The 141569-nt window shown below is 48.1% G+C and overlaps 6 non-coding genes and 31 pseudogenes across 6 annotated transcripts in view; 7 read left to right on the forward strand and 30 right to left on the reverse strand.

The window, feature by feature from the left end:
- Positions 1 to 17054: 17054 nt before the first annotated feature.
- Positions 17055 to 17174, forward strand: LOC141268602 (5S ribosomal RNA; annotated as a pseudogene).
- Positions 17175 to 18115: 941 nt separating this feature from the next.
- LOC141268230 (5S ribosomal RNA) lies at positions 18116 to 18234 on the forward strand (annotated as a pseudogene).
- Positions 18235 to 23856: 5622 nt separating this feature from the next.
- Positions 23857 to 23976, forward strand: LOC141267200 (5S ribosomal RNA). The gene has a single exon (XR_012321212.1). It is a non-coding gene; the product is annotated as a 5S ribosomal RNA (ribosomal RNA).
- Positions 23977 to 24909: 933 nt separating this feature from the next.
- Positions 24910 to 25018, forward strand: LOC141269718 (5S ribosomal RNA; annotated as a pseudogene).
- Positions 25019 to 25639: 621 nt separating this feature from the next.
- LOC141269503 (5S ribosomal RNA) lies at positions 25640 to 25759 on the forward strand (annotated as a pseudogene).
- A 941-nt stretch (positions 25760 to 26700) lies between these two features.
- LOC141267317 (5S ribosomal RNA) lies at positions 26701 to 26819 on the forward strand (annotated as a pseudogene).
- Positions 26820 to 34454: 7635 nt separating this feature from the next.
- Positions 34455 to 34573, forward strand: LOC141266850 (5S ribosomal RNA). Its single transcript, XR_012320871.1, has one exon. It is a non-coding gene; the product is annotated as a 5S ribosomal RNA (ribosomal RNA).
- Positions 34574 to 37568: 2995 nt separating this feature from the next.
- LOC141268565 (5S ribosomal RNA) lies at positions 37569 to 37687 on the reverse strand (annotated as a pseudogene).
- A 941-nt stretch (positions 37688 to 38628) lies between these two features.
- Positions 38629 to 38747, reverse strand: LOC141269502 (5S ribosomal RNA; annotated as a pseudogene).
- A 934-nt stretch (positions 38748 to 39681) lies between these two features.
- LOC141269791 (5S ribosomal RNA) lies at positions 39682 to 39801 on the reverse strand (annotated as a pseudogene).
- Positions 39802 to 40422: 621 nt separating this feature from the next.
- LOC141268400 (5S ribosomal RNA) lies at positions 40423 to 40541 on the reverse strand (annotated as a pseudogene).
- A 933-nt stretch (positions 40542 to 41474) lies between these two features.
- LOC141269463 (5S ribosomal RNA) lies at positions 41475 to 41594 on the reverse strand (annotated as a pseudogene).
- A 6927-nt stretch (positions 41595 to 48521) lies between these two features.
- On the reverse strand, positions 48522 to 48640 carry LOC141269267 (5S ribosomal RNA; annotated as a pseudogene).
- A 944-nt stretch (positions 48641 to 49584) lies between these two features.
- On the reverse strand, positions 49585 to 49704 carry LOC141268911 (5S ribosomal RNA; annotated as a pseudogene).
- A 626-nt stretch (positions 49705 to 50330) lies between these two features.
- On the reverse strand, positions 50331 to 50449 carry LOC141266983 (5S ribosomal RNA). The gene has a single exon (XR_012321002.1). It is a non-coding gene; the product is annotated as a 5S ribosomal RNA (ribosomal RNA).
- A 950-nt stretch (positions 50450 to 51399) lies between these two features.
- On the reverse strand, positions 51400 to 51519 carry LOC141268380 (5S ribosomal RNA; annotated as a pseudogene).
- Positions 51520 to 52140: 621 nt separating this feature from the next.
- On the reverse strand, positions 52141 to 52259 carry LOC141270160 (5S ribosomal RNA; annotated as a pseudogene).
- Positions 52260 to 72720: 20461 nt separating this feature from the next.
- Positions 72721 to 72840, reverse strand: LOC141267895 (5S ribosomal RNA; annotated as a pseudogene).
- A 621-nt stretch (positions 72841 to 73461) lies between these two features.
- On the reverse strand, positions 73462 to 73580 carry LOC141269411 (5S ribosomal RNA; annotated as a pseudogene).
- A 942-nt stretch (positions 73581 to 74522) lies between these two features.
- LOC141270030 (5S ribosomal RNA) lies at positions 74523 to 74642 on the reverse strand (annotated as a pseudogene).
- A 620-nt stretch (positions 74643 to 75262) lies between these two features.
- Positions 75263 to 75382, reverse strand: LOC141269712 (5S ribosomal RNA; annotated as a pseudogene).
- A 940-nt stretch (positions 75383 to 76322) lies between these two features.
- Positions 76323 to 76442, reverse strand: LOC141267717 (5S ribosomal RNA; annotated as a pseudogene).
- Positions 76443 to 77945: 1503 nt separating this feature from the next.
- Positions 77946 to 78065, reverse strand: LOC141269133 (5S ribosomal RNA; annotated as a pseudogene).
- A 621-nt stretch (positions 78066 to 78686) lies between these two features.
- Positions 78687 to 78805, reverse strand: LOC141266163 (5S ribosomal RNA). Its single transcript, XR_012320217.1, has one exon. It is a non-coding gene; the product is annotated as a 5S ribosomal RNA (ribosomal RNA).
- Positions 78806 to 82127: 3322 nt separating this feature from the next.
- Positions 82128 to 82247, reverse strand: LOC141270171 (5S ribosomal RNA; annotated as a pseudogene).
- A 620-nt stretch (positions 82248 to 82867) lies between these two features.
- LOC141270330 (5S ribosomal RNA) lies at positions 82868 to 82986 on the reverse strand (annotated as a pseudogene).
- Positions 82987 to 83929: 943 nt separating this feature from the next.
- LOC141268369 (5S ribosomal RNA) lies at positions 83930 to 84049 on the reverse strand (annotated as a pseudogene).
- Positions 84050 to 94243: 10194 nt separating this feature from the next.
- LOC141268397 (5S ribosomal RNA) lies at positions 94244 to 94362 on the reverse strand (annotated as a pseudogene).
- A 944-nt stretch (positions 94363 to 95306) lies between these two features.
- Positions 95307 to 95426, reverse strand: LOC141268885 (5S ribosomal RNA; annotated as a pseudogene).
- Positions 95427 to 96047: 621 nt separating this feature from the next.
- Positions 96048 to 96166, reverse strand: LOC141267588 (5S ribosomal RNA; annotated as a pseudogene).
- A 932-nt stretch (positions 96167 to 97098) lies between these two features.
- LOC141268974 (5S ribosomal RNA) lies at positions 97099 to 97218 on the reverse strand (annotated as a pseudogene).
- Positions 97219 to 137219: 40001 nt separating this feature from the next.
- On the reverse strand, positions 137220 to 137339 carry LOC141267597 (5S ribosomal RNA; annotated as a pseudogene).
- A 621-nt stretch (positions 137340 to 137960) lies between these two features.
- LOC141267070 (5S ribosomal RNA) lies at positions 137961 to 138079 on the reverse strand. The gene has a single exon (XR_012321086.1). It is a non-coding gene; the product is annotated as a 5S ribosomal RNA (ribosomal RNA).
- A 943-nt stretch (positions 138080 to 139022) lies between these two features.
- Positions 139023 to 139142, reverse strand: LOC141270317 (5S ribosomal RNA; annotated as a pseudogene).
- Positions 139143 to 139762: 620 nt separating this feature from the next.
- LOC141268446 (5S ribosomal RNA) lies at positions 139763 to 139881 on the reverse strand (annotated as a pseudogene).
- A 940-nt stretch (positions 139882 to 140821) lies between these two features.
- On the reverse strand, positions 140822 to 140941 carry LOC141269997 (5S ribosomal RNA; annotated as a pseudogene).
- A 621-nt stretch (positions 140942 to 141562) lies between these two features.
- The window catches only part of LOC141266348 (5S ribosomal RNA), a 119-nt gene continuing 112 nt past the window's right edge, over positions 141563 to 141569 (reverse strand). Inside the window, exon 1 of the ribosomal RNA XR_012320388.1 lies at positions 141563 to 141569. This exon is cut by the window's right edge and continues 112 nt beyond it. This is a non-coding gene — a ribosomal RNA (5S ribosomal RNA).

Raw genomic sequence — 141569 nt, forward strand, 5'->3', positions numbered from 1 at the left:
CCGGCACATGGACATGAAGCATAAGTTGCAGTGGGAAGCTGAGTGTGCTACAATGCGGTCTAGCCGGCCGGGCCAACCACCGTCTGCCATATCTTGTGCATCCGCGGCCTCTTCATCCTCTGTGACTGGGGGGACAGCAGTCACACCTGTTTTGGGGCGCAGACCTGCCACCTCTTTACACGCAACAGCCAGCGTGATTGGCAGGTCATCATTTTCTTTGGAGGTGGTAACACCAGCTGGTCTTGAGCGCTGTCCGACATCGATAGCACCACCTTTGGATCAAGGCAACCTAACATGTCCGCCTGCATCTTCCTCACAGACCGGCAGTTTGCCGGGGACACCCTTATCAACCCCGTCTAAGCACAATTGCCAGCCCTCGGTCCCTCAGATGTGGACAAGTAAAAGACCATTTCCTCCTAGCCATGAGAAAGCTAAGAGGTTGAATTTCACCATCTGCAAGCTCTTGGCTACAGAAATGCTGCCTTTCCGCCTGGTGGACACAGAGGATTTTCGAGACCTTATGTCCGTCGCAGTGCCCCAGTACCAGATGCCCAGTCGGCACTACTTCTCAAAGAAAGGTGTGCCTGCGCTCCACCAGCATGTCGCACACAACATCACCGCTTCTTTGAGAAACTCTGTGTGTGACAGGGTGCATTTCACCACAGACACTTGGACGAGTAGGCATGGACAGGGGCGTTACATGTCGCTGACTGGGCACTGGGTAACTATGGGGACAGCAGGACAAGGGGCTGCTGTCCAAGTCTTGCCGTCCCCACGAGTTGTGCGTCAATCCTCTTTATGTCATTTTTCCTCCACTGCTTCTGCCTCCTCAACCTCCTCTCGGTCTTCCACCTGCACCCAAAGCCTGTCTGGTCATGCCACAAGCTTTCTAACTGCGCAGAAGGGATCCTGCACACCTCCTTACTATGCTGGCAGTAGGGCTCAACGTCATCAGGCGGTTTTTACATTGAAATGTCTGGGAAATGTGAGTCACACAGCTGAGGAGTTGTGGTCAGCTCTGGAGAACCAATTTCATGAATGGTTGTCTCCACTGGACCTGAAACCAGGGAAGGCCGTGTGCGACAATGCTGCAAACCTGGGTGCGGCCCTTCGCCGGGGCAATGTCACACACGTGCCTTGTATGGCTCACGTGTTGAACCTGGTTGTCCAGCAATTTTTAGCCCACTATCCCAGACTAGATGGCCTTCTGCAGAGGGCACGGTCGCTGTGTGCTCACTTCCGCCGTTCGCATCCCGCAGCTCAGCGACTTACATCTCTACAGAAGTCGTTGGGCCTGCCACTTCACCGGCTAAAATGCGATGTGCCTACCCGGTGGAATTCAACTCTGCACATGTTGCAGCGACTGTGGCAGCACCGACAAGTCCTGGTGCAATACGATCTGACGTATAGCCTGGGCCAACGAGATTCAGAGGTGGGGCAAATCACGCTGGAGGAGTGGTCTCAGATCAGGGACCTATGCACCCTTCTGCACAGTTTTGAAATGGCGACGAAGATATTTAGTGCTGACGATGCCATTATCAGCATGACTATTCCGGTGATTTACATGCTGGAGCACATGTTAAACAGAATTCGGAGTCAGGTGGTGGCACAAGAGGAGGTGGAGGAAGTAGAGGAGGAGGAGTTGTATGCGGAAGGGCTAACATCTGCAAGGTCCAGACGGTCGGCAGCACCAGGGCGGCAGGCATGTGAGGGTGGGGGAGAAGATTTTACCAGGGCGCATGGTAGCAGCCAAACTAGTGAGGAAGGTGCAGGAGCCCAGGAAGAAGTGGAGGACGAACTGATGGAAGACTCATCAGATGAGGGAGACCTTGATCACATTTCTGTTGTGCGAGGTTGGGGGGAGAGGACAGAGGAAGGAAGCATGATTGTTACCTCGCCACCAACACAACAGGGACTTGGTGCTCCTGGATGCGCAACACACATGAGTGCCTTCTTGCTGCACTACCTGCAACATGACCCTCGAATTGTGAGAATTAGAAATAATCCTGACTACTGGGTTGCCACACTGTTAGATCCCCGGTACAAAAGTAAATTTGCAGAAATTATTCCTGCCATAGAAAGGGATGCACGCATGCAGGAGTATCAGCAGAGACTGTTGCAGAATCTTACATGTGCTTTTCCACAAAACACCAGTGGTTCACGTAGTGAATCTTACAGTTCTAACTTGCCAACCGTGGTCTGTATGGAATTGTTCAATAAAGGGCCCAAAATTAAGATAACATAGATGGGAGAGGTCTCTATGAATAGGAATTCCTAAGTATTTGATACCCTGTGAGGGCCAGGCAAAGGGAAAGTTGGACTGGATGGAATCCTATATGGATTTAGGGAGGGAGACATCGAGGGCCTCAGACTTCGCTGCATTGATTTTAAAATTTTACCATGTAACAAAGTGATCTATTTCAGCCATAACAGCAGGGATGGATATATGTGATTGAGTGATATATACTAGGACATCATCAGCAAATAGAGAGCACTTGTACTCGGTGCCTCCCACCTCAATCCACCTAATATTGGGGTTATGGCGAATTTATGAGAGCAGGTGCTCCGTCACTAGGATGTATAAGAGAGGGGACAGAGGACATCCCTGCCTTGTCCCATTGGTGATTGTGAAAGGTGATGAAAATGTTCTGACGCACCCCCTGGGCCTTGGGACACCCGGAGCCGGACCCTTTTTGGTGGATGCTGGTGGTTGTAGTCTTCGTGGCGGCGATCCGGTTCCGTGGCTCAGGGCGGTCAAACCAGTGGCGGAACTATTTATGTGGTTTTGATGTTTAAATGTCCGACTACGCCACCCGTGGATTGCGGTCAGAGTGAACCGCCGCTACAGGGCAGACCGCTAAGGCTGGTGTTGTGGGTGCAGCAGAGCGTAGCATAACTCCCCACGGGAGGAGTATAGCCTCAGGGCAGTGTATGCGGAGGATGGGGGTGATGGTGCAGGGCAGCAGCAGTAACGACACGGAGTCAGTGATGCAGTTCAGGGCCTTTACTCACAGTTCTTATTATCCAGACCACGTCTGCAGGTAACGGCTGCCCACGTCGTACTGTGCTCACCAGGTGAGGGGCTCAGACAACTCCCAGATAACTTTGGAGCGCTTCACAGGACCCCCTTTGTGTGTCCTTTGTCTGGCCTTTCTTACCAACACTTCTGTCCGGCTGCCTCGGGCCTCCTCTTGGTAAACTTGGCGCCAGTTTCCCTGACCCTATGTGGTGCCTTCCTAGCGGGTGGAGCAAGGGGCTGCGCCACATAAAATGTCAGAGCCTCCGGTTTCTAGCTGAGGGTCGTTTCCTGCCTCCACTAGTTCGGGGACCGGTCTCCCCCTTTGGCCTGACCCCTCCACGCAGGTGGATTCGGGCGTGCGGTGGTGACTCGCCCGTCCGCACCCCTGGGATCCCTTCATTCCTCGTTCCTGGAGCCTTCTCCGCTCCTCTTCCTTCCTTCTCCCTCTTGCAGGCCTGGGCCTCTGTTACTAGGCCCGCCTCCGGAGCAGAGCTCATGCAGAGCCCCTGCTCCCTGCCACTTCTGCTCAGACTTCTCTGCACTGAACTAAGATGGTGCCCACCTTTTATACTCCCTTCTCAATGCACCCAGGAACTGCTTCCTCCCTGCTCCTGCACTGCAGGGTTCCCCTTCCTCAGTGTTCCCTCCCCCCACTCCAGCCAGGGACAGGGACTGTCGTGCCCATCTCAGGGGCATATTGGTCGCCCTGCCCCACGGCAATGTGGTGTAATGCATGCAGGTGTCGGGTCCTGATCCACACTCCATCCTTATCTGAGAGTGAGATATCACACCTCTGGGTGAGGTGCAATACGTCTGTAGCAACCGAGCCCTCGGTGCTACAGTTCCATTTATCTTCAGCCTATGTGACGTATTGTGATACAGGGCCGTGATTTTGGCTATAAAAGGGTCCCCTAGACCCCTACCCCAAGCTTTTTAAGAGAATCATATATGGCGTGCCAGGAGACTCTATGGAATGCTTTCTCAGCATCCAACGAGAGTATCTACTTACAAATTTTTAACTGCATCTAGCCCAGGAAATACTTTGTGCCTAGTAGCAGTGTCTGCTAGTCAGCGGATTATCCCGGCTGTTAAGCAAGCTACACCACCTGTAGTTTGGACACTTAATTTTTTCAAAGGAAATGCTTCGGGACCACAGGATACTTAGTGAAGAGCATCAGGAGGCACCCCAAGGCATAGGGGCTGGGACTGGCACTAGGATGCCTTGCGGTGGACAGCCGAGCTCGATCCTTATAAAAGCTTTTTAACTGCAGCAGCTTTAGTGGACGCTACTGGAGCTGGAATTACGCGGCTGCTGGCATGAGACTTGCCCTCCAATAGATCCTTGTAAATGGATTTAAAGTGTATTCATTCAAATTAGAGGGACAATTTAAATTAAAAAGCTTAGAGCTGCCTCCACCACAGGGGGGCTCTCTCGACCCACCAGCGGACAGGCACCAGTATTGGGAGAATGGGGCTGGCCGTCAGGGTTCACCGCGGCTCTGGCACAAACCCGGCGACACGGAGGTGGCACGGGCAGGAGCGGACTGGCCATCTCGGCTTCTCACTTTTTGGATTTTAGAAGGGCATGACATGCCTATATCTGTGTCTCCCCCTCCTTTTACTCCTCCACCTCTTTTCTTTTCGCATGACTATATGTACTTGTCACTTTTCCATGTGTTAGTTGTGTCTTCTGAGCAGTTTGTCAGCTTTTGGACCCCTTTGAAGGTGTTTTCTATGTGTTTCTATGTGTTTTTGTTTGCCTGCCATTGGTTTTAACGGTGTTCGAAGGTGTTCGACGAACAGTTCGACGAACAGTTCGGCGAACACACGGGTGTTCGACGAACCGAACCGAACTCGAACACTACGGGGGTGGCTCAACACTACTGAACACTTGACGGTCCCACGGTTGGCAAGCTGGAACTGTGAGATTCACTACGTGCACCACTGGTATTTTGTGGAAAAGCACATGTAAGATTCTGCAACAGTCTCTGCTGATACTCCTGCATGCGTGCATCCCTTTCTATGGCAGGAATAATTTCTGCAAATTTACTTTTGTACCGGGGATCTAACAGTGTGGCAACCCAGTAGTCAGGATTATTTCTAATTCTCACAATTCGAGGGTCATGTTGCAGGTAGTGCAGCAAGAAGGCACTCATGTGTGTTGCGCATCCAGGAGCACCAAGTCCCTGTTGTGTTGGTGGCGAGGTAACAATCATGCTTCCTTCCTCTGTCCTCTCCCCCCAACCTCGCACAACAGAAATGTGATCAAGGTCTCCCTCATCTGATGAGTCTTCCATCAGTTCGTCCTCCACTTCTTCCTGGGCTCCTGCACCTTCCTCACTAGTTTGGCTGCTACCATGCGCCCTGGTAAAACCATCTCCCCCACCCTCACATGCCTGCCGCCTTGGTGCTGCCGACCGTCTGGACCTTGCAGATGTTAGCCCTTCCGCATACAACTCCTCCTCCTCTACTTCCTCCACCTCCTCTTGTGCCACCACCTGACTCCGAATTCTGTTTAACATGTGCTTCAGCATGTAAATCACCGGAATAGTCATGCTGATAATGGCATCGTCAGCACTAAACATCTTCGTCGCCATTTCAAAACTGTGCAGAAGGGTGCATAGGTCCCTGATCTGAGACCACTCCTCCAGCGTGATTTGCCCCACCTCTGAATCTCGTAGGCCCAGGCTATACGTCAGAACGTATTGCACCAGGGCTTGTCGGTGCTGCCACAGTCGCTGCAACATGTGCAGAGTTGAATTCCACCGGGTAGGCACATCGCATTTTAGCCGGTGAAGTGGCAGGCCCAACGACTTCTGTAGAGATGTAAGTCGCTGAGCTGCGGGATGCGAACGGCGGAAGTGAGCACACAGCGACCGTGCCCTCTGCAGAAGGCCATCTAGTCTGGGATAGTGGGCTAAAAATTGCTGGACAACCAGGTTCAACACGTGAGCCATACAAGGCACGTGTGTGACATTGCCCCGGCGAAGGGCCGCACCCCGGTTTGCAGCATTGTCGCACACGGCCTTCCCTGGTTTCAGGTCCAGTGGAGACAACCATTCATGAAATTGGTTCTCCAGAGCTGACCACAACTCCTCAGCTGTGTGACTCACATTTCCCAGACATTTCAATGTAAAAACCGCCTGATGACGTTGAGCCCTACTGCCAGCATAGTAAGGAGGTGTGCAGGATCCCTTCTGCGCAGTTAGAAAGCTTGTGGCATGACCAGACAGGCTTTGGGTGCAGGTGAAAGACCGAGAGGAGGTTGAGGAGGCAGAAGCAGTGGAGGAACTTTGACATAAAGAGGATTGACGCACAACTCGTGGGGACGGCAAGACTTGGACAGCAGCCCCTTGTCCTGCTGTCGCCATAGTTACCCAGTGCCCAGTCAGCGACATGTAACGCCCCTGTCCATGCCTACTCGTCCAAGTGTCTGTGGTGAAATGCACCCTGTCACACACAGAGTTTCTCAAAGAAGCGGTGATGTTGTGTGCGACATGCTGTTGGAGCGCAGGCACACCTTTCTTTGAGAAGTAGTGCCGACTGGGCATCTGGTACTGGGGCACTGCGACGGACATAAGGTCTCGAAAATCCTCTGTGTCCACCAGGCGGAAAGGCAGCATTTCTGTAGCCAAGAGCTTGCAGATGGTGAAATTCAACCTGTTAGCTTTTTCATGGCTAGGAGGAAATGGTCTTTTACTTGTCCACATCTGAGGGACCGGGGGCTGGCTATTGTGCTTAGACGGGGTTGATAAGGGTGTCCCCGGCAAACTGCCGGTCTGTGAGGAAGATGCAGGCGGACATGTTAGGTTGCCTTGATCCAAAGGTGGTGCTATCGATGTCGGACAGCGCTCAACACCAGCTGGTGTTACCACCTCCAAAGAAAATGATGACCTGCCAATCACGCTGGCTGTTGCGGGTAAAGAGGTGGCAGGTCTGCGCCCCAAAACAGGTGTGACTGCTGTCCCCCCAGTCACAGAGGATGAAGAGGCCGCGGATGCACAAGATATGGCAGACGGTGGTTGGCCCGGCCGGCTAGGCCGCATTGTAGCACAGTGAGCTTCCCACTGCAACTTATGCTTCATGTCCATGTGCCGGTTCATGCATGAAGTACTCAAACTATGTATTTTTTTGGCCTCTACTTAGCTTTTGCTGACAAATGTTACAGATAACACGAGTTGGGTCATCTTTATCGATCTGAAAAAATGCCCAGGCTATGCAAGGCTTAGCACCCATGCGACCTGAAGAGCCACCACGACTTGTGGTGAGAGGCAGAGTTGTGTTTGAGGATGCAGTTGTTGACGTGCTTCCAGTACTACGTCTCTGTCCAGGAAGGCGCAACCTTACCTCGTCGTCACTAGCATCTTCCTCCACCTCATCTCTTGGCTGACTGTGGGTTGACAGTAAGTGGGATCTCCAACCTCATCATCATCACCCTGTGCGTTATCACACCCGTCGTCCTCAGAGCCAACCTGTTCCTGCCCTGACAAAAAACTAAAGTTGTCGCTCCAATCAGGTATTTGAGTCTTATCATCGTCTTCCTCATTGTCTCCACCAACAGGAGTTACAGTTTGGGAATGAGGGTCTACATTATGGTCAGAACCTTCTGCGTCTGGTCCTGGATCCGACTCATAAAGATTCTGGGCATCAGTGCAGATCATTTCCTCGTCTGGATTCACAGAAGCGCTGGAGTCAACCTCTGATTCCCAGGCTATAGTATGAGTAAACAGCTCTGCAGACTCAACCATCTGTTCTACCTCATAATCAGACGGGCAGCTGGAGATTTTGGAGCTGTGAGGAAGCAAGTGCTATTGGGGTGACACCTTTGAGGACTGGAGTATTTGTGATGTTGAAGCTGATGTGGAGGAGAGCCCACTTAAAGGAGCACTTGATATCCGTTGAAGCACCTGCTGTTTTTGTGCCTCATCTGGATTTTGTAGCGATTGGCATGGCCGTAAGAAAGGGATCTTATCACATTGTCCGCTAAAAGAAGTAGACATTTTAGTTTGGCTGGAAGATGGTCTTTCTTCTGCAGATGTTACTGTTGCTTTAACACCTACCCCACGGACACAACCTTTTTTCCCCTTCTCAACACGCCTATTCCCCTTTCCACCAGCAGCAGGCCTTTTTCCACTCATTTTGGTGGTTAACTAATTCACAACTCTGGAGTTGTTTGCACAAAAAAACAATGGATGGGAACCGAGCAAAGCTGAGTGGCCAAACTGTGGTATTAGGCCAAAACTATTGGCTGGGTTAGATGCAGAAAAAAATTATATTCAATTTGCAACCTGATGGAGGTCTGTATAGATGGATTAATAGAACAAGTCCCACACACAGCTAGAAGCCCAATATTTTTTCAGAGGTAGATGCAGAAAAAAATATATTCAGCTTGCAACCTGATGGAGGTCAGTATAGATGGACTAATACAACAAGTCCCACACACAGCTAGAAGCCCAATATTTTTTCAGAGGTAGATGCAGAAAAAAATATATTCAGTTTGCAACCTGATGGAGGTCAGTATAGATGGACTAATACAACAAGTCCCACACACAGCTAGAAGCCCAATATTTTTTCAGAGCTAGATGCAGAAAAAAATATATTTAGTTTGCAACCTGATGCAGGTCTGTATAGATGGATTAATAGAACAAGTCCCACACACAGCTAGAAGCCCAATATTTTTTCAGAGGTAGATGCAGAAAAAAATATATTCAGTTTGCAACCTGATGGAGGTCAATATAGATGGACTAATACAACAAGTCCCACACACAGCTAGAAGCCCAATATTTTTTCAGAGGTAGATGCAGAAAAAAATATATTCAGTTTGCAACCTGATGGAGGTCAGTATAGATGGACTAATACAACAAGTCCCACACACAGCTAGAAGCCCAATATTTTTTCAGAGGTAGATGCAGAAAAAAATATATTCAGTTTGCAACCTGATGGAGGTCTGTATAGATGGATTAATAGAACAAGTCCCACACACAGCTAGAAGCCCAATATTTTTTCAGAAGTAGATGCAGAAAAAAATATATTCAGTTTGCAACCTGATGGAGGTCAGTATAGATGGACTAATACAACAAGTCCCACACACAGCTAGAAGCCCAATATTTTTTCAGAGGTAGATGCAGAAAAAAATATATTCAGTTTGCAACCTGATGGAGGTCAGTATAGATGGACTAATACAACAAGTCCCACACACAGCTAGAAGCCCAATATTTTTTCAGAGGTAGATGCAGAAAAAAATATATTCAGTTTGCAACCTGATGGAGGTCTGTATAGATGGATTAATAGAACAAGTCCCACACACAGCTAGAAGCCCAATATTTTTCAGAGGTAGATGCAGAAAAAAATATATTGAGTTTGCAACCTGAATCAGGTCTGTATAGATGGATTAATAGAACAAGTCCCACACACAGCTAGAAGCCCAATATTTTTTCAGAGGTAGATGCAGAAAAAAATATATTCAGTTTGCAACCTGATGGAGGTCTGTATAGATGGATTAATAGAACAAGTCCCACACACAGCTAGAAGCCCAATATTTTTTCAGAGGTAGATGCAGAAAAAAATATATTCAGTTTGCAACCTGATGGAGGTCAGTATAGATGGACTAATACAACAAGTCCCACACACAGCTAGAAGCCCAATATTTTTTCAGAGGTAGATGCAGAAAAAAATATATTCAGTTTGCAACCTGATGGAGGTCAGTATAGATGGACTAATACAACAAGTCCCACACACAGCTAGAAGCCCAATATTTTTTCAGAGGTAGATGCAGAAAAAAATATATTCAGTTTGCAACCTGATGGAGGTCAGTATAGATGGACTAATACAACAAGTCCCACACACAGCTAGAAGCCCAATATTTTTTCAGAGGTAGATGCAGAAAAAAATATATTCAGTTTGCAACCTGATGGAGGTCTGTATAGATGGATTAATAGAACAAGTCCCACACACAGCTAGAAGCCCAATATTTTTTCAGAGGTAGATGCAGAAAAAAATATATTCAGTTTGCAACCTGATGGAGGTCTGTATAGATGGATTAATAGAACAAGTCCCACACACAGCTAGAAGCCCAATATTTTTTCAGAGGTAGATGCAGAAAAAAATATATTCAGTTTGCAACCTGATGGAGGTCTGTATAGATGGATTAATAGAACAAGTCCCACTCACAGCTAGAAGCCCAATATTTTTTCAGAGGTAGATGCAGAAAAAAATATATTCAGTTTGCAACCTGATGGAGGTCTGTATAGATGGATTAATAGAACAAGTCCCACACACAGCTAGAAGCCCAATATTTTTTCAGAGGTAGATGCAGAAAAAAATATATTCAGTTTGCAACCTGATGGAGGTCTGTATAGATGGATTAATAGAACAAGTCCCACACACAGCTAGAAGCCCAATATTTTTTCAGAGCTAGATGCAGAAAAAAATTATATTCAATTTGCAACCTGATGGAGGTCAGTATAGATGGACTAATAGAATGATGCTATGCCCAAAAGATTTTACTTCACTAGGTGCAGTAAAAAAATTGGTATTCTATACACAGGTGGTATATCTTGCAACACAGATAGGCTACTCCACTGACTAACACACTCTGCAATAGGCCAAAAAGGATTAGCTTTGCTAGATTCAGCCAAATGCTGTGAAAAAAACTTGCACAGCACTGGCACAGACCTGCCTGGCAAAAACTGATAGGAACTGATGTAACCTAGTCCTGAAAAGGACTCCAATTACAATTAGTCTTTACTCTCACAATCTATCTATTTAAGAGCACAGACCTGCCTGATAAAAGTCGTAGGAAATGCTGTAACTGTTAGAACCTTGCTGTTAGGTTTTTTTTCCTTTGCTGGTCACATGACCTTGTTGGCCTATTTAATCCTGCTCCGCCCTTCTGGCTTTGCTGGACTTCATTGTATATCTACTTTCTAGCTAGCCTGTGCTCTGTATCTAACTCTGTTAGTTTGCTTGGTCTACGGACCTCTAGGTTCTATCTATTTTGTTTGTTCGTCTGTCTGCTACTATTTCTGTTAGGAGGTGTCCCATATTCCTCCCAGTCCTTAGTACTTCTAGGGATTCCCTCCCCAAATCTATAGGTCTCCGTACAGACTAGATTAGGACTTTAGCAGGTCTGATCGCAGGATCAGGTTCCCTGTTACATCGTAGGGATTCAGCTGAGTCTTATAGTAGGGACAGATCTCCTCTCTTTCCTTAGCTTTGGTAGCAGAACATAACAGTAAGTCCAGCCTGTAAATTCTCTAAGGAAAGATTTTTTTTTTGTTCCATCATGGTGTCGGTTCAGGATTTGGCTAAACACCTGCAGGGACTCTCTCTGGAAGTGGCCGAGCTCCGTCAGCACGTGAGTAACTGTCCTGGAGCATATTTCTTGGAGCCTAAGGTATGTTTGCCGGATTTATTTTTTGGTGAACATCGAGAATTTTTTTCATTTAAAAATGCTTGCTTATTGTATTTTCGTTTGAGACCCAAGTCCTCTGGGGATGAATCCCAGCGCGTAGGGTTCATAATGTCACTTTTGCGCAAAGAGCCTCAGGAGTGGGCCTTTTCTTTGCAACCTAGTGATACATGCTTCAGATCAGTGGATAGTTTTTTTTCTGCTTTAGGACTATTATATGATGATCCTGACCGTGTGGCATCAGCTGAGACTGAGTTGAGACGTTTAAAACAAGGATCAGGTAATATGGAAAAATATTGTACACATTTTCGTCGTTGGTCCACTCAAACAGGGTGGAACGATTCTGCTCTGAAAAGTCTATTTCTTGCTGGGCTCAGTGAAAAGGTTAAAGACCTGCTAATTGCTTATCCTACACCTGAGGATTTGCAACAGGCTATGCAATTAGCTATACGGGTGGACAGAAGACTGCGTGCTAGGGTTAATGAGAGCAAATCCTCTGCTATGTCAGTTTCTGGTTATGATAATGTGTGTACTAACAGTGGTGAACCGATGGAGATTGGATCGGTGGCACCTCGCTCTCAAGAAAAACACCGTCGTTTTTCAGAAGGCTTGTGTTTCTATTGCGGGAAATCTGGTCATTTGATTAAAGGCTGTGAGCTTCGTATGAAGAAAGAAAAAAAAATGGTCAGTCACGCCCGTATTGCCTGTTTAAATTCCAAGGGTATATTTTTAGCTGCTTCCACGATTGCTCAGGAAAAATTAATGGAATTTCGGGTGTTTGTTGATTGCGGGTCTACACTGAATGTAATTGATGGGGGATTCGTGGAAAAACTCAATTTAAAACCTGAACCTTTATCATCCCCCATTGCTGTGGTTTCTGTGGATGGCTCCCCTTTGAAGAATATTACTCTCAAGGTCAGTGAATTTCCTCTCACTATTAATGGTGTTCACCATGAGAAATTGGATTTGGTAGTGTTGAATAACTTGCCTTCTCCAGTAATATTGGGTTTGCCCTGGTTAAAATTTCACAATCCTGTACTAGATTGGTCTACCAGTGAAATTAAATCCTGGAGCCATAAATGTTATGACAAGTGTTGTAACGGGCGTATTGCAGCTTTGGATAGGGGAGAATTGCCTGTTCCTATTCAGGATTTTTGGAGAGTTTTTTCTGAGAAAGAATCGCAGGTTTTGCCTCCCCATAGAGACTATGATTGTTCTATTGAATTTGTCCCTGGAGCGACTCTTCCTAAAAGTCGTTTATTTAACCTTACTATTCCTGAGAGGAAGGCTTTGGAGGAATACATACAGACAAGTTTGGCCGCCGGTCACATTAGGCCCTCTAAGTCTCCTGTGGCGGTTGGATTTTTTTTTGTAAAAAAAAAGGACGGCGGTTTACGTCCTTGTCTGGATTTTCGTGAGATTAACAAAATTACGGTACGCAATCCTTACCCACTGCCATTGATTCCTGATCTGTTTAACCAGTTATTGGGGGCCAAGTGGTTCTCTAAAATTGACCTTAAGGGGGCATACAATCTGTTGCGCATGAAGGAGGGTGACGAATGGAAGACTGCTTTTAACACTCCTGTGGGTCATTTTGAGAATCTGGTTATGCCTTTTGGTCTTACTAATGCTCCTGCATTTTTTCAGAATCTGATTAATGACATCCTTAGACCTTTGATCGGTAAAAATGTGGTTGTGTATTTGGATGACATTTTGATTTATTCGCCAGATCTGGAGTCTCATTGGCGGAGCGTACGTGAGGTATTACAGTTATTAATGGACAATTCGCTTTTTGCTAAGCTGGAGAAATGTGAGTTCGCTGTACAGAGAATTAGTTTTTTGGGCTACATTATCTCCAGCAAAGGTTTTGAGATGGATCCGGTTAAGGTTCAGGCTGTGCAGGAATGGCCTAGGCCTATTGGTTTGAAATCGATACAGAGGTTTTTAGGTTTCGCCAATTACTATAGAAAATTCATAAAAAATTTTTCTAGTATTGTCAAACCTCTGACTGATCTCACCAGGAAAGGTGCTGATGCGGTTCAGTGGTCTTCTGAGGCCATTGAAGCTTTTGTGTATCTCAAGGAGAGGTTCACCTCTGCTCCCATCCTTATGCAGCCTGATGTTACTAGGCCGTTTTTGGTTGAGGTTGATGCTTCCTCTGTGGGGGTTGGCGCAGTATTGTCTCAGGATAACGGGGATGGATTACATCCCTGTGCATTTTTTTCAAAAAAATTTTCGGAGACTGAATTGAATTACGATATTGGTAATCGGGAATTATTGGCTATTAAACTCGCATTTGAACACTGGCGCCACTTCTTGGAAGGTGCGGAATTTCCCGTTCAGGTTCTTACGGATCATAAAAATCTGATATATCTTGACGCTGCCAAGCGCCTGAATGCCCGTCAGGCTAGGTGGGCACTATTTTTCTCGCGGTTTAATTTCTCCGTTACTTACATCCCTGGTACTAAGAATGTTAAGGCGGATGCCTTGTCTCGCAGTTTTTCTCCCATAGTCGGTGCTGAGAAAGAGGAAAACATTTTACAAGAAGGTGTTGTGATAGCTGCTTTAGACTCCGTTTTGGAAGATGAGATTCTTAAAGCTCAGGAGAATGCCCCATCTAACACTCCTCATGGGAGGTTGTTTGTGCCTGGGACCTTTAGGAGAGATTTGTTTGTTGAGTGTCACGAATCTCGGTTGGCAGGTCATCCCGGAATCTCTGAGACCAAGAGACTGGTGGGTCGCAGTTTTTGGTGGCCTGGATGGCAGAAGGAAGTCATTAAGTGGGTGCGCCAATGTACTATATGTGCTAGATCTAAGTCCTCACATACTCCTGCTGCGGGGTTGCTTTGTCCTTTGGAGGTCCCCAGTGCTCCTTGGACACATTTGGCTATGGACTTTATAACTGACCTTCCCCCCTCTGAGGGTTTTACTGTCATCTGGGTGGTCGTGGACCGTTTTAGCAAGATGTGTCACTTGGTTCCCTTCGTCAAACTGCCCTGCGCTAAAACTCTCGCTAAGGCCTTTGTCAAGGAAATTGTCAGACTTCATGGCGTTCCTACTGACATTGTTTCTGATAGGGGTCCTCAGTTCGTGGCTCGTTTTTGGCGTGCCTTTTGTGACAGGTTGGGAATTCATTTGTCGTTTTCGTCCGGATATCATCCTGAATCTAATGGCCAGACAGAAAGGAAAAACCAGGATGTTGAGCAGTTCTTGCGTTGTTTTGTGGCAGACAATCAAGAGGGGTGGTCTGAGTTTCTGCCACTTGCCGAATTTGCTCTGAACAATCATACATCTTCTTCTGCTGGTTGTTCGCCTTTTTTTTGTTGTTCTGGGAGACATCCGTCGTTTGGGTCGTTCTCCAAGTTGGGATCTGCCGTGCCTGAGGAGGAGAATTTTTCCGGTGATTTGGAAAGAGTTTGGACGGATGTGCGTGGTAATCTTCAGGAGGCCAACAGAAAATCTAAAGACTACTTTGATAGGAAACGACAGGAGGTTTTGTTCGCTGTTGGTGACATGGTTTGGTTGTCCTCTAGGAATCTGCGGTTGAGGATTCCTTCTAAGAAATTGGGTCCCAAGTTTGTAGGGCCCTTTAAGGTGCTTCAGGTTGTCAACCAATCTGCTGTTAGGTTGGAGGTTCCTACCTCCTGGAGAATTAATCCGGTCTTTCATGTCTCTCTGTTAAAAAAAGCTGTTGTGTCGGATGGTGACGCCTCTGCCTCTGTTCCTCCGGTGGTGGAGGACGGGGAATATGAAATTTCTCGCATCCTTGACTCTAGACGGTATAGAGGTAGTTTGCAGTATCTTGTGGCCTGGAAAGGTTTCGGACCCGAGGATAACTCTTGGGTGAGGTCAGATGATGTTTCCGCGTCCAGACTTATCAGAGCGTTTCACAGGAGATTTCCTGATAAGCCTGGTCCTAGGGGATCCGGAGGATCCTCTTAGAAGGGGGGGTACTGTTAGAACCTTGCTGTTAGGTTTTTTTTCCTTTGCTGGTCACATGACCTTGTTGGCCTATTTAATCCTGCTCCGCCCTTCTGGCTTTGCTGGACTTCATTGTATATCTACTTTCTAGCTAGCCTGTGCTCTGTATCTAACTCTGTTAGTTTGCTTGGTCTACGGACCTCTAGGTTCTATCTATTTTGTTTGTTCGTCTGTCTGCTACTATTTCTGTTAGGAGGTGTCCCATATTCCTCCCAGTCCTTAGTACTTCTAGGGATTCCCTCCCCAAATCTATAGGTCTCCGTACAGACTAGATTAGGACTTTAGCAGGTCTGATCGCAGGATCAGGTTCCCTGTTACATCGTAGGGATTCAGCTGAGTCTTATAGTAGGGACAGATCTCCTCTCTTTCCTTAGCTTTGGTAGCAGAACATAACAGTAACCTAGTCCTTAAAAGGACTGCAATCACAACTATTCCCTACTCCCAAGCTATCTGTAGATTTGTGCGAAAATTGTCTTGAAATTAACAAGCAACAGCGGTGCCGTCTAACACGCAGCTGCAGCAGTGAGAAAATGTTGGTGACGGGGAAAATGGCTTGATCTTATAGGGCAAGGACATGTGACATACACTGCCAATGACACATGCCCTTGCTTGTGTGAAAAAAAGCACTTCGCTCCGTGTGTGCGCTGCTGATAGGCTGACAGATTGCACCTCCCCACTGCAAATGCGGGAAAGAGAAAAAAAAATGGAGATCTTCATTGTTCCTGCAGAGATCCATCCCCTGCCCCTCCCCCCACCCCGCTGTACACTCAAACTGCGTATTAACATTAATTTTCATCATTACTGAGAAAAAATCCAGTTATGATTTTGGTGCACGAACAGTTATTGAACATAACCTCGAACAGCCAAATTTTTCTCAAATTGTTCGTGTTCGCCGAACGGCTCGAACACCGCCCAAAACAGCTCGAATTTGAGATTGGCGAACAGTTCGAGTAGAACAACGCTCATCTCTACTGGTTAGTACTTGGATGGGAGACCGCCTGGGAATACCAGGTGCTGTAGGCTTTTGCTTTTTCCTTCCTTCCACCAGCAGGGGGCACTCTCTTCTATGCCTTTTTTCCATTCCCTTTCACAAGTGCACACATTCATTCTCTTTTCTTTTTTTCATTTGCTTTCTCTCTTGCGCTATTTCATCTCTGCAAAATACCAGCATCCTTCTGATCACCGTGGGCCTCCAGCATTGTTGCTTCTTTACTTTTAATACTAGGCTCCTTTTCACCAGGACCAGCGTCTCCCGCGTGGCTGGAGGCAACCACCGGTAACCCCAAGCAGAAGACCTTTGCAGGCAACACGACCCTCCACCCTGAAGAGCAGCTCAAAGTCACTGGCAACCATCTCACCCTCTTCCTTCATTCACCCCTGGACGTCTCGCTCCGCCCCCAAGTTACGGGTCCAGCTTGCTCTTTCTGTCACATTACCGCGATGAAGGGTTTAGCCTGCAGGAGACCCTGCGCCGAGACATTTTTAAAGACACCTGATGTGGCGGGTGAATCACTGCTAAACAAACGACACCTGTAGGGACGGCACAGCCTTTGCATGGACCCTTCGGAGCCCGCCCCGTCACGGCCAGATTGCTCGCCACCAAGCGATCCTGAGAAAGGCTGGCCAGGCGATGGATCAAGCAGCATCTACTGGCCATACCACCTTAGATACGCCCGATCTTGTCTGATCTTGGAAGCAAAGCAGGGCTGGGCTCGGACAGTACTTGGATGGGAGACCTCCTGGGAACACCGGGTGCTGTAGATCATTTTGATGACGTTTTGCCCTACTGCCCAGCTCGGCTAGCATGGAACGGCGCCTTGCCGTACACCGACCTTAAGTAACTTAGATGATGGAAGCCCCAAGGCCTCTGAGCCAGTTGGCAGCTAAGTACGCTACCCCGCTGCCTTCACGCAGGCCTGACACCGAGCTCCTTGCCACGGCTAGGAGTGCTTATTGACTACGCAGCTCGCCGTGTGGAAATGATGGCGTTAAAAGCACCCGGGGCCGTGAAGGGGCCAGGCTTTCAGCAGGTGCCCAGGGAAGGTTTTGGATGCCGGCCGCCTAGCGAGGGCCAGCAGAAGTAACATGTTTCTCTGCAAAGAAGCTTGTGTAACCAAGCCAGACGGCTGACAAAGAGCTAACCTCAGTGCAAGGAAGGCAAGGAAGGTGCGGAAGGAATTGGGGAGGGGGGGGTGATTCCTGCTAGGGCCCTGAAATCATAAAACAGGCAGGAGAGTCTGACGCATGGTGACGGAAAGGTTGTAGAGGCAGATAGGGAGTGTTGTCACGTGCGAGCACGTGTGTATGCTGGCTTGTGTGTGAGAGTGCGCTTCCTAGGTGCGGCGCGCTGCAGACAGTCAAAGGGATTGTTCCCTTTCATTAAAAGTTAATCCCCGGCTGCAGACTATTAGAAAGCAACTAACCGCGCTCTACTCACCATACCCGGGTCTACCGGTGAGTCTCGCCTCTGCTCCCGGCCTGTGGCATTGGCCGTGAAGCTGACGTTCCGTCGACAGCGCTGCAGCCGATCAGTGAGCTCAGCGCCTCTGAGAGGGGTGTTGTGTCTACAAGACCTTTTAAGGAAGCCAGCAAAAAAGTTGAAGAGAAGGGAAAGCACAAAAGGACCTGGTCTTGCTGAGCACTGGAAAGGGCAGCCGGCAGCCAGACGTCAAAGAAGAAAAGCAGCAAGTGAGAGGCTTGTCTCTGCCTACGGCCACACCACCCTGAACACACCCGATCTTGTTTGATCTCAGAAGCTAAGCAGGGTCAGGCCTGGTTTGTACTTGGATGGGAGACTGCCTTTGAATACCAGGTGCTGTAGGCTTTTGCTTTTTCTTTCCTTCCACCAGCAGGGGGCACTTTCTTCTATGCCTTTTTTCCATTCTCTTTCACAAGTGCACACATTCATTCTCTTTTCTTTTTTTCATTTGCTTTCTCTCTTGCGCTATTTCATTTCTGCAAAATACCAGCATCCTTCTGATCACCGTGGGCCTCCAGCATTGTTGCTTCTTTACTTTTAATACTAGGCTCCTTTTCACCAGGACCAGCGTCTCCCGCGTGGCTGGAGGCAACCACCGGTAACCCCAAGCAGAAGACCTTTGCAGGCAACACGACCCTCCCCCCTGAAGAGCAGCTCAAAGTCACTGGCAACCATCTCACCCTCTTCCTTCATTCACCCCTGGACGTCTCGCTCCGCCCCCAAGTTACGGGTCCAGCTTGCTCTTTCTGTCACATTACCGCGATGAAGGGTTTAGCCTGCAGGAGACCCTGCGCCGAGACATTTTTGAAGACACCTGAGGCGGCGGGTGAATCACTGCTAAACAAACCACACCTGTAGGGACGGCACAGCCTTTGCATGGACCCTTCGGAGCCCGCCCCGTCACGGCCAGATTGCTCGCCACCAAGCGTGTTACAACTCTCCTGTTTGTTCTTTTTTAGTTTGCTGGTCACATGACCATTTTACCAATTTAATCCGGCTCCGCCCTCCTGGCTTTGCTGGACTTCATTTGTATTTACTACTGTTGAGCTAGCTTATTGCTCTGTTGCCGTTCTCTGTTAGTTTTGCTAGGTCTTCTGACCCCTATGCCTTTTTGTTGTGTGTTTGTCTTTGACTGTTACTATTTCTGCTAGGAGGTGTCCAACTTTTCCCAGTCCCTAGATCTTGTAGGGATCCCTCCCTCACATCTATAGGTCTGCGTTCAGACTAGCCGAGGACTTTAGCGGGTCTGATCGCAGGATCAGGTTCCCCGTTACATCGTATGGATCTAGTTTAGTTCTATTGTAGGGATAGATCTCCTTTCTTTCCTTAGTCTCTGTAGCAGATCATAACAGTAATTCCAGCCATAAAAAAAAAAAAAAAAAAAAAAATTTCTCTAAGGAAAGACCTCCAGTTTTCCATCATGGTCTCGGTGCAAGATTTGGCTCAACGCTTGCAGGGACTCTCTCTGGAGGTGACCAAGCTCCAACAACATGTGAGTAACTGTTCTGGAGCGCATTTTGTGGAACCTAAGGTACGTCTGTCTGATCTATTTTTTGGCAAACAACAAGATTTTTTTTCTTTTAAAAATGCTTGTTTATTATATTTTCGTTTGAGACTCGGATCCTCTGGTGATGAATCACAGCGCATAGGGATCATAATGTCACTTTTGCGCAAAGATCCTCAGGGATGGGCCTTCTCTCTCCAACCTAGTGATCCGTGCTTTAGATCAGTGGATAGTTTTTTTTCTGCTTTGGGTTTGTTGTACGATGATCCTGATCGTGTCTCATCTGCTGAGTCTGAATTAAGACGTTTGAGGCAGGGATCAGGTAATGTGGAAAAATATTGTTCTCACTTCCGTCGGTGGTCTGCCCAGGTGGGGTGGAACGATTCTGCTTTGAAAGCTTGTTTCTTGCAGGGCTATGTGAAAGGGTAAAGGATTTACTGATTGCTTATCCCATACCTGGAAACTTGCAGGAGGCAATGCAATAAGCTATACGGGTGGACAGGAGACTGCGTGAAAGGGTTAATGAGAGCAAATCCTCTGCTATGTCAGCTTCGAGTCCTGAGAGGTTCTGTGCTGACAATGGAGAGCCGATGGAAATTGGGGCGATGGCACCCCGCTCTCAGGAAAAAGACCGCCGACTTTCTGAAGGCTTGTGTTTCTATTGCGGAAATTCTGGTCATTTTATTAAGAGCTGTGTGCTTCGTAAGAAGAAAGAAAAAAAAAAGGTCAGTCATGCTCGTATTGCCTGTTTAAATTCTAAGGGAGTATTCCTATCTGCCACTACTGCTGCTCAGGATGAATTAATTGAATTTCGGGTATTTGTGGATTGTGAATCTACTCTGAATGTGATTGATGGGGGATTCTTGGAAAAACTTAGATTAGAACCTAAAACTTTGTCATCCCCTATTGCTGTGGTTTCTGTCGATGGCTCTCCCTTGAAGAGTGTTACTCACAAGGTCTGTGAATTTCCCCTCACTATTAATGGTATTCATCAAGAGAATTTGGATTTGGTGGTATTGGATAATTTGCCTTCTCCAGTAATATTGGGGTTACCCTGGTTAAAATTGCACAATCCTGTACTGGATTGGTCTACCAATGAAATTAAGTCCTGGAGCCCTAAGTGTTATGACAAATGTTGTAACGGGCGCATTGCTGCTGTGGATAGAGGGGAATTGCCTGTACCTATTCAGGATTTTTGGAGAGTTTTTTCTGAGGAGGAGTCGCAGGTTTTGCCTCCCCATAGAGACTATGATTGTACCATTGAATTTGTCCCTGGCGCGACTCTTCCTAAGAGTCGTTTATTTAATCTTACTATTCCTGAAAGAAAGGCTTTGGAAGAATACATACAGACAAGCTTGGCCGCCGGTCACATTAGGCCTTCCAAGTCTCCTGTGGCTGTTGGATTTTTTTTGTAAAAAAAAAAGATGGCGGTTTACGTCCTTGTCTGGACTTTCGTGAGATTAATAAAATTACTGTACGCAATCCTTACCCACTGCCATTGATTCCTGATTTATTTAACCAGTTAGTGGGGGCCAAGTGGTTCTCTAAAATTGATCTCCGGGGGGCATACAATTTGTTGCGCATGAAGGAGGGTGATGAATGGAAGACTGCTTTTAACACTCCTGTGGGTCATTTTGAGAATCTGGTTATGCCTTTTGGTCTCACCAATGCTCCAGCATTTTTTCAGAATCTTATTAATGATATCCTTAGACCTTTAATCGGCAAAAATGTGGTTGTGTATTTGGATGACATTTTGATTTATTCGCCGGATCTGGAGTCTCATTGGCGGAGCGTACGTGAGGTATTACAGTTATTAATGGACAATTCGCTTTTTGCTAAGCTGGAGAAATGTGAGTTCGCTGTACAGAGAATTCGTTTTTTGGGCTACATTATCTCCAGTGAAGGTTTTGAGATGGACCCGGTTAAAGTTCAAGCTGTGCAGGAATGGCCTAGGCCTATTGGTTTGAAATCGATACAGAGGTTTTTGGGTTTCGCCAATTATTACAGAAAATTCATAAAAAAAATTTCTATTATTGTCAAACCGCTGACCGATCTCACCAGGAAAGGTGCTAATGCGGTTCAGTGGAATTCTGAGGCCATTGAAGCTTTTGTGTTTCTAAAGGAGAGGTTCACCTCTGCTCCCATCGTTATGCAGCCTGATGTGACTAAGCCGTTTTTGGTTGAGGTTGATGCTTCTTCGGTGGGGGTTGGTGCGGTGTTGTCTCAGGAAAACAAGGATGGAGTACATCCCTGTGCCTTTTTTTCAAAAAAATTTTCCGTGACTGAACTTAATTACGATATTGATAATCGGGAATTGCTGGCGATTAAACTCGCATTTGAACACTGGCGTCATCTCTTGGAAGGTGCTGAATTTCCCATTCAGGTTTTCACTGATCATAAAAATCTGATCTATCTTGATGCTGCCAACCGCTTGAATGCCCGTCAGGCTAGGTGGGCACTTTTTTTCTCGCGGTTTAATTTTTCCGTTACTTACATCCCGGGTACCAAAAATGTTAAAGCGGATGCTTTGTCTCGCAGCTTTTCTCCCATGGTCGGTGTTGAGGAGGAAGAGGAGACCATTTTACAAGAAGGTGTTGTGATTGCTGCTTTGGACTCCGTTTTGGAGGATGAGATTCTTAAAGCACAGGAGAATGCCCCATCTAACACTCCCCATGGGAGGTTGTTTGTGCCTAGGACCTTTAGGAGAGATTTGTTTGTTGAGTGTCATGAGTCTCGGTTGGCAGGTCATCCAGGAATTTCTGAGACCAAGAGACTTGTGGGTCGCAGTTTTTGGTGGCCTGGATGGCAGAAGGAAGTCATTAAGTGGGTGCGCCAATGTACTGTGTGTGCAAGATCCAAGTCTTCGCATGCTCCTGCTGCGGGGTTGCTTTGCCCTCTGGAGGTTCCTAGTGCACCTTGGACACATCTGGCTATGGACTTTATTACTGACCTTCCTCCCTCTGAAGGTTTCACGGTTATCTGGGTGGTCGTGGACCGTTTTAGCAAGATGTGTCACTTGGTTCCCTTCATCAAACTGCCTTGCGCTAAGACACTCGCTAAGGCCTTTGTCAAGGAGATTGTTAGACTACATGGTGTTCCTACTGACATTATTTCTGATAGGGGACCTCAGTTCGTGGCTCGTTTTTGGCGTGCCTTTTGTGACAGGTTGGGAGTTCATTTGTCGTTTTCATCCGGATATCATCCTGAGTCTAATGGCCAGACAGAAAGGAAGAATCAGGATGTTGAGCAGTTCTTGCGTTGTTTTGTGGCAGACAATCAAGAGGGGTGGTCTGAGTTTCTGCCACTTGCTGAATTTGCTCTTAACAACCATACATCCTCTTCTGCTGGTTGTTCGCCTTTTTTTTGTTGTTCTGGGAGACATCCGTCTTTTGGGTCATTTTCCAAATTGGTTTCGGCTGTGCCTGAGGAGGAGAGTTTTTCCGGTGATTTGGAGAGAGTTTGGACGGATGTGCGTGGTAATCTTCAGGAGGCTAACAAAAAATCTAAGAGGTACTTTGATAGGAAACGGCAATAGGTTTTGTTTGCGGTTGGTGACATGGTTTGGTTGTCCTCTAAGAATCTGCGATTGAGGATTCCTTCTAAAAAATTGGGTCCCAAGTTCGTAGGGGCCTTTAAGGTACTTCAGATAGTTAACCAATCTGCTGTTAGGCTGGAGGTTCCTACGTCCTGTAGGATTAATCCGGTGTTTCATGTTTCTCTGTTGAAAAAAGCTGATGTGTCGGATGGTGACGCCTCTGCCACTGTTCCTCCGGTGGTGGAGGACGGGGAATATGAAATTTCCCGCATCCTAAATTCTAGACGGTATAGAGGGAGTTTGCAGTATCTCGTCGCTTGGAAGGGTTTCGGACCTGAGGATAACTCATGGGTGAGAGCGGATTATGTTTCTGCCCCCAGACTTGTCCGAGCGTTTCACAGGAGGTTTCCTGGTAAGCCTGGGCCTAGGGGATCCGGAGGATCCTCTTAGAAGAGGGGGTACTGTTACAACTCTCCTGTTAGGTTTTTTTTAGTTTGCTGGTCACATGACCATTTTGCCTATTTAATCCAGCTCCGCCCTCCTGGCTTTGCTGGACTTCATTTGTATTTACTACTGTTGAGCTAGCTTGTTGCTCTGTTGCCGTTCTCTGTTAGTTTTGCTAGGTCTTCTGACCCCTATGCCTTTTTGTTGTGTGTTTGTCTTTGACTGCTACTATTTCTGCTAGGAGGTGTCCACCTTTTCCCAGTCCCTAGATCTTGTAGGGATCCCTCCCTCACATCTATAGGTCTGCGTTCAGACTAGCCGAGGACTTTAGCGGGTCTGATCGCAGGATCAGGTTCCCCGTTACATCGTAGGGATCTAGTTTAGTTCTATTGTAGGGATAGATCTCCTTTCTTTCCATACTCTCTGTAGCAGATCATAACAAAGCGATCCTGAGAAAGGCTGGCCGGGCGATGAATCAAGCAGCGTCTACTGGCCATACCACCTTGGATACGCCCGATCTCGTCTGATCTCGAAAGCAAAGCAGGGCTGGGCTCGGACAGTACTTGGATGGGAGACCTCCTGGGAACACCGGGTGCTGTAGACCATTTTGATGACCTTTTGCCCTACTGCCCAGCTCGGCTAGCATGGAACGGCGCCTTGCCGGACACCGACCTTAAGTAACTTAGATGATGGAAGCCCCAAGGCCTCTGAGCCAGTTGGCAGCTAAGTACGCTTTCACGCACGCCTGACACCGAGCTTTTTGCTACGGCTAGGAGTGCTTATTGACTCTGCAGCTCGCCGTGTGGAAATGATGGCGTTAAAAGCACCCGGGGCCGTGTAGGGGCCAGGAATTCAGCAGGTGCCCAGGGAAGGTTTTGGATGCCGGCCACCTAGCAAGGGCCAGCAGAAGTAACATGTTTCTCTGCAAAGAAGCTTGTGTAACCAAGCCAGACGGCTGACAAAGAGCTAAACTCAGTGCAAGGAAGGCAAGGAAGGTGCGGAAGGAATTGGGGAGGGGGGGGGGGTGATTCCTGCTAGGGCCCTGAAATCATAAAACAGGCAGGAGAGTCTGACGCATGGTGACGGAGAGGTTGTAGGGGCAGATAGGGGGTGTTGTCACGTGCGAGCACGTGTGCATGCTGGCTTGTGTGTGAGAGTGCGCTTCCTAGGTGTGGCGCGCTGCAGACAGTCAAAGGGATTGTTCCCTTTCATTAAAAGTTAATCCCTGGCTGCAGGCTATTAGAAAGCAACTAACCGCGCTCTACTCACCCTACCCGGGTCTACCGGTGAGTCTCGCCTCTGCTCCCGGCCTGTGGCATTGGCCGTGAAGATGACGTTCCGTCGACAGCGCTGCAGCCGATCAGTGAGCTCAGCTGCTCTGAGTGGGGCGTTGTGTCTACAAGACCTTTTAAGGAAGCCAGCAAAAAAATTGAAGAGAAGGGAAAGCACAAAAGGACCTGGTCTTGCTGAGCACTGGAAAGGGCAGCCGGCAGCCAAACTTCAAAGTAGAAAAGCAGCAAGTGAGAGGCTTGTGTCTGCCTACGGCTACACCACCTTGAACACATCTGATCTTGGAAGCTAAGCAGGGTTGGGCCTGGTTAGTACTTGGATGGGAGACTGCCTGGGAATAACAGGTGCTGTAGGCTTTTGCTTTTTCCTTCCTTCCACCAGCAGGGGGCACTCTCTTCTATGCCTTTTTTCCATTCCCTTTCACAAGTGCACACATTCATTCTCTTTTCTTTTTTTCATTTGCTTTCTCTCTTGCGCTATTTCATCTCTGCAAAATACTAGCATCCTTCTGATCACCGTGGGCCTCCAGCATTGTTGCTTCTTTACTTTTAATACTAGGCTCCTTTTCACCAGGACCAGCGTCTCCCGCGTGGTTGGAGGCAACCACCGGTAACCCCAAGCAGAAAACCTTTGCAGGCAACACGCCCCTGTCCCGTGAAGAGCAGCTCAAAGTCACTGGCAACCATCTCACCCTCTTCCTTCATTCACCCCTGGACGTCTTGCTCCGCCCCCAAGTTATGGATCCAGCTTGCTCTTTCTGTCACATTACCTCGATGAAGGGTTTAGCCTGCAGGAGACCCTGCTCCGAGACATTTTTGAAGACACCTGATGCGGCGGGTGAATCACTGCTAAACAAACCACACCTGTAGGGACGGCACAGCCTTTGCATGGACCCTTCGGAGCCCGCCCCGTCACGGCCAGGTTGCTCGCCACCAAGCGATCCTGAGAAAGTCTGGCCGGGCGATAGATCGAGCAGTGTCTACTGGCCATACCACCTTGGATACACACGATCTCGTCTGGTTTCGGAAGCAAAGCAGCGCTGGGCTCGGACAGTACTTGGATGGGAGACCTCCTGGGAACAGCAGGTGCTGTAGACTATTTTGATGACATTTTGCCCTACTGCCCAGCTCGGCTAGCATGGAACAGCGCCTTGCCAGACACCGACCTAAAGTAACTTAGATGATGGAAGCCCCAAGGCTTCTGAGCCAGTTGGCAGCTAAGTACGCTACCCCGCCGCCTTCACGCAGGCCTGACACCGAGCTCCTTGCCACGGCTAGGAGTGCCTATTGACTCCGAAGCTCGCCATGTGGAAACGATGGCATTAAAAGCACCTGGGGCCGTGAAGGGGCCAGGCTTACAGCAGGTGCCCAGGGAAGGTTTTGGATGCCGGCCGCCTAGCGAGGGCCAGCAGAAGTAACATGTTTCTCTGCAAAGAAGCTTGTGTAACCAAGCCAGACGGCTGACAAAGAGCTAACCTCAGTACAAGGAAGGCAAGGAAGGAATTGGGAAGGGGGGGGTGATTCCTGCTAGGGCCCTGAAATCATACAACAGGCAGGAGAGTCTGACGCATGGTAACGGAGAGGTTGTAGGGGCAGATAGGGGCAGATAGGGGGTGTTGTCACGTGCGAGCACGTGTGCATGCTGGCTTGTGTGTGAGAGTGCGCTTCCTAGGTGTGGCGCGCTGCAGAGAGTCAAAGGGATTGTTCCCTTTCATTAAAAGTTAATCCCCGGCTGCAGGCTATTAGAAACAACTAACCGCGCTCTACTCACCCTACCCGGGTCTACCGGTGAGTCTCGCCTCTGCTCCCGGCCTGTGGCATTGGCCGCGAAGCTGACGTTCCGTCGACAGCGCTGCAGCCGATCAGTGAGCTCAGCGGCTCTGAGTGGGGCATTCTGTCTACAAGACCTTTTAAGGAAGCCAGCAAAAAAATTGAAGAGAAGGGAAAGCACAAAAGGACCTGGTCTTGCTGAGCACTGGAAACGGCAGCCGGCAGCCAGACTTCAAAGTAGAAGAGCAGCAAGTGAGAGGCTTGTCTCTGCCTACGGCCACACCACCCTGAACATGCCCAATCTCGTCTGATTTTGGAAGCTAAGCAGGGTTGGGCCCAGTTAGTACTTGGATGGGAGATCGCCTGGGAATACCAGGTACTGTAGGCTTTTGCTTTTTCCTTCCTTCCACCAGCAGGGGGCACTCTCTTCTATGCCTTTTTTCCATTCCCTTTCACAAGTGCACACATTCATTCACTTTTCTTTTTTTCATTTGCTTTCTCTCTTGCGCTATTTCATCTCTGCAAAATACCAGCATCCTTCTGATCACCGTGGGCCTCCAGCATTGTTGCTTCTTTACTTTTAATACTAGGCTCCTTTTCACCAGGACCAGCGTCTCCCGCGTGGCTGGAGGCAACCACCGGTAACCCCAAGCAGAAGACCTTTGCAGGCAACACGACCCTCCCCCCTGAAGAGCAGCTCAAAGTCACTGGCAACCATCTCACCCTCTTCCTTCATTCACCCCTGGACGTCTCGCTCCGCCCCCAAGTTACGGGTCCAGCTTGCTCTTTCTGTCACATTACCGCGATGAAGGGTTTAGCCTGCAGGAGACCCTGCGCCGAGCCAATTTTGAAGACACCTGATGCGACGGGTGAATCACTGCTAAACAAACCACACCTGTAGGGACGGCACAAACTTTGCATGGACCCTTCGGAGCCCGCCCCGTCACGGCCAGATTGCTCGCCACCAAGCGATCCTGAGAAAGGCTGGCCGGGCGATGGATCGAGCAGCTTCTACTGGCCATACCACTTGGATACGCCCGATCTCATCTGATAATATCACAGCGTACCATAGCAATCAGTAATATCAATCTAATTATTATCAAAATATTAAAATAAATTATGTTTGGAATAATAAACAATAATAGATAATAATTCATTATCAATTAAGTTCTCCATATGATAGAACATTTTTATGTCATAGGTGTAATTACCTTTTACAACCCATAGGTGTCAGTGTATTTTGAAAAAACAAGTTTTTATATCTTTATTAAACCAATAATATCAAAGAATGTATACTCCTGAACCAAAATGAATAAATATATGAATGTATGAATGAATGAATGAATGAATAAATGAATGAATGAATTGTTGTGTTTACTCAGAAAATGTAAACATTTTTTTCCTTAGCAATATATATTTAATGAAGCAATACTCTTGTATTAGACATTACTTTATTAAATATTAATGTGTTTTCTCAATTGAGATATTGAACTCAAAAAAAATAAGAAGTATAAAGTAAGAATAAAATTTTAAAAATGAAAAATAAAATTAAGAGTAAAAATAAGAATAAAAATAAAAATAAGGCCTTTAAATTTTAATGACAAATGCAGAGTAATTATATTCTCCATAAAAAATACCCTTATATCTCCATTATTTGGATGATTTCATATTTGTCATAACCTTGTACCACCAAAAAATATTAAATTATGCAACTTTGCATGTAATACCCTTCTTAATTATACCATAGTACCTTATTATTATTTCTTCTTTATTAAAATGTGTGGAAAATAAGTATTGATCAAAAGTGATTATGTAATCAGGATCAAAAACACATTTTCCCCCTTAATACCAAAAAATATTATTTTATAAAATTTATGTATATATCAGAACCAAATTAAAAATAATTATTCTTCTAGAAATATTGTGCATAAATTTCATATCGATGAGTAGCATAGATTTGACTAAAGAGAGGTGTGTACCTATTTAGGTAACCATTAAAAATAATATTATAGTTATTAAAGAATATTATCATGTGGAAAATTATTCTAAATATAAATTTGCTTTGTAAACCATTTTGATGTGTGGTTGCCCTTATCCACTATTAGTTAAATCAAGAAATAATAATTATTAAAGAAATATAGAAATATATATGTAGATAATACCTAATTATGTATTATAATTTCCTCAGAATTAAATATATTTTTGTACCTTCACATAAAGAAACATTTTTTTTTTCAAACATACAAACATACGAGGCCTCTGTCACATCAATCACACTTAGCAGCTGCTGATTTACTCATCTGTCACCTTCACTCTGACATTCACAGATCTGTTCAACTCAAACATTCCACATATGAAGTTTTAGATATATATATATATATATATTTAACCCAAAATTGTTGTATCCCAATTTATTAATGCGCATTGCCATATCATTTGAATATCTTTATATTTCTTTGAATATTCCCCAAGTACATATTATATAATATGAGAGTAAGTCACTGGAATTTCAGACACTTGAAAAAACTCTTGTCTTAGATTCTTTTTTCACTGGCTGCCCGGTCTTAAGTTACATCAGTTGAAAATAGAATGAATGGGATCCTATACTATTAGCTCAAAGTTCAAAGGCCGCAGCTGTCACACGTCATGCTGTAAAGCTACTTTAATTTGCACGAACACTTCATGCACAGAAAATATTAGCAACACAAAAGAATTAATAAGTATTACATATATATTATAGCTCAACTAGATATATTGTTATTATTTTAAAATGTTATACACATAAAATCATGCAATTTTTTCACTTCCTGTGTGAATAAAGAAATAAATCCATTTTAGAGTTCTTTGATCAAATCCTGCTTTGGAATGAAAACTCTAAGGAAATATAAGAAAATAAAATTAAATATCAAATTCATACAGAAACAGAATTATTTAAATATCTTATACATATATTGGTTGGTTCTAATGTAATTCAAAATATTGCTACTTAAATTTATATATATGAAGTTCTAATTTATTAATTAATATATATATATATATTTTATAAACGTATATATAAATACAATTATACGCAATCTCTACTTAGACAAGTGTATATATATATATATATATATATATATATATGAACTATTAGAAACTACAGTACAGACCAAAAGTTTGGACACACCTTCTCATTTAAAGATTTTTCTGTATTTTCATGACTATGAAAATTGTACATTCACACTGAAGGCATCAAAACTATGAATTAACACATGTGGAATTATATACTTAACAAAAAAGTGTGAAACAACTGAAAATATGTCTTATATTCTAGGTTCTTCAAAGTAGCCACCTTTTGCTTTGATGACTGCTTTGCACACTCTTGGCATTCTTTTGATGAGCTTCAAGAGGTAGACACCGGAAATGGTTTTCACTTCACAGGTGTGCCCTGTCAGGTTTAATAAGTGGGATTTCTTGCCTTATAAATGGGGTTGGGACCATCAGTTGTGTTGTGTAGAAGTCTGGTGGATACACAGTAGATAGTCCTACTGAATAGACTGTTAGAATTTGTATTATGGCAAGAAAAAAGCAGCTAAGTAAAGAAAAACGAGTGGCCATCATTACTTTAAGAAATGAAGGTCAGTCAGTCCAAAAAATGGGCAAACTTTGAAAGTGTCCCCAAGTGCAGTTGCAAAAACCATCAAGCGCTACAAAGAAACTGGCTCACATGAGGAGCACCCCAGGAAAGGAAGACCAAGAGTCACCTCTGCTTCTGAGGATAAGTTTATCCGAGTCACCAGCCTCAGAAATCGCAGGTTAACAGCAGCTCAGATTAGAGACCAGGTCAATGCCACACAGAGTTCTAGCAGCAGACACATCTCTACAACAACTGTTAAGAGGAGACTTTGTGCAGCAGGCCTTCATGGTAAAATAGCTGCTAGGAAACCACTGCTAAGGACAGGCAACAAGCAGAAGAGACTTGTTTGTGCTAAAGAACACAAGGAATGGACATTAGACCAGTGGAAATCTGTGCTTTGGTCTGATGAGTCCAAATTTGAGATCTTTGGTTCCAACCACCGTGTCTTTGAACGACACAGAAAAGGTGAACAGATGGACTCTACATGCCTGGTTCCCACTAGGAATCATGGAGGAGGAGGTGTGGTGGTGTGGGGGTGCTTTGCTGGTGACACTGTTGGGAATTTATTCAAAATTGAAGGCATACTGAACTAGCATGGCTACCATAGCATCTTGCAGCGACATGCTATTCTATCCGGTTTGCGTTTAGTTAGACCATCATTTATTTTTCAACAGGACCATAACCTCAAATACACCTCCAGGCTGTGTGTGGGCTATTTGACCAAGAAGGGGAGTGATGGGGTGCTATGCCAGATGACCTGGCCTCCACAGTCACCAGACCTGAACCCAATCGAGATGTTTGGGGTGAGCTGGACCGCAGAGTGAAGGCAAAAGGGCCAACAAGTGCTAAGCATCTCTGGGAACTCCTTCAAGATTGTTGGAAGACCATTTCCGGTGACTACCTCTTGAAGCTCATCAAGAGAATGCCAAGAGTGTGCAAAGCAGTCATTAAAGCAAAAGGTGGCTACTTTGAAGAACCTAGAATATAAGACATATTTTCAGTTGTTTCACACTTTTTTGTTAAGTATATAATTCCACATATGTTAATTCACAGTTTTGATGCCTTCAGTGTGAATGTACAATTTTCATAGTCATGAAAATACAGAAAAATCTTTAAATGAGAAGGTGTGTCCAAACTTTTGGTCTGTACTGTATGTAACTACAATTTTACTGTATAAGATTATAAATAAATATTGAGACATTGTATTACATTTTGATACAACATTATAATTACAGTTTTTCCTTAGCCACTCCCTAAACCAAATCTTCTGTCTCTCTCAAATATCTCCAGGAACGCCCTATTTAGGAAAGACATTTTTCTATCCTTCAAAACCTCAGAGAACTGCCTGTTCTTCTGTCCACATTCCATGACGTCACTGTGAGTTGGTCGTCTCACCTGTCTCTGTCCATCAGTTTCAGCCATTTTCCTTTTTAGAGAATCACAGTTCTGACTGAGAATTAACTCATTCTGTGGAGAGATGGATCTTTGCACTGGCTGATATGGCTTATAACATATATGAAATCTTCTGCGTATTTGATAGAGTTCACTATGGGGATGACTCAGTCTAGGAGAGTTTGATATTGGCTTTTGGTAAGATTTTACCTTTCCTGGTTTTATAAATTTAGCTTGATTTATTTTCTTTTCACGATTCTCATGTTTTCTAACAAATTCCAGCATCTGCGCACATTCAAATAATGAATTTTTTTGTGATGCCATAACTTGGGAAACTGAATTTAGAAATTTGAATTTTTGTACAAAAGTTGTTATCATATGTTGTACTTTTCCATTTTTGATGAGAGCTTTGTACAACCGTTCAAATATGGACATGAATGTATATGTACATTCCTTCCTACCAATCCTTAGTTTCTGCAGATCTTCTATGTTGGGAAAATCCTTTGTGACACAATAAATCAAATATCTTAATCTGTCCGAATCATTTTCCCATCCATTAGGAGAGTCATTTTCACAGGGCATTAAATGTAAACGTCTGGACAATGTCACAGGAATCCATATTTTAAATAATTGATTCCTCTCCTCATTGGATAAATCAAACGTATCAGAGAAGCTCTCAAATGTCTCTGAATTTCTACAGGCATGGATTTTGACATCATCTTTTGGCATGATTTTGTATAATTTCAGCAAATTTTTCCTCATTTTAATTTGGAGTTGAGCCTGGGTAATTCCAGAATTCTCTGATATTTTTAGTGGCTCTTGTACGTCCGTTCCTCCTACGTCACTCACGTCTCCTCCCACATCACCTAGTATATCGGTTTCTCGTATGTCAGTCATGTCTCCTCCCATGTCAGGTTTCTGTATGTCCATCTCTTGGTCAGACCCAAGGTCACCTTCAGTTACAGACACGTGTCTTACTTTTTGTTCATTTTCCACATTACAGTCAGAATCAGTATCACCGTCTGACACTTCTACACTATTTTCCTGCTTAGAAATCTCTAACACAAGACTATGAAAAAAATCTACCAAATGTAGAATATTTCTCAATTTCTGTTTGTCTCTATTTACCAATTTAGAAGTTATCTGTAAATTCTGCAATTCACATTCTTTGTATAAACTGAGCCGCAAAACTTCTATGTCATCTCCTACATTAACTTTGAAATTAATATTACTTTGTTTAGCAAAAGAAGAAATTATATCCATATTTTGCTTACCTTAAGATTCCTTGGCTTCTCTTTATCAGCAAGTCCTGTCTTCAGTTCGTCTGATTCTTTTCCTGTGTGATTCTGTTCCTTGTTAGTACCTCTGCTTCCTGTCTTTCCTCAGTCTGTAGGTCCTTTCTGCTTCTCGTGACAAACTAGTGAATTTACTGACACGTGAACAACAGCTGTTCAGCTCGTCAGGACTCCCCCCTTGTTCACGGAAGAAATTCACTTACTTAATTTAAAAAAACAAAAAAACAGGACTGGCTGGCTCACCATTGTAAAATAATACTCTTCCTGTATTATTTTTTTCTACTGAGCACTTCTCAAAGTATCAATATCACGATACTCTTATAAAAAATGTATCTATTTATTCTTGGATTGTCCATTAAAAAGAATCAGATTGCAGCAGGTACATACAATAATTAGTTATAAAGTAATTGTCCATTTGTCCATAATTAGCTTAATTGTTGAGATTCACCCGTCTTTCCTTGGATCCTGGCTGATAAATCATGTCTTTGTCCAGCATGTGTCCAGGCCTACATGTTATCTGCTTCTCAGCATGAAGATTCTGTGTCTTGTGGGGTGGGCAGAGCAAGAGAGCCCCCCCTTTCTGTACCATGGGCTTTTATAGCCAGTCGTATGCACACCTGTTCTACATATGGTGGTGAACCAAAAATACACACACAAATAGCGCATGTCAACTAGACACGATGGCTGAGGCATAGAACTCAGAAAAATGATTATCGATTAACATTCCAAATGAATTTCCATAATTAACCATTTAACAGAGACCGCCTGGGAATGCCAGGTGCTGTAGACCATTTTGATAACGTTTTGCCCTACTGCCCAGCTCGGCTAGCATGGAACGGCGCCTTGCCGGACACCGACCTTAAGTAACTTAGATGATGGAAGCCCCAAGGCCTCTGAGCCAGTTGGCAGCTAAGTACGCTACCACGCAGGCTTAACACCGAGCTCCTTGCCACGGCTAGGAGTGCTTAGTGACTCCGCAGCTCGCCGTGTGGAAATGATGGCGTTAAAAGCACTTGGGGCCGTGAAGGGGCCAGGCTTTCAACAGGTGCCCAGGGAAGGTTTTGGATGCCGGCCGCCTAGCGAGGGCCAGCAGAAGTAACATGTTTCTCTGCAAAGAAGCTTGTGTAACCAAGCCAGACGGCTGACAAAGAGCTAACGTCAGTGCAAGGAAGGCAGGGAAGGTGCGGAAGGAATTGGGGAGGGGGGGGTGATTCCTGCTAGGGCCCTGAAATCATAAAACAGGCAGGAGAGTCTGACGCATGGTGACGGAGAGGTTGTAGGGGCAGATAGGGGGTGTTGTCACGTGCGAGCACGTGTGCATGCTGGCTTGTGTGTGAGAGTGCGCTTCCTAGGTGTGGCGCGCTGCAGACAGTCAAAGGGATTGTTCCCTTTCATTAAAAGTTAATCCCCGGCTGCAGGCTATTAGAAAGCAACTAACCGCGCTCTACTCACCCTACCCGGGTCTACCGGTGAGTCTCGCCTCTGCTCCCGGCCTGTGGCATTGGCCGTGAAGCTGACGTTCCGTCGACAGCGCTGCAGCCGATAAGTGAGCTCAGTGGCTCTGAGTGGGGCGTTATGTCTACAAGACCTTTTAAGGAAGCCAGCAAAAAAATTGAAGAGAAGGGAAAGCACAAAAGGACCTGGTCTTGCTGAACACTGGAAAGGGCATCCGGCAGCCAGACTTCAAAGTAGAAAAGCAGCAAGTGAGAGGCTTGTCTTTGCCTACGGCCACACCACCCTGAACATGCTCGATCTCGTCTGATCTTGGAAGCTAAGCAGGGTTGGGCCTGGTTAATACTTGGATGGGAGACCGCCTGGGAATACCAGGTGCTGTAGTCATTTACTTTTTCCTTCCTTCCACCAGCGGGGGGCACTCTCTTCTATGCCTTTTTTCCGTTCCCTTTCACAAGTGCACACATTCATTCTCTTTTCTTTTTTTCATTTGCTTTCTCTCTTGCGCTATTTCATCTCTGTAAATACCAGCATCCTTCTGATCACCGTGGGCCTCCAGCATTGTTGCTTATTTACTTTTAATACTAGGCTAATTTTCACCAGGACCAGCGTCTCCCGGGTGGCTGGAGGCAACAACCGGTAACCCCAAGCAGAATACTTTTGCAGGCAACACGACCCTCCCCCCTGAAGAGCAGCTCAAAGTCACTGGCAACCATCTCACCCTCTTCCTTCATTCACCCCTGGACGCCTCGCTCCGCCCCCAAGTTACGGGTCCAGTTGCTCCTTCTGTCACATTACCGCGATGAAGGGTTTAGCCTGCAGGAGACCTTGCGCCGAGACATTTTTGAAGACACCTGATGCGGCGGGTTAATCACTGCTAAATAAACCACACCTGTAGGGACGGCACAGACTTTGCATGGACCCTTCGGAGCCCGCCCTGTCACGGCCAGATTGCTCGCCACCAAGCGATCCTGAGAAAGGCTGGCCGGGCGATGGATCGAGCAGCTTCTACTGGCCATACCACCTTGGATACGCCCGATCTCATCTGATAATATCACAGCGTACCATAGCAATCAGTAATATCCATCTAATTATTATCAAAATATTAAAATAAATTATGTTTGGAATAATAAACAATAATAGATAATAATTCATTATCAATCAAGTTCTCCATATGATAGAACATTTTTATGTCATAGGTGTAATTACCTTTTCCAACCCATAGGTGTCAGTGTATTTTGAAAAAACAAGTTTTTATATCTTTATTAAACCAATAATATCAAAGAATGTATACTCCTGAACCAAAATGAATAAATATATGAATGTATGAATGAATGAATGAATGAATGAATAAATGAATGAATGAATTGTTGTGTTTACTCAGAAAATGTAAACATTTTTTTCCTTAGCAATATATATTTAATGAAGCAATACTCTTGTATTAGACATTACTTTATTAAATATTAATGTGTTTTCTCAATTGAGATATTGAACTCAAATAAAATCAAATGAGAATTAAAAAATGAAAAAATAGAAAAATAAGAAATATAAAGTAAGAATAAAATTTTAAAAATGAAAAATAAAATTAAGAGTAAAAATAAGAATAAAAATAAAAATAAGGCCTTTAAATTTTAATAACAAATGCAGAGTAATTATATTCTCCATAAAAAATACCCTTATATCTCCATTATTTGGATAATTTCATATTTGTCATAACCTTGTAACACCAAAAAATATTAAATTATGCAACTTTGCCTGTAATACCCTTCTTAATTATACCATAGTACCTTATTATTATTTCTTCTTTATTAAAATGTGTGGAAAATAAGTATTGATCAAAAGTGATTATGCAATCAGGATCAAAAACACATTTTCCCCCTTAATACCAAAAATATTATTTTATAAAATTTATGTATATATCAGAACCAAATTAAAAATAATTATTCTTCTAGAAATATTGTGCATAAATTTCATATCGATGAGTAGCATAGATTTGACTAAAGAGAGGTGTGTACCTATTTAGGTAACCATTAAAAATAATATTATAGTTATTCAAGAATATTATCATGTGGAAAATTATTCTAAATATAAATTTGCTTTGTAAACCATTTTGATGTGTGGTTGCCCTTATTCACTATTAGTTAAATCAAGAAATAATAATTATTAAAGAAATATAGAAATATATATATGTAGATTTCTTTTATTTCTTACTTTATACTTCTTATATTTCTATTTTTTAATTTTTTAATTCTCATTTGATTTTATTTGAGTTCAATTTCTCAATTGAGAAAACACATTAATATTTAATAAAGTAATGTCTAATACAAGAGTATTGCTTCATTAAATATATATTGCTAAGGAAAAAAATGTTTACATTTTCTGAGTAAACACAACAATTCATTCATTCATTTATTCATTCATTCATTCATTCATTCATTCATACATTCATATATTTATTCATTTTGGTTCAGGAGTATACATTCTTTGATATTATTGGTTTAATAAAGATATAAAAACTTGTTTTTTCAAAATACACTGACACCTATGGGTTGGAAAAGGTAATTACACCTATGACATAAAAATGTTCTATCATATGGAGAACTTGATTGATAATGAATTATTATCTATTATTGTTTATTATTCCAAACATAATTTACTTTAATATTTTGATAATAATTAGATGGATATTACTGATTGCTATGGTACGCTGTGATATTATCAGATGAGATCGGGCGTATCCAAGGTGGTATGGCCAGTAGACGCTGCTCGATCCATCGCCCGGCCAGCCTTTCTCAGGATCGCTTGATGGCGAGCAATCTGGCTGTGACGGGGCGGACTCCGAAGGGTCCATGCAAAGGCTGTGCCATCCCTACAGGTGTGGTTTGTTTAGCAGTGACTCACCCGCCGCATCAGGTGTCTTCAAAAATGTCTCGGCGCAGGGTCTCCTGCAGGCTAAACCCTTCATCGCGGTAATGTGACAGAAAGAGCAAGCTGGACCCGTAACTTGGGGGAGGAGCGAGACGTCCAGGGGTGAATGAAGGAAGAGGGTGAGATGGTTGCCAGTGACTTTGAGCTGCTCTTCAGGGGGGAGGGTCGTGTTGCCTGCAAAGGTCTTCTGCTTGGGGTTACCCGTGGTTGCCTCCAGCCACGCGGGAGACGCTGGTCCTGGTGAAAAGGAGCCTAGTATTAAAAGTAAAGAAGCAACAATGCTAGAGGCCCACGGTGATCAGAAGGATGCTGGTATTTTGCAGAGATGAAATAGCGCAAGAGAGAAAGCAAATGAAAAAAAGAAAAGAGAATGAATGTGTGCACTTGTGAAAGGGAATGGAAAAAAGGCATAGAAGAGAGTGCACCCTGCTGGTGGAAGGACTGAAAAAGCAAAAGCCTACAGCACCTTGCATTCCCAGGTGGTCTCCCATCCAAGTACTAACCAGGCCCAACCCTGCTTAGCTTCTGAGATCAGATGAGATTGGGCGTGATCAGGGTGGTGTGGCCGTTTTCAGAGACAAGCCTCTCACTTGCTGCTTTTCTACTTTGACGTCTGGCTGCCGGCTGCCCTTTCCAGTGCTCAGCAAGACCAGGTCCTTTTGTGCTTTCCCTTCTCTTCAGTTTTTTTGCTGGCTTCCTTAAAAGTTCTTGTAGACAGAAAGCCCCACTCAGAGCCGCTGAGCTCACTGATCGGCTGCAGCGCTGTCGACGGAACGTCAGCTTCACGGCCAATGCCACAGGCCGGGAGCAGAGGCGAGACTCACCGGTAGACCCGGGTAGGGTGAGTAGAGCGCGGTTACTTGCTATCTAATAGCCTGCAGCCGGGGATTAACTTTTAATGAAAGGGAACAATCCCTTTGACTGTCTGCAGCGCGCCACACCTAGGAAGCGCACTCTCACACACAAGCCAGCATGCATACGTGCTCGCACGTGACAACACCCCCTATCTGCCCCTACAACCTCTCCGTCACCATGCGTCAGACTCTCCTGCCTGTTTTATGATTTCAGAGCTCTAGCAGGAATCACCCCCCCCCTCCCCAATTCCTTCCGACCTTCATTGCCTTCCTTGCACTGAGGTTAGCTCTTTGTCAGCCGTCTGGCTTGGTTACACAAGCTTCTTTGCAGAGAAACATGTTACTTCTGCTGGACCTCGCTAGTCGGCCGGCATCCAAAACCTTCCCTGGGCACCTGCTGAAAGCCTGGCCCCTTCACGGCCCCGGGAGCTTTTAATGCCATCATTTCCACACGGCGAGCTGCGGAGTCAATAAGCACTCCTAGCCGTGGCAAGGAGCTCGGTGTCAGGCCTGCGTGAAGGCGGCGGGGTAGCGTACTTAGCTGCCAACTGGCTCAGAGGCCTTGGGGCTTCCATCATCTAAGTTACTTAAGGTCGGTGTCCGGCAAGGCGCCATTCCATGCTAGCCGAGCTGGGCAGTAGGGCAAAACGTCATCAAAATGGTCTACAGCACCCGGTGTTCCCAGGAGGTCTCGCATCCAAGTACTAACCAGTCCTGACCCTGCATAGCTTCCAAGTTCAGACGAGATCGGGCGTGTTAAGGGTGGTGTGGCCGTAGGCAGAGACAAGCCTCTCACTTGCTGCTTTTCTACTTTGACGTCTGGCTGCCGGCTGCCCTTTCCAGTGCTCAGCAAGACCAGGTCCTTTTGTGCTTTCCCTTCTCTTCAATTTTTTTGCTGGCTTCCTTAAAAGGTCTTGTAGACAAAACACCCCACTCAGAGCCGCTGAGCTCACTGATCGGCTGCAGCGCTGTCGACGGAACGTCAGCTTCACGGCCAATGCCACAGGCCGGGAGCAGAGGCGAGACTCACCGGTAGACCCGGGTAGGGTGAGTAGAGTTCGGTTAGTTGCTTTCTAATAGCCTGCAGCTGGGGATTAACTTTTAATGAAAGGGAACAATCCCTTTGACTGTCTGCAGCGCGCCACACCTAGGAAGCACACTCTCACACACAAGCCAGCATGCACACGTGCTCGCACGTGACAACACCCCCTATCTTCCCCTACAACCTCTCCGTCACCATGCGTCAGACTCTACTGCCTGTTTTATGATTTCAGGGCCCTAGCAGGAATCACCCCCCCCCCTCCCCAATTCCTTCCTTGCCTTCCTTGCTCTGAGGTTAGCTCTTTGTCAGCCGTCTGGCTTGGTTACACAAGCTTCTTTGCAGAGAAACATGTTACTTCTGCTGGCCCTCGCTAGGCAGCCGGCATCCAAAACATTCCCTGGGCACCTGCTGAAAGCCTGGCCTCTTCACGGTCCCGGGTGCTTTTAACGCCATCATTTCCACACGGCGAGCTGCGGAGTCAATAAGCACTCCTAGCCATGGCAAGGAGCTCGGTGTCAGGCCTGCGTGAAGGCGGCGGGGTAACGTACTTAGCTGCCAACTGGCTCAGAGGCCTTGGGGCTACCATCATCTAAGTTACTTAAGGTCGGTGTCCGGCAAGGCGTCGTTCCATGCTAGCCGAGCTGCGCAGTAGGGCAAAATGTCATCAAAATGGTCTACAGTACCCGGTGTTCCCAGGAAGTCTCCCATCCAAGTACTGTCCGATCCCAGCCCTGCTTTGTTTCCGAGATCAGACGAGATCAGGCGTATCCAAGGTGGTATGGCCAGTAGACGCTGTTTGCTCCATCGCCCGGCCAGCCTTTCTCAGGATCGCTTGGTGGCGAGCAATCTGGCCGTGGCGGGGCGGGCTCCGAAGGGTCCATGCAAAGGCTGTGCCGTCCCTACAGGTGTGGTTTGTTTAGCAGTGATTCACCCGACGCATCAGGTGTCTTCAAAAATGGCTCGACGCAGGGTCTCCTGCAGGCTAAACCCTTCATCGCGGTAATGTGACAGAAAGAGCAAGCTGGACCCGTAACTTAGGGGTGGAACGAGACGTCCAGGGGTGAATGAAGGAAGAGGATGAGATGGTTGCCAGTGACTTTGAGCTGCTCTTCAGGGGGGAGGGTCGTGTTGCCTGCAAAGGTCTTCTGCTTGGGGTTACCGGTGGTTGCCTCCAGCCACGCGGGAGACGCTGGTCCTGGTGAAAGGGAGCCTAGTATTAAAAGTAAAGAAGCAACAATGCTGGAGGCCCACGGTGATCACAAGGATGCTGGTATTTTGCAGAGATGAAATAGCGCAAGAGAGAAAGCAAATGAAAAAAAGAAAAGAGAATGAATGTGTGCACTTGTGAAAGGGAATGGAAAAAAGGCATAGAAGAGAGTGCCCCCTGCTGGTGGAAAGAAGGAAAAAGCAAAAGCCTACTGCACCTGGTATGCCCAGGCGGTCTCCCAACCAAGTACTAACCAGGCCCAACCCTGCTTAGCTTCTGAGATCAGACGAGATTGGGCGTGTCCAGGGTGGTGGGGCCATAGGCAAAGACAAGCCTCTCACTTGCTGCTTTTCTACTTTGACGTCTCGCTGCCGGCTGCCCTTTCCAGTGCTCAGCAAGACCAGGTCCTTTTGTGCTTTCCCTTCTCTTCAATTTTTTTGCTGGCTTCCTTAAAAGGTCTTGAAGACACAACGCCCCACTCAGAGCCGCTGAGCTCACTGATCGGCTGCAGCGCTGTCGACGGAAAGTCAGCTTCACGGCCAATGCCACAGGCTGGGAGCAGAGGCGAGACTCACCGGTAGACCCGGGTAGGGTGATTAGAGCGCGGTTAGTTGCTTTCTAATAGCCTGCAGCCGGGGATTAACTTTTAATGAAAGGGAACAATCCCTTTGACTGTCTGCAGCGCGCCACACCTAGGAAGCGCACTCTCACACACAAGCCAGCATACACACGTGCTCGCACGTGACAACACCCCCTATCTGCCCCTACAACCTCTCCGTCACCATGCGTCAGACTCTCCTGCCTGTTTTATGATTTCAAGGACCTAGCAGGAATCACCCCCCCCCTCCCCAATGCCTTCCTTGCCTTCCTTGTACTGAGGTTAGCTCTTTGTCAGCCGTCTGGCTTGGTTACACAAGCTTCTTTGCAGAGATACATGTTACTTCTGCTGGCCCTCGCTAGGCGGCCGGCATCCAAAACCTTCCCTGGGCACCTGCTGAATGCCTGGCCCCTTCATGGCCCCGGGTGCTTTTAATGCCATCATTTCCACACGGCGAGCTGCGGAGTCAATAAGCACTCCTAGCCGTGACAAGGAGCTCGGTGTCAGGCCTGCGTGAAGGCGGCGGGGTAGCGTACTTAGCTGCTAACTGGCTCAGAGGCCTTGGGGCTTCCATCATCTAAGTTACTTAAGGTCGGTGTCCGGCAAGGCGCCGTTCCATGCTAGCCGAGCTGGGCAGTAGGGCAAAACGTTATCAAAATGGTCTACGGCACCCGGTGTTCCCAGGAGGTCTCCCATCCAAGTACTGTCTGAGCCCAGCCCTGCTTTGCTTCCGAGATCAGACGAGAGTGGGCGTATCCAAGGTGGTATTGCCAGTAGACGCTGCTTGATCCATCGCCTGGCCAGCCTTTCTCAGGATCGCTTGGTTGCGAGTGTAACATACCTGGCGGCGTCCTTGCATAGTGGTCCATCTCCCACTGTGCAAGAGCGCGCACTTGATCCCCTGTCCAGAATGTCTCTCTGGCTTCCCTCCATGCTGTCTGTTTGTGTCTGTTTCTGCTGCTTAAGGGCGGCGCCCGATCACTTCCTGCTTTTTGTACCTGCTGTGGGTCACAACCCTTGTGCGTCCTCAGCCTATTGCTGTCTGTCACCTGGTATATAGCTCAGCTGCTCCCATCTATCCCTGCCTGAGCCTAGTGTTTCATTCAGTGTGTGCTTGCACTCTGAAGGTGCCAGGTCCCGTTCTTTGTCTCCTGCCTTGCGGTATCAGTTCCCATGTCTGAACTGAGTCCTGTCTATGTCTCCTGCCTTGCGGTATCAGTTCCCGTGTCTGAACTGAGTCCTGTCTTTGTCTCCTGCCTTGCGGTATCAGTTCCCGTGTCTGAACTGAGTCCTGTCTATGTCTCCTGCCTTGCGGTATCAGTTCCCGTGTCTGAACTGAGTCCTGTCTGTGTACTCTTGCCTGCTGCCTCTCCTGGAGGCTGTATTTCCAGTCCTGTCTGAACACGCTCCTAGCCTGTTCCTCCCGCCTTCTAGGGGCCGATTACCTAGACCCGCTCCTGTATCTTGTCTGTCCTGTCTGAACACGCTCCTTGCCTGTTCGTCCCGCCTCTCTGGGGGCCGTATTCCCAGACCCGCTCCTGTATCCCGCTGCAGTGTCGGTCTCCTCCGTACACTCAGTTCCAGTCTGAACTCTCTCCTATCCTTTACCTGTTTTGCCTCTATGTCCGTTCCCTTCCTTTTTCTGCAGAGTCTGAACTCGTACCTAACTCCTGCTTTTTGTCTCTGTACTCACGTTTGTGAGTTTGTGGTCCACTCGCTACTTCACTGCAAGTACCCTGTGGGTATCTGGCTCTGCCTTTCTCTTCCTGTCTGTTCCGTGTGAACAGAGCCCTGTCCCCCCTGCTCTGCTTTGTTTGCCGCTCTGCGGTTTCCGCTCTGCTCCTGCCTTGTTTACCGCTCTGCGGTTTCCACTCTGCTCCTGCCTTGCTTACCGCTCTGCGGTTTCCGCTCTGCTCCTGCCTTGTTTACCGCTCTGCGGTTTCCGCTCTGCTCCTGCTTAGCTTGCCGCTCTTGCGGTTTCTGCCCTGCTCTTGCCTTGCTTGCCGCTCCTGCGGTTTCTGCTCTGCTCCTGCCTTGTTTGCCGCTCTGCGGTTTCCGCTCTGCTCCTGCCTACTTAGCCGCTCTGCGGTTTCCGCTCTGCTCCTGCCTTGTTTACCGCTCTGCGGTTTCCGCTCTGCTCCTGCCTTGTTTGCCGCTCTGCGGTTTCTGCTCTGCTCCTGCCTACTTAGCCGCTCTGCGGTTTCCGCTCTGCTCCTGCCTTGTTTACCGCTCTGCAGTTTCCGCTCTGCTCCTGCCTTGTTTACCGCTCTGCGGTTTCCGCTCTGCTCCTACCTTGTTTACCGCTCTGCGGTTTCCGCTCTGCTCCTGCTTAGCTTGCCGCTCTTACGGTTTCCACTCTGCTCTTGCCTTGCTTGCCGCTCCTGCGGTTTCTGCTCTGCATCTGCTCGCTGCTCCGGCAGTCCTGTCCTGCTCTGCTTCTGCTCGCTGCTCCGGCAGTCCCGTCCTGCTCTGCATCTGCTCGCTGCTCCGGCAGTCCTGTCCTGCTCTGCTTGCGCTCACTGCTCCGGCAGTCCCGTCCTGCTCTGCTCTTGCCCACCGCTTCGGGCATTCCCTCTCTGCTGTGTTTGGCTACCGCATCTGCGGTTCTGTTTCTGTGACCCAGTCTGTACTGGGTCTTGTCCTCTCTGTGCTCCAGCCCGTCCTTTCGGCCAGTACCTCCCCGCCTGCATACTCGCCTGTATCCACCCGTCTGCATACCTGCCGTGTTCGCTTATATCCACCAGTCTGTGCCAGCCTAACCTGCCTGTTCCAGTAATCCCTGTGTGGGTCAACCCCCGTGTCCGGAGTTTGACCTGGAGTAGCACCTGGTCCCTCTGCCCGGTTTCTCCTTGGTGCACTGGCGTCTTATGCCGTCGTGCCACCTTGGTCGGATCGGCCAGATACTTAGTCACGCCCCTCCAGGCACTCTCCGATTCATGGTCCAGTGGAACCACTACTCCCGCACACGCCAGTCAGTCCGTTCGTGTGCATAAAAGCATGCTCAGGCCATGGTTCCCGTTGAGCCCCACTGCCTTCGCTCTCTGAGACGTTTTCTAGTGAATACATGCATTAAAAATAAATAGATACATTTTTTTTTCCCTTAGCTGAGTTCCAGGTGAATTACGCACCGTCCAGATGGATCTATCAGCTCTCGTTCCTGCGGATCCGCCACGTTACTATGGGGATCCAAGACAGTGTCGTGCATTTGTGGAGCAATGCATGCTACACTTTAAGGCCTACCCTCTCTATTTTCCTTCCGATTGGGCTAAAGTGGCCTTTATGATTGACTACCTAGCGGGTGATGCCTTGAAATGGGTCACCCCCCTATGGGAAGCATGGGATCCTGTCGTCCTTGACCTGCAGGCCTTCCTGGTGGCCTTTCGTGTGGTCTTCGAGGACCCTAACCCTGAAGCCCCTGCTGAAGCTTCACTTCCCAATATCCCGGAGCAGCCCCGACGGGTAATGTGTGTGGGTAGCGCAATAGTCCTCCAGCCCAATGAGACTACTGCCCACCCAGAATCCTCACAGGGTGACTACGCTTTCCGGAATACTTCTCCCAACCTCAAGAGGCAGTCCAGACGTGCTAGACGTAGAGGCAAGCCGTCACGCCAGGGTCTGTCCTCCCTGAGACCTCCTGACCCCAACCTTGAAGTCCCTACTGAAGCTTCATCTCCCTGTATCCCGGAGAAGCCCCAACGGGTAATGTGCGTGGGTAGTGCACCAGTTCTCCTGCCCGAAGAGACTTCTGCCCATCCAGACTCCACACAGGAGAACTTCCTGCACCCGGCATCAGATGCTTCACCCACTTTAACCGGTGTGCATGTCCAAGGATGCTCCAAAGCTGTGGTTACCTCAGAGTCTGTGCACCTCTACTACCTGGTGGAGGACCCCCTGTTGCCTCCTGAATCCTCCGGGATACCACTCGATGACAAATGGAGAGAGACTTCTCTACACCCGGTACTCGATACTTTGTCCGCTTCGTCCTGTGAGCCTGACAATGGGTACCCCAAAGTGGTAGTTACCCCCGAGTCTCTACACCCCTCCGACCAGGCGGAGGACCTCCAGTTGTCTCCTGAACCCTTCGGGGTGCTACCTGGTAGCGAAAGGACAGAGACTCTCCTTTACTCTGTACCTGATACCTCGCTCGCTTCGTCCAGTGAGTCCAACCTAGTGTACTCCGAAGCAGAGGTTAACCATGAGTCTCTACACCCCTCTGACCAGGCGGAGGACCTCCAGTTGTCTCCAGAACCATTCGGGTGCCACCTGGTGGTGAATGGACAGAGACTTTCCTATATCCTGGATCTGATACCTCGCTTGCTTCGTCCAGTGAGTCCGACCTAGTGTACTCTGAAGCAGAGGTTACCCGTGAGTCTCTACACCCCTCTGACCAGGTGGAGGACGGCCAGTTGTCTCCAGAACCCTTCGGGGTGCCACCTGGTGGTGAATGGACAGAGACTTTCCTATACTCGGTACCCGATACCTCACCTGCTTCGTCCAGTGAGTCCGACCTTGTGTACTCTGAAGCAGATGTTTTCTCTGAGCCTCTGCACTCTTCTGACCCGGCGGAGGACCTCCAGTTGTTTCCTGAATCCTCCGGGGTACCACCAGATAACAAAGAGGCAGTGACTTTTCCTCATCCTGTACCTGATAACCCGTCTATTTCTTCCTGTGAGCTTGACAAGATGTACCTCGAAGCAGAGATTACCCCCAAGTCTCTGTCCCCCTCCAACCCGGTGGAGGACTTCCAGTTGTCTCCTGTACCCTCTGGGATGCCACCTGAAAGTATGTGGAGTGAGACTTCCTTGTGTGCTGTTCCTGGTACTCCACCCATTTCGTCTGTTGCTAAGGGTGGCTGGATGGGAGGTAGCATCCTAGCTACCCAGAGGAGACCAGTTTTTCCGGTGGACAGTGGAAGTGATCTCTTCGAAGGGAAGAATTGGCCCTCAAATTCCCTGCAGGAGATTCTGGCAGGCCTGAAGAAGAGGGGGCGTAAGGGGGGGGGTACTGTAACATACCTGGCGGAGTCCTTGCATAGTGGTCCATCTCCCACTGTGCAAGAGCGCGCACTTGATCTCCTGTCCAGAATGTCTCTCTGGCTTCCCTCCATGCTGTCTGTTTGTGTCTGTTTCTGCTGCTTAAGGGCGGCGCCCGATCACTTCCTGCTTTTTGTACCTGCTGTGGGTCACACCCCTTGTGCGTCCTCAGCCTATTGCTGTCTGTCACCTGGTATATAGCTCAGCTGCTCCCATCTATCCCTGCCTGAGCATAGTGTTTCATTCAGTGTGTGCTTGCACTCTGAAGGTGCCAGGTCCCGTTCTTTGTCTCCTGCCTTGCGGTATCAGTTCCCGTGTCTGAACTGAGTCCTGTCTATGTCTCCTGCCTTGCGGTATCAGTTCCCGTGTCTGAACTGAGTCCTGTTTTTGTCTCCTGCCTTGCGGTATCAGTTCCCGTGTCTGAACTGAGTCCTGTCTATGTCTCCTGCCTTGCGGTATCAGTTCCCGTGTCTGAACTGAGTCCTGTCTGTGTACACTTGCCTGCTGCCTCTCCTGGAGGCTGTATTTCCAGTCCTGTCTGAACACGCTCCTAGCCTGTTCCTCCCGCCTTCTAGGGGCCGATTACCTAGACCCGCTCCTGTATCTTGTCTGTCCTGTCTGAACACGCTCCTTGCCTGTTCGTCCCGCCTCTCTGGGGGCCGTATTCCCAGACCCGCTCCTGTATCCCGCTGCAGTGTCGGTCTCCTCCGTACACTCAGTTCCAGTCTGAACTCTCTCCTATCCTTTACCTGTTTTGCCTCTATGTCCGTTCCCTTCCTTTTTCTGCAGAGTCTGAACTCGTACTTAACTCCTGCTTGTTGTCTCTGTACTCACGTTTGTGAGTTTGTGGTCCACTCGCTACTTCACTGCAAGTACCCTGTGGGTATCTGGCTCTGCCTTTCTCTTCCTGTCTGTTCCGTGGGAACAGAGCCCTGTCCCCCCTGCTCTGCTTTGTTTGCCGTTCTGCGGTTTCCGCTCTGCTCCTGCCTTGTTTACCGCTCTGCGGTTTCCGCTCTGCTCCTGCCTTGTTTACCGCTCTGCGGTTTCCGCTCTGCTCCTGCCTTGTTTACCGCTCTGCGGTTTCCGCTCTGCTCCTGCCTTGTTTACCGCTCTGCGGTTTCCGCTCTGCTCCTGCTTAGATTGTCTCTCTTGCGGTTTCTGCCCTGCTCTTGCCTTGCTTGCCGCTCCTGCGGTTTCTGCTCTGCTCCTGCCTTGTTTGCCGCTCTGCGGTTTCTGCTCTGCTCCTGCCTTGTTTGCCGCTCTGCGGTTTCCGCTCTGCTCCTGCCTACTTAGCCGCTCTGCGGTTTCCGCTCTGCTCCTGCCTTGTTTACCGCTCTGCGGTTTCCGCTCTGCTCCTGCCTTGTTTACCGCTCTGCGGTTTCCGCTCTGCTCATGCCTTGTTTACCGCTCTGCGGTTTCCGCTCTGCTCCTGCTTAGCTTGCCGCTCTTGCGGTTTCCACTCTGCTCTTGCCTTGCTTGCCGCTCCTGCGGTTTCTGCTCTGCATCTGCTCGCTGCTCCGGCAGTCCTGTCCTGCTCTGCTTCTGCTCGCTGCTCCGGCAGTCCCGTCCTGCTCTGCATCTGCTCGCTGCTCCGGCAGTCCTGTCCTGCTCTGCTTGCGCTCGCTGCTCCGGCAGTCCCGTCCTGCTCTGCTCTTGCCCACCGCTTCGGGTATTCCCTCTCTGCTGTGTTTGGCTACCGCATCTGCGGTTCTGTTTCTGTGACCCAGTCTGTACTGGGTCTTGTCCTCTCTGTGCTCCAGCCCGTCCTTTCGGCCAGTACCTCCCCGCCTGCATACTCGCCTGTATCCACCCGTCTGCATACCTGCCGTGTTCGCTTATATCCACCAGTCTGTGCCAACCTAACCTGCCTGTTCCAGTAATCCCTGTGTGGGTCAACCCCCGTGTCCAGAGTTTGACCTGGAGTAGCACCTGGTCCCTCTGCCCGGTTTCTCCTTGGTGCACTGGCGTCGTATGCCGTCGTGCCACCTTGGTCGGATCGGCCAGATACTTAGTCACGCCCCTCCAGGCACTCTCCGGTTCATGGTCCAGTGGAACCACTACTCCCGCACACGCCAGTCAGTCCGGGCGTGTGCATAAAATCGAGCAATCTGGCCGTGACGGGGCGGGCTCCGAAGGGTCCATGCAAAGTCTGTGCCGTCCCTACAGGTGTGGTTTGTTTAGCAGTGATTCACCCGCCACATCAGGTGTCTTCAAAAATGTCTCGGCGCAGGGTCTCCTGCAGGCTAAACCCTTCATCGCGGTAATGTGACAGAAAGAGCAAGCTGGACCCGTAACTTGGGGGCGGAGCGAGACGTCCAGGGGTGAATGAAGGAAGAGGGTGAGATGGTTGCCAGTGACTTTGAGCTGCTCTTCAGGGGGGAGGGTCGTGTTGCCTGCAAAGGTCTTCTGCTTGGGATTACCGGTGGTTGCCTCCAGCCACGCGGGAGACGCTGGTCCTGGTGAAAAGGAGCCTAGTATTAAAAGTAAAGAAGCAACAATGCTGGAGGCCCACGGTGATCAGAAGGATGATGGTATTTTGCAGAGATGAAATAGTGCAAGAGAGAAAGCAAATGAAAAAAAGAAAAGAGAATGAATGTGTGCACTTGTGAAAGAGAATGGAAAAAAGGCATAGAAGAGAGTGCCCCCTGCTGGTGGAAGGAAGGAAAAAGCAAAAGCCTACAGCACCTGGTATTCTCAAGCAGTCTCCCATTAACATACTAACCAGGCCCAACCCTGCTTAGCTTCCAAAATCAGATGAGAGCAAGCGTGTTCAGGGTGGTGTGGCCGTAGGCAGAGACAAACCTCTCACTTGCTGCTTTTCTACTTTGACGTCTGGCTGCCGGCTACCCTTTCCAGTGCTCAGCAAGACCAGGTCCTTTTGTGCTTTCCCTTCTCTTCAATTTTTTTTGCTGGCTTCCTTAAAAGGTCTTGTAGACACAACACCCCACTCAGAGCCGCTGAGCTCACTGATCGGCAGCAGCGCTGTCGACGGAGCGTCAGCTTCACGGCCAATGCCACAGGCAGGGAGCAGAGGCGAGACTCACCGGTAGACCCGGGTAGGGTGAGTACAGCGCGGTTAGTTGCTTTCTAATAGCCTGCAGCCGGGGATTAACTTTTAATGATAGGGAACAATCCCTTTGACTGTCTGCAGCGCGCCACACCTAGGAAGCGCACTCTCACACACAAGCCAGCATGCACACGTGCTCGCACGTGACAACACCCCCTATCTGCCCCTACAACCTCTCCGTCACCATGCATCAGACTCTCCTGCCTGTTTTATGATTTCAGGGCCCTAGCAGGAATCACCCCCCCCCTCCCCAATTCCTTCCACACCTTCCTTGCCTTCCTTGCCCTAAGATTAGCTCTTTGTCAGCCGTCTGGCTTGGTTACACAAGCTTCTTTGCAGAGAAACATGTTACTTCTGCTGGCCCTCGCTAGGCGGCCGGCATCCAAAACCTTCCCTGGGCACCTTCTGAAAGCTTGGCCCCTTCATGACCCCGGGTGCTTTTAACGCCATCATTTCCACACGGCGAGCTGCGGAGTCAATAAGAACTCCTAGTTGTGCAAAGGAGCTCGGTGTCAGGTCTGCGTGAAGGGCGGCGGGGTAGAGTACTTAGCTGCCAACTGGCTCAGAGGCCTTGGGGCTTCCATCATCTAAGTTACTTAAGGTCGGTGTCCGGCAAGGCACCGTTCCGTGCTAGCCGAGTTGGGCAGTAGGGCAAAACGTCATCAAAATGGTCTACAGCACCCGGTGTTCCCAGGAGGTCTCCCATCCAAGTACTGTCCAAGCCCAGCCCTGCTTTGCTTCCAAAATCAGAAGAGATCGGGAGTATCCAAGGTGGCATGGCCAGTAGATGTTGCTCGATCCATCGCCCGGCCAGCCTTTCTCAGGATCGCTTTGATGGCGAGCAATCTGGCCGTGACGGGGCGGGCTCCGAAGGGTCCATGCTAAGGCTGTGCCGTCCCTACAGGTGTGGTTTGTTTAGCAGTGATTCACCCGCCGCATCAGGTGTCTTCAAAAATGTATCGTTGCAGGGTCTCCTGCAGGCTAAACCCTTCATCGCGGTAATGTGACAGAAAGAGCAAGCTTGACCCGTAACTTCGGGGCGGAGCGAGACGTCCAGGGGTGAATGAAGGAAGCGGGTGAGATGGTTGCCAGTGACTTTAAGCTGCTCTTCAGGGTGGAGGGTCGTGTTGCCTGCAAAGGTCTTCTGCTTGGGGTTACCGGTTGTTGCCTCCAGCCACCCGGGAGACGCTGGTCCTGGTGAAAAGGAGCCTAGTATTAAAAGTAAAGAAGCAACAATGCTGGAGGCCCACGGTGATCAGAAGGATGCTGGTATTTTGTAGAGATGAAATAGCGCAAGAGAGAAAGCAAATGAAAAAAAGAAAAGAGAATGAATGTGTGCACTTGTGAAAGGGAATGGAAAAAATTCATAGAGGAGAGTGCCCCCTGCTGGTGGAAGGAAGGAAGGAAAAAGCAAAAGCCTACAGCACCTGGTATTCCCAGGTGGTCTCCCATCCAAGTACTAACCAGGCCCAACCTTGCTTAGCTTACAAGATCAGATGAGATCAAGCGTGTTCAGTGTGGTGTGGCCGTAGGCAGAGACAAACCTCTCACTTGCTGCTTTCCTACCTTGAAGTCTGGCTGCCGGATGCCCTTTCCACTGTTCAGCAAGACCAGGTCCTTTTGTGCTTTCCCTTCTCTTCAATTTTTTTGCTGGCTTCCTTAAAAGGTCTTGTAGACAGAACGCCCCACTCAGAGCCACTGAACTCACTGATCGGCTGCAGCGCTGTCGACGGAACGTCAGCTTCACGGCCAATGCCACAGGCCGGGAGCAGAGGCGAGACTCACCGGTAGACCCGGGTAGGGTGAGTAGAGCGTGGTTAGTTGCTTTCTAATAGCCTCCAGCCGGGGATTAACTTTTAATGAAAGGGAACAATCCCTTTGACTGTCTGCAGCGCGCCACACCTAGGAAGCGCACTCTCACACACAAGCCAGCATGCACACGTGCTCGCACGTGAGAACACCCCCTATCTGCCCCTACAACCTCTCCGTCACCATGCGTCGGACTCTCCTGCCTGCTTTATGATTTCAGGGCCCTAGCAGTTATCCCCCCCCCTTCCCCAATTCCTTCCGCACCTTCCTTGCCTTCCTTGCCTTCCTTGCACTGAGGTTAGCTCTTTGGCAGCCGTCTGGCTTGGTTACACAAGCTTCTTTGCAGAGAAACATGTTACTTCTGCTGGCCCTCGTTAGGCGGCCGGCATCCAAAACCTTCCCTGGGCACCTGCTGAAAGCCTGGCCCCTTCACGGCCCCGGGTGCTTTTAACGCCATCATTTCAACACGGCGAGCTGCGGAGTCAATAACCACTCCTAGCCATGGCAAGGAGCTCGGTGTCAGGCCTGCATGAAGGCGGCGGGGTAGCGTACTTAGCTGCCAACTGGCTCAGAGGCCTTGGGGCTTCCATCATCTAAGTTACTTAAGGTCGGTGTCCGGCAAGGCGCCGTTCCATGCTAGCCGAGCTGGGCAGTAGGGCAAAACGTCATCAAAATGGTCTACAGCACCCAGTGTTCCCAAGAGGTCTCCCATCCAAGTACTGTACGAGCCCAGCCCTGCTTTGCTTCTGAGGTCAGACAAGATCAGGCGTATCCAAGGTGGTATGGCCAGTAGACGCTGCTTGATCTATCGCCCGGCCAGCCTTTCTCAGGATCGCTTGGAGGCGAGCAATCTGGCCGTGACGGGGCGGGCTCCGAAGGGTCCATGCAAAGGCTGTGCCTTCCCTACAGGTGTGGTTTGTTTAGCAGTGATTCACCCGCCGCATCAGGTGTCTTCAAAAATGTCTCGGCGCAGGGTCTCCTGCAGGCTAAACCCTTCATCACGGTAATGTGACAGAAAGAGCAAGCTGGACCCGTAACTTGGGGGCGGAGCGAGACGTCCAGGGGTGAATGAAGGAAGAGGGTGAGATGGTTGCCAGTGACTTTGAGCTGCTCTTCAGGGGGGAGGGTCGTGTTGCCTGCAAAGGTCTTCTGCTTGGGGTTACCGGTGGTTGCCTCCAGCCACGCGGGAGACGCTGGTCCTGGTGAAAAGGAGCCTAGTATTAAAAGTAAAGAAGCAACAATGCTGAAGGCCCACGGTGATCAGAAGGATGCTGGTATTTTGCAGAGATGAAATAGCGCAAGAGAGAAAGCAAATGAAAAAAAGAAAAGAGAATGAATGTGTGCACTTGTGAAAGGGAATAAAAAAAATGCACAGAAGAGAGTGCCCCCTGCTGGTGGAAGGAAAGAAAAAGCAAAAGCCTACAGCACCTGGTAGTCCCAGGCTGTCTCCCATCCAAGTACTAACCAGGCCTGACACTGCTTAGCTTCCAAGATCATACAAAATCAGGCGTGTTCAGGGTGGTGTGGCCGTAGGCAGATACAAGCCTCTCACTTGCTGCTTTTCTACTTTGAAGTCTGGCTGTCGGCTGCCCTTTCCAGTGCTCAGCAAGACCAGGTCCTTTTGTGCTTTCCCTTCTCTTCAATTTTTTTGCTGGCTTCCTTAAAAGGTCTTGTAGACACAACTAGTGTTGAGCCACCCCCGTAGTGTTCGAGTTCGGTTCGGTTCGTCGAACACCCGTGTGTTCGTCGAACTGTTCGTCGAACACCTTCGAACACCGTTAAAACCAATGGCAGGCAAACCAAAACACATAGAAAACACCTTCAAAGGTGTCCAAAAGCTGACAAACTGCTCAGAAGACATAACTAACACATGGAAAAGTGACAAGTACATATAGTCATGCGAAAATAAAAGAGGTGGAGGAGTAAAAGGAGGGGGAGACACTGATATAGGCATGTCATGCCCTTCTAAAATCCAAAAAGTGAGAAGCCGACATGGCCAGTCCGTTCCTGCCCGTGCCACCTCCGTGTTGCCGGGTTTGTGCCAGAGCCGCGGTGGACCCTGACGGCCAGCCCCCCTCTCCTAATACTGTTGCCTGTCCGCTGGTGGGTCGTGCCCCCCGCGGTGGGGGGGGAGTAACATCTGCAGAAGAAAGACCATCTTCCAGCCAAACTAACATGTCGACTTCTTTTCGTGGACAATGTGATACGATCCCTTTGTTACGGACACGCCCATCGCTACAAATTCCAGATGAGGCACAAAAACAGCAGGTGCTTCAGCGGATATCAAGTGCTCCTTCAAGTGGGCTCTCCTCCACCTCAACTTCAACATCACAAATACTCCAGTCCTCAGAGGTGTCACCCCAATCGCACTTGCTTCCTCACAGCTCCCTAGTCTCCAGCTGCCGGTCTGAGTATGGGGTAACACAGATGGTTGAGTCTGCACAGCTGTTTACTCATACTATAGCCTGGGAAACGGAGGTCTGCTCCAGAGCTTCTGTTAATCCAGACGAGGAAATGATCTGCACTGATGCCCAGAATCTTTATAAGTCGGATCCAGGACCAGATGAAGAAGGTTCTGAGCATAATGTAGACCCTCGTTCCCAAACTGTAACTCCTGTTGGTGGAGACAATGATGAAGACGATGATGAGACTCAAATACCTGATTGGAGCGACAACTTGACTTTTCGGTCAGGGCAGGAAGAGGTTGGCTTTGAGGACGACGGGTGTGATAACACACAGGGTGATGATGACAAGGTTGGAGATCCCACTTACTGTCAACCCACAGTCAGCCAGTCGATGAGGTCACCCGGGCCTTTGCCTGGCCTTTGGGATGTCGCGGTGGTCGGCTCCCTGGTCCGTACCCTGGGGTCACTCTTTAAAAGGGTGGATAATTGTTAATTTTATAAGAGTTTGTGACACCACCTGTGGTATCTGGTGAGAAGCACCAGCGCTGCAGCAGTCCACTGAGGCCCGTGATAAGGCAGCTCGATGGTATAGCTCCCCACAGGTGGAGCTAGGTCTCAGGGCAGTGTATGCAGGGGGAATGCAGGACAGGCGAGACCCAGCTGGGTCAGAGCAAGAACGGAAACGGACACGGTAGTCACTTCAGTACCTTTTACTGGAGGAAATTCAGGCACATCCTGGAGCACTGTAGGGTGAAGGGTGCATATCAGGATCATCCCCAATGAGCGGGTGTAGGGCCTCCTGTTTCTTGCCTCTGCGCAGTAAGTTTCTGACCTGCCTGGAGCTAGGCCTAACTTTGTCTCTGTCCTGCGCTGGCTGACCTTGTGGTAGGGCCTTCTCTTGAAGTTCACGCTCCCAGTATGCGGGGCCTAAGCGTCTCCTGGCTCTGTTACGTATCAACACCTTAGCGATCCTGGGACTTGTAGTTCTCCAGGGATTCCGGTTATGCCTTACTGGGTCATAGAGATCCCGGTAAGCTCGGATCCGGTGTCCGGTAAATGCTTCGGGGTGAGCTGGTTAAGCTCCTCTGCCCCTTATGTACTAACTCGCTACTCGCCTTCGGCCTACTCGGGCCCTCAATAGGCTATACACACTAACAGCAGCTTGCCGCGCTTCACCGATCTTATGACGCCGGCACACCTTAAGCTCTATCTGGGCTCCCTGAATCTAGCTAGCAGGAGCCTCGTGCTCCACTGCTGAACTATTAACTGAGTTCTCTAGACTAGACTGAGCTCCACTGCAGACTGACCTCTCTTAGGATTCTCTACTGCAGGAACTCTTCAGAGGAACTGAACTGCCTAGCTCCACCTTCCCTATTTATATCCCTAACGGGCTCCCTCTGCTGGTCTGAGGTGGAAGGTGGAGATGTGTGAATGTTTATGGGGGCCTCTTGTGGAGGATTCCATCAATACACTCTTCTAGGATCTGTGATATCAAACGCAGCGGGGCGTCACAGATGCTATTGACGACGGGGTTAGGTTGCGCCTTCCTGGACAGAGACGGAGTACTGGAAGCACGTCAACAACTGCATCCTCAACCACAACTCCGCCTCTGACCACAAGTCATAGTGGCTCTTCAGGTCGCATGGGCTCTAAGCCTTGCATAGCCTGGGCATTTATTCAGATCGATAAGGATGACCCAACTCGTGTTATCTGTAATATTTGTCACCAAAAGCTAAGTAGAGGCCAAAAAATCCATAGTTTGAGTACTTCATGCATGTACCGTCACATGGATATGAAGCATAAGTTGCAGTGGGAAGCTCACTGTGCTACAATGAAGCCTAGCAGGCTGGGCCAACCACCGTCTGCCCCATCTTGTGCATTCGCGGCCTCTTCATCCTCTGTGACTGGGGGGACAGCAGTCACACATGTTTTTGGACGCAGACCTGCCACCTCTTTACCTGCAACAGCCAGTGTGATTGGCAGGTCGTCAGTTCATTGGGAAGTGGAAACACCTGCTGGTGTTGAGAGCTCTCTGACATCGAGAGCACCACCTTTGGATCAAGGCAACCTAACATGTCCGCCTGCATCTTCCTCACAGACCGGCAGTTTGCCAGGGACACCCTACTCAACCCCGTCAAAGCACAACAGCCAGCCCTCGGTCCCTCAGATGTGGACAAGTAAAAGACCATTTCCTCCTAGCCATGAGAAAGCTAAGAGGTTGAATTTCACCATCTGCAAGCTGTTGGCTACAGAAATGCTGCCTTTCCGCCTGGAGGACACAGTGGATTTTTGAGACCTTATGTCCGTCGCAGTGCCCCAGTGTAGCATCGGCGTCTCTGCCCCGTTCTAGGCAGAGACGCCGTCCCTCTCACCTCCCCGCTCCTGGCGCGGCGTCCTCCAGCGCTGCTCTCCCCGCTGCTTCCGGCACGCGCTCCTTCCCCGGCAGCGTGCTTAGGGCGCGCGCGCGCTCCCCCTCTCTTAAAGGGACCGCGCGCGCCGTCCTAAGGAGTCCCCGGCCAATTGCCGGAGGACCTCCCATATAAAAGGCACCTCCTCCAAAATGGAGGTGCCCGAGCAATGCTGTAGCACTGTTCACTACTCTGCTTCAGCCCTCAGGTCCCATTGCCAGTTACTTGCCAGATACCTGCCAGATTCCTGCCAGTCTGCTGTCTAATTCCTGCCTGATATCCTGCTACCTGCCTGCTAGCCTGAGGTCCGACGGTCTGCCTTACTACTCCTGTCAGTCTGTCAAAGGACCAGCTTGCCCGCTCACCTGGGAGCGCACATCAACTACCTGCCTGCTTGCCTGAGGTCCGACGGTCTGCCTTCCAACTCTTGTCAGTCTGTCTATGGACCAGCTTGCCCGCTCACCTGGGAGCGCACATCTGCTACCTGTCTGCTAGCCTACCTGGAGACTGTCCCGGTCACCTGCTGTGACTGCCTGCCTGGTCGCCACCCGCTCCCTTACAAGGACCGCCCCCTTGTATAGTAGCCCAGAGGTTCCGCCTCCCAGACCCGTTACAGTTTGCTCGGGCCATGGAACCCGGTGGCCCCCAAGATCCCTCGCTCTCGGACCTGTGTCATGAACTGTCCCGTCAGAGGTCCCAACAGGAGTCCATCCTGGGTCACCTGCGGAATGTCAATTCTCGCCTGGACACTCTGACTGCTCTGCCTGCAACCACCGCCAGTGCCATGACTCGCAATCCGGCAGCTCCACTGCCCACTAATAACATGGTATCCTACCCCGGACCCCGGCTTTCTGCACCTCCTCGTTTCGGAGGCGACTCCGCCCAGGCTCGGGGCTTCATAAACCAGTGCACCCTGCACTTTGAACTCCTGTCTCACCAGTTTAACTCCGACAGGGCCAAAATTGCCTTCATCATGTCCCATCTCACCGGAGAGGCCCTGGCCTGACTAAATCCTCTATGGGAGAGAGGAGACCCCCTGGTGTCCGACTTGCCTGCCTTTCTCACGGCTTTCCGGAAAGTCTTCGACGAACCCGGACGGAAGACCTCATCCGCATCATCTCTGCTACGCCTCCGTCAGGGAAGTCTCACCGTGGGCCAATATGCCATACGGTTCCGTACCCTTGCCTCGGAGCTGGCCTGGGATAATGACGCTCTGGTTTCCGTCTTCTGGGAGGGTCTGTCCGGCCATATAAAAGATGAACTTGCCAGTCGGGATATTCCTACCACTCTCGATGACCTAATAACTCTTGCCACCCGGATTGACCTGCGGTTCCAGGAGCGTGCCAAAGAGGTCACCCGTGAGAGGAGGTTTCCACGTCTAGCTCCTACTTTTCAGAAACCCGTCACTCCCTCCGTCTCTCCTCAGCTACACTCTCCTGAGCCTATGCAGGTCGACCAGACCAAGATGGTCGGTTCTCGGCAAGAATCTCGCCGAGCCGAGGGAAGCTGTTTCTATTGTGGCAGTATGATGCACTTCATCCGTTCCTGCCCGGAAAAGCCGGGAAACGCCAGTGTCTAGGACCACTCGGAGAGGTCGTCCTAGACAAAAGTAAGCCCTCTCCGTCTCTGACCTTACCGGTCTCTATTGCTTGGGGAGAAAACCGTCTCTTTGAACTCGCCCATCTGGATTCTGGAGCTGCTGGAAACCTCATCTCCCAGTCTCTGGTAGAGAGATACCATATTCCCACCAAGTCCCTGGCTGAACCATTGTCAGCCGCCTCCGTGGATGGAAGACTTCTCTCGGAGACCATCCTGCTCGTCACCGAACCCATAACCCTGCAGGTGGGAATGCTGCACTCTGAGGAGATCTCATTCCATGTGCTGTCCGGACTTTCTCACTTCCTGTTGCTAGGTCTACCTTGGCTCCAGACACATGAACCCGTATTGAACTGGCGGTCCGGTGAAGTACTCCGATGGGGTCCTGATTGCCATAGGACCTGCCTGGTCCCGGTCCGTCCACTTCGCCCTCAGCCTACTCCAGCTAACTTACCTGGTCTCCCGGCTCCCTACTGGCCCTATGCGGACGTCTTCGGTAAGAAGGAAGCTGAGACGTTGCCACCCCATAGGCCATACGATTGCCCGATCGACCTGGTACCTGGCACCACTCATCCCCGTGGGCGTATCTACCCGTTGTCTGCAGCCGAGACCCGAGCCATGTCTGGGTACATTGAAGAGAATCTGGCTAGGGGATTTATCCGAAAATCTACCTCCCCGGCTGGAGTCGGATTCTTCTTTGTCAAAAAGAAAGATGGCTCGCTACGTCCCTGTATTGACTACAGAGGACTCAATCTCATCACGGTAAAAAACAAATATCCCCTGCCACTCATCTCCGAATTGTTTGACCGTCTCAAGGGCTCCAGGATCTTCTCCAAGCTGGATCTACGAGGAGCGTATAATCTGGTCCGTATCCGTCAAGGAGACGAGTGGAAGACGGCATTCAATACCCGGGACGGTCACTACGAGTACCTTGTGATGCCCTTCGGTCTCTGTAATGCTCCCAAGGTCTTTCAGGAACTAGTCAACGACATCTTCCGTGACCTCCTGTAATCCTGCGTAGTGGTATACCTGGACGATATCTTGGTCTTCTCTCCGGATCTCCCCACACACCGGAGGGATGTTCGTCAGGTCCTGCTTAGGCTTCGGCAGAACCACCTTTACGCCAAATACGAGAAGTGCCTCTTCGATCAGACCTCCCTTCCGTTCTTGGGCTATGTCATCTCCCAAACAGGTCTGCAAATGGATCCCGAGAAGCTCTCTTCCGTTCTAAAATGGCCTCGTCCTGAAGGTTTGAAGGCGATACAGCAATTCCTGGGCTTCGCTAATTATTATCGTCTTTTCATCCCACACTTCTCGTCTCGGACTGCTCCCATGTCTGCACTTACCCGTAAGGGGGCTAACCCCAGAACATGGTCGCCTGAAGCCGAGGAGGCCTTCCTTTCCCTAAAGAAAGCCTTCGCCTCTGCTCCCGTCCTGCACCGTCCGGACTGTAATAAACAATTCTACCTGGAGGTTGATGCCTCCTCTTCCGGAGCCGGAGCGGTGCTCACCCAGAAGTCTTCTACTGGGAGAATGGTAACGTGCGGCTTCTTCTCCAAAATCTTCTCCTCGTCGGAGCGCAACTACTCCATTGGAGACTGGGAATTGCTAGCCATCAAATTGGCACTGGGAGAGTGGCGCTATCTGCTTGAAGGGGCTCTCTACCCGGTAATTATCTACACGGATCACAAAAACCTGGCATATCTCCAAAATGCCCAGAGACTCAATCCTCGCCAGGCCCGGTGGTCGTTGTTTTTTGCCCGCTTCGACTTCATTCTTCATTTCCGTCCGGCGGACAAGAACGTCAAAGCTGATGCCTTGTCCCGGTCCTTCCTGTCCTCCGATCAAGAGGAGGAACCTACGCACATCATCGACTCCTCCAAGGTGATGAATGTGGCCCCCTTGGATCTGACTCGTCTTCCACCCGGTAAGACGTTCGTAGCTGTGCCAGATCGGGAGAGGGTTCTTCGCTGGGGACATTCTTCTAAACTAGCTGGCCATGCTGGCCAAAAGAAGACCTTCCAACTTATTACCCGGCATTACTGGTGGCCTACCCTGCGTAAGGACGTGGTAGACTTCGTCGCGGCCTGTTCATCCTGTGCCCGTAACAAAGTTCCCCAACATCTACCTGCCGGCCATCTCCTGCCCCTTCCCGTACCTGCTGCTCCTTGGCAACACATCGCTATGGACTTTATCACCGACCTTCCAGTTTCTGCCGGTTGCACTGTCATTTGGGTTGTCGCTGACCGTTTTTCTAAGATGGCCCACTTCATTCCCCTGCCTGGTCTTCCGTCTGCACCCGAGCTGGCTAAAGACTTTATCCGCCACATCTTCCGTCTCCATGGTCTGCCCCTCCACATCGTGTCGGATCGTGGGGTTCAGTTCACCTCTCGCTTCTGGAGAGCCACATGTAAGCTGCTGGACATTACCCTGGATTTCTCCTCCGCTTACCACCATCAGTCCAATGGTCAAGTGGAGCGGATCAATCAGATCTAGTCCAGCTACCTCCGGCACTTCGTTGATGCTCACCACTCGGACTGGGTGGATCTCCTACCATGGGCCGAGTTCTCTTATAACAACCATGAGAGCGAGTCCTCTTCCAAATCCCTGTTCTTTATATTCGGTGGCCAACATCCCCGGATTCCACTTCCTGTCTCCGTTTCTGTGGACAACCCTGCTGCGGAGTCTCTTGTCAGCGAATTTTCTACTATTTGGGAGAGCACCAGGTCCGCTCTTCTTCTCTCCTCTGAGCGGATGAAGAGATATGCTGATAAGAGACGTCTGGATCTGCCCCAATTCCGTCCGGGAGACAAGGTTTGGCTCTCATCCAAACATGTGCGGCTCAAAGTACCCTCCTACAAGTTGGGTCCTCGATTCATCGGCCCCTTCGAAGTCCTCAGGCAAATTAACCCTGTGGCCTACAAATTAAAACTCCCGGCCACCCTACGGATCCCCAACTCCTTCCACGTATCTCTCCTCAAACCCGTTGTCTTTAACTTTTTTTCCAAAAATCCAGGTGCCCCTCCTGCTCCGGTTTCCGCTGATGACATCTTTGAGGTAGAGAGTATTCTGGCCTCCAAGAGGGTAAGAGGAAAAACCTTTTTTCTGGTAGATTGGAAGGGGTTTGGTCCTGAGGAGAGAACTTGGGAACCCAGGGAGAACATCAACGCCCCGCTTCTCCTTGAGAAATTTCTTTCTGGCCAAAAAAAGAGGGGGCCTAAAGGGGGGGGTACTGTAGCATCGGCGTCTCTGCCCCGTTCTAGGCAGATACGCCGTCCCTCTCACCTCCCCGCTCCTGGCGCGGCTTCCTCCAGCGCTGCTCTACCCGCTGCTTCCGGCACGCGCTCCTTCCCGGGTAGTGTGCTTAGGGCGCGCGCGCGCGCGCTCCCCCTCTCTTAAAGGGACCACGCGCGCCGTCCTAAGGAGTCCCCGGCCAATTGCCGGAGGACCTACCATATAAAAGGCACCTCCTACAAAATGGAGGTGCCCGAGCAATGTTGTAGCACTGTTCACTACTCTGCTTCAGCCCTCAGGTCCCGTTGCCAGTTACCTGCCAGATACCTGCCAGATTCCTGCCAGTCTGCTGTCTAATTCCTGCCTGATATCCTGCTACCTGCCTGCTAGCCTGAGGTCCGACGGTCTGCCTTCCTACTCCTGTCAGTCTGTCTAAGGACCAGCTTGCTCGATCACCTGGGAGCGCACATCAACTACCTGCCTGCTTGCCTGAGGTCCGACGGTCTGCCTTCCAACTCTTGTCAGTCTGTCTATGGACCAGCTTGCCCGCTCACCTGGGAGCGCACATCTGCTACCTGTCTGCTAGCCTACCTGGAGGCTCTGCCGTCACGTGCTGTGACCACCTGCCTGTCCAGTGACTCCTGCCCGCTCACCTGGGAGCGCTCATCTGCCGCCTGTCTGTTGGTCTTCCTGGAGGCTCCGCCGTCACATGCTGTGACCACCCGTTTATCCAGAGACTCTCGCCTGCTCACCTGGGAGCTCACGTCTACCATCAGCCGCCACAGGTCGTACCAACCCTTTACCCAGAGACTGCCCCGGTCACTTGCCGTGACCATCTGCCCGTTCACCCAGAGACTGCCCCGGTCACTTGCCGTGACCATCTGCCCGTTCACCCAGAGACTGCCCCGGTCACTTGCCGTGACCATCTGCCCGTTCATCCAGAGACTGCCCCGGTCACTTGCCGTGACCTCCTGCCCGTTCTTCTAGAGACTGTCCCGGTCACCTGCTGTGACTGCCTGCCTGGTCGCCACCCGCTCCCTTACAAGGACCGCCCCCTTGTATAGTAGCCCAGAGGTTCCGCCTCCCAGACCCGTTACACCCAGTACCAGATGCCCAGGCGGCACTACTTCTCAAAGAAAGGTGTGCCTGCGCTCCACCAGCATGTCGCACACAACATCACCGCTTCTTTGAGAAACTCTGTGTGTGACAGGGTGCATTTCACCACAGACACTTGGACGAGTAGGCATGGACAGGGGCGTTACATGTCGCTGACAGGGCACTGGGTAACTATGGTGACAGCAGGACAAGGGGCTGCTGTCCAAGTCTTGCCGTCCCCGCGAGTTGTACGTCAATCCTCTTTATCTAGAAGTTCCTCCACTGCTTCTGCCTCCTCAACCTCCTCTCGGTCCTCCACCTGCACCCAAAGCCTGTCTGGTAATGCCACCTGCTTTCTAACTGCGCACCTCCTTACTATGCTGGCAGCAGGGCTCAACGGCATCAGTGTTAACTTGGAAATGTCTGGGAAATGTGAGTCACACAGCTGAGGACTTGTGGTCAGCTCTGGAGACCCAGTTTCATGAATGGTTGTCTCCACTGGACCTGCAACCAGGGAAGGCCGTGTGCGACAATGCTGCAAACCTGGGTGCGGCCCTTCGCCGGGGCAATGTTACACACGTGCCTTGTATGGCTCACGTGTTGAACCTGGTTGTCCATAAATTTTTAGCCCACTATCCCGGACTAGATGACCTTCTGCAGAGGGCACGGTCGCTGTGTGCTCACTTCCGCCGTTCGCATCCCGCAGCTCAACGACTTACATCTCTACAGAAGACGTTGGGCCTGCCAGTTCACCGGCTGAAATGCGATGTTCCGACACGGTGGAATTCAACTCTGCACATGTTGCAGCGACTGTGGCAGCACCGACAAGCCCTGATGCAATAGTTTCTGACGTATAGCCTGGGCCAACGAGATCCAGAGGTGGGGAAAATCACACAGCAGGAGTGGTCTCAGATCAGGGACCTATGAAGTTGACGCGCCCCCTGGGCCGTGGGGTACCCGGAGCCGGGCCGCTAGACGCTGGGGGTTGTAGTCACTGTGGTGGTGACCTGGTCCGTGACCCAGGGCGGTCAATCCAACGGTAATTTGTATATATGGATTTTATAATGTCCGACTACGCCACCTGTGGAGTGCGGCCAAAGGGGCCGCCGCTGCGGAACAGTCCTCTGAAGCTGGTGGTTTTGCTGCAATGGTATTATTACTCACCACAGGAAGAGTGTAGCTTCAGGGCAGTGTGGGTGGATGATGGTGGTTGTAGTGCAGGGAGTCAGTAATGAACACAGAGTCCGTGTGATGCAGTCCCAAGATCTTTACTCACAGTTGTTGCAGTCCAGATTACAGGTACCAGAGCTATCTCACCCGTCGTGCTGTGCGTACTCAGTGAGGGGCTCAGTCCACCCCCAGATAGCTCCGGAGTACTTAGCAGGACCCCCTTCTGTGTGTCCTTTCTCTGGCCTTCTCCCTGCACCTCACACCCAGTGACACTTCTATCCGGTATCCTCGGGCCTTGGCGGGCGACTCGTGTTCCGTCCCCTGGGTCCTATGTGGCTACCTTCTTAGTGAGACTGGTGTGGACTTTTGCCTGCAGTACATGAAATGCTGCAGCCTCCGGTTTCTAGTTGAGCCTTGCTGTTTCTCCTCTAGTTGAGGGACCGGTTCCCCTTATCTGGCCTGACCCCTCTACCTCCTGGTAGCAGCGGGAGTACAGGTGGCCTTCTGCACGGCCCATAGCCCTAGGGTCCCTTCGGTTCCTGGAGCCTTCCTGCTCCCACTCCTCTCTTCTCTCCTTCAGTCCTGGGCCTCCCAGGCTAGGCCCGCCTCCGGAGCAGAGCTCATGCCGAGCCTCTGCTCCTGTCACTTTTCCTCTTCTGACTGGCTTGCTCTTTCTAAGATGGCTTCCTATTTATACTCTCCCTATCATGTGCTCCCCTAAGCTGCTCCCCTAAGCACCCACTACATAGGATCCTCCCACCAGCTAGGGACCTGGGACTGTAGTCTCCCTTAGGAGCAATCTCGCCCTAACCCCACTGCGGGTATGTGTTGGATGCAGGTGTTAGGGTCCCGAGCCATACGCCTACCTTACCTGAGGGTGAGATACCACACCTCTGGGTGAGATGCAGTAACTCTGTGGTGACTGCACCCTCAGGGGCGCCACACACCTTTCTGCACAGTTTTGAAATGGCGACGAAGATGTTTAGTGCTGACGACGATGCCATTATCAGCATAACTATTCCGGTGATTTACATGCTGGAGCACACATTAAACAGAATTCAGAGTCAGGTGGTCGGACAAGAGGAGGTGGAGGAAGTAGAGGAGGAGTCGTATGCGGAAGGGATAACATCTCCAAGGTCCAGACGGTTGGCAGCACCAAGGAGGCAGGCATGGGAGGGTGGGGGAGAGGGATTAAACAGGGCGCATGGTAGCAGACAAACTGTTGAGGAAGGTGCAGGAGCCGAGGAAGAAGTGGAGGATGAACTGGCGATGGGCATGGAAGACTCATCAGATGAGGGAGACCTTGATCACATTTCTGTTGTGCGAGGTTGGGGGGAGAGGGCAGAGGAAAGAAGCATGATTCTTACCTCGCTACCAACACAACAAGGACTTGGTCCTCCTGGATGCGCAAGACACATGAGTGCCTTCTTGCTGCACTACCTGCAACATGACCCTCAGATTGCAGAATTCGAAGTAATCTCGACTACTGGGTTGCCACACTCTTAGATCCCCGGTACAAAAGTAAATTTGCCGAAATAATTCCTGCCATAAAAAGGGATTGACGCATGCAGGACTATCTGCAGACTCTGTTGCAGAATCTTACATGTGCTTTTCCACAAAACACCAGTGGTGCACGAAGTGAATCTCACAGTTCTAACTTGCCAACCGCGGGACTGTCGAGTCTTCATCACTCAAACCGTAACAGTAACACAGTATCTGCTGGTAACAGCAATTTTGTGAAATCGTTTCACCACTTTTTTAGACCATCCTTTGCAAGGCCACAGGAGACAAGAAGTCTGACACATAGTCAATGCCTAGAGAGGATGGTGCAGGAGTATCTCCAAGTGAACATCGAAGCCATGACTGTGTCACTGGACCCTTGCTCATTTTGGTATTCCAATCTGGAAAAATGGCCGGAGCTCGCCACTCACGCCTTGGAGATCTTGTCATGCCCTGCAGCCAGTGTTCTCTCTGAACGTGTGTTCAGCGCTGCTGATGGTGTGCTGACAGATAAGCGCACGCGGCTGTCCACTGAGAATGTAGACAGACTCACGTTCATAAAGATGAACAAATCATGGATTCGCAAGGACTTTTCTAATCCTGTGTTATCCTTGGGAGGCTAAAAGCTTGAGGATTTGGTAATATCACCTCACCAACCGTTTTAAGCAACTGTGGGGCAATTGATGCCACTTAACCCTAGAACGCATGACCATAAAAATCTACACTTTCATATACCTGGGGCCTTTTAGGCCCGTGTGCAAATAACATTGAATAACTCAAACTGAAATGACAGACAACTATATACATGAAGAATACCTAGAGTTTCAAAATTCTAACTAAAGTAATCTTGCAGAAAATAGAAAACAATTAACAGGGCGGGACTGCGAGGCCCCAGGTATGCGTTCTACGGTTAAGTGGTGTCTGTGCCACAATTTTGGGAAAAAATGGAATCTCTTTTTGGAGTCCCCTTGCTGTGTCTTACGTGACGTTGGCATCGTCAATTCCAGGTGGGTTGGGTCGCTCCCCCCCCCCTTTTAACTGTCAGAAACAACATACACTATGGCTTGGGGTAACACAGATGATTGAGTCTGAAGAGCTGTTTACTCAGAGGTCTGCTCCAAATCTTCAGTGTCTGCTAGTCAGCGTAGAATTTTTAACTACATCTAGCCTAGGCAATACTTTGGGCGTAGTAGCCCAGCTGCGAAGCAAGCTGCACCGCCTGTGTATCTAATAAGAATTTTTAAATGTATCTAGCCTAGGCAGACTGTGGGGACCCCCAACCAAACCCAGACGCTCAGCCCCCCTACCGCCCCCCTTTCCTTGACAATACAATAATGTAACTCTTACAACTGGATGGGTGAGGATCGGTCACAGCTTTATTAACTCTTTTTACTCATTCCATTAGAAAGACATTTTATTTCTAAAATAATTCAGCTTGTTGCAGCATGCCCTGGGTCTCCACTCCGGCAACTTGGCCAACAAGTGTAACTCTCCAACATGTCCTTTCTATTTCCAGGCCACGGAGGATCCTGCGTACTCGTATGCAGGACTCTGACCCCCACCCATCACTCTTAACGCTTGTTCCACTCCGTCCTGGAGTCCTGACAGGAATATGTCCAGTCCAATATCCATTAAGTGAACACCGTCGGGCCGTATGAGGCCTGCTTTATCTCCTTCCAGTTGTCGGTGTCGTACCACTACACCGCCTCTGTCTCTTCTAAATTTTGCCATCCGAATATTTATTACCCGCCTTGTCCGTTCGATGGCCGTGATGTCTCGCGCACCTTGCCATACCGCTATCGGCACAATCTCTGACCATACTATAGCTAGTTTTGTGAAAAATTCTCTGAAGCGCTCAGTGTCTAGTTTCATTATTGCCATTAGCTATGCGCTCTTGTGATGACCTAGGTTGTTTCCCCCGGCCTGTATAACTAAGATGACCAGACATCTTGCCTCTCTCCCTACCTTGATTACCTCCATTAGTACCTGTGGCCATAGCAGGCCTCTAATACCTCTCCAGTTGAAATATGTGTTATGAAACTCTAATTTCCTCCCGCCTGGGCGGACTTTCGCCCTTTAATCTGCCCAATATATATACGAGTGGCCTATCACCCACACTGTTGGCTTAGCGTCACCTGTAAAAGAAACAAACCACGTTAGGATAACAAGTCCGGTCTTATGTATCTTGCCAAACAGGTGGATCACCATCTCTCTATCCTCTGAACTTCTGTTTCTGACAGTCCTGCTCTTGCTGCTTCTGTGGCCGCGCCTATGCGGAATGAGTGTGTCCCGTAATCTTTGGGGTGGTTCCCTGCCGATGTTATGCATTTATTAAATATAGCTTGGAACTGGTATCTTGATAATGGCGTCCCATCAATGTGTGATAGGAACAAATTACTTTGTGATCTGATGGTTAGATATGGTTTTACTATTGTTACCCGACTCAGTGTACCGTTTGTGGGTTGTAGAAGTACCCAAGTGCCCCTGCCCGCTGGAACCATTTTCGATTTGTGTATGTGTAGACGTATTGCATTATTGCCTATGACTACGTCCTGGTGTAATAAGCCTCCACTGGTGCTAATTTTGGATTGAGGGACTAATTCGCTTATGCATAGCGCCCCGAAGAAGGCGATCACAAATGCAGTAGACAGTAGTGTTGCTTCAAATTGTGAGTGTCATGTTAATGGTGTTAGGGATATGATGTGAGAAATCAGTTTTAGTGACACGGGACGGGACGTCTACACTCCTGACTTGGCTGACCCCTTTTCCACCCTTTTATGGATTGTCTGATGATGAATGTTTGTCACATCTCCCCAATTCAGTAGTTGGAAGTGAAATGCTACTCCGGTCAGACACCGCTGCGCTGACGCCCCTGATATGCCCCTCACATTGGTCAACCCGTCTGCCTGCTACTAGTCGTGTCCACTCTTCCCATGCCTTACCGTATGCTTGCCACGTCGACGGGGCAACTGACGCTCTGATTAATGGCATCAACTATTCGCCACTAGATCCCATAGGGAAGGTGGGCAACTGTTGTCCCGATGGGTGGGCATTGTGGAAGAGCTCTGTGAAAATCTGCCAATTGAATTGTTATAAAGTGTTAGCAGCAGCTTTAGACCACTCAGCATAGTGGCTAGCGCGGACCCATACATTGTGTTTTAGGCACAGGAATGCTAGCCTTGGTAGTAGGCCTAGCACTGGGAGAGACAATGATGCCATCTTATTAATGCAGTGCGCTAAGCTGGTGTTTTTTGTTATGAAGCGTATATTTTTGTAAGCCAGGAGCGCGCCCCATATTTCTATTGCTACCACTATTGGGAAGAAAAATTATTTTCAGGGCTAGATGCAGCGAAAAATTATTATTAATTGAAAAGCTGGTGGAGCTTGGTATAGATGGCCTAATACAATGAGACCCACACACTGCTAGAAGGCCAAATATTTTTTCAGAGTTAGATGCAGAAAAAAATTATATTCAGTTTGCAACCTGATGGAGGTCAGTATAGATGGACTAATAGAACAAGTCCCACACACTGCTAGAAGGCCAAATATTTTTTCAGAGGTAGATGCAGACAAAAAATTATTTTGAATTTGCAACCTGATGGAGGTCAGTATAGATGACGAATAGAACAAGTCCCACACACTGCAAGAAGGCCAAATATTTTTTCAGTGCTAGATGCAGAAAAAAATTATATTCAGTTTGCAACCTTATGGAGGTCAGTATAGATGGACTAATAGAACAAGTCCCACACACAGCTAGAAGCCCAATATTTTTTCAGAGGTAGATGCAGAAAAAAATTATATTCAGTTTGCAACCTGATGGAGGTCTGTATAGATGGATTAATAGAACAAGTCCCACACACAGCTAGAAGCCCAATAATTTTTCAGAGGTAGATGCAGAAAAAAATATATTCAGTTTGCAACCTGATGGAGGTCTGTATAGATGGATTAATAGAACAAGTCCCACACAGAGCTAGAAGCCCAATATTTTTTCAGAGGTAGATGCAGAAAAAAATATATTCAGTTTGCAACCTGATGGAGGTCTGTATAGATGGATTAATAGAACAAGTCCCACACACAGCTAGAAGCCCAATATTTTTTCAGAGGTAGATGCAGAAAAAAATATATTCAGTTTGCAACCTGATGGAGGTCAGTATAGATGGACTAATAGAACAAGTCCCACACACTTCTAGAAGGCTAAACATTTTTTCAGAGCTAGATGCAGAAAAATATCATATTCAATTTGCAACCTGATGGAGGTCAGTATAGATGGACTAATAGAACAAGTCACACACACAGCTAGAAGGCCAAATATTTTTTCAGAGGTAGATGCAGAAAAAAATTATATTCAGTTTGTAACCTTATGGAGGTCAGTATAGATGGACTAATAGAACAAGTCCCACACACAGCTAGAAGCCCAAATAATTTTTCAGAGGTAGATGCAGAAAAAAATTATATTCAGTTTGCAACCTGATGGAGGTCAGTATAGATGGACTAATAGAACAAGTCCCACACACTGCTGGAAAGCCAAACATTTTTTCAGAGCTAGATGCAGAAAAATATTATATTCAATTTGCAACCTGATGGAGGTCAGTATAGATGGACTAATAGAACAAGTCCCACACACTGCTAGAAGGCCAAATATTTTTTCAGAGGTAGATGCAGACAAAAAATTATTTTGAATTTGCAACCTGATGGAGGTCAGTATAGATGACTAATAGAACAAGTCCCACACACTGCTAGAAGGCCAAATATTTTTTCAGTGCTAGATGCAGAAAAAAATTATATTCAGTTTGCAACCTTATGGAGGTCAGTATAGATGGACTAATAGAACAAGTCCCACACACAGCTAGAAGCCCAAATATTTTTTCAGAGGTAGATGCAGAAAAAAATTATATTCAGTTTGCAACCTGATGGAGGTCTGTATAGATGGATTAATAGAACAAGTCCCACACACAGCTAGAAGCCCAATATTTTTTCAGAGGTAGATGCAGAAAAAAATATATTCAGTTTGCAACCTGATGGAGGTCTGTATAGATGGATTAATAGAACAAGTCCCACACACAGCTAGAAGCCCAATATTTTTTCAGAGGTAGATGCAGAAGAAAATATATTCAGTTTGCAACCTGATGGAGGTCTGTATAGATGGATTAATAGAACAAGTCCCACACACAGCTAGAAGCCCAATATTTTTTCAGAGGTAGATGCACAAAAAAATATATTCAGTTTGCAACCTGATGGAGGTCAGTATAGATGGACTAATAGAACAAGTCCCACACACTGATAGAAGGCCAAACATTTTTTCAGAGCTAGATGCAGAAAAATATTATATTCAATTTGCAACCTGATGGAGGTCAGTATAGATGGACTAAAAGAACAAGTCCCACACACAACTAGAAGGCCAAATATATTTTCAGAGGTAGATGCAGAAAAAAATTATATTCAGTTTGCAACCTTATGGAGGTCAGTATAGATGGACTAATAGAACAAGTCCCACACACAGCTAGAAGCCCAAATATTTTTTCAGAGGTAGATGCAGAAAAAAATTAAATTCAGTTTGCAACCTGATGGAGGTCTGTATAGATGGATTAATAGAACAAGTCCCACACACAGCTAGAAGCCCAATATTTTTTCAGAGGTAGATGCAGAAAAAAATATATTCAGGTTGCAACCTGATGGAGGTCTGTATAGATGGATTAATAGAACAAGTCCCACACACAGCTAGAAGCCCAATATTTTTTCAGAGGTAGATGCAGAAAAAAATATATTCAGTTTGCAACCTGATGGAGGTCAGTATAGATGGACTAATAGAACAAGTCCCACACACTGCTACAAGGCCAAACATTTTTTCAGACCTAGATGCAGAAAAATATTATATTCAATTTGCAACCTGATGGAGGTCAGTATAGATGGACTAATAGAACAAGTCCCACACACAGCTAGAAGGCCAAATATTTTTTCAGAGGTAGATGCAGAAAAAAATTGTATTCAGTTTGCAACCTTATGGAGGTCAGTATAGATGGACTAATAGAACAAGTCCCACACACAGCTAGAAGCCCAAATATTTTTTCAGAGGTAGATGCAGAAAAAAATTATATTCAGTTTGCAACCTGATGGAGGTCAGTATAGATGGACTAATAGAACAAGTCCCACACACTGCTAGAAGCCCAAACATTTTTTCAGAGCTAGATGCAGAAAAATATTATATTCAATTTGCAACCTGATGGAGGTCAGTATAGATGGACTAATAGAACAAGTTCCACACACAGCTAGAAGCCCAAATATTTTTTCAGAGGTAGATGCAGAAAAAAATTATATTCAGTTTGCAACCTGATGGAGGTCTGTATAGATGGATTAATAGAACAAGTCCCACACACAGCTAGAAGCCCAATATTTTTTCAGAGGTAGATGCAGAAAAAAAATATATTCAGTTTGCAACCTGATGGAGGTCTGTATAGATGGATTAATAGAACAAGTCCCACACACAGCTAGAAGCCCAATATTTTTTCAGAGGTAGATGCAGAAAAAAATATATTCAGTTTGCAACCCGATGGAGGTCAGTATAGATGGACTAATACAACAAGTCCCACACACAGCTAGAAGCCCAATATTTTTTCAGAGGTAAATGCAGAAAAAAATATATTCAGTTTGCAACCTGATGGAGGTCTGTATAGATGGATTAATAGAACAAGTCCCACACACAGCTAGAAGCCCAATATTTTTTCAGAGGTAGATGCAGAAAAAAATATATTCAGTTTGCAACCTGATGGAGGTCTGTATAGATGGATTAATAGAACAAGTCCCACACACAGCTAGAACCCCAATATTTTTTCAGAGCTAGATGCAGAAAAAAATTATATTCAATTTGCAACCTGATGGAGGTCAGTATAGATGGACTAATAGAATGATGCTATGCCCAAAAGATTTTACTTCACTAGGTGCAGTAAAAAAATTGGTATTCTATACACAGGTGGTATATCTTGCATCACAGATAGGCTACTCCACTGACTAACACACTCTGCAATAGGCCAAAAAGGATTAGCTTTGCTAGATTCAGCCAAATGCTGTGAAAAAAACTTGCACAGCACTGGCACAGACCTGCCTGGCAAAAACTGATAGGAACTGATGAAACCTAGTCCTGAAAAGGACTCCAATTACAATTAGTCTTTACTCCCACAATCTATCTATTTAAGAGCACAGACCTGCCTGATAAAAGTCGTAGGAAATGCTGTAACCTAGTCCTTAAAAGGACTGCAATCACAACTATTCCCTACTCCCAAGCTATCTGTAGATTTGTGCGAAAATTGGCTTGAAATTAACAAGGTATAGCGCACACAGCAACAGCGGTGCCGTCTAACACGCAGCTGCAGCAGTGAGAAAATGGTGGCGACGGGGAAAATGGCTTGGTCTTATAGGGCAAGGACATGTGACATACACTGCCAATGACACATGCCCTTGCTTGTGTGAAAAAAAGCACTTCGCTCCGTGTGTGCGCTGCTGATAGGCTGACAGATTGCACCTCCCCACTGCAAATGCGGGAAACAGAAAAAAAAATGGAGATCTTCATTGTTCCTGCAGAGATCCATCCCCTGCCCCTCCCCCCACCCCGCTGTACACTCAAACTGCGTATTAACATTAATCCAGTTATGATTTTGGTGCACGAACGGTTATCGAACATAACCTCGAACAGCCGAATTTTTCTCAAATTGTTCGTGTTCGCCGAATGGCTCGAACACCGCCCAAAACAGCTCTAATTTGAGATTGGCGAACAGTTCGAGTAGAACAACGCTCATCTCTAGACACAACGCCCCACTCAGAGCGGCTGAGCTCACTGATCGGCTGCAGCGCTCTCGACGGAACGTCAGCTTCACGGCCAATACCACAGGCCGGGAGCAGAGGCGAGACTCACCGGTAGACCCGGGTAGGGTGAGCAGAGCGTGGTTAGTTGCTTTCTAATAGCCTGCAGCCGGGGATTAACTTTTAATGAAAGGGAACAATCCCTTTGACTGTCTGCAGCGCGCCACACCTAGGAAGTGCACTCTCACACACAAGCCAGCATGCACACGTGCTCGCACGTGACAACACCCCCTATCTGCCCCTACAACCTCTCCGTCACCATGCGTCAGAATCTCCAGCCTGTTTTATGATTTCAGGGCCCTAGCAGGAATCACCCCCCCCCTCCCCAATTCCTTCCTTGCCTTCCTTGCACTGAGGTTAGCTCTTTGTCAGCCGTCTGGCTTGGTTACACAAGCTTCTTTGCAGAGAAACATGTTACTTCTGCTGGCCCTCGGTAGGCTGCAGGCATCCAAAACCTTCCCTGGGCACCTGCTGAAAGCCTGGCCCCTTCACGGCCCCGGGTGCTTTTAACGCCATCATTTCCACACGGCGAGCTGCGGAGTCAATAAGCACTCCTAGCCGTGGCAAGGAGCTCGGTGTCAGGCCTGCGTGAAGGCGGCGGGCTAGCGTACTTAGCTGCCAACTGGCTCAGAGGCCTTGGGGCTTCCATCATCTAAGTTACTTAAGGTGGGTGTCCGGCAAGGCACCGTTCCATGCTAGCCGAGCTGGGCAGTAGGGCAAAACGTCATCAAAATGGTCTACAGCACCCGGTGTTCCCAGGAGGTATCCCATCCAAGTACTGTCCGAGCCCATCCCTGCTTTGCTTCCGAGATCAGACGAGATCAGGCATATCCAAGGTGGTATGGCCAGTAGACGCTACTTGATTCATCGCCCGGCCAGCCTTTCTCAGGATCGCTTGGTGGCGAGCAATCTGGACGTGACGGGGCGGGCTCCGAAGGGTCCATGCAAAGGCTGTGCCATCCCTACAGGTGTGGTTTGTTTAGCAGTGATTCACCCGCCGCATCAGGTGTCTTCAAAAATGTCTCGGCGCAGGGTCACCTGCAGGCTAAACCCTTCATCGCGGTAATGTGACAGAAAGAGCAAGCTGGACCCGTAACGTGGGGGCGGAGCGAGACATCCAGGGGTGAATGAACGAAGAGGGTGAGATGGTTGCCAGTGACTTTGAGCTGCTCTTCAGGGTTGAGGGTCATGTTGCCTGCAAAGGTCTTCTGCTTGGGGTTACCGGTGATTGCCTCCAGCCACGCGGGAGACGCTGGTCCTGGTGAAAAGGAGCCTAGTATTAAAAGTAAAGAAGCAACAATGCTGGAGGCCCACGGTGATCAGAAGGATGCTGGTATTTTGCAGAGATGAAATATCGCAAGAGAGAAAGCAAATGAAAAAAAGAAAAGAGAATGAATGTGTGCACTTGTGAAAGGGAATGGAAAAAAGGCATAGAAGAGAGTGCCCCCTGCTGGTGGAAGGAAGGAAAAAGCAAAAGCCTACAGCACCTGGTATTCCCAGGCAGTCTCCCATCCAAGTATTAACCAGGCCCAACCCTGCTTAGCTTCCAAGATCAGGCAAGATCGGGCACGTTCAGGGTGCTGTGGCCTTAGGCACAGACATGCCTCTCACTTGCTGCTTTTCTACTTTGACGTCTGGCTGCCGGCTGCCCTTTCCAGTGCTCAGCAAGACCAGGTCCTTTTGTGCTTTCCCTTCTCTTCAATTTTTTTGCTGGCTTCCTTAAAAGGTCTTGTAGACACAACGCCCCACTCAGAGCCGCTGAGTTCACTGATTGGCTGCAGCGCTGTCGACGGAACGTCAGCTTCACGGCCAATGCCTCATGCCGGGAGCAGAGGCGAGACTCACCGGTAGACCCGGGTAGGGTGAGTAGAGCGCGGTTAGTTGCTTTCTAATAGCCTGCAGCAGGGGATTAACTTTTAATGAAAGGGAACAATCCCTTTGACTGTCTGCAGCGCGCCACACCTAGGAAGCGCACTCTCACACACAAGCCAGCATGCACACGTGCTCGCACGTGACAACACACCCTATCTGCCCCAACATCCTCTCCGTCACCATGAGTCAGACTCTCCTGCCTGTTTTATGATTTCAGGGCCCTAGCAGGAATCACACCCCCCCTCCCCAATTCCTTCCACACCTTCCTTGCCTTCCTTGCACTGAGGTTAGCTCTTTGTCAGCCGTCTGGCTTGGTTACACAAGCTTCTTTGCAGAGAAACATGTTACTTCTGCTGGCCCTCGCTAGGCGGCCGGCATCCAAAACCTTCCCTGGGCACCTGCTGAAAGCCTGGCCCCTTCACGGCCCCAGGTGCTTTTAACGCCATCATTTCCACACGTCGAGCTGCGGAGTCAATAAGCACTCCTAGCCGTGGCAAGGAGCTCGGTGTCAGGCCTGCGTGAAGGCGGCAGGGTAGCGTACTTAGCTGCCAACTGGCTCAGAGGCCTTGGGGCTTCCATCATCTAAGTTACTTAAGGTCGGTGTCCGGCAAGGCGCCGTTCCATGCTAGCAGAGCTGGGCAGTAGGGCAAAATGTCATCAAAATGGTCTACAGCATCCGGTGTTCCCAGGACGTCTCCCATCCAAGTACTGTCCGAATCCTGCATTGCTTTGATTTCGAGATCAGACGAGATCGGGCGTATCCAAGGTGGTATGGCCAGTAGACGCTGCTCGATCCATCGCCCGGCCAGCCTTTCTCAGGATCGCTTGGTGGTGAGCAATCTGGCTGTGACGGGGCGGGCTCCGAAGGGTCCATGCAAAGGCTGTGCCGTCCCTACAGGTGTGGTTTGTTTAGCAGTGATTGACGCGCCGCATCAGGTGTCTTCAAAAATGTATCGGCGCAGGGTCTCCTGCAGGCTAAACCCTTCATCGCGGTAATGTGACAGAAAGAGCATGCTGGACCCGTAACTTGGGGGCGGAGCGAGACGTCCAGGGGTGAATGAAGGAAGAGTGTGAGATGGTTGCCAGGGACTTTGAGCTGCTCTTCAGGGGGGAGGGTCGTGTTGCCTGCAAAGGTCTTCTGCTTGAGGTTACCGGTGGTTGCCTCTAGCCTCCCGGGAGACGCTGATCCTGGTGAAAAGGAGCCTAGTATTAAAAGTAAAGAAGCAACAATGCTGGAGGCCCACGGTGATCAGAAGGATGCTGGTATTTTGCAGAGATGAAATAGCGCAAGAGAGAAAGCAAATGATAATAAGAAAAGAGAATGAATGTGTGCACTTGTGAAAGGGAATAGAAAAAAGGCACAGAAAGAGTGCCCCCTGCTGGTGGAAGGAAAGAAAAAGCAAAAGCCTACAGCACCTGGTAGTCCCAGGTGGTCTTCCTTCCAAGTACTAACCAGTCTCCAACACTGCTTAGCTTCCGAGATCAGACGAGATCAGGCATGTTCAGGGTGGTGTGGCCGTAGGCAGAGACAAGCCTCTCACTTGCTGCTTTTCTACTTTGAAGTCTGGCTGCCGGCTGCCCTTTCCAGTGCTCAGCAAGACCAGGTCCTTTTGTGCTTTCTCTTCTCTTCAATTTTTTTGCTGGCTTCCTTAAAAGGTCTTGTAGACACAACGCGCCACTCAGAGCCGCTGAGCTCACTGATGGGCTGCAGCGCTGTCGACGGAACTTCTGCTTCACGGCCAATGCCACAGGCCGAGAGCAGAGGCGAGACTCACCGGTAGACCCGGGTAGGGTGAGCAGAGCGCGGTTAGTTGCTTTCTAATAGCCTGCAGCCGGGGATTAACTTTTAATGAAAGGGAACAATTTCTTTGACTGTCTGCAGCGCGCCACACCTAGGAAGCGCACTCTCACACACAAGCCAGCATGCACACGTGCTCGCACGTGACAACACCCCCTATCTGCCCCTACATCCTCTCCGTCACCATGCGTCAGACTCTCCTGCCTGTTTTATGATTTCAGGGCCCTAGCAGGAATCACCCCCCCCTCCCCAATTCCTTCCGCACCTTCCTTGCCTTCCTTGCACTGACGTTAGCTCTTTGTCAGCCGTCTGGCTTGGTTACACAAGCTTCTTTGCAGAGAAACATGTTACTTCTGCTGGCCCTCGCTAGGCGGCCGGCATCCAAAACCTTCCCTGGGCACCTGCTGAAAGCCTGGCCCCTTCACGGCCCCGGGTGCTTTTAACGCCATCATTTCCACACGGCGAGTACCGGAGTCAATAAGCACTCCTAGCCGTTCAAGGAGCTCGGTGTCAAGCCTGCGTGAAGGCGGCGGGGTAGCGTACTTAGCTGCCAACTGGCTCAGAGACCTTGGGGCTTCCATCATCTAAGTTACTTAAGGTTGGTGTCCGGCAAGGCGCCGTTCCATGCTAGCCGAGCTGGGCTGTAGGGCAAAACGTCATCAAAATGGTCTACAGCACCCGGTGTTCCCAGGAAGTCTCCAATCCAAGTACTGTCCAAGCCCAGCCCTGCTTTGCTTTCGAGATCAGATGAGATCGGGCGTATCCAAGGTGGTATGGCCAGTAGACGCTCCTCGATCCATCGCCCGGCCAGCCTTTCTCAGGATCGCTTGGTGGCGAGCAATCTGGCCGTGACGGGACGGGCTCCGAAGGGTCCATGCAAAGGCTGTACCGTCCCTACAGGTGTGGTTTGTTTAGCAGTGATTCACCCGCTGCATCAGGTGTCTTCAAAAATGTCTCGGCGCAGGGTCTCCTGCAGGCTAAACCCTTCATCGCGGTAATGTGACAGAAAGAGCAAGCTGGACCCGTAACGTGGGGGCGGAGCGAGACGTCCAGGGGTGAATGATGGAAGAGGGTGAATGGTTGCCAGTGACTTTGAGCTGCTCTTCAGGGGGGAGGGTCGTGTTTCCTGCAAAGGTCTTCTGCTTGGGGTTACCGGTGGTTGCCTCCAGCCACACGGGAGACGCTGGTCCTGGTGAAAAGGAGCCTAGTATTAAAAGTAAAGAAGCAACAATGCTGGAGGCCCACGGTGATCAGAAGGATGCTGGTATTTTGCAGAGATGAAATAGCGCAAGAGAGAAAGCAAATGAAAAAAAGAAAAGAGAATGAATGTGTGCACTTGTGAAAGGGAATGGAAAAAAGGCATAGAAGAGAGTGCCCCCTGCTGGTGGAAGGAAAGAAAAAGCAAAAGCCTACAGCACCTGGTATTCCCAGGCGGTCTCCCATCCAAGTACTAACCAATTTTTTTGCTGGCTTCCTTAAAAGGTCTTGTAGATAGAACGCCCCACTCAGAGCCGCTGAGCTCACTGATCGGCTGCAGCGCTCTCGACGGAACGTCAGCTTCACGGCCAATGCCACAGGCCGGTAGCAGAGGCGAGACTCACCGGTAGACCCGGGCAGGTTGAGTAGAGCGCGGTTAGTTGCTTTCTAATAGCCTGCAGCCGGGGATTAACTTTTAATGAAAGGGAACAATCCCTTTGACTGTCTGCAGCGCGCCACACCTAGGAAGCGCACTCTCACACACAAGCCAGCATGCACACGTGCTCGCACGTGACAACACCCCCAATCTGCCCCTACAACCTCTCCGTCACCATGCGTCAGACTCTCCTGCCTGTTTTATGATTTCAGGGCCCTAGCAGGAATCACCCCCCTCCCCAATTCCTTCCGCACCTTCCTTTCCTTCCTTGCACTGAGGTTAGCTCTTTGTCAGCCGTCTGACTTGGTTACACAAGCTTCTTTTCAGAGAAACATGTTACTTCTGCAGGCCCTCGCTAGGCGGCCGGCATCCAAAACCTTACCTTGGCACCTGCTGAAAGCCTGGCCCCTTCACAGCCCCGGGCGCTTTTAACGCCATCATTTCCACACTGCAAGCTGCGGAGTCAATAAGCACTCCTAGCCGTGGCAAAGAGCTCAGTGTGAGCCCTGCGTGAAGGCGGCAGGGTAGCGTACTTAGCTGTCAACTGGCTCAGAGGCCTTGGGGCTTCCATCATCTAAGTTACTTAAGGTCGGTGTCCGGCAAGGCGCCGTTCCATGCTAGCCAAGCTGGGCAGTAGGGCAAAACGTCATCAAAATGGTCTACAGCACCCGGTGTTCCCAGGAGGTCTCCCAATGAAGTACTGTACAAGCCCAGCCCTGCTTTGCTTCCAAGATCAGACGAGATCGGGCATATCCAAGGTGATATGGCCAGTAGACGCTGCTCGATCCATCGCCCGGCCAGCCTTTCTCAGGATCGCTTGGTGGCGAGCAATCTGGCCGTGATGGGGCGGGCTCCGAAGGGTCCATGCAAAGGCTGTGCCGTCCCTACAGGGTTGGTTTGTTTAGCAGTGATTCACCCGCCGCATCAGGTGTCTTGAAAAATGTCTCGGCGCAGGGTCTCCTGCAGGCTAAACCCTTCATCGCGGGAATGTGACAGAAAGAGCAAGCTGGACCCGTAACGTGGGGGTGGAGCGATACGTCCAGGGGTGAATGAAGGAAGAGGGTGAGATGGTTGCCAGTGACTTTGAGCTGCTCTTCAGGGTTGAGGGTCATGTTGCCTGCAAAGGTCTTCTGCTTGGGGTTACCGGTGATTGCCTCCAGCCACGCGGGAGACGCTGGTCCTGGTGAAAAGGAGCCTAGTATTAAAAGTAAAGAAGCAACAATGCTGGAGGCCCACGGTGATCAGAAGGATGCTGGTATTTTGCAGAGATGAAATAGCGCAAGAGAGAAAGCAAATGAAAAAAAAAAAAGAGAATGAATGTGTGCACTTGTGAAAGGGAATGGAAAAAAGGCATAGAAGAGAGTGCCCCCTGCTGGTGGAAGAAAGGAAAAAGCAAAAGCCTACAGCACCTGGTATTCCCAGGCGGTCTCCCATCCAAGTACTAACCAGGCCCAACCCTGCTTAGCTTCCAAGATCAGACGATATCGGGCGTTTTCAGGGTGGTGTGGCCGTAGGCGGAGACAAGCTTCTCACTTGCTGCTTCTCACTTGCTGCTTTTCTACTTTGACGTCTGGCTGCCGGCTGCCCTTTCCAGTGCTCAGCAAGACCAGGTCCTTTTGTGCTTTCCCTTTTCTTCAATTTTTTTGCTGGCTTCCTTAAAAGGTCTTGTAGATAGAACGCCCCACTCAGAGCCGCTGAGCTCACTGATCGGCTGCAGCGCTGTCGACGGAACGTCAGCTTCACGGCCAATGCCACAGGCCGGGAGCAGAGGCGAGACTCACCGGTAGACCCGGGTAGGGTGAGTAGAGCGTGGTTAGTTGCTTTCTAATAGCCTGCAGCCGGGGATTAACTTTTAATGAAAGTGAACAATCCCTTTGACTGTCTGCAGCGCGCCACACCTAGGAATCGCACTCTCACACACAAGCGAGCATGCACACGTGCTCGCACGTGACAACACCCTCTATCTGCCCCTACAACCTCTCCGTCTCCATGTGTCAGACTCTCCTGCCTGTTTTATGATTTCAGGGCGCTAGCAGGAATCACCCCCCCCTCCCCAATTCCTTCCTTGCCTTCATAGAATCATAGAATCATAGAATGGTAGAGTTGGAAGGGACCTCCTTGGTCATCTGTTCCAACCCCCTGCTCAAAGCAGGATTCACTAGATCATCTCAGACAGATGTCTGTACAGCCTCTGTTTGAAGACGTCCATTGAAGGGGAACTCACCACCTCTCGTGGCAGCCTGTTCCACTCATTAATCACCCTAACTGTCAAAAAGTTTTTTCTAATATCTAATCTGTGTCTCCTCCCATTTAGTTTCATCCCATTGCTTCTAGTCTTTCCTTGTGCAAATGAGAATAAAGATGATCCTTCTACAATGTGACAGCCCTTGACATATTTGTAGACAGCTTTTATGTCTCCTCTCAGTCTTCTTTTTTGCAAGCTAAACATTCCCAAATCCTGCAACTGTTCCTCATAGGACATGGTTTGCAGACCAGTCACCATTCTGGTCGCTCTTCTCTGAACTTGCTCCAGTTCGTCTATGTCTTTTTTAAAATGTGGTGCCCAAAACTGTACACAGTATTCCAGATGAGGTCTGACCAAAGAGGAGTAAAGACCGATAATGACTTCACGTGATCTAGACTGTATGCTTCTGTTAATACATCCCAGAATTGTATTTGCCTTTTTTGCTGCTGCATCACACTGTTGACTCATGTTCAGTCTATGATCTATTAGTATACCTAAGTCTTTTTCACATGTACTGTTGCTTAGCTCTATTCCTCCCATTCTGTATATGCTTTTTTCATTTTTATTGCCCAGATGTAGTACTTTGCATTTTTCCCTGTTAAAAACCATTCTGTTGGTTGCTGCCCACTGCTCCAGTTTATTTAGGTCTTTTTGAATCCTCTCTCTCTCTTCTCTAGTATTAGCTATCCCTCCTAGCTTTGTGTCATCAGCAAATTTAATCAGTTTACCCTCAATTCCTTCATCTAAATCATTGATAAAGATGTTGAACAATACAGGTCCCAGGACGGAGCCCTGTGGTACCCCACTTGAGACATTCATCCAGCTGGATGTGAAGCCATTTACAACCACCCTTTGAGTCCGATCACTAAGCCAGTTATGAATCCACCTAACAGTTGCCTGGTCCATTGCATACTTGGTCATTTTTTCAATAAGGATGGTGTGAGATACTTTGTCAAATGCTTTGCTGAAGTCAAGATATACTATATCTACAGCATTTCCCTGATCCACCCAGTCAGTGATTCTGTCATAGAAGGAAATTAAGTTAGTCTGACATGACTTGTTAGTTACAAACCCATGCTGACTCTGGTTAATCACTTCATTCTTATCCATGTACTTACATACATGTTGTTTAATAATTTGTTCAAAGATCTTTCCTGGTATAGAAGTCAGACTCACCGGCCTATAGTTCACTGGGTCCACCTTCTTCCCCTTTTTGAAGATAGGAACAACATTTGCTCTTCTCCAGTCTTCTGGGACTTCTCCTGTTCTCCAAGAATTTTCAAAGATTATGGAGAGTGGTTCTAAAATTTCTTCTACGATCTCCTTCAGTACTCTGGGGTGTAATTCATCTGGACCTGGAGACTTGAACTCATTTATGTTAGCTAAATATTCCCTCACAATCTTTCTGTTTACAGATAACTTGGATTCCTCTATTCCTTTAAAAGGACAGTGAATATCAGTTGATGTTACATTTTCTTTCTGAGAGAAAACAGATGCAAAATAGGAATGAAAAAGTTCGGCCTTCTCAACATCCTCTCTTCCCATTTCTCCATTTTCATCCTGTAAAAATCCTATAGCATCTTTGACTTTTCTTTTACTTTTGACATACCCCCAAAATCCTTTTTTATTGCTTTTGACATCTCTTGCAAGCCTTAATTCATTGTCAGCTTTAGCTAATCTGATACGTGCCCTACAGGATCTGCAGACTGCATTATAATCTTCTTTAGATATGCCTCCCTCTTTCCATTTAATAAACATTTCTTTCTTTCTTTTTAGCATGTGTTTAAGTTCTGTGTTCATCCATCCTGGTTTCCTTAAATGCTTCCCATTCTTCCTCCTTTTCGGGATTGTTAACGATTGTGCTTTGAGAATCTCATTTTTAAAAATTTCCCATCCTTCCTGGACATTTTTGTCCTTAAGGACATCCAGCCATTGGATCCTTCCTATTCTCTTTCTGAGTCTCTTAAAATCTGCCTTTCTAAAATCTAACCTTGAAGTTTGAGTATTCACATGTCTTCCTCCTCTAGTTATCCAAAATTCTATAATAGCATGATCGCTGCCTCCTAGGGTCCCAGCCACTTTTACCTCCTCAACCATTTCCTCCCTGTTTATAAGGATTAGATCCAAAGTAGCAGATCCCCTTGTTTTCTCCCCTACCTTTTGGAAGATAAAGTTGTCAGCAAGAGAGGATAAGGATAACCTTCCTTGCACTGAGGTTAGCTCTTTGTCAGCCGTCTGGCTTGGTTACACAAGCTTCTTTGCAGAGAAACATGTTACTTCTGCTGGCCCTCGCTAGGCGGCCGGCATCCAAAACCTTCCCTGGGCACCTGCTGAAAGCCGGGCCCCTTCACGGCACCGGGTGCTTTTAACGCCATCATTTCCACACGGCGAGCTGCGGAGTAAAAAAGCACTCCTAACCGTGGCAAGGAGCTCGGTGTCAGGCCTGCGTGAAGGCGGCGGGGTAGCGTACTTAGCTGCCAACTGACTCAGAGGCCTTGGGGCTTCCATCATCTAAGTTACTTAAGGTCGGTGTCCGGCAAGGTGCCGTTCCATGCTAGCCGAGCTGGGCAGTAGGGCAAAAGGTCATCAAAATGGTCTAGAGCACGCAGTATTCCCAGGAGGTCTCCCATCCAAGTACTGTCCGAGCCCAGCCCTGCTTTGCTTCCAAGATCAGACAAGATTGGGCATATCCAACGTGGTATGGCCAGTAGACACTGCTCGATCCATCGCCCGGCCAGCCTTTCTCAGGATCGCTTGGTGGCGAGCAATCTGGCCGTGACGGGGCGGGCTCCGAAGGGTCCATGCAAAGGCTGTGCCGTCCCTACAGGTGTGGTTTGTTTAGCAGTGATTCACCCGCCGCATCAGGTGTCTTCAAAAATGTCTCGGCGCAGGGTCTCCTGCAGGCTAAACCCTTCATCGCGGTAATGTGACAGAAAGAGCAAGCTGGATCCGTAACCTGGGGGCGGAGCGAGACGTCCAGGGGTGAATGAAGGAAGAGGGTGAGATGGTTGCCAGTGACTTTGAGCTGCTCTTCAGGGAGGAGGGTCATGTTGCCTGCAAAGGTCTTCTGCTTGGGGTTACCGGTGGTTGCCTCCAGCCACGCGGGAGACGCCGGTCCTGGTGAAAAGGAGCCTAGTATTAAAAGTAAAGAAGCAACAATGCTGGAGGCCCACGGTGATCAGAAGGATGCTGGTATTTTGCAGAGATGAAATAGCCAAGAGAGAAAGCAAATGAAAAAAAGAAAAGAGAATGTATGTGTGCACTTGTGAAAGGGAATGGAAAAAAGGCACAGAAGAGAGTGCCCCCTGCTGGTGGAAGGAAAGAAAAGGCAAAATCCTACAGCACCTGGTATTCCTAGGCAGTCTCCCATCAAAGTACTAACCAGGCCTGACCCTGCTTAGCTTCCAAGATCAGATGAGTCCAGGCTTGTTCAGGCTGGTGTGGCCTTAGGCACAGACAAGCTTCTCACTTGCTGCTTTTCTACTTTGAAGTCTGGCTGCCGGCTGCCCTTTTCACGGCTCAGCAAGACCAGGTCCTTTTGTGCTTTCCCTTCTCTTCAATTTTTTTGCTGGCTTCCTTAAAAGGTCTTGTAGACACAACGCCCCACTCAGAGCCGCTGAGTTCACTGATTGGCTGCAGCGCTGTCGACGGAACGTCAGCTTCACGGCCAATGCCACAGGCCGGGAGCAGAGGTGAGACTCACCGGTAGACCCGGGTAGGGTGAGTAGAGCGCAGTTAGTTGCTTTCTAATAGCCTGCAGCCGGGGATTAACTTTTAATGAAAGGGAACAATCCCTTTGACTGTCTGCAGCGCGCCACACCTAGGAAGCGCACTCTCACACACAAGCCAGCATGCACACGTGCTCGCACATGACAACACCCCCTATCTGCCTCTACAACCTCTCCATCACCATGTGTCAGACTCTCCTGCATGTTTTATGATTTCAGGGCCCTAGCAGGAATCATCCCCGCCCCTCCCCAATTCCTTCCGCACCTTCCTTGCCTTCCTTGCACTGAGGTTAGCTCTTTGTCAGCCGTCTGGCTTGGTTACACAAGCTTCTTTGCAGAGAAACATGTTACTTCTGCTGGCCCTCGCTAGGCGGCCGGCATCCAAAACCTTCCCTGGGCACCTGCTGAAAGCCTGGCCCCTTCACGGCCCCGAGTGCTTTTAACGCCATCATTTCCACACGGCGAGCTGCGGAGTCAATAAGCACTCCTAGCCGTGGCAAGGAGCTCGGTGTCAGACCTGCGTGAAGGCGGCGGGGTAGCGTACTTAGATGCCAACTGGCTCAGAGGCCTTGGGGCTTCCATCATCTAGGTTACTTAAGGTCGGTGTTCGGCAAGGCGCCGTTCCATGCTAGACGAGCTGGGCAGTAGGGCAAAATGTCATCAAAATGGTCTACAGCACCCGGTGTTCCCAGGAGGTCTCCCATCCAAGTACTGTCCGAGCCCAGCCCTGCTTTGCTTTCGAGATCAGACGAGATGGGGCGTATCCAAGGTGGTATGGCCAGTAGACGCTGCTTGATTCATCGCCCGGCCAGCCTTTCTCAGGATCGCTTTGTTATGATCTGCTACAGAGAGTATGGAAAGAAAGGAGATCTATCCCTACAATAGAACTAAACTAGATCCCTACGATGTAACGGGGAACCTGATCCTGCGATCAGACCCGCTAAAGTCCTCGGCTAGTCTGAACGCAGACCTATAGATGTGAGGGAGGGATCCCTACAAGATCTAGGGACTGGGAAAAGTTGGACACCTCCTAGCAGAAATAGTAGCAGTCAAAGACAAACACACTACAAAAAGGCATAGGGGTCAGAAGACCTAGCAAAACTAACAGAGAACGGCAACAGAGCAACAAGCTAGCTCAACAGTAGTAAATACAAATGAAGTCCAGCAAAGCCAGGAGGGCGGAGCCGGATTAAATAGGCAAAATGGTCATGTGACCAGCAAATTAAAAAAAAACTAACAGGAGAGTTGTAACAGTGCCCCCTCTTCTAAGAGGATCCTCCGGATCCCCTAGGCCCAGGCTTACCAGGAAACCTCCTGTGAAATGCTCGGACAAGTCTGGGGGCAGAAACATAATCCGCTCTCACCCATTAGTTATCCTCAGGTCCGAAACCCTTCCAAGCGACGAGATACTGCAAACTCCCTCTATACTGTCTAGAATTTAGGATGCGGGAAATTTCATATTCCCCGTCCTCCACCACCGGAGGAACAGTGGCAGAGGCGTCACCATCCGACACATCAGCTTTTTTCAACAGAGAAACATGAAACACCGGATTAATCCTCCAGGACGTAGGAACCTCCAGCCTAACATCAGATTGGTTAACTATCTGAAGTACCTTAAAGGGCCCTACGAACTTGGGACCCAATTTTTTAGAAGGAATCCTCAATCGCAGATTCTTAGAGGACAACCAAACCATGTCACCAACCGCAAACAAAATCTCTTGCCGTTTCCTATCAAAGTACCTGTTAGATTTTTTGTTAGCCTCCTGAAGATTACCACGCACATCCGTCCAAACTCTCTCCAAATCACCGGAAAAACTATCCTCCTCAGGCACAGCCGAAACCAATTTGGAAAATGACCCAAAAGACGGATGTCTCCCAGAACAACAAAAAAAAAGGCGAACACCCAGCAGAAGAGGATGTATGGTTGTTAAGAGCAAATTCAGCAAGTGGCAGAAATTCAGACCACCCCTCTTGATTGTCTGCCACAAAACAACGCAAGAACTGCTCAACATCCTGGTTCTTCCTTTCTGTCTGGCCATTAGACTCAGGATGATATCCGGATGAAAACGACAAATGAACTCCCAACCTGTCACAAAAGGCACGCCAAAAACGAGCCACGAACTGAGGTCCCCTATCAGAAACAATGTCAGTAGGAACACCATGTAGTCTGACAATCTCCTTGACAAAGGCCTTAGCGAGTATCTTAGCGCAAGGCAGTTTGATGAAGGGAACCAAGTGACACATCTTGCTAAAATGGTCCACGACCACCCAGATGACTGTGAAACCTTCAGAGGGAGGAAGGTCAGTAATAAAGTCCATAGCCAGATGTGTCCAAGGTGCACTAGGAACCTCCAGAGGGCAAAGCAACCCCGCAGCAGGAGCATGCGAAGACTTGGATCTTGCACACACAGTACATTGGCGCACCCACTTAATGACTTCCTTCTGCCATCCAGGCCACCAAAAACTGCGACCCACAAGTCTCTTGGTCTCAGAAATTCCTGGATGACCTGCCAACCGAGACTCATGACACTCAACAAACAAATCTCTCCTAAAGGTCCTAGGCACAAACAACCTCCCATGGGGAGTGTTAGATGGGGCATTCTCCTGTGCTTTAAGAATCTCATCCTCCAAAACGGAGTCCAAAGCAGCAATCACAACACCTTCTTGTAAAATGGTCTCCTCTTCCTCCTCAACACCGACCATGGGAGAAAAGCTGCGAGACAAAGCATCCGCTTTAACATTCTTGGTACCAGGATGTAAGTAACGGAAAAATTAAACCGCGAGAAAAAAAGTGCCCACCTAGCCTGACGGGCATTCAAGCGCTTGGCAGCATCAAGATAGATCAGATTTTTATGATCAGTGAAAACCTGAATGGGAAATTCAGCACCTTCCAAGAGATGACGCCAGTGTTCAAATGCGAGTTTAATCGCCAGCAATTCCCGATTACCAATATCGTAATTAAGTTCAGTCTCGGAAAATTTTTTTGAAAAAAAGGCACAGGGATGTACTCCATCCTTGTTTTCCTGAGACAACACCGCACCAACCCCCACCGAAGAAGCATCAACCTCAACCAAAAACGGCTTAGTCACATCAGGCTGCATAAGGATGGGAGCAGAGGTGAACCTCTCCTTTAGAAACACAAAAGCTTCAATGGCCTCAGAAGTCCACTGAACCGCATTAGCACCTTTGCTGGTGAGATCGGTCAGCGGTTTGACAATAATAGAAATTTTTTTTATGAATTTTCTGTAATAATTGGCGAAACCCAAAAACCTCTGTATCGATTTCAAACCAATAGGCCTAGGCCATTCCTGCACAGCTTGAACTTTAACCGGGTCCATCTCAAAACCTTCACTGGAGATAATGTAGCCCAAAAAACTAATTCTCTGTACAGCGAACTCACATTTCTCCAGCTTAGCAAAAAGCGAATTGTCCATTAATAACTGTAATACCTCACGTACGCTCCGCCAATGAGACTCCAGATCCGGCGAATAAATCAAAATGTCATCCAAATACACAACCACATTTTTGCCGATTAAAGGTCTAAGGATATCATTAATAAGATTCTGAAAAAATGCTGGAGCATTGGTGAGACCAAAAGGCATAACCAGATTCTCAAAATGACCCACAGGAGTGTTAAAAGCAGTCTTCCATTCATCACCCTCCTTCATGCGCAACAAATTGTATGCCCCCCGGAGATCAATTTTAGAGAACCACTTGGCCCCCACTAACTGGTTAAATAAATCAGGAATCAATGGCAGTGGGTAAGGATTGCGTACAGTAATTTTATTAATCTCACGAAAGTCCAGACAAGGACGTAAACCGCCATCTTTTTTTTTTACAAAAAAAAATCCAACAGCCACAGGAGACTTGGAAGGCCTAATGTGACCGGCGGCCAAGCTTGTCTGTATGTATTCTTCCAAAGCCTTTCTTTCAGGAATAGTAAGATTAAATAAACGACTCTTAGGAAGAGTCGCGCCAGGGACAAATTCAATGGTACAATCATAGTCTCTATCGGGAAGCAAAACCTGCGACTCCTCCTCAGAAAAAACTCTCCAAAAATCCTGAATAGGTACAGGCAATTCCCCTCTATCCACAGCAGCAATGTGCCCGTTACAACACTTGTCATAACACTTAGGGCTCCAGGACTTAATTTCATTGGTAGACCAATCCAGTACAGGATTGTGCAATTTTAACCAGGGTAACCCCAATATTACTGGAGAAGGCAAATTATCCAATACCACCAAATCCAAATTCTCTTGATGAATACCATTAATAGTGAGGGGAAATTCACAGACCTTGTGAGTAACACTCTTCAAGGGAGAGCCATCGACAGAAACCACAGCAATAGGGGATGACAAAGTTTTAGGTTCTAATCTAAGTTTTTCCAAGAATCCCCCATCAATCACATTCAGAGTAGATCCATAATCCACAAATACCCGAAATTCAATTAATTCATCCTGAGCAGCAGTAGTGGCAGATAGGAATACTCCCTTAGAATTTAAACAGGCAATACGAGCATGACTGACCATTTTTTTTTTCTTTCTTCTTACGAAGCACACAGCTCTTAATAAAATGACCAGAATTTCCGCAATAGAAACACAAGCCTTCAGAAAGTCGGCGGTCTTTTTCCTGAGAGCGGGGTGCCATCGCCCCAATTTCCATCGGCTCTCCATTGTCAGCACAGAACCTCTCAGGACTCGAAGCTGACATAGCAGAGGATTTGCTCTCATTAACCCTTTCACGCAGTCTCCTGTCCACCCGTATAGCTAATTGCATTGCCTCCTGCAAGTTTCCAGGTGTGGGATAAGCAATCAGTAAATCCTTTACCCTTTCACATAGCCCTGCAAGAAACAAGCTTTTCAAAGCAGAATCGTTCCACCCCACCTGGGCAGACCACCGACGGAAGTGAGAACAATATTTTTCCACATTACCTGATCCCTGCCTCAAACGTCTTAATTCAGACTCAGCAGATGAGACACGATCAGGATCATCGTACAACAAACCTAAAGCAGAAAAAAAACTATCCACTGATCTAAAGCACGGATCACTAGGTTGGAGAGAGAAGGCCCATCCCTGAGGATCTTTGCGCAAAAGTGACATTATGATCCCTATGCGCTGTGATTCACCACCAGAGGATCCGGGTCTCAAACGAAAATATAATAGACAAGCATTTTTAAAAGAAAAAAAATCTTGTTGTTTGCCAAAAAATAGATCAGGCAGACGTACCTTAGGTTCCACAAAATGCGCTCCAGAACAGCTACTCACGTGTTGTTGGAGCTTGGTCACCTCCAGAGAGAGTCCCTGCAAGCGTTGAGCCAAATCTTGCACCGAGACCATGATGGAAAACTGGAGGTCTTTCCTTAGAGAAATTTTTTATTTTCTTTTTTTTTTATGGCTGGAATTACTGTTATGATCTGCTACAGAGACTAAGGAAAGAAAGGAGATCTATCCCTACAATAGAACTAAACTAGATCCCTACGATGTAACGGGGAACCTGATCCTGCGATCAGACCCGCTAAAGTCCTCGGCTAGTCTGAACGCAGACCTATAGATGTGAGGGAGGGATCCCTACAAGATCTAGGGACTGGGAAAAGTTGGACACCTCCTAGCAGAAATAGTAGCAGTCAAAGACAAACACTACAAAAAGGCATAGGGGTCAGAAGACCTAGCAAAACTAACAGAGAACGGCAACAGAGCAACAAGCTAGCTCAACAGTAGTAAATACAAATGAAGTCCAGCAAAGCCAGGAGGGCGGAGCCGGATTAAATAGGCAAAATGGTCATGTGACCAGCAAATTAAAAAAAAACTAACAGGAGAGTTGTAACAGTGCCCCCTCTTCTAAGAGGATCCTCCGGATCCCCTAGGCCCAGGCTTACCAGGAAACCTCCTGTGAAACGCTCGGACAAGTCTGGGGGCAGAAACATAATCCGCTCTCACCCATTAGTTATCCTCAGGTCCGAAACCCTTCCAAGCGACGAGATACTGCAAACTCCCTCTATACTGTCTAGAATTTAGGATGCGGGAAATTTCATATTCCCCGTCCTCCACCACCGGAGGAACAGTGGCAGAGGCGTCACCATCCGACACATCAGCTTTTTTCAACAGAGAAACATGAAACACCGGATTAATCCTCCAGGACGTAGGAACCTCCAGCCTAACATCAGATTGGTTAACTATCTGAAGTACCTTAAAGGGCCCTACGAACTTGGGACCCAATTTTTTAGAAGGAATCCTCAATCGCAGATTCTTAGAGGACAACCAAACCATGTCACCAACCGCAAACAAAATCTCTTGCCGTTTCCTATCAAAGTACCTGTTAGATTTTTTGTTAGCCTCCTGAAGATTACCACGCACATCCGTCCAAACTCTCTCCAAATCACCGGAAAAACTATCCTCCTCAGGCACAGCCGAAACCAATTTGGAAAATGACCCAAAAGACGGATGTCTCCCAGAACAACAAAAAAAAAGGCGAACACCCAGCAGAAGAGGATGTATGGTTGTTAAGAGCAAATTCAGCAAGTGGCAGAAATTCAGACCACCCCTCTTGATTGTCTGCCACAAAACAACGCAAGAACTGCTCAACATCCTGGTTCTTCCTTTCTGTCTGGCCATTAGACTCAGGATGATATCCGGATGAAAACGACAAATGAACTCCCAACCTGTCACAAAAGGCACGCCAAAAACGAGCCACGAACTGAGGTCCCCTATCAGAAACAATGTCAGTAGGAACACCATGTAGTCTGACAATCTCCTTGACAAAGGCCTTAGCGAGTGTCTTAGCGCAAGGCAGTTTGATGAAGGGAACCAAGTGACACATCTTGCTAAAATGGTCCACGACCACCCAGATGACTGTGAAACCTTCAGAGGGAGGAAGGTCAGTAATAAAGTCCATAGCCAGATGTGTCCAAGGTGCACTAGGAACCTCCAGAGGGCAAAGCAACCCCGCAGCAGGAGCATGCGAAGACTTGGATCTTGCACACACAGTACATTGGCGCACCCACTTAATGACTTCCTTCTGCCATCCAGGCCACCAAAAACTGCGACCCACAAGTCTCTTGGTCTCAGAAATTCCTGGATGACCTGCCAACCGAGACTCATGACACTCAACAAACAAATCTCTCCTAAAGGTCCTAGGCACAAACAACCTCCCATGGGGAGTGTTAGATGGGGCATTCTCCTGTGCTTTAAGAATCTCATCCTCCAAAACGGAGTCCAAAGCAGCAATCACAACACCTTCTTGTAAAATGGTCTCCTCTTCCTCCTCAACACCGACCATGGGAGAAAAGCTGCGAGACAAAGCATCCGCTTTAACATTCTTGGTACCAGGATGTAAGTAACGGAAAAATTAAACCGCGAGAAAAAAAGTGCCCACCTAGCCTGACGGGCATTCAAGCGCTTGGCAGCATCAAGATAGATCAGATTTTTATGATCAGTGAAAACCTGAATGGGAAATTCAGCACCTTCCAAGAGATGACGCCAGTGTTCAAATGCGAGTTTAATCGCCAGAAATTCCCGATTACCAATATCGTAATTAAGTTCAGTCTCGGAAAATTTTTTTGAAAAAAAGGCACAGGGATGTACTCCATCCTTGTTTTCCTGAGACAACACCGCACCAACCCCCACCGAAGAAGCATCAACCTCAACCAAAAACGGCTTAGTCACATCAGGCTGCATAAGGATGGGAGCAGAGGTGAACCTCTCCTTTAGAAACACAAAAGCTTCAATGGCCTCAGAAGTCCACTGAACCGCATTAGCACCTTTGCTGGTGAGATCGGTCAGCGGTTTGACAATAATAGAAATTTTTTTTATGAATTTTCTGTAATAATTGGCGAAACCCAAAAACCTCTGTATCGATTTCAAACCAATAGGCCTAGGCCATTCCTGCACAGCTTGAACTTTAACCGGGTCCATCTCAAAACCTTCACTGGAGATAATGTAGCCCAAAAAACTAATTCTCTGTACAGCGAACTCACATTTCTCCAGCTTAGCAAAAAGCGAATTGTCCATTAATAACTGTAATACCTCACGTACGCTCCGCCAATGAGACTCCAGATCCGGCGAATAAATCAAAATGTCATCCAAATACACAACCACATTTTTGCCGATTAAAGGTCTAAGGATATCATTAATAAGATTCTGAAAAAATGCTGGAGCATTGGTGAGACCAAAAGGCATAACCAGATTCTCAAAATGACCCACAGGAGTGTTAAAAGCAGTCTTCCATTCATCACCCTCCTTCATGCGCAACAAATTGTATGCCCCCCGGAGATCAATTTTAGAGAACCACTTGGCCCCCACTAACTGGTTAAATAAATCAGGAATCAATGGCAGTGGGTAAGGATTGCGTACAGTAATTTTATTAATCTCACGAAAGTCCAGACAAGGACGTAAACCGCCATCTTTTTTTTTTACAAAAAAAAATCCAACAGCCACAGGAGACTTGGAAGGCCTAATGTGACCGGCGGCCAAGCTTGTCTGTATGTATTCTTCCAAAGCCTTTCTTTCAGGAATAGTAAGATTAAATAAACGACTCTTAGGAAGAGTCGCGCCAGGGACAAATTCAATGGTACAATCATAGTCTCTATCGGGAGGCAAAACCTGCGACTCCTCCTCAGAAAAAACTCTCCAAAAATCCTGAATAGGTACAGGCAATTCCCCTCTATCCACAGCAGCAATGTGCCCGTTACAACACTTGTCATAACACTTAGGGCTCCAGGACTTAATTTCATTGGTAGACCAATCCAGTACAGGATTGTGCAATTTTAACCAGGGTAACCCCAATATTACTGGAGAAGGCAAATTATCCAATACCACCAAATCCAAATTCTCTTGATGAATACCATTAATAGTGAGGGGAAATTCACAGACCTTGTGAGTAACACTCTTCAAGGGAGAGCCATCGACAGAAACCACAGCAATAGGGGATGACAAAGTTTTAGGTTCTAATCTAAGTTTTTCCAAGAATCCCCCATCAATCACATTCAGAGTAGATCCATAATCCACAAATACCCGAAATTCAATTAATTCATCCTGAGCAGCAGTAGTGGCAGATAGGAATACTCCCTTAGAATTTAAACAGGCAATACGAGCATGACTGACCATTTTTTTTTCTTTCTTCTTACGAAGCACACAGCTCTTAATAAAATGACCAGAATTTCCGCAATAGAAACACAAGCCTTCAGAAAGTCGGCGGTCTTTTTCCTGAGAGCGGGGTGCCATCGCCCCAATTTCCATCGGCTCTCCATTGTCAGCACAGAACCTCTCAGGACTCGAAGCTGACATAGCAGAGGATTTGCTCTCATTAACCCTTTCACGCAGTCTCCTGTCCACCCGTATAGCTAATTGCATTGCCTCCTGCAAGTTTCCAGGTGTGGGATAAGCAATCAGTAAATCCTTTACCCTTTCACATAGCCCTGCAAGAAACAAGCTTTTCAAAGCAGAATCATTCCACCCCACCTGGGCAGACCACCGACGGAAGTGAGAACAATATTTTTCCACATTACCTGATCCCTGCCTCAAACGTCTTAATTCAGACTCAGCAGATGAGACACGATCAGGATCATCGTACAACAAACCTAAAGCAGAAAAAAAACTATCCACTGATCTAAAGCACGGATCACTAGGTTGGAGAGAGAAGGCCCATCCCTGAGGATCTTTGCGCAAAAGTGACATTATGATCCCTATGCGCTGTGATTCACCACCAGAGGATCCGGGTCTCAAACGAAAATATAATAGACAAGCATTTTTAAAAGAAAAAAAATCTTGTTGTTTGCCAAAAAATAGATCAGGCAGACGTACCTTAGGTTCCACAAAATGCGCTCCAGAACAGCTACTCACGTGTTGTTGGAGCTTGGTCACCTCCAGAGAGAGTCCCTGCAAGCGTTGAGCCAAATCTTGCACCGAGACCATGATGGAAAACTGGAGGTCTTTCCTTAGAGAAATTTTTTATTTTCTTTTTTTTTTATGGCTGGAATTACTGTTATGATCTGCTACAGAGACTAAGGAAAGAAAGGAGATCTATCCCTACAATAGAACTAAACTAGATCCCTACGATGTAACGGGGAACCTGATCCTGCGATCAGACCCGCTAAAGTCCTCGGCTAGTCTGAACGCAGACCTATAGATGTGAGGGAGGGATCCCTACAAGATCTAGGGACTGGGAAAAGTTGGACACCTCCTAGCAGAAATAGTAGCAGTCAAAGACAAACACTACAAAAAGGCATAGGGGTCAGAAGACCTAGCAAAACTAACAGAGAACGGCAACAGAGCAACAAGCTAGCTCAACAGTAGTAAATACAAATGAAGTCCAGCAAAGCCAGGAGGGCGGAGCCGGATTAAATAGGCAAAATGGTCATGTGACCAGCAAATTAAAAAAAAACTAACAGGAGAGTTGTAACACGCTTGGTGGCGAGCAATCTGGCCGTGACGGGGCGGGCTCCGAAGGGTCCAGGCAAAGGCTGTGCCGTCCCTACAGGTGTGGTTTATTTAGCAGTGATTCACCTGCCGCATCAGGTGTCTTCAAAAATGGCTCGGCGCAGAGTCTCCTGCAGGCTAAACCCTTCATCGCGGTAATGTGACAGAAAGAGCAAGCTGGACCCGTAACTTGGGGGCTGAGCGAGACGTCCAGGGGTGAATGAAGGAAGAGGGTGAGATGGTTGCCAGTGACTTTGAGCTGCTCTTCAGTGGGGAGGGTCGTGTTGCCTGCAAAGGTCTTCTGCTTGGGGTTACCGGTGGTTGCCTTCAGCCACCCGGGAGACGCTGGTCCTGGTGAAAAGGAGCCTAGTATTAAAAGTAAATAAGCAACAATGCTGGAGGCCCACGGTGATCAGAAGGATGCTGGTATTTTGCAGAGATGAAATAGCGCAAGAGAGAAAGCAAATGAAAAAAAGAAAAGAGAATGAATGTGTGCACTTGTGAAAGTGAATGGAAAAAAGGCATAGAAGAGAGTGCCCCCTGCTGGTGGAAGGAAGGAAAAAGCAAAAGCCTACAGCACCTGGTATTCCCAGGTGGTCTCCCATCCAAGTAATAACCAGGCCCAATCCTTTTTAGCTTCCAATATCAGATGAGATCAGGCGTGTTCAGGGTGGTGTGGCCATAGGCAGAGAGAAGCCTCTCACTTGCTGCTTTTCTACTTTGAAGTCTGGCTTCCGGATGCCCTTTCCAGTGTTCAGTAAGACCAGGTCCTTTTGTGCTTTCCCTTCTCTTCAAATTTTTTGCTGGCTTAATTAAAAGGTCTTGTAGACAGAACGCCCCACTCAGAGCCACTGAGCTCACTGATCGGCTGCAGCGCTGTCGACGGAACGTCAGCTTCACGGCCAATGCCACAGGCCGGGAGCAGAGGCGAGACTCAACGGTAGGCCTGGGTAGGGTGAGTAGAGCGCGGTTAGTTGCTTTCTAATAGCCTGCAGCCGGGGATTAACTTTTAATGAAAGGGAACAATCCCTTTGACTGTCTGCAGCGCGCCACACCTAGGAAGCGCACTCTCACACACAAGCCAGCATGCACACGTGCTCGCACGTGACAACACCCCCTATCTGCCCATACAACCTCTCCGTCACCATGCGTCAGACTCTTCTGCCTGTTTTATGATTTCAGGGCCCTAGCAGGAATCCCCCCCCACCCCTCCCCAATTCCTTCCGCACCTTCCTTGCCTTCCTTGCACTGAGGTTAGCTCTTTGTCAGCCGTCTGGCTTGGTTACACAAGCTTCTTTGCAGAGAAACATGTTACTTCTGCTGGCCCTCGCTAGGCATCCGGCATCCAAAACCTTCCCTGGGCACCTGCTGAAAGCCTGGCCCCTTCACGGCCCCGGGTGCTTTTAACACCATCATTTCCACACGGCGAGCTGCGGAGTCAATAAGCACTCCTAGCCGTGGCAAGGAGCTCGGTGTCAGCCCTGCGTGAAGGCCGCGGGGTAGCGTACTTAGCTGCCAACTGGCTCAGAGGCCTTGGGGCTTCCATCATCTAAGTTACTTAAGGTCGGTGTCCGGCAAGGCGCCGTTCCATGCTAGCCGAGCTGGGCAGTAGGGCAAAACATCATCAAAATGGTCTACAGCACCCGGTGTTCCCAGGAGGTATCCCATCCAAGTACTGTCCGAGCCCAGCCCTGCTTTGCTTCCAAGATCAGACGAGATCAGGCGTATCCAAAGTGGTATGGCCAGTAGCCGCTGCTTGATCCATCACCCGGCCAGCCTTTCTCAGGATCGCTTGGTGGCGAGCAATCTGGCCGTGACGGGGCGGGCCTTGAAGGGTCCATGCAAAGGCTGTGCCGTCCCTACAGGTGTGGTTTATTTAGCAGTGATTCACCCGCCGCATCAGGTGTCTTCAAAAATGGCTCGGCGCAGGGTCTCCGGCAGGCTAAACCCTTCATCGCGGTAATGTGACAGAAAGAGCAAGCTGGACACGTAACTCGGGGGCTGAGCGAGACGTCCAGGGGTGAATGAAGGAAGAGGGTGAGATGGTTGCCAGTGACTTTGAGCTGCTCTTCAGGGGGGAGGGTCGTGTTGCCTGCAAAGGTCTTCTGCTTGGGGTTACCGGTGGTTGCCTCCAGCCACCCGGGAGACGCTGGTCCTGGTGAAAAGGAGCCTAGTATTAAAAGTAAATAAGCAACAATGCTGGAGGCCCACGGTGATCAGAAGGATGCTGGTATTTTGCAGAGATGAAATAGCGCAAGAGAGAAAGCAAATGAAAAAAAGAAAAGAGAATGAATGTGTGCACTTGTGAAAGGGAATGGAAAAAAGGCATAGAAGAGAGTGCCCCCTGCTGGTGGAAGGAAGGAAAAAGCAAAAGCCAACAGCACCTGGTATTCCCAGGTGGTCTCCCATCCATGTAATAATCAGGCCCAACCCTGCTTAGCTTCCAATATCAGATGAGATCGGGCGTGTTCAGGGTGGTGTGGCCATAGGCAGAGATAAGCCTCTCACTTGATGCTTTTCTACTTTGAAGTCTGGCTGCCGGATGCCCTTTCCAGTGTTCAGCAAGACCAGGTCCTTTTGTGCTTTCCCTTCTCTTCAATTTTTTTGCTGGCTTCCTTAAAAGGTCTTGTAGACAGAAGGCCCCACTCAGAGCCGCTGAGCTCACTGATCGGCTGCAGCTCTGTCGTCGGATCGTCAGCTTCACGGCCAATGCCACAGGCCGGGAGCAGAGGCGAGACTCACCGGTAGACCCGGGTAGGGTGAGTAGAGCGTGGTTAGTTGCTTTCTAATAGCCTGCAGCCGGGGATTAACTTTTAATGAAAGGGAACAATCCCTTTTACTGTCTGCAGCGCGCCACACCTAGGAAGCGCACTCTCACACACAAGCCAGCATGCACACGTGCTCGCACGTGACAACACCCCCTATCTGCCCCTACGACCTCTCCGTCACCATGCATCAGACTCTCCTGCCTGTTTTATGATTTCAGGGCCCTAGCAGGAATCACCCCCCCCTCCCCAATTCCTTCCGCACCTTCCTTGCACTGAGGTTAGCTCTTTGTCAGCCGTCTGGCTTGATTACACAAGCTTCTTTGCAGAGAAACATGTTACTTCTGCTGGCCCTCGCTAGGCGGCCGGCATCCAAAACCTTCCCTGGGCACCTGCTGAAAGCCTGGCCCCTTCACGGCCCCGAGTGCTTTTAACGCCATCATTTCCACACGGCGAGCTGCGGAGTCAATAAGCACTCCTAGCCGTGGCAAGGATCTCGGTGTCAGGCCTGCGTGAAGGCGGCGGGGTAGCGTACTTAGCTGCCAACTGGCTCAGAGGCCTTGGGGCTTCCATCATCTAAGTTACTTAAGGTCGGTGTCCGGCAAGGCGCCGTTCCATGCTAGCCAAGCTGGGCAGTAGGGCAAAAAGTCATCAAAATCATCTACAGCACCCGATGCTCCCAGGAGGTCTCCCATCCAAGTACTGTCCGAGCCCAACCCTGCTTTGCTTCCGAGATCAGACGAGATCAGGCGTATCCAAGGTGGTAAAGCCAGTAGACGCTGCTCAATCCATCGCCCGGCCAGCCTTTCTCAGGATCGCTTGGTGGCGAGCAATCTGGCCGTGACGGGGCGGGCTCCGAAGGGTCCATGCAAAGGCTGTGCCGTCCCTACAGGTGTGGTTTGTTTAGCAGTGATTCACCCGCCGCATCAGGTGTCTTCAAAAATGTCTCGGCGCAGGGTCTCCTGCAGGCTAAACCCTTCATTGCGGTAATGTGACAGAAAGAGCAAGCTGGACCCGTAACTTGGGGGCTGAGCGAGACGTCCAGGGGTGAATGAAGGAAGAGGGTGAGATGGTTGCCAGTGACTTTGAGCTGCTCTTCAGGGGGGAGGGTCGTGTTGCCTGCAAAGGTCTTCTGCTTGGGGTTACCGGTGGTTGCCTCCAGCAACCCGGGAGACGCTGGTCCTGGTGAAAAGGAGCATAGTATTAAAAGTAAATAAGCAACAATGCTGGAGGCCCACGGTGATCAGAAGGATGCTGGTATTCTGCAGAGATGAAATAGCGCAAGAGAGAAAGCAAATGAAAAAAAGAAAAGTGAATGAATGTGTGCACTTGTGAAAGGGAATGGAAAAAAGGCATAGAAGAGAGTGCCCCCTGCTGGTGGAAAGAAGGAAAAAGCAAAAGCCTACAGCACCTGGCATTCCCAGGCGGTCTCTGTTAAATGGTTAATTATGGAAATTCATTTGGAATGTTAATCGATAATCATTTTTCTGAGTTCTATGCCTCAGCCATCGTGTCTAGTTGACATGCGCTATTTGTGTGTGTATTTTTGGTTCACTACCATATGTAGAACAGGTGTCCATACGACTGGCTATAAAAGCCCATGGTACAGAAAGGGGGGGCTCTCTTGCTCTGCCCACCCCTCAAGACACAGAATCTTCATGCTGAGAAGCAGATGACATGTAGGCCTGGACACATGCTGGACAAAGACATGATTTACCAGCCAGGATCCAAGGAAAGATGCGTGAATCTCAACAATTAAGCAAATTATGGACAAATGGACAATTACTTTATAACTAATTATTGTATGTACCTGCTGCAATCTGATTCTTTTTAATGGACAATCCAAGAATAAATAGATACATTTTTTTATAAGAATATCGTGATATTGATACTTTGAGAAGTCCTCAGTAGAAAAAAATAATACAGGAAGAGTATTATTTTACAATGGTGAGCCAGCCAGTCCTGTTTTTTTGTTTTTTAAATTAAGTAAGTGAATTTCTTCCGTGAACAAGGGGGGAGTCCTGACGAGCTGAACAGCTATTGTTCACGTGTCAGTAAATTCACTAGTTTGTCACGAGAAGCAGAAAGGACCTACAGACTGAGGAAAGACAGGAAGCAGAGGTACTAACAAGGAACAGAATCACACAGGAAAAGAATCAGACGAACTGAAGACAGGACGTGCTGATAAAGAGAAGCCAAGGAATCTTAAGGTAAGCAAAATATGGATATAATTTCTTCTTTTGCTAAACAAAGTAATATTAATTTCAAAGTTAATGTAGGAGATGACATAGAAGTTTTGTGGCTCAGTTTATACAAAGAATGTGAATTGCAGAATTTACAGTTAACTTCTAAATTGGTAAAAAGAGACAAACAGAAATTGAGAAATATTCTACATTTGGTAGATTTTTTTCATAGTCTTGTGTTAGAGATTTCTAAGCAGGAAAAAAGTGGAGAAGTGTCAGACAGTGATACTGATTCTGACTGTAATGTGGAAAATGAACAAGAAGTAAGACACGTGTCTGTAACTGAAGGTGACCTTGGGTCTGACCAAGAGACGGACATACAGAAACCTGACATGGGAGGAGACATGACTGACATACGAGAAACCGACATACTAGGTGATGTGGGAGGAGACGTGAGTGACGTAGGAGGAACGGACGTACAAGAGCCACTAAAAATATCAGAGAATTCTGGAATTACCCAGGCTCAACTCCAAATTAAAATGAGGAAAAATTTGCTGAAATTATACAAAATCATGCCAAAATATGATGTAAAAATCCATGCCTGTAGAAATTCAGAGACATTTGAGAGCTTCTCTGATAAGTTTGATTTATCCAATGAGGAGAGGAATCAATTATTTAAAATATGGATTCCTGTGACATTGTCCAGACGTTTACATTTAATGCTCTGTGAAAATGACTCTCCTAATGGATGGGAAAATGATTCGGACAGATTAAGATATTTGATTTATTGTGTCACAAAGGATTTTCCCAACATAGAAGATCTGCAGAAACTAAGGATTGGTAGGAAGGAATGTACATATACATTCATGTCCATATTTATACGGTTGTACAAAGCTCTCATCAAAAATGGAAAAGTACAACATATGATAACTTTTGTACAAAAATTCAAATTCCTAAATTCAGTTTCCCAAGTTATGGCATCACAAAAAAATTCATTATTTGAATGTCCGCAGATGCTGGATTTTGTTAGAAAACATGAGAATCGTGAAAAGAAAATAAATCAAGCTAAATTTATAAAACCAGGAAAGGTAAAATCTTACCAAAAGCCAATATCAAACTCTCCTAGACTGAGTCATCCCCATAGTGAACTCTATCAAATACGCAGAAGATTTCATATATGTTATAAGCCATATCAGCCAGTGCAAAGATCCATCTCTCCACAGAATGAGTTAATTCTCAGTCAGAACTGTGATTCTCTTAAAAGGAAAATGGCTGAAACTGATGGACAGAGACAGGTGAGACGACCAACTCACAGTGACGTCATGGAATGTGGACAGAAGAACAGGCAGTTCTCTGAGGTTTTGAAGGATAGAAAAATGTCTTTCCTAAATAGGGCGTTCCTGGAGATATTTGAGAGAGACAGAAGATTTGGTTTAGGGAGTGGCTAAGGAAAAACTGTAATTATAATGTTGTATCAAAATGTAATACAATGTCTCAATATTTATTTATAATCTTATATAGTAAAATTGTAGTTACATAGTTACTAATAGTTCATATATATATATATATATATATATATATATATATATACACTTGTCTAAGTAGAGATTGCGTATAATTGTATTTATATATACGTTTATAAAATATATATATATATATATTAATTAATAAATTAGAACTTCATATATATAAATTTAAGTAGCAATATTTTGAATTACATTAGAACCAACCAATATATGTATAAGATATTTAAATAATTCTGTTTCTGTATGAATTTGATATTTAATTTTATTTTCTTATATTTCCTTAGAGTTTTCATTCCAAAGCAGGATTTGATCAAAGAACTCTAAAATTGGATTTATTTCTTTATTCACACAGGAAGTGAAAAAATTGCATGATTTTATGTGTATAACGTTTTAAAATAATAACAATATATCTAGTTGAACTATAATATATATGTAATACTTATTAATTCTTTTGTGTTGCTAATATTTTCTGTGCATGAAGTGTTCGTGCAAATTAAAGTAGCTTTACAGCATGACGTGTGACAGCTGCGGCCTTTGAACTTTGAGCTAATAGTATATGATCCCATTCATTCTATTTTCAACTGATGTAACTTAAGACCGGGCATCCAGTGAAAAAAGAATCTAAGACAAGAGTTTTTTCAAGTGTCTGAAATTCCAGTGACTTACTCTCATATTATATAATATGTACTTGGGGAATATTCAAAGAAATATAAAGATATTTAATTGATATGGCAATGCGCATTAATAAATTGGGATACAACAATTTTGGGTTAAATATATATATATATATATATATATCTAAAACTTCATATGTGGAATGTTTGAGTTGAACAGATCTGTGAATGTGTAGCATCGGCGTCTCTGCCCCGTTCTAGGCAGAGACGCCGTCCCTCTCACCTCCCCGCTCCTGGCGCGGCGTCCTCCAGCGCTTCTCTCCCGCTGCTTCCGGCACGCGCTCCTTCCCCGGCAGTGTGCTTAGGGCGCGCGCGCGCTCCCCCTCTCTTAAAGGGACCGCGCGCGCCGTCCTAAGGCGTCCCCGGCCAATTGCCGGAGGACCTCCCAAATAAAAGGCACCTCCTCCAAAATGGAGGTGCCCGAGCAATGTTGTAGCACTGTTCACTACTCTGCTTCAGCCCTCAGGTCTCGTTGCCAGTTACCTGCCTGATACCTGCCAGATTCCTGCCAGTCTGCTGTCTAATTCCTGCCTGATATCCTGCTACCTGCCTGCTAGCCTGAGGTCTGCCCTCCAACTTCTGTCAGTCTGTCTAAGGACCAGCTTGCCCGCTCACCTGGGAGCGCACATCTTCTACCTGCCTTCTTGCCTGAGGTCCGACGGTCTGCCTTCCAACTCCTGTCAGTCTGTCTAAGTACCAGCTTGCCCGCGCACCTGGGAGCGCTCATCTGCTGCCTGTCTGCTAGCCTGTCCAGAGACTCCTGCCCGCTCACCTGGGAGCGCTCATCTGCTACCTGTCTGTTGGTCTTCCTGGAGGCTCCGCCGTCACATGCTGTGACCACCCATTTATCCAGAGACTCTCGCCTGCTCACCTGGGAGCTCACGTCTATCATCTGCCGCCACAGGTCGTACCAATCCTTTACCCAGAGAATGCCCCGGTCACTTGCCGTGACCTCCTGCCCGTTCATCCAGAGACTGCCCCGGTCACTTGCCGTGACCTCCTGCCCGTTCATCCAGAGACTGCCCCGGTCACTTGCCGTGACCTCCTGTCCGTTCATTCAGAGACTGTCCCAGTCACCTGCTGTGACTGCCTGCCCGTCTACCCTGGTCGCCACCCGCTCCCTTACAAGGACCGCCCCCTTGTATAGTAGCTCAGAGGTTCCGCCTCCCAGACCCGTTACAGTTTGCTCGGGCCATGGAACCCGGTGGCACCCAAGCTCCCTCGCTATCGGACCTGTGTCATGAACTGTCCCGTCAGAGGTCCCAACAGGAGTCCATCCTGGGTCACCTGCGGAATGTCAATTCTCGCCTGGACACTCTGACTGCTCTGCCTGCAACCACCGCCAGTGCCATGACTCGCAATCCGGCAGCTCCACTGCCCACTAATAACATGGTATCCTACCCCGGACCACGGCTTTCTGCACCTCCTCGTTTCGGAGGCGACTCCGCCCAGGCTCGGGGCTTCATAAATCAGTGCACCCTGCACTTTGAGCTCCTGTCTCACCAGTTTAACTCCGACCGAGCCAAAATTGCCTTCATCATGTCCCATCTCACTGGGGAGGCCCTGGCCTGGCTAAATCCTCTATGGGAGAGAGGAGACCCCCTGGTGTCCGACTTGCCTGCCTTTCTCACGGCTTTCCGGAAAGTCTTCGACGAACCCGGACGGAAGACCTCATCCGCATCATCTCTGCTACGCCTCCGTCAGGGAAGTCTCACCGAGGGCCAATATGCCATACGGTTCCGTACCCTTGCCTCGGAGCTGGCCTGGGATAATGACGCTCTGGTTTCCGTCTTCTGGGAGGGTCTGTCCGGCCGTATTAAAGATGAACTTGCCGGTCGGGACATTCCTACCACTCTCGATGACCTTATAACTCTTGCCACCCGGATTGACCTGCGGTTCCAGGAGCGTGCCAAAAAGGTCACCCGTGAGAGGAGGGTTCCACGTCTAGCTCCTACTTTCCAGAAACCCATCACTCCCTCCGTCTCTCCTCAGCTACACTCTCCTGAGCCTATGCAGGTCGACCAGACCAAGATGGTCGGTTCTCGCCAAGAATCTCGCCGAGCCGAGGGAAGCTGTTTCTATTGTGGCAGTATGAAGCACTTCATCCGTTCCTGCCCGGAAAAACCGGGAAACGCCAGTGTCTAGGACCACTCGGAGAGGTCGTCCTAGACAAAAGTAAGCCCTCTCAATCTCTGACCTTACCGGTCTCTATTGCTTGGGGAGAGAACCGTCTCTTTGAACTCGCCCATCTGGATTCTGGAGCTGCTGGAAACCTCATCTCCCAGTCTCTGGTATAGAGATACCATATTCCCACCAAGTCCTTGGCTGAACCATTGTCAGTCGCCTCCGTGGATGGAAGACTTCTCTCGGAGACCATCCTGCTCGTCACCGAACCCATAACCCTGCAGGTGGGAATGCTGCACTCTGAGGAGATCTCATTCCATGTGCTGTCTGGACTTTCTCACTCCCTGTTGCTAGGTCTACCTTGGCTCCAGACACATGAACCCGTATTGAACTGGCGGTCCGGTGAAGTACTCCAATGGGGTCCTGACTGCCATAGGACCTGCCTGGTCCCGGTCCGTCCACTTCGCCCTCAGCCTACTCCAGCTAACTTACCTGGTCTCCCGGCTCCCTACTGGCCCTATGCAGACGTCTTCGGTAAGAAGGAAGCTGAGACGTTGCCACCCCATAGGCCATACGATTGCCCGATTGACCTGGTACCTGGCACCACTCCTCCCCGTGGGCGTATCTACCCGTTGTCTGCAGCCGAGACCCGAGCCATGTCTGAGTACATTGAAGAGAATCTGGCTAGGGGATTTATCCGAAAATCTACCTCCCCGGCTGGAGCCGGATTCTTCTTTGTCAAAAAGAAAGATGACTCGCTACGTCCCTGTATTGACTACAGAGGACTCAATCTCATCACGGTAAAAAACTAATATCCCCTGCCACTCATCTCCGAATTGTTTGACCGTCTCAAGGGCGCCAGGATCTTCTCCAAGCTGGATCTACGAGGAGCGTATAATCTGGTCCGTATCCGTCAAGGAGACGAGTGGAAGACGGCATTCAATACCCGGGACGGTCACTACGAGTACCTTGTGATGCCCTTCGGTCTCTGTAATGCTCCCGCGGTCTTTCAGGAACTAGTCAACGACATCTTCCATGACCTCCTGTACTCCTGCGTAGTGGTATACCTGGACGATATCTTGGTCTTCTCTCCGTATCTCCCCACACACCGGAGGGATGTTCGTCAGGTCCTGCTTAGGCTTCGGCAGAACCACCTTTACGCCAAATACGAGAAGTGCCTCTTCGATCAGACCTCCCTTCCGTTCTTGGGCTATGTCATCTCCCAAACAGGTCTGCAAATGGATCCCGAGAAGCTCTCTTCCGTTCTAAAATGGCCTCGTCCTGAAGGTTTGAAGGCGATACAGCGATTCCTGGGCTTCGCTAATTATTATCGTCTTTTCATCCCACACTTCTCGTCTCGGACTGCTCCCATATCTGCACTTACCCGTAAGGGGGCTAACCCCAGGACATGGTCGCCTGAAGCCGAGGAGGCCTTCCTTTCCCTAAAGAAAGCCTTCGCCTCTGCTCCCGTCCTGCACCGTCCGGACTGTAATAAACAATTATACCTGGAGGTTGATGCCTCCTCCTCCAGAGCCGGAGCGGTGCTCACCCAGAAGTCTTCTACCGGGAGAATGGTAACGTGCGGCTTCTTCTCCAAAATCTTCTCCTCGTCGGAGCGCAACTACTCCATTGGAGACCGGGAATTGCTAGCCATCAAATTGGCAATGGGAGAGTGGCGCTATCTGCTTGAAGGGGCTCTCTACCCGGTAATTATCTACACGGATCACAAAAACCTGGCATATCTCCAAAATGCCCAGAGACTCAATCCTCGCCAGGCCCGGTGGTCGTTGTTTTTTGCCCGCTTCGACTTCATTCTTCATTTCCGTCCGGCGGACAAGAACGTCAAAGCTGATGCCTTGTCCCGGTCCTTCTTGTCCTCCGATCAAGAGGAGGAACCTACGCACATCATCGACTCCTCCAAGGTGATGAATGTGGCCCCCTTGGATCTGACTCGTCTTCCACCCGGTAAGACGTTCGTAGCTGTGCCAGATCGGTAGAGGGTTCTTCGCTGGGGACATTCTTCTAAACTAGCTGGCCATGCTGGCCAAAAGAAGACCTTCCAACTTATTACCCGGCATTACTGGTGGCCTACCCTGCGTAAGGACGTGGTAGACTTCATCGCGGCCTGTTCATCCTGTGCCCATAACAAAGTTCCCCGACATCTACCTGCCGGCCATCTCCTGCCCCTTCCCGTACCTACTGCTCCTTGGCAACACATCGCTATGGACTTTATCACCGACCTTCCAGTTTCTGCCGGTTGTACTGTCATTTGGGTTGTCGCTGACTGTTTTTCTCAGATGGCCCACTTCATTCCCCTGCCTGGTCTTCCGTCTGCACCCGAGCTGGCTAAAGACTTTATCCGCCACATCTTCCGTCTCCATGGTCTGCCCCTCCACATCGTGTCGGATCGTGGGGTTCAGTTCACCTCTCGCTTCTGGAGAGCCACATGTAAGCTGCTGGACATTACCCTGGATTTCTCCTCCGCTTACCACCCTCAGTCCAATGGTCAAGTGGAGCGGATCAATCAGATCTTGTCCAGCTACCTCCGGCACTTCGTTGATGCTCACCACTCGGACTGGGTGGATCTCTTACCATGGGCCGAGTTCTCTTATAACAACCATGAGAGCGAGTCCTCTTCCAAATCCCCGCTCTTTATAGTCGGTGGCCAACATCCCCGGATTCCACTTCCTGTCTCCGTTTCTGTGGACAACCCTGCTGCGGAGTCTCTTGTCAGCGAATTTTCTACTATTTGGGAGAGCACCAGGTCCGCTCTTCTTCTCTCCTCTGAGCGGATGAAGAGATATGCTGATAAGAGACGTCTGGATCCGCCCCAATTCCGTCCGGGAGACAAGGTTTGGCTCTCATCCAAACATGTGCGGCTCAAAGTACCCTCCTACAAGTTGGGTCCTTGATTCATCGGCCCCTTCGAAGTCCTCAGGCAAATTAACCCTGTGGCCTACAAATTAAAACACCCGGCCACACTACGGATCCCCAACTCCTTCCACGTATCTCTCCTCAAACCCGTTGTCTTTAACTTTTTTTCCAAAAATCCAGGTGCCCCTCCTGCTTCGGTTTCCGCTGATGACATCTTTGAGGTAGAGAGTATTCTGGCCTCCAAGAGGGTAAGATGAAAAACCTTTTTTCTGGTAGATTGGAAGGGGTTTGGTCCTGAGGAGAGAACTTGGGAACCCAGGGAGAACATCAACGCCCCGCTTCTCCTTGAGAAATTTCTTTCTGGCCAAAAAAAGAGGGGGCCTAAAGGGGGGGGTACTGTAGCATCGGCGTCTCTGCCCCGTTCTAGGCAGAGACGCCGTCCCTCTCACCTCCCCGCTCCTGGCGCGGCGTCCTCCAGCGCTTTTCTCCCCGCTGCTTCCGGCACGCGCTCCTTCCCCGGCAGTGTGCTTAGGGCGCGCGCTCCCCCTCTCTTAAAGGGACCGCGCGCGCCGTCCTAAGGAGTCCCCGGCCAATTGCCAGAGGACCTCCCATATAAAAGGCACCTCCTCCAAAATGGAGGTGCCCGAGCAATGTTGTAGCACTGTTCACTACTCTGCTTCAGCCCTCAGGTCTCATTGCCAGTTACCTGCCAGATACCTGCCAGATTCCTGCCAGTCTGCTGTCTAATTCCTGCCTGATATCCTGCTACCTGCCTGCTAGCCTGAGGTCCGACGGTCTGCCCTCCAACTTCTGTCAGTCTGTCTAAGGACCAGCTTGCCCGCTCACCTGGGAGCGCACATCTTCTACCTGCCTGCTTGCCTGAGGTCCGACGGTCTGCCTTCCAACTCCTGTCAGTCTGTCTAAGGACCAGCTTGCCCGCTCACCTGGGAGCGCTCATCTGCTGCCTGTCTGCTAGCCTACCAGGAGGCTCTGCCGTCACGTGCTGTGACCACCCGACTGTCCAGAGACTCCTGCCCGCTCACCTGGGAGCGCTCATCTGCTACCTGTCTGTTGGTCTTCCTGGAGGCTCCGCCGTCACATGCTGTGACCACCCGTTTATCCAGAGACTCCCGCCTGCTCACCTGGGAGCTCACGTCTATCATCTGCCGCCACAGGTCGTACCAATCCTTTACCCAGAGACTGCCCAGGTCACTTGCCGTGACCTCCTGCCCGTTCATCCAGAGACTGCCCCTGTCACTTGCCGTGACCTCCTGCCCGTTCATCCAGAGACTGCCCCGGTCACTTGCCGTGACCTCCTGCCCGTTCATCCAGAGACTGCCCCGGTCACTTGCCGTGACCTCCTGTCCGTTCATTCAGAGACTGTCCCAGTCACCTGCTGTGACTGCCTGCCCGTCTACCCTGGTCGCCACCCGCTCCCTTACAAGGAACGCCCCCTTGTATAGTAGCTCAGAGGTTCCGCCTCCCAGACCCGTTACAGAATGTCAGAGTGAAGGTGACAGATGAGTAAATCAACAGCTGCTAAGTGTGATTGATGTGACAGAGGCCTCGTATGTTTGTATGTTTGAAAAAAAAAAATGTTTCTTTATGTGAAGGTACAAAAATATATTTAATTCTGAGGAAATTATAATACATAATTAGGTATTACAGTATCTACATATATATATTTCTATATTTCTTTAATAATTATTATTTCTTGATTTAACTAATAGTGGATAAGGGCAACCACACATCAAAATGGTTTACAAAGCAAATTTATATTTAGAATAATTTTCCACATGATAATATTCTTGAATAACTATAATATTATTTTTAATGGTTACCTAAATAGGTACACACCTCTCTTTAGTCAAATCCATGCTACTCATCGATATGAAATTTATGCACAATATTTCTAGAAGAATAATTATTTTTAATTTGGTTCTGATATATACATAAATTTTATAAAATAATATTTTTGGTATTAAGGGGGAAAATGTGTTTTTGATCCTGATTACATAATCAATTTTGATCAATACTTATTTTCCACACATTTTAATAAAGAAGAAATAATAATAAGGTACTATGGTATAATTAAGAAGGGTATTACATGCAAAGTTGCATAATTTAATATTTTTTGGTGGTACAAGGTTAGGACAAATATGAAATCATCCAGATAATGGAGATATAAGGGTATTTTTTATGGAGAATATAATTACTCTGCATTTGTCATTAAAATTTAAAGGCCTTATTTTTATTTTTATTCTTATTTTTACTCTTAATTTTATTTTTCATTTTTAAAATTTTATTCTTACTTTATACTTCTTATTTTTCTATTTTTTCATTTTTTAATTCTCATTTGATTTTATTTGAGTTCAATATCTCAATTGAGAAAACACATTAATATTTAATAAAGTAATGTCTAATACAAGAGTATTGCTTCATTAAATATATATTGCTAAGGAAAAAAATGTTTACATGTTCTGAGTAAACACAACAATTCATTCATTCATTTATTCATTCATTCATTCATTCATTCATACATTCATATATTTATTCATTTTGGTTCAGGAGTATACATTCTTTGATATTATTGGTTTAATAAAGATATAAAAACTTGTTTTTTAAAAATACACTGAAACCTATGGGTTGGAAAATGTAATTACACCTATGACATAAAAAGGTTCTATCATATGGAGAACTTGATTGATAATGAATTATTATCTATTATTGTTTATTATTCCAAACATAATTTATTTTAATATTTTGATAATAATTAGATGGATATTACTGATTGCTATGGTACGCTGTGATATTATAGGTTAGGAAAAACTGCCAGATTTGGTATCAGATTAGGGAATGAAGACTTCAATCAAGACATCGCAATTATGAATTCTATCTTAATAAAGACTTTTAATTTTTATAAATCAAAGAGATTCTCAAAAGTTACAAGAAGAAGAAACTGATATCCGGACGTCTCAGAAGGTAACAGGTGTGAATGCTGAGTGTTATAATAGACTGTGTCCATTACATACAATACAATTCACACCACTGATCACCAGGACGGCAGAGGACGATGATCCTATATGTACTGTGTTGTGTTTAAGTTTCATCACGTTCCAGTGGTTTCTTATCACCTGCAACGCTTCAATGAAAGCTGGTGAACAGGTAATACCTGGCATATGTGTCCTGTATATAAAGGACTGAGTACTGGTTATGGTGCTATATAAAGCAGGAAAGTGTCAAGTTAACCCTTGCTTTACTGACCAAAGGCGTCACATCTGTTCCAAAAGTGACACGAGACCAGTGCGGACACACGGAAGATTCCAAAGACGATCCAACGTAAGTCCAGGTGACACTGCACAGATATTAAAGCTACATTTGATCCATGGACTTTGTTTTCTTATCAACTGACACACATGATCTTTCTAATAAAGAGTACAGTTTATGGACTGAACAATAATGAACACAATTATGGACTGTACAATATCTACATGCTGTAATTTATTTCAAAGGAGTTTTCATCTAAAGACTGTGTTATAAAAGAACCAAGAAGAAGACGAGACGACGACCCGATGACATCAGATGATGACAATTGAACCCGCGATTGCTTCAATTTAGATATAGGGAAGTATAATTATACATATTAAATGAATATTAGTCACGGCTTACCATAACATGAATTCACATCATTATATAACAATAATCCGATATTGATACTATTATTACTATTATTATTATTATTATGGAAATTTAATGATATTGCCAAGGAAGAAGGAAAGAAAAAATGATTGATGAATGTATCTTCTTTTGAGATTTTTCAGTTAAAGTCCTTTTATTCTCAAAAAAGGGGGAAATGTTAAATGGTTAATTATGGAAATTCATTTGGAATGTTAATCGATAATCATTTTTCTGAGTTCTATGCCTCAGCCATCGTGTCTAGTTGACATGCGCTATTTGTGTGTGTATTTTTGGTTCACTACCATATGTAGTACAGGTGTCCATACGACTGGCTATAAAAGCCCATGGTACAGAAAGGGGGGGCTCTCTTGCTCTGCCCACCCCACAAGACACAGAATCTTCATGCTGAGAAGCAGATGACATGTAGGCCTGGACACATGCTGGACAAAGACATGATTTACCAGCCAGGATCCAAGGAAAGATGGGTGAATCTCAACAATTAAGCTAATTATGGACAAATGGACAATTACTTTATAACTAATTATTGTATGTACCTGCTGCAATCTGATTCTTTTTAATGGACAATCCAAGAATAAATAGATACATTTTTTATAAGAATATCGTGATTTTGATACATTGAGAAGTCCTCAGTAGAAAAAAATAATACAGGAAGAGTATTATTTTACAATGGTGAGCCAGCCAGTCCTGTTTTTTTGTTTTTTAAATTAAGTAAGTGAATTTCTTCCGTTAACAAGGGGGGAGTCCTGACGAGCTGAACAGCTGTTGTCCACGTGTCAGTAAATTCACTAGTTTGTCACGAGAAGCAGAAAGGACCTACAGACTGAGGAAAGACAGGAAGCAGAGGTACTAACAAGGAACAGAATCACACAGGAAAAGAATCAGACGAACTGAAGACAGGACGTGCTGATAAAGAGAAGCCAAGGAATCTTAAGGTAAGCAAAATATGGATATAATTTCTTCTTTTGCTAAACAAAGTAATATTAATTTCAAAGTTAATGTAGGAGATGACATAGAAGTTTTGTGGCTCAGTTTATACAAAGAATGTGAATTGCAGAATTTACAGTTAACTTCTAAATTGGTAAATAGAGACAAACAGAAATTGAGAAATATTCTACATTTGGTAGATTTTTTTCATAGTCTTGTGTTAGAGATTTCTAAGCAGGAAAATAGTGTAGAAGTGTCAGACGGTGATACTGATTCTGACTGTAATGTGGAAAATGAACAAGAAGTAAGACACGTGTCTGTAACTGAAGGTGACCTTGGGTCTGACCAAGAGACGGACATACAGAAACCTGACATGGGAGGAGACATGACTGACATACGAGAAACCGACATACTAGGTGATGTGGGAGGAGACGTGAGTGACGTAGGAGGAACGGACGTACAAGAGCCACTAAAAATATCAGAGAATTCTGGAATTACCCAGGCTCAACTCCAAATTAAAATGAGGAAAAATTTGCTGAAATTATACAAAATCATGCCAAAATATGATGTCAAAATCCATGCCTGTAGAAATTCAGAGACATTTGAGAGCTTCTCTGATAAGTTTGATTTATCAAATGAGGAGAGGAATCAATTATTTAAAATATGGATTCCTGTGACATTGTCCAGACGTTTACATCTAATGCCCTGTGAAAATGACTCTCCTAATGGATGGGAAAATGATTCGGACAGATTAAGATATTTGATTCATTGTGTCACAAAGGATTTTCCCAACATAGAAGATCTGCAGAAACTAAGGATTGGTAGGAAGTAATGTACATATACATTCATGTCCATATTTGAGCGGTTGTACAAAGCTCTCATCAAAAATGGAAAAGTACAACATATGATAACAACTTTTGTACAAAAATTCAAATTCCTAAATTCAGTTTCCCAAGTTATGGCATCACAAAAAAATTCATTATTTGAATGTGCGCAGATGCTGGATTTTGTTAGAAAACATGAGAATCGTGAAAAGAAAATAAATCAAGCTAAATTTATAAAACCAGGAAAGGTAAAATCTTACCAAAAGCCAATATCAAACTCTCCTAGACTGAGTCATCCCCATAGTGAACTGTATCAAATACGCAGAAGATTTCATATATGTTATAAGTAGTGTTGAGCATTCCGATACTGAAATATCGGGTATCGGCCGATATTCACTGTATCGGAATTCCGATACTTAATTCCGATACTTTTATAATATCGAATACCGGAATCGGAAGTTCCCATAATGCCTGCGCTCTGCAGTGTCTGTGAAGGATGACAAGTTGGATGGCAGCGCTCAGCTGCGATCCAGCTTGTCATCAGAATGCCATCCCAGCGTGGGAGAATTCTCCTGATTGTTTAAAAGTCGGCGCGCGGTAAAAAGCCGCCGGCTTTTAAACAATCACGCAGCCCCATACTGCTTCCCCGCAGCCTCCCACCCCGATCCTCCGCTCCCCTCGCCACCTCCAATCCCAATCGTAAATTAGGACCGGGCGGGGAGCGCAGCACCAAGGAGTGAAGGACCCGGGCGGGGAAGCCGGCAGTGAAAAGACTTCACCGCCGGCTTTCCCGTTCTGTGCTGCGCTTTCCCGCCGGTTATTTCAAATGAACAGCTGAGGTATCAGGTGATGCCGATCAGCTGTTCATTTGAAGTCGCCGCGGTGCCCTCAGAGGGTTCATGTGAGTTCATGCTTGACTGCATGAACTCACATGAACTTTCCCACGGCCGCACAGATCAGCCTCACCTCCCAGACGATCAGCCCATCATGATTAGTGTGTGTGCGGGGTGTGTGTGCGGGGTGTGTGTGTGTGCGGGGTGTGTGTGCGATGTTTGTGCGGGTGTGTGCGTGCAGGCAGACATAGGCCGATGTGACACTACTACTCCCATCGGCCTATGTCTGTCCTCCGTCCACTCGTGCCAGCAGGATCAGCTCGATGGGAGGAGTAGTTCCCATCAGCCTGATCCTGCTATATAAATTGCCCTACTGTGCCCCAATAAATGTTAAATACATGTCATTGGTGGCCAGTGGTTACCTAAAAGAAATTAGTTCATACATTACCTGTCCCCGCCGATCGCCACCTAAAATAAAGTAAAAAATAAAAAACTACACCTATACTCACCTAGACACCTAATTCCCCGAAGCCATCGATCTCCTGTAATAAAATATAAAATAATAAACCACAACCTTATCCTTACCCCTCCGTAGCAGTCCACGAGTGTCCCACGAAGATCTCCAGTTCAGAGCAGCCACATATAATGTGACCGCTCTGAACCGCTGCCGCCGCTAGAATGACGGGGCCGTAAGGGTTCACCGGAGTTCAGGCAGCGCTGCTCCGGTTAGCTCCTTTACGGCACTGCTGTATCGTGAGAAATTCCCACGGTACAGCACTGCCGTAAAGGAGGTCTCCGGAGCTGCGCTGCCTGAATGCACTCCGGTGACCTCAGTCAGTGGCTCCCGCTGCCGGGAGCGGACGTGTTCCCGGCAGCGTGAGCTTACAGCAGCCATGCACAGCTGTCACCATCTCCAGATGTGACAGCTGTGCATGGGAGATCAGCGCAGGAACGTGGACAGGTAACTATTTTTTTTTTAGTAAACTAAGAATTAAATAAAATGGTGTTTTATTTCAAATAAATTATTTTTTTCTGGGTGTAGTGTTTTTTTTCTTTTTAACACTTTGTAGGTTAGTAATGGGGGTGTCATATAGACGGCCATCATTACTAACCTGGGCTTCATGGCAGCTGGCGCTGACATGAACCCCACCACTATTACCCCCTGCCACCGCACCAGGGCAGCGTGGAAGAGCGAGGCTAAGTGCCAGAATTGGCGCATCCTATGGATGCGCCATTTCTGGGGCGGCTGACGGCTGGTGTTTCTAGCCTGGGAGGGGGCCAATATTCATGGCACCCTTCCTGAGCTATTAATATCAGCCCCCAGCTGTCTGCCTAGCCTTTGCTAGCTATTAAAATAGGGGGGACCCCACGTCATTTTTTTTGGGGGGGTCCCCCATTTTAATAGCTAGTAAAGGCTAGGTATTCAGCTGGGGGCTGATATTAGTAGCCTGGGAAGCTCCGTGGGTTTTACCCCCTTCCCAGGCTTCAAACATCTGCCCCAGCCGTCTGCTTAACCTCCGCTAGAGACTAAAATTATGGGGGATCCCACGCCATTTTTTTTTTAAATAAATCCTTTATTTTAACACTAAATGACATTTGAGGACTTAATAAAGATGCAGTCCCTAAATTATTATTTATTTTTTAATAAATTTTTCCCAAAACTTTTGACGTGGGCTTCGCCATATTTTTGTATGCCAGCCAGGTACAGCATCCAGCTTCTATGAACGCGCCATTTTCCGGGGCGGCCGCGGACTGCAATTTTCAGCGGGGGGGGGGGCAGAAAGCTTGGGCCTCCCTGCGCTGCAGATTCCATCCCCCAGCTGCCTAGTTGTACCTGGCTGGACACAAAAATACGGAGAAGCTCCACGTTTTTTTTTTTTTAATTATTTCATGAAATTCATGGAATAATTAAGAAAAAAAGGGTTTCCCTATACTGTTGAGTCTGGCCAGGTACAAATAGGCAGCTGGTGGTTGGGGGCAGCCCGTTCCTGCCTGCTGTACCTGGCTGGACACAAATATAGTGTGAAGCCCCACGTCAATTTTTTTTTAATTATTTCAGGAAATTCATGAAATAATTAAAAAAAAATTATGTGGGGCTTCGCCCTATATTTGTGTCCAGCCAGGTACAGCAGGCAGGAACGGGCTGCCCCCAACCACCAGCTGCCTATTTGTACCTAGCCGGACACAACAATATAGGGAAGCCCTTTTTTTCTTAATTATTCCATGAATTTCATGAAATAATTAAAAAAAAAAATGTGTGGCGCTTCGCCCTATTTTTGTGTCCAGCCAGGTACAACTAGGTAGCTGGGGGCTGGAATCTGCAGCGCAGGGAGACCCAAGCTTTCTGGGCCCCACCCGCTGCAAATTGCAGTCCGCAGCCGCCCCGGAAAATGGCGCGTTCATAGAAGCGCCATCTTCTGGCGCTGTACCCAACTCATCCAGGGCCCTGGTGCGGTGGCTCACTGGGTAATAAAGGGGTTAAGGCCAGCTTGGCATTATCAGCTGGCCCTAAGCCCGAAATTCATGGGGTCACGCCAATATTAGACATGACCGCCATGAATTTCTAGTAAAGTATTTAAAAAAAACACAAACACCCAGAAAAAAGTCCTTTAATTGAAATAAAGACACAATTCTTTATTGTTCTAAATTAAACCATACTTACCGCCACGCCCATTCCAGCTGAAGCCAACGATCTCCTGCAATAAAAGTAAAATAATAAAGCAACCTCATCCTTACCTTTCCATGGTTCCCAGGACAGCTTCAGCTCTGCTACATCGAGATGACAGGCTGGACCGCAGCAGAACGCTGCCATCCAGCCTGTCATCCCGCGGACACTGAGAAGCGCAGGCATGCTTGCGCTCCTCAGTGTCTCTCTGTGACGTCATCCAGATGAGCCGAGGTCATGTCCAATGAACTCAGCTCACCTCATGCACGTCACTGACAGCGTGGGAAAATTCTCCTGCACTCAGCGCTTCAGCGTGAGAATTCTCCCACGCTGTCAGTGACGTGCATGAGGTGCGCCGAGTTCATTGGACATGACCTCACCTCATGCACGTCACTGACAGCGTGGGAAAATTCTCACGCTGAAGCGCTGAGTGCAGGAGAATTCTCCCACGCTGTCAGTGACGTACATGAGGTGAGCCGAGTTCATTGTCGGCTCATCTGGATGCCGTCACAGCCAGACACTGAGGAGTGGAAGTATGCCTGCGCTTCTCAGTGTCTGCGGGATGACAGGCTGGATGGCAGCGTTCTGCTGCGGTCCAGCCTGTCATCTCGATGTAGCAGAGCTGGAGCCGTCGTGGGAGCCATGGAAAGGTAAGGATGAGGTTGCTTTATTATTTTTCTTTTATTGCAGGAGATCGTTTGCTTCAGCTGGAATGGGCGTGATGGTAAGTATGGTTTAATTTAGAACAATAAAGAATTGTGTGTTTATTTCAATTAAAGGACTTTTTTCTGGGTGTTTGTGTTTTTTTTAAATACTTTACTAGAAATTCATGGTGGTCATGTCTAATATTGGTGTGACCCCATGAATTTCGGGCTTAGGGCCAGCTGATAATGCCAAGCTGGCCTTAACCCCTTTATTACCCAGTGAGCCACCGCACCAGGGCCCTGGATGAGTTGGGTACAGCGCCAGAAGATGGCGCTTCTATGAACGCGCCATTTTCCGGGGCGGCTGCGGACTGCAATTTGCAGCGGGTGGGGCCCAGAAAGCTTGGGCCTCCCTGCGCTGCAGATTCCAGCCCCCAGCTGCCTAGTTGTACCTGGCTGGACACAAAAATAGGGCGAAGCTCCACGTTTTTTTTTTTTAAATTCATGAAATTCATGGAATAATTAAGAAAAAAAGGGCTTCCCTATATTGTTGTGTCCGGCTAGGTACAAATAGGCAGCTGGTGGTTGGGGGCAGCCCGTTCCTGCCTGCTGTACCTGACTGGACACAAATATATGGCGAAGCCCCACATCAATTTTTTTTAATTATTTCATGAATTTCCTGAAATGATTTAAAAAAAATTGACGTGGGGCTTCGCACTATATTTGTGTCCAGCCAGGTACAGCAGGCAGGAACGGGCTGCCCCCAACCACCAGCTGCCTATTTGTACCTGGTTGGACACAACAATATAGGGAAGCCCTTTTTTTCTTAATTATTTCATGAATTTCATGAAATAATTTAAAAAAAAAATACGTGAAGCTTCTCCCTATTTTTGTGTCCAGCCAGGTACAACTAGGCAGCTGGGGGATGGAATCTGCAGCGCAGGGAGGCCCAAGCTTTCTGCCCCCCCCCCCCCGCTGAAAATTGCAGTCCGCAGCCACCCCGGAAAATGGCGCGTTCATAGAAGCTGGATGCTGTACCTGGCTGGCATACAAAAATATGGCGAAGCCCACGTCAAAAGTTTTGGGAAAAATTAATTAAATAATAATTTAGGGACTGCATCTTTATTAACTCCTCAAATGTCATTTAGTGTTAAAATAAAGGATTTATTTTAAAAAAAATTGACGTGGGGCTTCGCCCTATATTTGTGTCCAGCCAGGTACAGCAGGCAGGAACAGGCTGCCCCCAACCACCAGCTGCCTATTTGTACCTGGCCGGACACAACAATATAGGGAAGCCCTTTTTTAAAAAAATTATTTCATGAAATAATTTAAAAAAAATTGACGTGGGGCTTCGCACTATATTTGTGTCCAGCCAGGTACAGCAGGCAGGAATGGGCTGCCCCCAACCACCAGCTGCCTATTTGTACCTGGTTGGACACAACAATATAGGGAAGCCCTTTTTTTCTTAATTATTCCATGAATTTCATGAAATAATTAAAAAAAAAAATGCGTGGGGCTTCGCCCTATTTTTGTGCCCAGCCAGATACAACTAGGCAGCTGGGGGCTGGAATCCGCAGCGCAGGGAGACCCAAGCTTTCTGGGCCACCCCCGCTGCAAATTGCAGTCCGCAGCCGCCCCAGAAAATGGCGCGTTCATAGAAGCGCCATCTTCTGGCGCTGTACCCAACTCATCCAGGGCCCTGGTGCGGTGGCTCACTGGGTAATAAAGGGGTTAAGGCCAGCTTGGCATTATCAGCTGGCCCTAAGCCCAAAATTCATGGGGTCACGCCAATATTAGACATGACTACCATGAATTTCTAGTAAAGTATTTAAAAAAACACAACACCCAGAAAAAAGTCCTTTAATTGAAATAAACACACAATTCTTTATTGTTCTAAATTAAACCATACTTACCACCACGCCCATTCCAGCTGAAGCCAACGATCTCCTGCAATAAAAGTAAAATAATAAAGCAACATCATCCTTACCTTTCCATGGCTCCCACGACAGCTTCAGCTCTGCTACATCGAGATGACAGGCTGGACCGCAGCAGAACGCTGCCATCCATCCTGTCATCCCGCAGACACTGAGAAGCGCAGGCATACTTCCACTCCTCAGTGTCTCTCTGTGACGGCATCCAGATGAGCCGAGGTCATGTCCAATGAACTCAGCTCACCTCATGCACGTCACTGACAGCGTGGGAAAATTCTCCTGCACTCAGCACTTCAGCGTGAGAATTTTCCCACGCTGTCAGTGACGTGCATGAGGTGAGCTGAGTTCATTGGACATGACCTCACCTCATGTATGTCACTGACAGCGTGGGAGAATTCTCACGCTGAAGCGCTGAGTGCAGGAGAATTTTCCCACGCTGTCAGTGACGTGCATGAGGTGAGCTGAGTTCATTGGACATGAACTCGGCTCATCTGGATGACGTCACAGAGAGACACTGAGGAGCGCAAGCATGCCTGCGCTTCTCAGTGTCTGCGGGATGACAGGATGGATGGCAGCTTTCTGCTGCGGTCCAGCCTGTCATCTCGATGTAGCAGAGCTGGAGCTGTCCTGGGAACCATCGAAAGGTAAGGATGAGGTTGCTTTATTATTTTTCTTTTATTGCAGGAGATCATTGGCTTCAGCTGGAATGGGCGTGATGGTAAGTATGGTTTAATTTAGAACAATAAAGAATTGTGTCTTTATTTCAATTAAAGGACTTTACTCTGGGTGTTTGTGTTTTCTTTTAACTTTGACTATGGGGTTAGTAATGGGGGTGTCTTATAGACGCCTCTCCATTACTAACCTGGGCTTGATGTCAGCTGGCATTATAAGCTGACATCAACCCCAACCCCATTACCCCCTGCCACCGCACCAGGGCAGCGTGGAAGAGCGAGGCTAAGTGCCAGAATTGGCGCATCCTATGGATGCGCCATTTCTGGGGCGGCTGACGGCTGGTGTTTCTAGCCTGGGAGGGGGCCAATATTCATGGCACCCTTCCTGGGCTATTAATATCAGTCCCCAGCTGTCTGCCTAGCCTGTGCTAGCTATTAAATTAGGGGGGACCCCACGTCATTTTTTTGGGGGGGTTCCCCCATTTTAATAGCTAGTAAAGGCTAGGTATTCAGCTGGGGGCTGATATTAGTAGCCTGGGAAGCTCCGTGGGTATTACCCCCTTCCCAGGCTTCAAACATTTGCCCCAGCTGTCTGCTTAACCTCCGCTAGAGCCTAAAATTAAGGGGAACCCCACACCAATTTTTTTTTAAATAAATCCTTTATTTTAACACTAAATGACAAGTACAGTAATCAACACTGTCACTGTACTTCATATATATGTGACTGACATGTTTCTATCTATCTAATCTATGTGTGATTCTCTATTCCTTCTATTCTAAATTGTCGGGTACAGATGCTGAATTGCCGGCCGGCTTTCTTAAAGAGACGGTGCATGAAAACACTATTATTTTTTTAAATAAATCCTTTACACTAAATGACAAGTACAGTAAGCAACACTATCACTGTACTACATATATATGTGACTGACATGTTTCTATCTATCTAATCTATGTGTGAAGCTCTATTCTGTCTGTTATAAATTGTCGGGTACAGATGCTGAATTGCCGGCCGGCTTTTTTAAAGAGACGGTGCACGAAAACACTAATATTTTTTTTAATAAATCCTTTACACTAAATGACAAGTTCTGTAAGCAACACTGTCACTGTACTTCTTATATATGTGACTGACATGTTTCTATCTATCTAATCTATGTGTGAAGCTCTATTCTGTCTGTTATAAATTGTCGGGTACCGCTGCTGAATTGCCGGCCGGCTTTTTTAAAGAGACGGTGCACGAAAACACTAATATTTTTTTTTATAAATCCTTTACACTAAATGACAAGTACAGTAAGCAACACTGTCACTGTACTTCATATATATGTGACTGACATGTTTCTATCTATCTAATCTATGTGTGAAGCTCTATTCTTTCTGTTGTAAATTGTCGGGTACCGGTGTATGCCGCTGATGAATTGCCGGCTTTTCATGTCATTCTACATTATTCTTAGTTGTTTTACTTCATGTAGAATTAACCTACAAGGAAAGAAAGGGTTTATTTTCATTCCGATATTTGTGTCCCATTGACTTGCATTGGTTTCCGGTATCGGAATCGGCGATATCCGATACTTTTTGGGTATCGGCCCGATCCAATCCGATACGATATTTCCTGATATCGGAAGGTATCGCTCAACACTAGTTATAAGCCATATCAGCCAGTGCAAAGATCCATCTCTCCACAGAATGAGTTAATTCTCAGTCAAAACTGTGATTCTCTAAAAAGGAAAATGGCTGAAACTGATGGACAGAGACAGGTGAGACGACCAACTCACAGTGACGTCATGGAATGTGGACAGAAGAACAGGCAGTTCTCTGAGGTTTTGAAGGATAGAAAAATGTCTTTCCTAAATAGGGCGTTCCTGGAGATATTTGAGAGAGACAGAAGATTTGGTTTAGGGAGTGGCTAAGGAAAAACTGTAATTATAATGTTGTATCAAAATGTAATACAATGTCTCAATATTTATTTATAATCTTATACAGTAAAATTGTAGTTACATAGTTTCTAATAGTTCATATATATATATATATATATATATATATATATATACACACTTGTCTAAGTAGAGATTGCGTATAATTGTATTTATATATACGTTTATAAAATATATATATATTAATTAATAAATTAGAACTTCATATATATAAATTTAAGTAGCAATATTTTGAATTACATTCGAACCAACCAATATATGTTTTCATTCCAAAGCAGGATTTGATCAAAGAACTCTAAAATGGATTTATTTCTTTATTCACACAGGAAGTGAAAAAATTGCATGATTTTATGTGTATAACATTTTAAAATAATAACAATATATCTAGTTGAACTATAATATATATGTAATACTTATTAATTCTTTTGTGTTGCTAATATTTTCTGTGCATGAAGTGTTCGTGCAAATTAAAGTAGCTTTACAGCATGACGTGTGACAGCTGCGGCCTTTGAACTTTGAGCTAATAGTATAGGATCCCATTCATTCTATTTTCAACTGATGTAACTTAAGACCGGGCAGCCAGTGAAAAAAGAATCTAAGACAAGAGTTTTTTCAAGTGTCTGAAATTCCAGTGACTTACTCTCATATTATATAATATGTACTTGGGGAATATTCAAAGAAATATAAAGATATTCAATTGATATGGCAATGCGCATTAATAAATTGGGATACAACAATTTTGGGTTAAATATATATATGTATATCTAAAACTTCATATGTGGAATGTTTGAGTTGAACAGATCTGTGAATGTCAGAGTGAAGGTGACAGATGAGTAAATCAGCAGCTGCTAAGTGTGATTGATGTGACAGAGGCCTCGTATGTTTGTATGTTTGAAAAAAAAAATGTTTCTTTATGTGAAGGTACAAAAATATATTTAATTCTGAGGAAATTATAATACATAATTAGGTATTACTGTATCTACATATATATATTTCTATATTTCTTTAATAATTATTATTTCTTGATTTAACTAATAGTGGAAAAGGGCAACCACACATCAAAATGGTTTACAAAGCAAATTTATATTTAGAATAATTTTCCACATGATAATATTCTTGAATAACTATAATATTATTTTTAATGGTTACCTAAATAGGTACACACCTCTCTTTAGTCAAATCTATGCTACTCATCGATATGAAATTTATGCACAATATTTCTAGAAGAATAATTATTTTTAATTTGGTTCTGATATATACATAAATTTTATAAAATAATATTTTTGGTATTAAGATGGAAAATGTGTTTTTGATCCTGATTACATAATCACTTTTGATCAATACTTATTTTCCACACATTTTAATAAAGAAGAAATAATAATAAGGTACTATGGTATAATTAAGAAGGGTATTACATGCAAAGTTGCATAATTTAATATTTTTTGGTGGTACAAGGTTATGACAAATATGAAATCATCCAGATAATGGAGATAAAAGGGTATTTTTTATGGAGAATATAATTACTCTGCATTTGTCATTCAAATTTAAAGGCCTTATTTTTATTTTTATTCTTATTTTTACTCTTAATTTTATTTTTCATTTTTAAAATTTTATTCTTACTTTATACTTCTTATTTTTCTATTTTTTCATTTTTTAATTCTCATTTGATTTTATTTGAGTTCAATATCTCAATTGAGAAAACACATTAATATTTAATAAAGTAATGTCTAATACAAGAGTATTGCTTCATTAAATATATATTGCTAAGGAAAAAAATGTTTACATTTTCTGAGTAAACACAACAATTCATTCATTCATTTATTCATTCATTCATTCATACATTCATATATTTATTCATTTTGGTTCAGGAGTATACATTCTTTGATATTATTGGTTTAATAAAGATATAAAAACTTGTTTTTTCAAAATACACTGACACCTATGGGTTGGAAAAGGTAATTACACCTATGACATAAAAATGTTCTATCATATGGAGAACTTGATTGATAATGAATTATTATCTATTATTGTTTATTATTCCAAACATAATTTATTTTAATATTTTGATAATAATTAGATGGATATTACTGATTGCTATGGTACGCTGTGATATTATAGGTTAGGAAAAACTGCCAGATTTGGTATCAGATTAGGGAAGGAAGACTTCAATCAAGACATCGCAATTATGAATTCTATCTTAATAAAGACTTTTAATTTTTATAAATCAAAGAGATTCTCAAAAGTTACAAGAAGAAGCAACTGATATCCGGACGTCTCAGAAGGTAACAGGTGTGAATGCTGAGTGTTATAATAGACTGTGTCCATTACATACAATACAATTCACACCACTGATCACCAGGACGGCAGAGGACGATGATCCTATATGTACTGTGTTGTGTTCAAGTTTCATCACGTTCCAGTGGTTTCTTATCACCTGCAACGCTTCAATGAAAGCTGGTGAACAGGTAATACCTGGCATATGTGTCCTGTATATAAAGGACTGAGTACTGTTTATGGTGCTATATAAAGCAGGAGAGTGTCAAGTTAACCCTTGCTTTACTGACCAAAGACGTCACATCTGTTCCAAAAGTGACACGACACCAGTGCGGACACACGGAAGATTCCAAAGACGATCCAACGTAAGTCCAGGTGACACTGCACAGATATTAAAGCTACATTTCATCCATGGACTTTGTTTTCTTATCAACTGACACACATGATCTTTCCAATAAAGAGTACAGTTTATGGACTGAACAATAATGAGCACAATTATGGACTGTACAATATCTACATGCTGTAATTTATTTCAAAGGAGTTTTTGTAACGGGTCTGGGAGGCGGAACCTCTGAGCTACTATACAAGGGGGCGGTCCTTGTAAGGGAGCGGGTGGCGACCAGGCAGGCAGTCACAGCAGGTGACCGGGACAGTCTCTGGGTGTACGGGCAGGAGGTCACGGCAAGTGACCGGGACAGTCTCTGGAAGAACGGGCTGGAGGTCACGGCAAGTGACCGGGGCAGTCTCTGGGTGAACGGGCTGGAGGTCACGGCAAGTGACCGGGGCAGTCTCTGGGTGAACGGGCTGGAGATCACGGCAAGAGACCGGGACAGTCTCTGGGTGAACGGGCTGGAGGTCACGGCAAGTGACCGGGGCAGTCTCTGGGTGAACGGGCTGGAGGTCACAGTAAGTGACCGGGGCAGTCTCTAGGTAAAGGGTAGGTACAACCTGTGATGACTGAAGGTAGGCTCCAGGTAGGCTAGCAAGGCAGATGGAGGATGTGTGCTCCCAGGTGAGCAAGCGAGAGTCTCTGGAATAGCAGGTGGTCACAGCACGTGACGGCGAAGCCTCCAGGTAGGCAAGCAGGCAGGTAGCGGAGAAGCGCTCCCAGGTGAGCGGGCAAGAGTCTCTGGAATAGCTGGTGGTCACAGCACGTGACGGCGGAGCCTCCAGGCTGGCAAGCAGGCAGGTAGCGGAGAAGCGCTCCCAGGTGAGCGGGCAAGAGTCTCTGGAATAGCTGGTGGTCACAGCACGTGATGGCGGAGCCTCCGGGCTGGCAAGCAGGCAGGTAGCGGAGAAGCGCTCCCAGGTGAGCGGGCAAGAGTCTCTGGAATAGCTGGTGGTCACAGCACGTGACGGCGGAGCCTCCGGGCAGGCAAGCAGGCAGGTAGCGGAGGAGCGCTCCCAGGTGAGCGGGCAAGCTGGTCCATAGACAGACTGACAGGAGTAGAAAGGCAGACCGTCGGACCTCAGGCTAGCAAGCAGGTAGCAGGAATAACTGGCAGGAAACAGACAGCAAACTGGCAGGACTCTGGCAGGAATCAGGCAGGTAACTGGCAGGTAACTGGCAACGGGACCTGATGGCTGAAGCAGAGTAGAACAGTGCAACAACATTGCTCGGGCACCTCCATTTTGGAGGAGGTGCCTTATATATGGTGAAGTCCTCCGGCCATTGGCCGGGGACTCCTTAGGACGGCGCGCGCGGCCCCTTTAAGAGGGAGGGAGAGCGCGCGCGCCCTAAGCACAGTGGCCGGGAAGGAGCGCGCGCTGCCAGCAGAGCGGGAGGAGGACGCCGGGCACGGAGCAGGGAGGTGAGGGGAACAGCGTCCCTGCCTAGCAGAGGGCAGGGACGCCGGTGCTACAGTACCCCCCCCTTTAGGCCCCCCCTTTTTTAGGCCAGACAGAAATTTAGCAAGGATAAGAGGGGCATGGATGTTCTCCCGGGGCTCCCACGTTCTCTCCTCAGGACCAAACCCCTTCCAATCTACTAGAAAAAAGGTCTTTCCTCTTACCCTTTTGGTGGCAAGAATGTTCTCTACCTCAAACTCGTCCTCAGCAGAAACCGGAGCAGGAGGCGTACCTGTAGACTTGGAAAAAGAGTTAAGTACCACAGGTTTGAGGAGAGATACATGGAAGGAGTTAGGGATCCGTAAGTTGGCCGGGAGTTTCAATTTATAGGCCACCGGGTTGATCTGACTGATGACCTCCAGGGGGCCGATGAACAGAGGCCCTAACTTGTAAGAAGGTATGTTGAGTCGGACATATTTAGATGAGAGCCAGACTTTATCTCCGGGACGAAATTGTGGAGGATCCAGGTGTTTTTTGTCAGCGTGTCTTCTCATCCGTTCGGACGACTGAAGGAGTGCGGATCGGGTACTCTCCCAAATGGAGGAAAATTTGCCAACGAGAGATTCCGCAGCCGGGTTGTCCACAGAGGTGGAGACAGGAAAAGGAATCCCAGGATGCTGACCGAAGACTACAAAAAACGGGGATTTGGAGGAGGATTCGCTCTCGTGATTGTTATAAGAGAACTCGGCCCATGGTAGGAGATCCACCCAGTCTGAATGATGGGCATTAACGAAGTGCCGGAGGTAACTGGTCAGGTTCTGATTGATCCGCTCCACTTGACCATTGGACTGTGGGTGGTAAGTGGAAGAGAAGTCCAGGGTGACGTCTAGCAGTTTACAAGTGGCTCTCCAGAAGCGTGAGGTGAACTGTACCCCACGATCCGACACGATGTGGAGGGGCAGGCCATGAAGACGGAAGATGTGACGAATAAAGTCTTTAGCTAGCTCGGGTGCAGACGGGAGGCCTGGCAGGGGAACGAAATGAGCCATCTAGGAGAAGCGGTCAGCGACCACCCAAATGACCGTACAACCGGCAGAGACTGGGAGGTCTGTTATAAATAGAGATGAGCGGTGTTCGACTAGAACTGTTCGCCAATCTCAAATTCGAGCTGTTTTGGGCGGTGTTCGAGTTGTTCGACGAACCCGAACGATTTGCAAAAAATTCGGCTGTTCGAGGTTATGTTCGATAACTGTTCGTGCACCAAAAGCGTGTCCTGCATGTCTGGCGCTATTTAGAGCACCAATCATGCAGGGATTGTCTGCCACTCACTGTAATGCCACAGCCATGGTGGTTGTGGCATTACAGTGATTGCCCAAATCGATGGGAACTGTGCTCAAAGTGAAACATGAAAAGCCGCCAATTCAGCAGCGGCATACACCTGTACCCGACAATTTAGAACCGAAAGAATAGAGCATCACACATAGATTAGATAGATATAAACATGTCAGCCACATATATACGAAGTACAGTGACAGTGTTGCTTACTGTACTTGTCATTTAGTGTAAAGGATTTATCAAAAAAAATAATAGTGTTTTCATGCACCGTCTCTTTAAAAAAGCCGGCCGGCAATTCAGCAGCGGTACCCGACAATTTAGAATAGAAGGAATAGAGAATCACACATAGATTAGATAGATGGAAACATGTCAGTCACATATATATGAAGTACAGTGACAGTGTTGATTACTGTACTTGTCATTTAGTGTAAAGGATTTATCAAAAAAAATAATAGTGTTTTCATGCACCGTCTCTTTAAAAAAGCCGGCCGGCAATTCAGCAGCGGTACCCGACAATTTATAACAGACAGAATAGAGCTTCACACATAGATTAGATAGATAGAAACATGTCAGTCACATATATATGAAGTACAGTGATAGTGTTGGTTACTGTACTTGTCATTTAGTATTAAAATAAAGGATTTATTATTAAAAAAATTGGCGTGGGGTTCCCCTTAATTTTAGGCTCTAGCGGAGTTTAAGCAGACCGCTGGGGCAGATGTTTGAAGCCTGGGAAGGGGGTAATACCCACGGAGCTTCCCAGGCTACTAATATCAGCCCCCCGCTGAATACATAGCCTTTACTAGCTATTAAAATGGGGGACCCCCCAAAAAAAATGACGTGGGGTCCCCCCTAATTTAATAGCTAGCAAAGGCTAGGCAGACAGCTGGGGGCTGATATTAATAGCCCAGGAAGGGAGCCATGAATATTGGCCCCCTCCCAGGCTAGAAACACCAGCCGTCAGTCGCCCCAGAAATGGCGCATTCATAGGATGCGCCAATTCTGGCACTTAGCCTCGCTCTTCCACGCTGCCCTGGTGCGGTGGCAGGGGGTAATAGGGTTGGGGTTGATGTCAGCTTATAATGCCAGCTGACATCAAGCCCAGGTTAGTAATGGAGAGGCGTCTATAAGACACCCCCATTACTAACCCCATAGTCAAAGTTAAAAAAAACACAAACACCCAGAATAAAGTCCTTTAATTGAAATAAAGACACAATCCTTTATTGTTCTAAATTAAACTATACTTACCGTCACGCCCATTCCAGCTGAAGCCAACGATCTCCTGCAATAAAAGAAAAATAATAAAACAACCTCATCCTTACCTTTCCATGGTTCCCACGACAGCTTCAGCTCTGCTACATCGAGATGACAGGCTGGACCGCAGCAGAACGCTGCCATCCAGCCTCTCATCCCGCAGACACTGAGAAGCGCAGGCTTGCTTGCGCTGCTCAGCGTCTCTCTGTGACGACATCCAGATGAGCCGAGTTCATGTCCAATGAACTCGGCTCACCTCATGCACGTCACTGACAGCGTGGGAAAATTCTCAAGCTGAAGCGGTGAGTGCAGGAGAATTCTCCCACGCTGTCAGTGACGTGCATAAGGTGAGCTCATGTCCAATGAACTCAGCTCACCTCCTGCACGTCACTGACAGCGTGGGAGAATTCTCCTGCACTCAGCGCTTCAGCGTGAGAATTCTCCCGCTGAAGCGCTGAGTGCAGGAGAATTTTCCCACGCTGTCAGTGACGTGCATAAGGTGAGCTCATGTCCAATGAACTCAGCTCACCTCCTGCACGTCACTGACAGCGTGGGAGAATTCTCCTGCACTCAGCGCTTCAGTGTGAGAATTCTCCCACGCTGAAGCGCTGAGTGCAGGAGAATTTTCCCACGCTGTCAGTGACGTGCATGAGGTGAGCCGAGTTCATTGGACATTAACTCGGCTCATCTGGATGCCCTCACAGAGAGACACTGTGGAGCGCAAGCAAGCCTGCGCTTCTCAGTGTCTGCGGGATGACAGGCTGGATGGCAGCGTTCTGCTGCGGTCCAGCCTGTCATCTCGATGTAGCAGAGCTGAAGCTGTCATGGGAACCATGGAAAGGTAAGGATGATGTTGCTTTATTATTTTTCTTTTATTTCAGGAGATCGTTGGCTTCAGCTGGAATGGGCGTGATGGTAAGTATGGTTTAATTTAGAACAATAAAGAATTGTGTGTTTATTTCAATTAAAGGACTTTATTCTGGGTGTTGTGTTTTTTTTAAATACTTTACTAGAAATTCATGGTGGTCATGTCTAATATTGGCGTGACCCCATGAATTTCGGGCTTAGGGCCAGCTGATAATGCCAAGCTGGCCCTAACCCCTTTATTACCCAGTGAGCCACCGCATCAGGGCCCTGGATGAGTTGGGTACAGCGCCAGAAGATGGCGCTTCTATGAACGCGCCATTTTCCGGGGTGGCTGCGGACTGCAATTTGCAGCGGGGGTGGCCCAGAAAGCTTGGGCCTCCCTGCGCTGCAGATTCCAGCCCCCAGCTGCCTAGTTGTACCTGGCTGGACACAAAAACAGGGCGAAGCCCCACGTCAATTTTCTTTAAATTATTTCATGAAATAATTAAGAAAAAAAGGGCTTCCCTATATTGTTGTGTCCGGCCAGGTACAAATAGGCAGCTGGTGGTTGGGGGCAGCCCGTTCCTGCCTGCTGTACCTGGCTGGACACAAATATAGTGCGAAGCCCCACGTCAATTTTTTTTAAATTATTTCATGAATTTCCTGAAATAATTTAAAAAAATTGAAGTGGGGCTTCGCACTATATTTGTGTCCAGCCAGGTACAGCAGGCAGGAACGGGCTGCCCCCATCCACCAGCTGCCTATTTGTACCTGGCCGGACACAACAATATAGGGAAGCCCTTTTTTTCTTAATTATTTCATGAATTTCATGAAATAATTAAAAAAAATTGAAGTGGGGCTTCGCACTATATTTGTGTCCAGCCAGGTACAGCAGGCAGGAACGGGCTGCCCCCAACCACCAGCTGCCTATTTGTACCTGGCCGGACACAACAATATAGGGAAGGCCTTTTTTTCTTAATTATTTCATGAATTTCATGAAATAATTAAAAAAAAAGTACGTGGGGCTTCGCCCTATTTTTGTGTCCAGCCAGGTACAACTAGGCAGCTGGGGGCTGGAATCCGCAGCGCAGGGAGGCCCAAGCTTTCTGGGCCCCCCCCCGCTACAAATTGCAGTCCGCAGCCACCCCGGAAAATGGCGCGTTCATAGAAGCGCCATCTTCTGGCGCTGTACCCAACTCATCCAGGGCCCTGGTGCGGTGGCTCACTGGGTAATAAAGGGGTTAGGGCCAGCTTGGTATTATCAGCTGGCCCCAAGCCCAAAATTCATGGGGTCACGCCAGTATTAGACATGACCGCCATGAATTTCTAGTAAAGTATTTAAAAAAAACACAACACCCAGAATAAAGTCCTTTAATTGAAATAAAGACACAATTCTTTATTGTTCTAAATTAAACCATACTTACCATCACACCCATTCCAGCTGAAGCCAACGATCTCCTGCAATAAAAGAAAAATAATAAACCAACCTCATCCTTACCTTTCCATGGTTCCCACGACAGCTTCAGCTCTGCTACATCGAGATGACTGGCTGGACCGCAGCAGAACGCTGCCATCCAGTCTGTCATCCCGCAGACACTGAGAAGCGCAGGCATGCTTGCGCTCCTCACTGTCTCGCTGTGACGGCATCCAGATGAGCCGAGGTCATGTCCAATGAACTCGGCTCACCTCATGCACGTCACTGACAGCGTGGGAAAATTCTCACGCTGAAGCGCTGAGTGCAGGAGAATTCTCCCACGCTGTCAGTGATGTGCATGAGGTGAGCTCATGTCCAATGAACTCAGCTCACCTCCTGCACGTCACTGACAGCGTGGGAAAATTCTCCTGCAATCAGCGCTTCAGCGTGAGAATTTTCCCACGCTGTCAGTGACGTGCATGAGGTGAGCCGAGTTCATTGGACATGAACTCGGCTCATCTGGATGTCGTCACAGAGAGACGCTGAGCAGCGCAAGCAAGCCTGCGCTTCTCAGTGTCTGCGGGATGACAGGCTGGATGGCAGCGTTCTGCTGCGGTCCAGCCTGTCATCTCGATGTAGCAGAGCTGAAGCTGTCGTGGGAACCATGGAAAGGTAAGGATGAGGTTGCTTTATTATTTTTCTTTTATTGCAGGAGATCGTTGGCTTCAGCTGGAATGGGCGTGATGGTAAGTATGGTTTAATTTAGAACAATAAAGGATTGTGTCTTTATTTCAATTAAAGGACTTTATTCTGGGTGTTTGTGTTTTTTTTAACTTTGACTATGGGGTTAGTAATGGGGGTGTCTTATAGACGCCTCTCCATTACTAACCTGGGCTTGATGTCAGCTGGCATTATAAGCTGACATCAACCCCAACCCTATTACCCCCTGCCACCGCACCAGGGCAGCGTGGAAGAGCGAGGCTAAGTGCCAGAATTGGCGCATCCTATGAATGCGCCATTTCTAGGGCGGCTGACGGCTGGTGTTTCTAGCCTGGGAGGGGGCCAATATTCATGGCTCCCTTCCTGGGCTATTAATATTAGCCCCCAGCTGTCTGCCTAGCCTTTGCTAGCTATTAAATTAGGGGGGACCCCACGTCATTTTTTTTGGGGGGTCCCCCATTTTAATAGCTAGTAAAGGCTATGTATTCAGCTGGGGGCTGATATTAGTAGCCTGGGAAGCTCCGTGGGTATTACCCCCTTCCCAGGCTTCAAACATCTGCCCCAGCCTCTGCTTAACCTCCGCTAGAGCCTAAAATTAAGGGGAACCCCACGCCAATTTTTTTAATAATAAATCCTTTATTTTAATACTAAATGACAAGTACAGTAACCAACACTATCACTGTACTTCATATATATGTGACTGACATGTTTCTATCTATCTAATCTATGTGTGATGCTCTATCTTTCTGTTCTAAATTGTCGGGTACCGCTGCTGAATTGCCGGCCGGCTTTTTTAAAGAGACAGTGCATGAAAACACTATTATTTTTTTAAATAAATCCTTTACACTAAATGACAAGTACAGTAAGCAACACTATCACTGTACTTATTATATATGTGACTGACATGTTTCTATCTATCTAATCTATGTGTGAAGCTCTATTCTTTCTGTTCTAAATTGTCGGGTACAGATGCTGAATTGCCGGCCGGCTTTTTTAAAGAGACGGTGCATGAAAACACTAATATTTTTTTTAATAAATCCTTTACACTAAATGACAAGTGCAGTAACCAACACTGTCACTGTGCTTCTTATATGTGTGACTGACATGTTTCTATCTATCTAATCTATGTGTGATGCTCTATTCCTTCTTGTCTAAATTGTCGGGTACCGTTGTATGCCGCTGCTGAATTTGCCGGCCGGCTTTTTTAAAGAGAGTGTCTTCTGAGCAGTTTGTCAGCTTTTGGACACCTTTGCAGGTGTTTTCTATGTGTTTCTATGTGTTTTTGTTTGCCTGCCATTGGTTTTAACGGTGTTCGACGGTGTTCTAAGGTGTTCGACGAACAGTTCGACGAACAGTTCCTCGAACATCCCGGTGTTCGACGAACCGAACCGAACCTGAACACTACGGGGGTGGCTCAACACTAGTTATAAAGTCCATTGCTATATGCTGCCAGGGGGCAGCAGGTACTGGGAGCGGAAGTGGCGACCGGCTGGCAGATGTCTCGGAACCTTGTTGCGGGCGCAGGACACACAGGCAGAAACAAAGTCTATTACGTCCTTGTGCAGGGTAGGCCACCAGTAGTGCCGGGTAATAAGCTGGAGGGTCTTTTTTTGACCAGCATGGCCAGCCAGTTTAGACGAGTGACCCCAGTGAAGGATCTTCTCCCGATCAGGTACTGATACGAACGTCTTTCCGGGAGGGAGACGATTTAGACTCACGGGAGCCACCTGCATTACTCTGGCGGGATCGATGATGTGTTTCGGATCTTCCTCGAGATCAGACACCAGAAAGGATCGAGACAATGCGTCCGCCTTGACGTTTTTGTCAGCCGGGCGAAAATGAAGAACAAAATCAAAGCGGGCAAAAAACAAGGACCACCGGGCTTGGCGCGGGTTAAGTCTCTGGGCATGCTGGAGGTAAGCCAAGTTCTTGTTGTCCGTGTAAATTATTACCGGGTGAAGAGCCCCCTCGAGCAGGTAACGCCACTCCTCCAATGCCAGTTTGATGGCCAATAACTCTCGGTCTCCTATGGAATAATTGCGCTCTGAGGAGGAGAAGAGTTTAGAGAAGAAGCCGCAAGTTACCATCCTCCCGGAAGATGATTTTTGAGTAAGTACCGCTCCGGCTCCAGAGGAGGAGGCGTCAACTTCCAGGAAGAACTGCTTGTTGCCGTCCGGGCGATGCAGCACCGGGGCGGAAGAGAAGGCCTGTTTTAAGGAAAGAAAGGCCTCCTCTGCTTCGGGCGGCCACTCTTTGGGAATAGTACCCTTACGGGTGAGCACGGAAATTGGGGCAGTCCGAGAAGAGAAGTGTGGTATGAAGAGGCGGTAGTAGTTGGCGAAGCCCAGGAACCGCTGAATGGCCTTCAACCCCTCCGGTCGAGGCCATTTCTCGATGGCAGACAGTTTCTCTGGATCCATTCGTAGGCCGGTCTGAGAAATAATGTAGCCCAAAAACGGAAGCGAGGTCTGCTCAAAGAGGCACTTCTCGTATTTAGCGAAGAGGTGATTCTGCCTGAGCCTGAGCAGGACCTGACGAACGTCCCTCCGGTGAGTCTGGAGATCCGGAGAGAAGACCAAGATGTCGTCCAGGTACACTACTACGCAGGAGTAGAGAAGGTCCCGGAAGATGTCATTGACCAACTCTTGAAAGACGGCAGGAGCGTTACAGAGACCAAAGGGCATTACCAGATATTCATAGTGGCCGTCCCGGGTGTTGAATGCCGTCTTCCATTCATCCCCCTGACGGATACGAACCAGGTTGTACGCCCCACGGAGGTCCAGTTTGGTGAAGATTCTAGCCCCTCTCAGATGATCAAATAACTCCGGAATGAGCGGATGGGGGTACTTATTCTTCACCGTGATTTGGTTAAGGCCTCTATAGTCTATACAGGGACGGAGAGAGCCGTCCTTCTTTTTTACGAAGAAGAAGCCTGCTCACGCCGGGGAGGTAGATTTCCGGATGAATCCCCTGGCCAGATTCTCCTCAATATATTCGGACATCGACCGGGTCTCAGCAGCGGATAATGGATAAATACGCCCACGGGGAGGAGTAGTATCGGGTAACAGGTCGATAGGGCAGTCGTATGGTCTATGAGGGGGTAGTGTCTCTGCTTCCTTTTTATTAAAGACATCAGCATAAGACCAATAAGGAATCGGAAGTCCAGGTAGATTAGCTGGGGTAGGAGAAGGACGGACGGGATGGACGGGAACCAGACAGGTCTTATGGCAGTCCTGTCCCCAGCGAAGGACTTTTCCGGTCTGCCAGTCAAGCACGGGTGCATGTCTCTGGAGCCAAGGTAGACCTAGCAAGAGGGCGTGAGAGAGTCCAGGCAGAACATGAAAGGAGATACTCTCAGAATGCAGCATTCCCACCTGCAGAGTAATGGATTCGGTGATGAGTTGGATGGGGCGTGGTAAGAGACCCCCATCCACGGCAGCAACAGACAAGGGTACAGCCAGAGGTTTGGTGGGGATGCGGTATTTCTCTACCAGGGACTGTGAAATAAGATTCCCGGCTGCTCCAGAGTCCAGTTGGGCTAGTTCGAAATAACGGTTCTCCCCGCAGACGATTGAAACTGACAGCAGCAGAGATGGAGAGGATTTATTCTTGTCTAGGTCGACCTCTCTGAGAGAACCTAGACACAGGCGTTTCCCGACCTCTCTGGGCAGGCACGAATCCGGTGCTCCTCACTGCCACAGTAGAAGCAGCTCCCCTCGGCACGGCGTAAGTCCTGACGGGTTTTGACCATCTTGGTCTGGTCGACCTGCATAGACTAGAGAGTGTACCTGGGGAGAGATGGAGGGAGTGACGGGTCTCTGAAAGGTAGGAGCTAGACGTGGAAACCTCCTCTCACGGGTGACCTCTTTGGCACGCTCCTGGAACCGTAGGTCAATCCGGGTGGCAAGAGTTATTAGGTCATCGAGAGTGGTAGGAATGTCCCGACCGGCAAGTTCATCTTTAATACGGCCGGACAGACCCTCCCAGAAGACGGATACCAGAGCGTCGTTATCCCAGGCCATCTCCGAGGCAAGGGTACGGAACCGTATGGCATATTGGCCCACGGTGAGACTTCCCTGACGGAGGCGTAGCAGAGATGATGCGGATGAGGTCTTCCGTCCGGGTTCGTCGAAGACTTTCCAGAAAGCCGTGAGGAAGGCAGGCAAGTCGGACACCAGGGGGTCTCCTCTCTCCCATAGAGGATTTAGCCAGGCCAGGGCCTCCCCGGTGAGATGGGACATGATGAAGGCAATTTTGGCCCGGTCGGAGTTAAACTGGTGGGACAATAGTTCAAAGTGCAGGGTGCACTGATTTATGAAGCCCCGAGCCTGGGCGGAGTCGCCTCCGAAGCGAGGAGGTGCAGAAAGCCGGGGTCCGGGGTAGGATACCATGGTATTGGTGGGCAGCGGAGCTGCCGGGTTGTGAGTCATGGCACTGGCGATGGTTGCTGGTGGAGCAGTCAGAATATCCAGGCGAGAATTGACATTCCGCAGGTGACCCAGGATGGACTCCTGTTGCGACCTCTGACGGGACAGTTCATGACAGAGGTCCGAGAGCGAGGGAGCTTGGGTGCCACCGGGTTCCATGGCCTGAGCAAACTATAACGGGTCTGGGAGGCGGAACCTCTGAGCTACTATACAAGGGGGCGGTCCTTGTAAGGGAGCGGGTGGCGACCAGGCAGGCAGTCACAGCAGGTGACCGGGACAGTCTCTGGGTGTACGGGCAGGAGGTCACGGCAAGTGACCGGGACAGTCTCTGGAAGAACGGGCTGGAGGTCACGGCAAGTAACCGGGGCAGTCTCTGGGTGAACGGGCTGGAGATCACAGCAAGTGACCGGGACAGTCTCTGGGTGAACGGGCTGGAGGTCACGGCAAGTGACCGGGGCAGTCTCTGGGTGAACAGGCTGGAGGTCACGGCAAGTGACCGGGGCAGTCTGTAGGTAAAGTGTAGGTACGACCTGTGATGGCTGAACCTCCAGGTAGGCTAGCAAGGCAGATGGAGGATGTGTGCTCCCAGGTGAGCAAGCGAGAGTCTCTGGAATAGCAGGTGGTCACAGCACGTGACGGCGAAGCCTCCAGGTAGGCAAGCAGGCAGGTAGCGGAGAAGCGCTCCCAGGTGAGCGGGCAAGAGTCTCTGGAATAGCTGGTGGTCACAGCACGTGACGGCGGAGCCTCCGGGCTGGCAAGCAGGCAGGTAGCGGAGAAGCGCTCCCAGGTGAGCGGGCAAGAGTCTCTGGAATAGCTGGTGGTCACAGCACGTGACGGCGGAGCCTCCGGGCAGGCAAGCAGGCAGGTAGCGGAGGAGCGCTCCCAGGTGAGCGGGTAAGCTGGTCCATAGACAGACTGACAGGAGTAGAAAGGCAGACCGTCGGACCTCAGGCTAGCAAGCAGGTAGCAGGAATAACTGGCAGGAAACAGACAGCAAACTGGCAGGACTCTGGCAGGAATCAGGCAGGTAACTGGCAGGTAACTGGCAACGGGACCTGAGGGCTGAAGCAGAGTAGAACAGTGCAACAACATTGCTCGGGCACCTCCATTTTGGAGGAGGTGCCTTATATATGGTGAAGTCCTCCGGCCATTGGCCGGGGACTCCTTAGGACGGCGCGCGCGGCCCCTTTAAGAGGGAGGGAGAGCGCGCGCGCCCTAAGCACAGTGGCCGGGAAGGAGCGCGCGCTGCCAGCAGAGCGGGAGGAGGACGCCGGGCACGGAGCAGGGAGGTGAGGGGAACAGCGTCCCTGCCTAGCAGAGGGCAGGGATGCCAGCGCTACAGTTTTCATCTAAAGACTGTGTTATAAAAGAACCAAGAAGAAGACGAGACGACGACCCGATGACATCAGATGATGACGATTGAACCCGCGATTGCTTCAATTTAGATATAGGGAAATATAATTATACATATTAAATGAATATTAGTCACGGCTTACCATAACATGAATTCACATCATTATATAACAATAATCCGATATTGATACTATTATTACTATTATTATTATTATGGAAATTTAATGATATTGCCAAGGAAGAAGGAAAGAAAAAATGATTGATGAATGTATCTTCTTTTAAGAAATTTCAGTTAAAGTCCTTTTATTCTCAAAAAGGGGGAAATGTTAAATGGTTAATTATGGAAATTCATTTGGAATGTTAATCGATAATCATTTTTCTGAGTTCTATGCCTCAGCCATCGTGTCTAGTTGACATGCGCTATTTGTGTGTGTATTTTTGGTTCACTACCATATGTAGAACAGGTGTCCATACGACTGGCTATAAAAGCCCATGGTACAGAAAGGGGGGGCTCTCTTGCTCTGCCCACCCCACAAGACACAGAATCTTCATGCTAAGAAGCAGATGACATGTAGGCCTGGACACATGCTGGACAAAGACATGATTTACCAGCCAGGATCCAAGGAAAGATGGGTGAATCTCAACAATTAAGCTAATTATGGACAAATGGACAATTACTTTATAACTAATTATTGTATGTACCTGCTGCAATCTGATTCTTTTTAATGGACAATCCAAGAATAAATAGATACATTTTTTTATAAGAATATCGTGATATTGATACTTTGAGAAGTCCTCAGTAGAAAAAAATAATACAGGAAGAGTATTATTTTACAGTCTCCCATCCAAGTACTAACCAGGCCCGACCCTGCTTAGCTTCCGAGATCAGATGAGATCAGGCGTGTTCAGGATTGTGTGGCCATAGGCAGAGACAAGCTTCTCACTTGCTGCTTTCCTACTTTGAAGTCTGGATGCCGGCTGCCCTTTCCAGTGCTCAGCAAGACCAGGTCCTTTTGTGCTTTCCCTTCTCTTCAATTCTTTTGCTGGCTTCCTTAAAAGGTCTTGTAGACACAACGCCCCACTCAGAGCCGCTGAGCTCACTGATCGGCTGCAGCGCTGTCGACGGAACGTCAGCTTCACGGCCAATGAAACAGGCTGGGAGCAGAGGCGAGACTCACCGGTAGACCCGGGTAGGGTGAGTAGAGCGCGGTTAGTTGCTTTCTAATAGGCTGCAGCCGGGGATTAACTTTTAATGAAAGGGAACAATCCCTTTGACTGTCTGCAGCGCGCCAGACCTAGGAAGCGCACTCTCACACACAAGACAGCATGCACATGTGCTCGCACGTGACAACACCCCCTATCTGCCCCTACAACCTCTCCGTCACCATGTGTCAGACTCTCCTGCCTGTTTTATGATTTCAGGGCCCTAGCAGGAATCACCCCCCCCTCCCCAATTCCTTCCGCACCTTCCTTGCCTTCCTTGCACTGAGGTTAGCTCTTTGTCAGCCGTCTGGCTTGGTTACACAAGCTTCTTTGCAGAGAAACATGTTACTTCTGCTGGCCCTCGCTAGGCGGCCGGCATCAAAAACCTTCCCTGGGCACCTGCTGAAAGCCTGGCCCCTTCACGGCCCCGAGCGCTTTTAACGCCATCATTTCCACACGGCGAGCTGCGGAGTCAATAAGCACTCCAAGCCGTGGCAAGGAGCTCGATGTCAGGCCTGCGTGAAGGCGGCGGGGTAGCGTACTTAGCTGCCAACTGGCTCAGAGGCCTTGGGGCTTCCATCATCTAAGTTACTTAAGGTCGGTGTCTGGCAAGGCAGCGTTCCATGCTAGCCGAGCTGGGCAGTAGGGCAAAACGTCATCAAAATGGTCTACAGCACCCGGTGTTCCCAGGAGGTCTCCCATCCAAGTACTGTCCGAGCCCAGCCCTGCTTTGCTTCTGAGATCAGATGAGATCGGGCGTATCCAAGGTGGTATGGCCAGTAGAAGCTGCTCGATCCATCACCCGGCCAGCCTTTCTCAGGATCGCTTGGTGGCGAGCAATCTGGCCGTGACGGGGCGGGCTCCGAAGAGTCCATGCAAAGTCTGTGCCGTCCCTACAGGTGTGGTTTGTTTAGCAGTGATTCACCCGCCGCATCAGGTGTCTTCAAAAATGGCTCGGCACAGGTTCTCCTGCAGGCTAAACACTTCATCGCGGTAATGTGACAGAAAGAGCAAGCTGGAACTGTAACTTGGGGGCGGAGCGAGACGTCCAGGGGTGAATGAAGGAAGAGGGTGAGATGGTTGCCAGTGACTTTGAGCTGCTCTTCAGGGGGGAGGGTCGTGTTGCCTGCAAAGGTCTTCTGCTTGGGGTTACCGGTGGTTGCCTCCAGCCACGCGGAAGACGCTGGTCCTGGTGAAAAGGAGCCTAGTATTAAATGTAAAGAGGCAACAATGCTGGAGGCCCACGGTGATCAGAAGGATGCTGGTATTTTGCAGAGATGAAATATCGCAAGAGAGAAAGCAAATGAAAAAAAGAAAAGAGAATGAATGTGTGCACTTGTGAAAGGGAATGGAAAAAAGGCATAGAAGAGAGTGCCCCCTGCTGGTGGAAGGAAGGAAAAAGCAAAAGCCTACAGCACCTGGTATTCCCAGGTGGTCTCCCATCCAAGTACTAACCAGGCCCAAGCCTGCTTAGCTTTCAAGATCAGACAAGTTTGGGCGTGTTCAGGGTGGTGTGGCCGTAGGCAGAGACTAGCCTCTCACTTGCTGCTTTTCTACTTTGACGTCTGGCTGCCGGCTGCCCTTTCCAGTGCTCAGCAAGACCAGGTCCTTTTGTGCTTTCCCTTTTCTTCAATTTTTTTGCTGGCTTCTTTAAAAGGTCTTGTAGACTCAACGCCCCACTCAGAGCCGCTGAGCTCACTGATCGGCTGAAGCGCTGTCGACGGAACGTCAGCTTCACGGCCAATGCCACAGGCCGGGAGCAGAGGCGAAACTCACCGGTAGACCCGGGTAGGGTGAGTAGAGCGCGGTTAGTTGCTTTCTAATAGGCTGCAGCCGGGTATTAACTTTTAATGAAAGGGAACAATCCCTTTGACTGTCTGCAGCGCGCCACACCTAGGAAGCGCACTCTCACACACAAGCCAGCATGCACACGTGCTCGCACGTGACAACACCCCCTATCTGCCCCTACAACCTCTCCGTCACCATGCGTCAGACTCTCCTACCTGTTTTATGATTTCAGGGCCCTAGCAGGAATCACCACCCCCCTCCCCAAGTCCTTCCGCACCTTCCTTGCCTTCGTTGCACTGAGGTTAGCTCTTTGGCAGCCATCTGGCTTGGTTACACAAGCTTCTTTGCAGAGAGCCATGTTACTTCTGCTGGCCCTCGCTAGGCAGCCGGCATCAAAAACCTTCCCTGGGCACCTTCTGAAAGCATGGCCGCTTCACGGCCCCGGGTGCTTTTAACGCCATCATTTCCACACGGCGAGCTGTGGAGTCAATAACCACTCCTAGCCGTGGCAAGGAGCTCGGTGTCAGGTCGGTGTGAAGGGCGGCGGGGTAGCGTACTTAGCTGCTAACTGGCTCAGAGGCCTTGGGGCTTCCATCATCTAAGTTACTTAAGGTCGGTGTCCGGCAAGGCAGAGTTCCATGCTAGCCGAGCTGGGCAGTAGGGCAAAACGTCATCAAAATGGTCTACAGCACCCGGTGTTCCCAGGAATTCTCCCATCCAAGTACTGTCCGAGCCCAGCCCTCCTTTGCTTCCAAAATCAGAAGAGATCAGGTGTATCCAAGGTGGCATGGCCAGTAGACGATGCTCGATCCATCGCCCGGCCAGCCTTTCTCAGGATCGCTTGATGGCGAGCAATCTGGCCGTGACGGGGCGGGCTCCAAAGGGTTCATGCTAAGGCTGTGCCGTCCCTACAGGTGTGGTTTGTTTAGCAGTGATTCACCCGCCGCATCAGGTGTCTTCAAAAATGTCTCGGCGCAGGGTCTCCTGCAGGCTAAATCCTTCATCGCGGTAATGTGACAGAAAGAGCAAGCTGGACCCGTAACTTGGGGGCGGAGCGAGACGTCCAGGGGTGAATGAAGGAAGAGGGTGAGATGGTTGCCAGTGACTTTGAGCTGCTCTTCAGGGAGGAGAGTCGTGTTGCCTGCAAAAGTCTTCTGCTTGGGGTTACCGGTTGTTGCCTCCAGCCACCCGGGAGACGCTGGCCCTGGTGAAAAGGAGCCTAGTATTAAAAGTAAAGAAGCAACAATGTTGGAGGCCCACGGTGATCAGAAGGATGCTGGTATTTTGCAGAGATGAAATAGCGCAAGAGAGAAAGCAAATAAAAAAAGAAAAGAGAAAGAATGTGTGCACTTGTGAAAGGGAATGGAAAAAAGGCATAGAAGAGAGTGCCCCCTGCTGGTGGAAGGAAGGAAAAAGCAAAAGCCTACAGCACCTGGTATTCCCAGGCTGTCTCCCATCCAAGTACCAACCAGGCCCAACGCTGCTTAGCTTCCGAGATCAGACGAGATCGGGCGTGTTTATGGTGGTGTGGCCGTGGGCAGAGACAAGCCTCTCACTTGCTGCTTTCCTACTTTGAAGTCTGGCTGCCAGATGCCCTTTCCAGTGTTCAGCAAGACCAGGTCCCTTTGTGCTTTCCCTTCTCTTCAATCTTTTTGCTGACTTCCTTAAAAGGTCTTGTAGACAGAACGCCCCACTCAGAGCCGCTGAGCTCACTGATCGGCTGCAGCACTGTCGACGGAACGTCAGCTTCACGGCCAATGCCACAGGCCGGGAGCAGAGGCGAGACTCACTGGTAGACTCGGGTAGGGTGAGTAGAGCGCGGTTAGTTGCTTTCTAATAGCCTGCAGCCGGGGATTAACTTTTAATGAAAGGGAACAATCACTTTGACTGTCTGCAGCGCGCCACACCTAGGAAGCGCACTCTCACACACAAGCCAGCATGCACACTTGCTCGCACGTGACAACACCCCCTATCTGCCCCTACAACCTTTCCGTCACCATGCGTCAGACTCTCCTGCCTGTTTTATGATTTCAGGGCCCTAGCAGGAATCACCCCCCCTCCCCAATTCCTTCCGTACCTTCCTTGCCTTCCTTGCACTGAGGTTAGCTCTTTGTCAGCCATCTGGCTTGGTTACACAAGCTTCTTTGCAGAGAAACATGTTACTTCTGCTGGCCCTCGCTAGGCGGCCGGCATCCAAAACCTTCCCTGGGCACCTGCTGAAAGAATGGCCCCTTCACGGCCCCAGGTGCTTTTAACGCCATCATTTCCACACGGCGAGCTGCGGAGTAAATAAGCACTCCTAGCCGTGGCAAGGAGCTCGGTGTCAGGCTTGCGTAAAGGCGGCGGGGTAGCGTACTTAGCTGCTAACTGGCTCAGAGGCCTTGGGGCTTCCATCATCTAAGTTACTTAAGGTCGGTGTCCGGCAAGGCGCCGTTCCATGCTAGCCGAGCTGGGCAGTAGGGCAAAACGTCATCAAAATGGTCTAAAGCACCCGGTGTTCCCAGGAGTTATCCCATCCAAGTAATGTTCGAGCCCAGCCCTGCTTTGCTTCCGAGATCAGACGAGATCAGGCGCATCCAAGGTGGTATGGCCAGTAGACGCTGCTCGATCCATCGCCCGGCCAGCCTTTCTCAGGATCGCTTGGTGGCGAGCAATCTGGCCGTGACGGGGCGGGCTCCGAAGGGTCCATGCAAAGGCTGTGCCGTCCCTACAGGTGTGGTTTGTTTAGCAGTGATTCACCCGCCGCATCAGGTGTCTTCAAAAATGGCTCGGCGCAGGGTCTCCTGCAGGCTAAACCTTTCATCGTGGTAATGTGACACAAAGAGCAAGCTGGACCCGTAACTTGGGGGCGGAGCGAGACATCCAGGGGTGAATGAAGGAAGAGGGTGAGATGGTTGCCAGTGACTTTGAGCTGCTCTTCAGGGGGGAGGGTCGTGTTGCCTGCAAAGGTCTTCTGCTTGGGGTTACCGGTTGTTGCCTCCAGCCACCCGGGAGACGCTGGTCCTGGTGAAAAGGAGCCTAGTATTAAAAGTAAATAAGCAACAATGCTGGAGGCCCACGGTGATCAGAAGGATGCTGGTATTTTGCAGAGATGAAATAGCGCAAGAGAGAAAGCAAATGAAAAAAAGAAAAGAGAATGAATGTGTGCACTTGTGAAAGGGAATGGAAAAAAGGCATAGAAGAGAGTGCCCCCTGCTGGTGGAAGGAAGGAAAAAGCAAAAGCCTAC

The sequence above is a fragment of the Phyllobates terribilis genome, unplaced genomic scaffold (genome assembly GCF_046119375.1).
Source record: "Phyllobates terribilis strain yellow unplaced genomic scaffold, ASM4611937v1 Scaffold_4__5_contigs__length_816908805, whole genome shotgun sequence".
In the NCBI taxonomy this organism is placed as follows: domain Eukaryota; kingdom Metazoa; phylum Chordata; class Amphibia; order Anura; family Dendrobatidae; genus Phyllobates; species Phyllobates terribilis.